Here is a 125,993-nt window from a genome sequence, read left to right on the forward strand (position 1 = left end):
AAAATGTGAGGGCTACTTCTACACCCAAATGTAAGCCTAACGGCAAAATAGAATTTAGAATTCCATTTAACGCCAAAAAGTGGCCAGTCAGAGGGATGGATTGGCATAGTTTTAAAAGCATCTGTGATATCAGCTTTCGCTAGCCAAGCACCTTGACCGGCTACCTTGATTAAATGAATGGCATTATCAACCGAGGCATAGTGTAAAGAAAAAGGTGCTAAAGGTATGCATTCGTTCACGCTCGCTATGTAAGCGGAATGAGGAGAAGACATATCGATAATAAGACGTTTTTTACCTGAGTATTTCCGTGTTGCGACGCCGATGAAATTGACGCGAAAAGGCGAAAAAGGAGGGGAATCAAAGGGGCCAATGACGTAACCTTTATTTACCTCTTTCTCTAACAAGTTAGAAACCACATCTGGTTCAGTAATAGCTGATTGCAGATTTTTAGCTATAAAGGAGGTGGTGAGATTAGAAAGGATGCCCACCCGAAACCCTTGAGACAGACCAGTGATTAGATAATCGACAAAATTCGGATCGGGATGAGAAGAGAGGTAGTTAGAAAGAATGGAAACATTAATGGGGGTAGAGGGGTGGCTTTTCAGAATTTTCTGCAAAATGGGGCTTTTCCTCGGATTGGAGGTTTGTATCGGCGTGGACAGACAGATTTCGGGTGCGGATCCTTGCAGAAGCTGCAAATGTGTTCATATTTACATTGAGAAAAGGAACAGACAGATTCATTGAAGTTATGGCAAATAATAGCACCTTTTTGTTCTGTGTTCAAGCGTATCTTGCTGTTATGTGGAAGCCTTACGTTTTCAGCACCTTGGACAGCGTGCGACACTTGGCTGGCAAAAATTTGGGGCAGAAAGGTGCCGAGTGTCCGTGAGCGCTACAGATACTACAAGCCAGCGTTTTAGCGCCGCCGAAATGACGAACGAGCAGTTCGGTGTCCGTCACGGACCAGTCTAGTCTGGTGTTAAAGAGTGAAATAAAGGAAGCGGATTTAGCGGGGAATGATTTATGATATTCGTAGAATAATGTGCCCCCGTAACGTTGATTAAAGTCTGCCATCATGGCTAAATATAAATCCAGTTCTTCTCTTCGATCTGGGAAAGCTTGGCACAGAATGTCTCTGAATACGCTAAAAGCGATGACAAACTCTGCGAATGTAAGATTCCTTTGTAGCCTCGGATCGGAAGTTTTAAGCAAGACTGCCACGTCACCACAGTCGACCACCTTCCTGTCAGCAGCAGGCGAGGGAAGCAGAAGTGAAGCAAGGTTTAAATCCTTACCTTGAATGATGTTTGTTCTGATATGGGGAGATACCGTAGCAGCGGCTGGAGAAACGAAGCGCCTACCGAATAGCTGGCCGGGGGTTGCTGTAGAAAGGTTAAATAATGGGGTTTCGGTTGGAGCAGGGACATCTTGGAATGGAGTCTGAGCCGGTTGGTGAGAAGTTGGCGGGGCTGAAGAAGTAGAAGCGACGCTCGAGGGATCGCTTGATCCACAGGCAGGAGGACGGAATTGAGGAGTTACAGCGAAGGTGACAGCCGGATCCGGGCCATTGGAACTAGCAGCTGACTGTTCGAATATTGCCATCCTTGATTCCAGATTTTTTGTTTGGGAGAGGCTTTGAACCGCTTGGAGGAGTTGAATGTTGACTCCGTCAGGTTCGGTGATGTCCGGAAGAACAGGTGCCCGAGCATGCAGCGTGGTTCTTTTGGCTGGATGTGGTGACGATGATTTCGCTGTTCTCTTCCTGCCGGCTTGTTTTGAGTGGCCGGGCGCTGGAGGAGTAGCGAGATTGGAGACGGACTCGGGTGGGTTACCCAGGGTATTTTGAGCGAGAAGAAGAAGATCCTCTCTTGACAGGTCATGGCTGACGGGAATGCCAGCTGATTCCAGAGTACTGTACACGTCTTCCGTAGACCACGTAGCCCATAGCGATTCACGATGTTGGAGGGGTGTGCTACGCAGAGTTGGACGAGGAGAGGGCGGGACAAACTCGTCATCGGAGTCTGAGTAGTCACAGACGATTGGAGTTTCCTTGGACATGGTTGTTAGCAGTAACGCGAGCAATTGTTGTCGCATCGGCATCTGCGAACTCAAACATGTGTAAGTACGATCTTTTATACAGGAGTATAAAGACGTGATTGGATAATGATGAAGGTAATTAGTGACCAAGTGATTGAGTCTTCCTGGCAGAACTTAGGCTAAAGCTTCCATTTGCCATATTTGAGGTGGAAGTAAATAAGAATTTAGCCGTGAAAAGTGTTTAACACACAAAATTAACTTGAGTAATATAAAGCATGCATAATACCGAAAATACACATGTATGAGGCAACTTCTGGTGATTAGTTCCTATAACTGAGGTAGAAACCCCTACGAATAGGCTGTAATGGAAATTAAACATACAGAAATAATTCCACAGGTTATATAAAACATACATGATACTTAAATAGTATGTGAGGTAAATACTGGTAATACATTCAGCTTATTGGAAGCAATTTCGAGACCATTGTTTGTATTAAACCTCAAGTGGGTTAAATTTCAGTCTATTGGTTTTGAAGACAAAGTCTCTGGAATTTACAGCTGCAGACAGGAGGTGTTCCATGGTTTAAGGTTTTTGGTGATCCTTGGCCAAAGCAATGCCTTAGCATCCTTCCTTTCCTGATAAGCCTGGGGATTTATGCATTGGGGTCACCACAGGGTTTCTTGGCCATTTGGTCTTAAGTTTGGGGAACAAAGAGAAATATTTTCCTGCTGTCCTGGCATCGCTGGTATGAGATTAGACAGGCACAGAAGGGAAAGGAGGCAGTGACATCTCCTTTAGCCATCTAGGCACCTTGACTGTGTTTTATGATGCACTAATGGTTCGATGGGGAATCATTCTGAACTGTGGAATGCGGTGTTGGGTTCTTTAAATGAAAAGGACTGTTCAAGGATAATCCTACAAGAGACTTCCGGTTGGGCCTCGGAGAGATGTAGAAGTGTCTAACTGAGCTCTCCCACATGAACCTTAAAATTCGTTGACAAGACACTTTTTTCGGTGTATGAAGCCATACAGACACTGTGTGCACTGGTAAACTGTGAGAATTTTTGTTTTTTATTCTGTTAATTGATTTGAGCCGCCTATAAACATGCCGGACCTGAGGAAGGCTGCTAAAGCTAGCGAACCAGCAGAAAGCATGAGCTCGGGGCAGTCAGCTATATTGCAAGCAATAAATTCATTAAGAAATGAACTGCTGGCAAAAATGGATGAGAAAGCAGAAATGCAAAATGAAGAAATATGCAAGCAAATCAGTGGTTTGAGAGACGAGCTGAAGGGTGCAATCGATCAGGCTAACACCAAAGCTAACGCGCTAGAGGAGCGCACCGCAGACTTGGAAACTGCAGCTAAAACTCACTCGGATGCTATCGCTAATCTGGAGCAGCAGGTGGCTGAACTGAAAAAAGAGGTGGTGAGTTTGGTGGCAAAGGCTGAGGATTTGGAAGCGAGATCACGGAGATGTAATTTACGCATCTTTGGGGTTAAAGAAGGACGAGAGGCAGGCGTTTCAGCGAGCACCTTCGTTGCAAAACTTTTACAAAAAGTGATGGGCCTGGACGAGCCGCCCGTTATTGACAGGGCTCACCGTACTTTGCAGCAAGCCCCGGGAGATGGGCAGCCACCGAGAGCCTTTGTCGTCAAGTGCCATTACTATCAAGAGAAGGAAAGCATTCTACGAAAGGCTGTTACATCTCCAAAAGGCTGTTACATCTCCAAAACTCATATCTGAAAATGGCGACACTATCAGAGTGTTCCCTGATTACACGCAGAATGTGGCGCGACGGAGAGTGGCTTTCGGACAGGTGAGACAGTTATTACGGCAATGCGAGGGAGTAAAATACGGGCTGTTGTATCCTGCAAAACTGAGGATCACGACTCGGGACGGCCAGCAGAAGAGCGTTACTGACCCAGAGAAGGCGGTTACCTTCGTCAGGGGACTTACGAGTGATTAATATGGGTGTCTGTTCGGCTACACACCTCGATATATTTGGTGGGAGTATTGGAGTGAACCAATTATTGTCTGGGATCAATATTGCTGCAATGTAATGCCATGGGACATTGGATCAGTTCAGTGACATTGGACAGTGGGTGTACTGACGGCTAGTTGCATATGCGGATTGAGGCATGGTTTTTCTTTTTTTTTTTGTCTCATTCAGAACTGTCTTCTAATGTAGGAACAACAAGTATGGATAATTTGACTGTTTTAAAGTAGGCCTATTATTATATATCTATTCATTTAAGGACTTATTTTCTATTTTTCTTTATATACAATAATTCTTTTCTCTTCTTGGTTTTTCATGTTTCACTCAGAATCGTTTTTTAACAAAGTACTGATAAGCGACGATGATTTTTTTTTAAATTTACTTAACGCTCACAAATGCAGTCATTTATTCATTTTTTTTTCTTCTTCTTTCAAATTCCCATGTACACAGAGCTATTGAGTAATGGTTCTAATTAATCTTGTTAATGTTATAGATGTTCGGCTAAATGGTTATTATAAGGTTTGTGTGGGGCCTCAGCTCCACTCGGTAAGTTTTATTTTCTTCTTTCTATGAAACTTCATAGTAGCTTGGGAGGTTGGGGGGGTGCAGTCTCTCATCTGGGGAGGGACCAGCAGGGGTTTGTGTTGTTAATGGGTGATTTAAAAGTTTTCTTTTTACTTTGCACAGTTTGTTTTTTTTTCTGTCTTTGTGCCTTTGTTCCTTTCCCCTTTACCTTCTTTCTTTTTCTTAGAGTTGGAGATGAGTTTTCATAATAGCACTGAGTTGGACTTTATCAGCCATGGGTTCTGCAGATGGAATGAATAGGCCTGCGACTAAATTTGTGAGCTGGAACATGAGGGGACTCAATCATCCTGTAAAGCAAAGTAAGGTGTTTTCACATTTAAACAAATTGAAAGCAGATATAATATTCCTACAGGAAACACACCTTCGCACAACGGACATTCCTAAATTAAAGAGAGGATGCGTATCACAGGTCTACCACTCTGAATTAAATTCTAAATTTCGCGGTACAGCCATCTTGATTGGCAAAAATGTACAATTTATACAAACCAGTGTTATTAGTGATAAATGCGGGCGTTTTGTTATTATCCAGGGCAGACTTTATAACGTGCCGGTGGTCCTAGTTAGTGTGTACGCTCCAAATTGGGATAACCCAGACTTTTTAAAAGAACTGTTTGGCCATATACCAGAGCCGGGCACACATCATCTGATTCTGGGAGGAGACTTTAATACGGTTCTTAAACCTTCTCTAGACTGTTCCAAAGCATTTACAGCCCCTCCTTCCCCCTCTAAATCTGCAACTATTATAAATGCTTTTTGCGGTTCTAGTAGTGTAGTAGATCCATGGAGATTTAAGAATCCTACGTTAAAGGAGTTTTCCTTATCTTTATCTTTTGTTGTCTGATGAAACATTTGTAGACTTTATTTCAACACAGATTGATTTCTTTATTAAAACTAACCAGCTGCCAGACACCGATATTTTAATACTTTGGGAAACTCTTAAAGCATATATTAGAGGTCAAATAATAAAATACACTGCTCGTCTAAATAAAAACAGGTCTAGACGCTACAATGAGTTGATCAATCTAATCCACAATGTTGACCAGCAACACTCCTCGGCCCCTACAGCTGACCTCCGCAAAAAAAAAGAATAGCATTACAAACTGAATTTGATCTTCTTGCCTCTACAGAAGTAGGAGAGAAATTTCTGAAATCTAGACAAAACTTTTACGAACATGGAAAGCGAGCAAGTAGGTTACTCTCTCACCAGCTGCGTCAATATTCCGCAACCAATTTTATTACAAAAATACAAACTGCGGATGGAGAAGTTAAGCTTGACCCAAAAGACATTAATGAACAATTCAGATTATTTTATTCATCCTTATATTCTTCAGAAAATCCTAGTGACCATGTATTTCTTGAAAATGTAACTCTCCCGACTATAGCTGAGGAGGATAAGGCCATCCTTGAACAGCCGATATTTGAAACTGAGATTAGTCAAGCAATTAGGTTAATGCAAAATAGAAAGGCACTAGGCCCTGATGGGTATCCAATTGAGTTTTATAAGGCTTTTGCCTCTAAGATGATACTTTTACTGTGCCTTGTCTATAATGAATCACTCAAACAAGGAAAGCTGCCTACATCTATGACCCAAGCCACAATATCTGTGCTTCCCAAAAAGGACAAAGACCCCACTAAATGCGAGTCTTATCGCCCGATCAGCCTACTCACATGTGATTATAAAATACTTACAAAGATTCTCTCCTTAAGATTGGAACCTATAGTACCAAAAATTGTGCATCCTGACCAGACAGGCTTTGTAAAGGGCAGGCAGTCTTTTCATAATTTACGTCGCCTCTTTAACATAATATATTCTAAACATTCGATTCACTCGACAGAAATAGTGATCCCATTAGATTCGCATAAAACTTTAGATCGAATTGAGTATGGAAACCTTTTCAAAACTCTGAGCAAATTCGGCTTTGGCCCAGTCTTTGTTTCTTGGATTCAGACGTTGTATGCAGCACCCCAAGCTAGAGTGAGGACTAATAACTTTAGTTCGCAATATTTCACTGTTCAGAGAGGGATACGACAGGGTTGTCCGTTGTCCCCTCTTCTCTTTGATCTGGTCATTGAGCCACTTGCCGCGGCATTGCGAAGTAATAACAATATACGGGGTATCACGAGGGGTGGCCTGGTTCATAAAGTTTCATTGTATGCCGATGATTTGCTGATGTTTATATCAGATCCGGAGACTTCAATCCCAGAATGCCTAGACACCATTTCTCAATTTGGTAAATCCTCTGGGTACAAGATTAACCTCACCAAAAGTGTTTTATTCCAAATTAATGTTCTGGCTCGGAATCAATCCTTCGACTCATACCCATTCAGAACTACAGAGGGCCCCATGACATACCTGGGAGTAAGTGTCACAAGTAGATATAAGGACCTATTCCCAAATAACTTCAAACCAGCTTTAGGACAGATCAAGGAGAACCTTAATTGCTGGTCTAATCTGCCCCTGTCCCTAGCTGGGGCATTAGTGTCTAATGGAACAACATTCATGCTCGTCCGTTTCTTTGGCCTCAATGCTGTGTGCTCCACTGCCAGTGGCGGTGGGTGCACACACGGACAATCCTATTGTAAGAGGCAGCTTACGCATATGGACCCAATTTCGGAAACATTTTGGTCACATACAAGCTTTGGTGTCTATGCCTCTTTTCTCAAACTTTCTTTTTAAGCCATCGCTTATAGATGCGGCCTTTCTCACCTGGGCTAGAAAAGGCATAAACAGTGTGGGAGATCTTTTTGTAGATGGCACGTTTGTTTCTTTTGATTATTTGGCTAATGAATTAAGTTTACCAAAAACAAATTTGTTTTAGGTACCTTCAGGTCCGTGATTTGTCCAATCCCAGTTTCGTTCATTCCCCTTAAAACCAAATATCAGCCCTCTTGATCATTGTCTGATGGTCAAGCCTCATCTTTCGGGTGGTGTCTCCCAGCTGTATACTGCTATTCAGGACATGAAATGCCCATCTCTTCTGTCTCTTAAGGTACAGTGGGAGGAGGATCTAAACACAGAATTGACGGATGAAATTTGGCAAAGAGCTATACATAAAATATACACATCGTCTATCTGTGTTAGGCACAGGTTGATACAATTCAAAGTATTTAATCGCCTGCATCTCTCAAGAACCAAATTGGCAAAAATATATACTAATGTGGATCCCAACTGTACGCGCTGTCACCAAGCCCCTGCCTCTCTGGCTCACATGTTTTGGTCATGCCCAAGCATAGGCACATTCTGGTCTGAGATATTTAATACATACACCTACATCTGTAAAAAGAATATGGAACCAGATCCTATGATTGCAATATTTGGGGTGGTACACTGTAAATTTGGGGTATCAAGAGGCGAATCTCAATTAATAGCATTTTCTACACTGTTAGCTCGTCGACTAATTCTTACAAATTGGAAATCTTCCTCACCCCCAAAACACTCACGTTGGGTGCGCGAAACTATGTCCTTCCTCCAGCTTGAAAAGTTAAGAACTATAGTCCAAAACTCAGCAGAAAGGTTTCAGAATGTATGGCAACCTTTTTTGGATTATTACGAAACTGCATTTGATGCTAATTCTTTAGATTAAAAAAAAAGGTATGTTGTCATCTCCTCTTTCCCCTCTCTCTTTTTTTTTTGTTTTATTTTTGGGTGTTCTGTGTGCATTCTCAATATTTGTGCGAACCTTGGATGCCAATCTGCGACGAAAGGGGATATGTGAGATAATGTATAAAGTATGAGGTTTGTGGATGGGGATGCCTTGTATGACATAAGAGAATGTATGTCGGTTTGTGTTATGTACATTTAAAACAATAAAAACACTTTGAAATAAAAAAATAAAGGATAATCCTATACAATATCTTTAACACCAAGCATTTCTGTAGAATCTGTTGATTTTCTCCTTGATTCCTTTAACACAAAAGCTAAGAATGTTATTGATGATATTGCTCCAATAATAGTCAGTAAGAAAACAAACAGACAGAAATCAGTTTGGAGAAGATCAACAGCAGTTCAGACTATGAAAAGACAATGCAGAAAAGCTGAGCAGATGTGGCAGAAAACGAAACTTTAAATTCACTATAGCATCTATAAAGACAGCCTTCATGCTTTTAATGTGAAACTAGCCACAGCTAGACAGAATTTCTTCTCAAACCTTATAAACAGTAACTTAAACAACACTCGTATTCTTTTTGCCACACTTGAGAGACTGACAAACCCCCCAAGTCAGATTACCGGTGACATACTCTCAGACAACAAATGCAATGAGTTTGCTTCCTTCTTTTCTGAGAAGATCATCAATATCATGACGGTGATTGGCAAATCCTCAAGCAATGCAGAGTTCAGAGTTTAGAAGCATATCTCTTAGAAGTGGTCAACGCCTCACTTTTTTCTGGGACATTTCCAAACTCCCTGAAAACTGCAGTTGTTAAGCCCTTTGAAAAGAGCAATCTTGATAACACCATTTTGAGTAATTATAGACCAATATATCTTATCTTCCTTTTATAGGCAAAATTATAGAGAAGGCAGTTTTTAGTCAGCTCAACAAATACTTAAACTCAAATGGATACCTGGACAATTTCCAATCTGGTTTGTGACTGCATCACAGCACAGATACAGCATTTATTAAGATAATAAATAATATTCACTTAAATTTTGACTCTGGCAAAATATCAGTACTGGTATTGCTAGATCTCAGTACTGTTTGAGACTGTTTTTCATAACATACTACTAGAGAGACTGGGAAACTGGGTCAGGCTTTCTGGGATGGTACTCAAATGGTTCAGGTCATACTTAGAAGGGAGAGGCTATTAAGTGAGTCTAGGAGAGCTTAAGTCTAATTGGACGTCCATGACATGAGGAGTCCCACAAGGGTCAATACTTGCACCACTCTTGTTTAGCCTGTATATGGTCCAACTAAGTCAAATAATGAGAAAGAACCAAAATGTCTATCACAGCTATGCTGATGATACCCAGATTTACCTAGCCTTTTCTCCAAATGACTACAGCCCCATTGACTCCCTCTGCCAATGTATTGGTGAAATTAATAGTTGGATGTGCCAGAACTTTCTTCAGTTAAACAAGAAAAAAAAACATTATTGAATTTGGAACGAAAGATGAAGTTTTCAGGATGAATGCATACCTTGACTCTAGGGGTCAAACAACTAAAAATCAAGTCAGGAAACTTGATGTGATTCTGGAGACAGACCTTAGTTTCAGTAGTTATGTCAAAGAAGTAACTAAATCAGCATACTATCATCTAAGAAATATTGCAAGAACTAGATGTTTTGTTTCCAGTAAAGACTTGGAAAAACTTGTTTATGCCTTTATCACCAGCGGGGTGGACTATTGTAATGGAGTCCTCACCGGTCTTCCCAAAAAGACCATTAGACAGCTGCAGCACATCCAGAATGCTGCTGCCAGGATTCTGACTAGAACCAGAAAATCTGAGCAATTTACACCAATCCTCTGGTCCTTACACTGGCTTCCAGTTACATTTAGGATTGATTTTAAAGTACTTTTACTCATTTATAAATCACTCAATGACCTAGGACCGAAATATATTGCAGATATGTTCACTGAATATAAACCTCACAGACCACTCAGATCATTAGGATCGAGTCAGTTAGATGCCAAGGCTTCACACAAAACAGGGGGAGTCCGCCTTTAGTTACGATGCTACCCGCAATTGGAATCAGCTTCCAGAAGAGATCAGATGTGCTAAAACATTAGTAACATTTAAATCTAGACTTAAAACTCACCTGTTTAGCTGTGCATTTATTGAATGAGCACTGTGCAATGTCCGAACCGATTGCACTGTAATTGACATATTCACTGTATTTTGTGTAAAATCATTTTCTATTTTTAACCGTTTTAAATTCATTTGAAATAAGTCTCAATTCTAAATGAATTTTTAAAACCGCTCCTTTGTATTCCTAAAATGTGAGCTTGTGTATGATACTTGTGTCATATAGCTCCGGTTGACTGCTACGTTCCTCCATGTTGAATGAGTGACTCTTGAGCAGGCTCCTGATTGGTTAACGCGGTGCGAATTGATGCCGAAGTTCACATTTTGAAACTAGTTATTTTCAGGGAAAGGCACAGCGAACGTAGTTCCAGGCAGCTCTCTTGACCTCATTACAGTTCCATATCACTTCGCATAGTTAGCGGTAATAACGGTCATGCAGTTTGCACAAAAAGGTGTTGTCAGCTCTGCCCTTATGATTTTATCAGTTAGCCTATATAGTGTAGCAACTTAAAGGCTACACATGACATTTCTCAATAGTGAGGTGACAGCGCTGTTTAAAGACTCACAGAAGTAGCACACAATTCACACAAGCTCTCTCTCTCTCTCTCTCTCTCTCTCTCTGTGTGTGCATGCTGGGGGTGTTGGGTTGCGTGTGTAAGAGTGTTCATGAGGAGAGGACGAATGAAAGTGGCTTTATTTTTTTTATTTTTTTTCTTCTTACTTCTAACTTTGGGGTTGTTTAAAGGTGAAAACTTAAGAAGTAAAGTGTGTTTGGAGCATTGTAGGGAGAAGTGTTGATGGGGTTGAGATGGCATCTCTGCCGGAGGATAGAGAACAGCTATTATCACTCCTTCACGTCGAGTCAGGTGTGAGGTTGAATCAAGTGTGGCGGTGGAGGAAGTTTTATTATCAATTGGAGAACAAGTTGGGTATGAGAATATCTCTTCAACCTCAAGAATGAATAAAGCTGTGGTGTTTTTTTTAAAGGAGGAGATCTTGGAGAATCCATCTAGTAAGCAGTGGGGTCTCCGTAAGTTGACTTTTTGTTGCTGTTTCACTACTAGTTAATCCAACTCATAAAGTAATAATTTCAAACGCAAATGCAATATTCAACTCAGATGCAAAAACACGGCGCTAAAACATGTATTGTCGTTTAGGAGACAGGTGCCAATGTTTCTGAAACAACTTGATTTGGATGTGTCTTTCAGAATCTCGCATGAGGGGAAGACATATTATTTATGCTATCACAGGTAATCTCAAGTGCTTTGAATGTGGGGATGTGGGACATAAACGGTCTATACGTCCACATAAATCTGGTAGTAGTGGTGTTAATAGTACACAGAATTCCACTGTTGACTCAATGGCCAGTGAATCAAATGGAGGGCAAACGACTCCTAAAGTGAATATTATTGCTGATTCAGAGACCAGAAGTGAATTTAATGGAGGGCAAACGACTCCTGATGTGAATATTATTGCTGATTCAGAGGCCACAATTGAATCCTATGAAATGCAAATTCCTAATGTGAATAATATTGCTGATTCAGAGGCAAGAAGTGAATTTAATGGAGAGCAAAAGACTCCTGATGTGAATATAGGAAAGTGATGGAAATTATATTGCATCATGCAGTAGGGTAGGACAAGGAAAAAATATTTCTTATAAGCCTGTAGAAATAGAGGAAAGTATTGGATCAGAAAAATGCAAGGATAGTGAGAACATTCAGATGAATGAAGTAATTAATGAGGAAATGAATGAGATGTTGAGTTGTACTGAGATGGTTAAAGAGGAAAAAATAAGGGATGACGATATGCTTTCATATATCACTGATATTGGGTCTCAAAATATGGAGGAGATGTATTCTATGGATGAGATTAATGGTTTTCTGGATACAAGCTTCTGTAAAGTATTGGAGGTGAAAGATTTCTTCCCAGATGTGGAAACGTTTTTTTGTTTCAGTGAAAGTACTTCAGTGTACAGTGAGTTGTGACATATTGAGTAAGCATACAGAGCCCCGACATAACATGCAAGAAAAAATGAATATATTTTGCGCATAATTTACTAATTCGTTCCCTCAATGTACTAAAACGTGCACACGGTTACTATTGCGTTCCCTCGATTTACTATAGCGTTCCCTCGATTTGCTAAATAATGCGCACGATTTACCAAATCGATGGGAACAAATTAATAAATTATGCACACAATTTATAAATCGTGTGAACAAAATAGTAAATTGAGGGAACGCAATAGTAATCGTGTGCACATTTTAGAACATTGAGGGAACTAATTAGTAAATCATGCACACAATTTAGCCTACTATTTTTTCTCGCATGTGATGTGTGGGTCTCTGTACAAACAGAAGAGGTTTAGATTAAAGAAATTTGTTACAAAGCTGAGGAAAAATAAAGGGTAATTTCCTTTTAAGAAGTGATGCTTAACATGCACTCTCATGATGTGTTATATTTTTCTACTTCTGTCCACTTTATATTTTAACCTCTTTATTGAGAACTTAAAAGTGGGCTCTTTAAATATAAATGGAGGGAGAGATAGGGGTAAATTGGCAGTAGTATCAGAGCTCTTAAATATAAATCGGGTTAATGTGTTTTTCTTAAAAGAGACTCATAGTAATGATGAAAATAAAATTGAGTGGAATAGATGTTGGGAAGGGAAGTCATGGGACAAACAATAGTGCAGGAGTAGCTATTGTAATGAATCAACTCAAAGGGGAAATATAAATTATTAATCATAATATATGATAAATTATAAATATTTAGATCAGCTGTAAGTTTTTATATCAATTGAGTTAAGAGTGGTGTAAGGGAAACAGGTCAATTTAGTTAAAAGGGAATCATTTAAAGGGGGGGGGGTGAAATGCTCATTTTCACTCAATATCCTGTTAATCTTGAGTACCTATAGAGTAGTACTGCATCCTTCAAAACTCCACAAAGTCTTTAGTTTTATTATATTCATAAGAGAAAGATAGTCTGTACCAATTTTCCCCGGAAAAACATGACCGGCTGGAGGCGTGACGTGTGGGCGGAGCTAAAGAATCACAAGCGCCAGTAGGCTTTTGCGTTGAGAGCGTTTGGAAGCTGTGACACAGATCCAGAGGCTGAAATTTAACAAGAGCAGCATCAGCAACAACGTCTCTATGTGGTATGTACTGAAACTGTATATATTTGCTTAGCGGTTTTGGAAAATGATTAAGTTCCACTTTGTCGTCTTTTTTTTTTAAGTTTTTTTTAAGATTTTACATGTGGAAAGTGCAGTTTGATGACAACATCGCATGTTGTTTACTTGATGTGCTTACCGCATGCGGTTCCAACACACGATCGTGACCCTTTTTCGTTGGGACTGCATTATCCTTAAGAAATAAACGATGTGCAAATCCGGTGTCAAACTGGGCCTTGTTTGTAAAACAAGCATCTTCGAAATGCAGGGGAACAAACACAAACACTTGCACAACTCCGTTGATGCTCTGTAAAAATAAACTCCATCCACTGTTCCTTTAATGCTGTTTCTCTTTTGGTAATCTGTGCAGGGTTGTCTTGCCCTGGCAACCAAAAACACAATCCTTTTGTGACATTTCGCGACGCTCTCGCTCTGATCAGTGAACATCTGTTGTTCTCTCAATGCTCTGCTATACGGGAGCGCGCGCTCTTACGGCAGACGTGCCCTTAGGACCCATATAAGGAAATTCCGCTCCATCTAACGTCACACAGAGCCATACTTGAAAAAAACTTTCTGAAACTTGTGACAAACCGGAAGGACTATTTTTGGAACAGAAATACTCCTTCAAACGTACAACTTAATTTTTGAAACTTTGTCCATGTTTAGCATGGGAATCCAAGTATAGATCAGTCTGGATGTACTACTTGCGTCTCCTGTGTAAAGGGGGTTCCCTTTGTTGTCGTTGAAAGGGGGTTTCCCATTGTCGCTGATTGGCTGGAAGTTCAGTGGTGACGTCTTGGGAAGACCTTGGCAAAACATTGCATCATTGGCTGACGATGTAGAGTTGTGGGCTGGTTGAAGTGGTTGAAGTGGAAGCCCATGGCAAAACTCTGCATCGTTGGCTGATGATGCAGAGTTGTGGGCTGGTTGAAGTTGAACGGACACCCGAGGTCAGAATCAGAGACAAGGCGTTACAAAACAACTCAGAACATGAAACTCTCAGACGGAAAAGAAAACGAAACTAGAGTAAAAGAACAGAAGTAAAGTTTGACGAGACTAGGTGGTGTTTCTTCTCATCGTGGCTAAGTAGCAGCAGGCGTGCAGGCCGAAACACACTGGAACTGCGCTCAAAGAACGCTAACAGTGATGACTAAAAGCATGGCTAAAAGCTAAAGCTAGGAAGCAAAGCTACAAGCTGGGAAGCAAACTAAAAGCATACTAAAAACTAATTAATTTTACTTTGTTGGATCAGCAGCTATGCTAATGATGTCTCTATTTGTTTCTATGTTTTGTAGGATTTACACAAGCTCCAGTATGGATCCAGAACACCTGAGAAGAGATGATGCTGACCCTCAGAGGACCTCAGACGATGCTAACCCTGAATCAACAACAGAACTAACAAATATTGCTACAAGTGTGACTGCATCATATAATAATTATTAATTATTAATAATATTAATAATGTTCATCATCTGGCCGACTACGTCTTGTATTATTTTTTTCTACAAATCCTGTCATACGCGCACAAACTGACAGTCACCACTTATAAGCTATTACTAAATATTGTAGAAACATAATTTTCTGTAAAGTTGCTTTGTAACGATTTGTATTGTAAAAAGCCCTATACAAATAAACTTGAATTTAATTGAATTAAAAAGCAGGCATGACTAATAGCAGACGCAAAGCTAAAAGCTAAAAGCAAGATTTGATGGTGTCATGAGTATTTAAACTGGCCTGTTTGCCACACATCAAATGTTGTCTTGACCAATTAGATATCATCTTTGCTTGTATAGTAGCTACCCGGTGACATTGTATATGTGTTGTTTCAAGAAATTGAATAAAGAGATTTCCCGTTCTTGCAGGGTATAATTTTGGACATGATTCCTATAACAAGAATATGATACATTTGACAAATAACTGATGGTCAGGAACTTTTCAAGCAAGCAGGTTGAAGCACAAACAAACTAAACATGAATATGAATCCTTAAGCTATGCCATAGTTATTAAAAGACATACACAAATAAGTGATTATAAACATGATAGTCAAATGTGTGGGTTACATATAAATTAATATGGAGTTAAGCGATGGACTGATATTCATTTATAAGTCATTTTGAGATTTTTTTTGGTCCATCTATATGTAGAAAAGACCGTTTCTGTGCCATACTCTGACATAAAGATTTCTGTGGAGACCAGAGGTTAAAATGCCCTCTTAGGAATTTCAGTCTGGTTCTGCTAAGTGGGGGAAGTCAATCCAAGTACCAGGATCCTTATGGAATTCTACCGCTGTACCATTGAGAGCATACTCACGAACTGCATCTCAGTATGGTATAGCAATTGCTCCGCATCTGAGCGCAAAGCACTCCAGCGGGTGGTGAAAACTGCTAAACGGATCACCGGCAACCAGTTAACTTCCATTGAGAACATTTATCATAAGCGCTGTCTGGGCAGGGCAAGAAACATCACCAAGGATGCCTCTCACCCTAACCACGGACTCTTCATCCTCCTTTCATCCGGCATGCGTTACAGGAGCCTACGCTCTCACCCTAGTAGGCTCAGGAAGAGCTTCTTCCCCGAGGCTGTGACACTTCTGAAAAGCCACACCACCGATCTAACCTGCACCTGCTCTTTTACTGCACTGGTTATAGTTCTTTACATACATGTATTTGCACTACTCATATTTTGCACAGACTGCACACTATTCTAGCTATTACTGTAAACTGCCCGAAGAAGTTACTGTACAAAGTACAGTAAACTATTTCGGTTGCACATTGTTTTACAGTAACTGTACTTACATGTACTTATAGTGTACTTACAGTATATTTATCTAAGAAAGTTCTGTTAATACAAGGTAACTACATGGGGTAGGGGTAGGTTTAGGGGTAGGTTCAGGTTAGTACCTAGTTATTACATAGTTATTGTAATTACTATAATAAGTACATAGTATGTACATGGGAAACAGGACTGTAAAATAAAGTGCTACCACTATTTCTATAAAAATATAATTGCACTACTGTTATTTTGCATATAATACATTGTTTAACAATTATTTTGCACACTCATCCAACTGTATTTATTACCACTGTTCTCACGTTGCTGCTGTTCATAATGTGTATATAATCCTACATTGCTCTGTTCATAATGTACATACAGTCCCTACATTTGCATTTGTAGCCCCTCTCTCCCGGGTCCTCTCCGCTGCTCCTCACACTCGCTCCGAGCGGGGCTCGAACACGGGTCTCCGGTATGGGAGGCGGACGCACTAACAAGGAGGTTAAATGGCTAATTGCTGGCCTCTGTTACACATTCCTATTTATATTCTATATATACTCTGCTCAATACTGTATATAGCAACTCCACTGTACATTCTGTATATCATAGCTTCACTTACTCTGCACTTTTATGTATATAAAACACTATATTCTTTCACTTCTGGTTAGATGCTAACTGTATTTCATTAGCTCTGTACTTGTACTCTGCATAATGACAATTAAGTTGAATCCAATCTAATATATATATATATATATATATATATATATATATATATATATATATATATATATATATATATAGTGTGTGTGTGTGTATGTATATATACACACACACACACACACACACAATTGTATAATAAATGAAAATAAAGTAGAATACAAAAAGATTAGAAAGCTAGTTAGATTTTGTTAAGAATAGAATTAGAATAGTGAGTGCTAAAGTTAGAAGGTCAAATAAAGATGGAAAGGATTGTTTTTAAGCCGATTCTTGAAGATGGCTAAGGACTCAGCTGCTTGGATTGAGTTGGGGAGGTCATTCCACCAGGAGGGAACATTTAATTTAAAAGTCCATAAAAGTGACTTTGTGCTTCTTTGGGATGGCACAATCAAGAGATGTTCACTTGTAAAATGCAAGCTTCTAGAGGGCACACCAGTCTAAAGTAATAAATTTAGGTAAATGGGTGCAGAGCCAGTGGTAGTTTTGTAGGCAAACATCTATGCCTTGAATTTTATGTGAGCAGTTATTGGTAGCCAGTGCAAATTGATAAACAATTATGATGGATACAGATGGCATGTGCATTTCTGCAGAAGGTTGAAAATGTTGGACTAGATAAACACCTGAGACAGGATAATCTCACTTCCTTTTATAAATCAATGTTATAAGCTTGGTTTCAGGGTTTTGGTGAGGAGTTTTCCAATAAGGCTTTTATTGGGAGACTCTAATACAAAGTGGTACTGTAGATCGAGGAAAAGTGTGTTTATTAAATTATTTAATTGTACAGCAAAGCTTGTAATGTGGAAAACGTGGATAAAAAAAAAAGACTAGACTAACTGAGATTTGTCATGGCACTTGTCTACTGTTGTTGTTCTCTTGTTGACCTGACTGCTTCTATTGTTCTCATTTGTAAGTCGCTTTGCATAAAAGCGTCTGCTAAATGATTAAATGTAAATGTAATGTAATTGACTCCGCAGTCATGTTCTGGATGACAGAGACAAATACTGCTGCTGTACTTTGAGAAACAGGGTTAGGCATGTTTACAGGAGCCATCACTGCTGATTGTTCTTCCTCTTTGCATTTGACTGCAACTTGAATCTTCTTTTTGTTGCTTGTTTATTTGTACAAGTTGTAGTTGTGTTAATTTTCGTTGTAGCTTTCTGTCTTGGGTTTTCAGATGCTGTTTATTCTTCCTGTATTGTTTCACAGCATAAGCCACATGATCACAGAATGCCTTGCGTGTCTTGGAGTTCAGATGACCACATCTTCCAGCTTGACTTTTACTCTTGGTGGCATAGCATCCACTTTAGTAGTTCTAAACAGTGCTGTCATCACAGGATCTCCCTCTGGGTCTGTTTCCAGTTCTTGTTTCTAATGGTGCACCAAGGCTCGATTCTTAATCCAATGTTATTCTCTGTTTGTATTAATGATGTCGCTCGTGCTGCGGTCAACTCTCTTATTCATCTCTATGCAGATGACACCGTACTGTACACTTCAGGCTCATCACTGGAAAACGTTTTAGAAAAACTCCAAAAGAGTTTTTAAGAAATTCAATTAGCATTCTGTGATCTTCAAATGTCATTCAACTTTAGTAAAACAAAATGCATGATTTTAAATCGAACACATTCTGTATCTTCTTGCCCAATAAACATCACCCTGAGCCGGTCTAAGCTGGAATATGTGGAGAAATACAAATATCTAGGTGTCTGGCTAGACCCCCCACTTTCCTTTCAGAGCCACATAAACCATCTCCAGTCAAAGATCAAGTCCAGGATCGGGTTTCTATTTCGAAATAAAGCATTTACTCTTTCTGCAAAACAGGCCCTTGTGAAAATGACCATCATCCCAATGCATGACTTTAGTGATGTTGTCTACAGAACTGCTTCTAATTCTTTACTCACTACCATAGTGCTATTTGCTGTAATCAATCTGCGTTTGAGAAAATATCTCTCTCTAGACCTTACAAAAGCCCGCATCACTTTTGGCCGCTCTTCTTTTAAATTTTCTACTGCAAATGATTGGAACACTTTACAAAAGTCTCTCAAATTAGAATCCACTGTTTCGATCACTACTTTTAAAGTATTAATCTCAAATTTACTGAATGACCACTGTACATGTTGATGCTCTCTGCGAACAAAGGCTTATGTATTTTTTGCACATATTCAACTGAATGGCTGTCATTCCATTTATTTACACATTATCAATTTACCCATGTTGGACTATACTATTATCCTACTGCCATTTCTCTTGCACTGCCATTTTATATTTTTAAACTATCACATTTTTTACATTTTTATTTTTATACAATGTCCAGTACTTTTTAATGGAATCTGAATGTCTTCTATATTTATGAATGTGTATTTGAATGTTGGTATGTCATGTGTAACTTCATGTCGCCTTGTACCCTGCGTCTTAACTTGGATAGGTTGCAGTTGCAAATGAGAACTTGTTCTCAACCGATTAACCTGGTTAAAGGTAAAAAAAAAAAAAGTCTCAGTTGTCTCTGGATGTAGGTTGTAGGATTCTCTGTATCACTTATTGGTATTCCTTTTAGTGACATTGGTTTATTCTGCATTGGGTATTCAGTTCTCAAAGAAAGCCATATCTCAGCCTGCTGTTTGTCAAGTGGGGTCCCATCCATCATTTGATTGTCAATTGCTTGATCCAGATGCACCCCTCTAAGGAATTAATTCATCTTGGATACTCCCAGGCATTTTGCCAACAATGCTTTGATGTTATGTTTAGGTCTTGATTGTCACAGGGCATATACTGTTCATGCCTTTACTTGATCAGGACTAGACACTGCATTGGGTTTTTGCTGGGTTCATTGATGCTACTGGTACATCTTATCATTCTATGTTTTTTCTTTGCACATAGCATGGCTCTTCTTCGCTCTGCATATCCTCAGGAGAATTACATGTGATGTTTTTGCACTCTAGTCTGTTAGGACTGTTTGAGTGGACTCTGGTCTTTGAATGTATGTTTATTTTTCTCAATTCCATCTTGACCAGCTCTTTTTGCAGGGCGTGTCTCCCTTTTTTTTCTTCATTTCTCTTTCTTTTTGGTTAGAATCATTAATTAATTTTGACTGCTTTCTTAGTCACCTTCCCCACTGAGTCGGTTCAATTATATTGAAGATACGCTCTTATTAATTCATAACTTAACCTAAATTTTAATCCAGATCTGTCAATGAAATCTGATTAAAATCTAAATATAATAGGTCATACATAGTTTTTTTTTCTGTACAGTGCATACTCTATATTGCCATATACAGGTGCTGGTCATATAATTAGAATATAATCAAAAAGTTGACTTATTTCACTAATTCCATTCAAAAAGTGAAACTTGTATATTATATTAATTCATTACACACAGACTGATATATTTCAAATGTTTATTTATTTTAATTTTTATGATTATAACTGACAACTAAGTAAAATCCCAAATTCAGTATCTCAGAAAAATTATAATATTGTGAAAAGGTTCAATAATGAAGACACCTGGTACCACACTCTAATCAGCTAATTAACTCAAAACACCTGCAAAGGCCTTTAAATGGTCTCTCAGTCTAGTTCCGTAGGCTATACAATCATTGGGAAGACTGCTGACTTTCTGTTGTCCAAAAGTTGTCCAAAAGACGACCATTGACACCTTGCACAAGGAGGGCAAGACATAAAAGGTCATTGCAAAAGAGGCTTGGTGTTCACTAGGGGTGACCCAGAATAGTCGACGAATCGATGCTTTGATTCGAGGAGCCTGATTCGACTACCAATTTAACAGTCGAAAATTCACAGGGTGTTATTGATTATGCCATTTTGACTATATGGGGGAGCTCAAATGTCTGATTTCACATAGAACTACTAGTTTTCTCCCAATAACTTAATATACAGCCTATTATGATAAAGCTGTAAGAATCTGAAAAGAAAGAAGCTTCAAATTAATATTTTAAAGTGCTTCAATTATATTGCATACAGTTTAAATGGAGGGACTGAGAGCTCTTGGACTAAATCTAAAATACCTTAAACTGTGTTCCAAAGATAAACAGAGGTCTCACGGGTTTGGAACGACATGAGGGTGAGTCATTAATGACATAAGGTAGATTTTTGGGTGAACTATCCCTTTAATTGCTAACATTATAATGAGAGCACTATTGTGAAAAAAAAAATAAAATAAATAAAATTGTTAATTGTTATGGTTTCGCCGATGTTAAGTGTTAGCTATCTGTTCATCAAAACATAAAACATTATTTACCTCGTTTATATCTGCAAGGTGTTCATTACACATTTTCCCTGTGTGTTAACATCAGTAATTATGTTAGTCGAATGTTTGACTTGACTCTTGTTAATGTATTTTGCCTCGCCCCCAAACATATGACTCGACTATCAGTTGAAAATAGGCAAGATTCAAAAATTCTGATTCGACTATGAAAATCCTTAGTCGGGGACACCCCTACTGTTCACATAGCTCTGTGTCCAAGTGCATTAAAAGAGAGGTGAAGGGAAGGAAAAGATGTGGTAGAAAAAGTGTACAAGCAATAGAGATAACTGCACCTTGGAGATGATTGTGAAACAAAAACCATTCAAAAATGTGGGGGAGATTCACAAAGAGTGGACTGCAGCTGGAGTCAGTGCTTCAAGAACCACTACGCACAGACATATGCAAGGCATGTGTTTCAGCTGTCGCATTCCTATTGTCAAGCCACTCTTGAACAACAGACAGCTTCAGAATGTCTCCCCTGGGCTAAAGACAAAAAGGACTGGACTGCTGCTGAGTGGTCCAAAGTTATGTTCTCTGATGAAAGTAAATTTTACATTTCCTTTGGCAATCAGGGTCCCAGAGTCTGGAGGAAGCAAGGAGAGGCACACAATCCACATTGCTTGAAGTCGATTGTAAAGTTTCCACAGTCACTGAGAGTTTGCGGTGCCATGTCATCTGCTGATGTTAATTCACTGTGATTTCTGAGGTTCGAGGTCAATGCAGCCGTATACCAAGAAGTTTTAGAGCACTTCATGCTTCCTGCTGCCGACCAACTTTTATGGAGATGCAGATTTCATTTTCCAACAGGACTTGTTACCTGCACATAGTGCCAAAGCTATCAGTACCTGATTTAAAGACCATAGTATCCCTGTTCTTAATTGGCCAGGAAACTCGCCTGACCTTAACCCCATAGAAAATGTATGGGGTATTGTGAAGAGGAAGATGTGATATGCCAGACCCAAGAATGCAGAAGAGCTCAAGTCTACTATCAGAGCAACCTGGGCTCTCATAGCACCTGAGCAGTGTCACAGACTGATTGACTGTATGCCACACAGCTAGACTGTGTTGCACACAGCATTGCTGTAGTAATTCAGGCAAAAGGAGCCCCAACTAAGTATTGAGTGCTGTACATGCTCATACTTTTCATTTTCGTTGGCCAATATTATAAAAATCCTTTCTTTGTATTGGTCTTAAGTAATTTTCCTTAGTTGTCAGTTGTAATCATTAAAATTAAAATAAATAAACATATTAGAAATATATCAGCCTTTGTGTAATGAATGAATATAATATACAAGTTTCACTTTTTGAATGGAAATAGTGAGATAAATCAACTTTTTGATGATATTCTAATTATATGACCAGCACCTGTATATCCTATCCTGCTATTATTGTAGATTCTGGTGGTAATTATTGCAATTAACAAACACTGGTTTTCGCGAGACACACAAGTGCATGTGCTTTGCCTACATCCTATGTCATCTGCCCGGAATGGCTTTTAAATATGGCAGTTAGCTCAAGCTAGAGAAAAGTGATAATAACGTTTTAAATATGGACATTTTTCTTACAAAAACACTTTGATTTGTTACAGGAGGCCTTTATTCACCCTCCCGGAGCTGTGTGAGGCACTTTTTAATTATGGACGGATGCACTTCATTGGACTTCTTTTGGGCTATTGAACACTACCTATTTACTATTTATAGCCCAATGCCCTTATAAAATATGGAAAAAAAAAAATTTATGCCTTGAGGGTGAATAAATCATGGGCTAATTTTAGCTAACCCTTTAAATATACTTTGGAGGTCTTCCAAAAAAAAATAAATCTTGAGCTGGATCCACTTAAACTTTCAATAAAGGTTCAGGGACTAAAAATTACCTGATTACATAGATTATTGTCTATCATCCATGTTGTATAATTGTTAAAATGCATTTTGAATGGTTGTTGTTATCTTTGATGTCAGGTTTTAATTATACTAACTCAGCCTCAGGCCATTTATGTTTTGTAAGGCCAAGTCATTTTTTATAATTTGTTTTAGTAAGTCTGCACATCCACAGTTCAGTGGATAAAATTTTACTTTATTCAACATGTTGTCATTTGCGAAGAATACCAGGTTGAGCTAGAGTTAAAAGGGAAAGTTCCACCAAAAATGAAAATAGTATAATTACTGTAATTACTCATCCTCATGTCATTCCAAACCTATAAGACCTTTGTTCATCTTCAGAACACAATTTATGATTTTTTTTATGAAATACAGAGCTCTCTGATCCTCCATAGATGGCAAGGGTTCTACTAAGATCAAAGCACAGAAATGTAGTAAGGACATCGATAAAATGGTCCATATGTCATCGGGGATTATTAAAATGCTAAAACTTGTCTTAATTGAAATTCCATTTTTATTTTGTTTTGTGGACTCTATGTAAACATCTGTTATGTGAAGTAGCTTATTAAGCCGCAGTAAGAAATAATATATAGTCCCTTATTTAATTTGTTAAATTATTTAAGCATTTGCAGATTCTGAAAGGTGTATGTAGGCTTATGGCCTCAATTTATATTCTGCACTATGATAAAAAATAAATAAATAAAAAGTTGAAACTAATCTAATTTGACATGAATTACACTGATGTGAAATAACATAGGTAGTGGGTCATTGGTAATTAACTAACTTGGGACTGTACAGTAAGAGTAATAGCTGATGAGACACAGTGATTCTTAAGGCATGGAGGCATGATGCAATTTTTGAGTATTTTTTGTCTTGTTTTGACTAAGATGGCATCTGAATTGTGCCCAGCAGGTCTTACAGAGGTACTAGAGAATTTGGGTGGTGTTGCTAGAGACGGGATTCTGTGAGGCACCGTGAATGTGCAACTGAAGAGGAGTCCCTCTTCCTTCTGCTTGGACCACAGGGGCTGGGATAATCACATTAGTGGAAGATGGGAAGTAGACAGTGGCGTGAAAGCCGGGAGAGCAATGGCACGACTAATCCCGTTACTGCTGGGAGAGAAAAGAGCGACGCTGGCTCTCTGCGGAGGCTGAGAAAAATCCTACTTTCCCAGGAGTGAGTTCACCTGTATGGTAACACACATAAGTTGGTCTTTTGATGCCTATTACAAGGAGACAATTGGCACTTGGCACGTACCACTGTTTTTTTTTTTTTTTCTTAACACCATTTTCCAACATCCCACCCTCCCTAACTCCCCACCGTAAAGAGCTATTACACATTGTCAATGTAAAGCAGTAGGAGCTGCTGTGTGTGGATAGGATAGGGAGGGGGCAGCGCTGCCAAAAACATAGGACTTGCTTTATCTCGAAATTGTTCTTGCACCCGAGTTCAACTTAAATGCAAACTTGATACAAGAACAGGACAATAGGATGCGCTCTATAAAACCAATGCCCTGCTGAATTCACTGGCAGATGGCCACAATTAAGTACACTCCTAGACTGAGGAGGCATTTCATGGGGTGGATGGGAGGACATGTCCCACATCCCCATGTATTTTGCCTCAAGAGCAGCGCTAGTGCTCAGAAGCAAAGATTCCTTGCACTCCCTGGCAACGGTGGGAAAACAAAATGTCAGATCTGATCTGTCAAGTCTTTAAGCCCTCTTCTTCTGTCTGTCTTTCTCTTGTCTTTCGGGATTGTACTGCTGTATTGGTATAGGGATTAAGCTGAGTAGTAAAACAGTGATTTAATGAACTTTGCATGGCAGCATGCCGCACTTCAACAACTATCGTAAATAAGCAGGGCCAGTGGGATATCGCTATGGGAACATTTCTGAGCCATATGGAAACGGGGCAAAGGCTTTTGAGGCTGTGGGTTTTTAATTCCACTAAAAAAAAAACAATTTCAAATACTTGAAAACAACAGAGTCAGAGTGTGAGAAAGAATGTTCTCAGAAAGAAAAAACTAAACAAAACAAAAAAACAGACAGACCACCAGGTGCTCTGTGTGTGTGATGCAGACAGTAAACAAAACAATGTAAGAAAGGAATGTATCCGCTCACCAGACTGTTTTTCATTTTGCCATGTAATCACAATAATGCTCAGCTTTTAATCAATTATACTGCAGATGACCGCATCATTCAACCTAAACAGCTAGATTTAGAGTTGCTTGTCTTAGTCCGTATAATTTAATTCCCTCTCAAGGATTAACAGACATTCTTTTAAGACATTTAATGAACAAATTATTTTCTTCTTTTGTTAATGTGAGGAGGGACCATTAAAAAATAGCTACATGTAAAAAATCTAACTTGAACACAACCAACGTAAAAACTATGCTTGCAAAATGTGAGACTCCTTTCAAATACATGCATAAAATTTAATAAAGCTTCCATCATAACTAGATGTACAACACCAAAAATATGTGAAGTATGTGACATGTCTAGAATTGTGTAAAAGTTTAGCACTAATGCCACTATTGTGGTCTGTTAACTTGTCCCATTCATGAGCCCTACAATGCACCCGACAGTGGGTTTGAATCATTAAAAGGTTGTAATCCCCCACCATTGTGTTCAGACAACGCTACGTTTTTAGGTCTTAAATCAGCAAGATCTTCAATAGGCAATATCCAGAATGCATTTCCTGACCTCTTCTTGTGTCATTTTAACAACCATACATTCACTCCTTAACTAAATGAAGTGAACTGAGGCATAGTTAAAAATGAAGCCAGTCTACATTTTGAAGAGATGACTCTGAGAACAATTTATTGGAAAAGTTGCCTCTTCAAAACATATTTGTATTATTTATTTATTATTATTATTTTAAAGATATACTAAGCTCTAGAGTCATATAACATTTCATGTAGACAACTAAAATCATATCAGTCTCTTAAGAATCATAAGAATAACTCAAGAACTTGACTTTAAGTCACATGAATAAACCAAGATTTAAAAGACAATTAGAGCTGTCAAAGTTAACATATTAACAGCTGAACGCAATAGTGTAGTGAGTTGTACAACAGCTTATCACTGGGGTAGTGCCCTAAAATGGGAAACTCTGAACCTTATGTATCTTTAAAAAGTGCATATTAATATATTAGATTATATACAGTTTTAAAGTATGTGGCATTAGTGTATGCATTTTTAACTTGAAAGTGCGAGACTTTCAATTTCAACAGCTTCTAGTTGTTCTGGCTTTACAAAAATGTTATGTTGCAAACTGGTATTTGTTCAAATGACTGCACTTTCTTACTCTTATAGTTATTTAACCACAGCAGCTAATGAATCTGAGAATAATACACAAGTGTTTGTTACAGTGTCACTTATAAAGATAGAAAGTAATATATATATTTTTAATATAATTTTTTATATAATATCTATATTTTATGTGAAAATCTCTTTACTGTAACTTGAACATTTGTCTGGTTTGAGTGCATAAGAGTCTGCTTTAGTTTCTTAAGATTTATATTACCTAAACATATTTTGAGAAATTGACATCATTCTCAAGGATCAACTATATGTAGGTATCTGAAGATGAATGTACTTCCATACTTAAGAGGAAGGTCTCTTTCTACTCTTGTGTGTGTGGTTGACTATAATCAGTCAGACCATTCATTCTCATCGAATTCTGAGTCATCTTCTGAGTCGCTATACTCCACTGCAATGCGGCGAGAGAGTATAGTAGCCACATCATTCCCCACCGGCTCTCTTTTAGCTTGCTGCTCTTGTTGCTCCTGTACTTTCTTTAGTTGAATACCTGAACACATACACAAAAACACACATGGGAGCACAAATAACACTAAATGCATGTTTTGTGCAGTTGTTTGACACTTTACAATCTTAACATATATAGCAACTGCTGAGTTTTGACTTAACCACAAAAACGTTAAAATTATTTGAATTAATTAAATTACTATATATCATTATATGACTATCAACATAGACACCTACTGTACATTTACATGTAAGCTATATAAATATTAAAATATTAATTGAAATATTCCATTTCAAATTATGTACAGTATCATATGTGAAAAATAAGTTTGCTTAATTGTATTGAATGTGAGTTTGTAGTCTACTTCAAATATTAAAAGTATTTTTTTTAAATATGTGCTTGAATTAAATGTCAACTTAAATGTACCTAAATTAATTCCATTTTCATGACTGTTTCCTAAAATCATACATATACGTGTAAAAATGCACTTTGTAAAGTCAAATCAAACTCAAATCAAACACACTTAAGTATATTCTTTTAAAATACATTATTTCTATAATAACTACTCTTTTTTTTAAGTATGCTGAAGTGTTGAAGTGCTGAGTGCACTGTACTGTGGTCATGCTAAAGTATGCCACCATAGACAAAACTCTCCTGTTGATGTATACAAAATATGCACAAACACACTCCACTTACCCATGCGTATTGCTGAGAGCAGGTCACTGCGAGCGTCTGTGACAGGCTGCAGAGTTAGTCTCTGTCCCTCTCTAAGTGCTACAGGATGAGGAGGTACAGGAGGTGCTGGAGGAGCAGGTGGACCTTCAAGAGGTGGCACAGGTGGAAGAGGATACTGTAAGGCTGACGTGATCGGTCCAGGATGAGGAGTAGCTGGAGCTGAGGCAAATGCCGTCTGTGCAGATGGAATGATGGGACCCACTGGAGGGGGCGGCGGGCCTGAGGTGGCATAATACTCCATCATACTATAAGAGAGGAAGCGAGAGCTTTACCTGGACCAGCATAGATAGTCACCAACATACTGTATATTTTGTTTTGGATACAGGCTTTTTACTATTGGCATGAAGTCTGGTCCACTTTGTAGCCTTTTCTGGCCAAGAACTGCCTAATTAAGGGGTGGGTTCCCCTGAAATCGTTTATAAACCAGAATTAACCAAGACAATTTGCAGAAATATTGACTTCATAATAAGAACGTGTGTTAAAAAGTATCAAGTACCTATTATTTGACAGCCATGACTCCAAATTATCTTTCTCAAAAGTGCTCACTGTATCCTTCTGTATCATATACTTTTTAAACAAAACTTAATTTTCCAGACCCGCTTAAAATCCTGCTCCATATTCTTTTTAACATCTGTAATGGACAAGGTGGCTCTTATTAATTATGAAAATGGGCAAGTACTGTTGTTGGCAATACTTGGGTATTTTGTTCAAAGCCTATTTCACATTAGACATGCAAACAGTGCATCTTTTTTCTATCCCCATGATAACAGGTTAGGGGTACAAGGGGTACTTATTAGGGAGAAAAATATACTTTAAAAGAAGAATATACTTATTTTCAGATTTACAAAAGCTTATGTTACAGTTTTTTTCAACTGCTTACACACAAAATTATTACTTGTCACACAATTTCTAAAACCTGACACTCAAACACCAGAACCACACACTAAATCTGCAAAACCATAAACCAAATTTTTGGCCTTTTAATCAGTTTTCAATTTCGTTTTTTGCAAAACACAAAACACAATTTTCTATGCAACACACAAAAATCTGACAGGAAGTTTCTTGATTTCCTTTCATAAACACAATCAATCAAAGTGCCACACTAATGCCACACTAATTCACTAATTCATCAGTGCCTCACACTAACTCCTCACATGTGCAAACACGTGTTGCTTTACTTAACAACAACCAATCATAACTTTAGTAGTGGCCTATAAATAAGCCAGAGGTCAAGTAATTTGGACAATGGATGCAACAATCCAGACAGAGTAAGAGGAGTTGGAGGGAGAGCCAGAGGACGAGTTCGACTAAGAGGAGTTGGAAGGGGAGCAAGGGGAGGAAGAGGACAAGTCAGAAATTGAGGAGGACAAGGAACAAGAAGAGTGGTCTCGAAGGAGATTAGGGCTACAGTAGTCGATCATGTTATAAACCATGGTTTAACAATGAGAGAGGCTGGACTTAGAGTCCAGCCTAATTTGAGTAGATTTACTGTGGCGGGTATAATTCAAACCTTTAGAAATGAGAACCGGTATGTAACAATCTAATGTAATGTACACATGTTCTAATGTACACATAATATATTTTTTATATTAAATGCAGATTGCTGAACTATAGAGTGCTATTTTGAGCCACTTAAGTACATCTGTTATATGGTTAAAGTATACTGTCTAATGTATTGATTATCATTTATGCTAGACTATACTTTACATCTCTATTGAAACTTGTATGTCATTTATTTAAATGCAATTAATTACTGCAATTTAGTAAACTTAAAATAAATTGACTTTAAAAGAAATATCAAATAACCCACTCCAATTTAATGTGCTATGATTATAAAGTAAATGTACTGTAGTGTATAAGTCAACATTTAATCATAACATGTTTAATCACACATGTGTGTGTGTGTGTCTGTGTCTGTGTGTGATAAAACATGTTATGATTAAATGTTGAGTAATATTACCCATAGTCTGCTGGAGGAAGCGTGATGGCTCCATTGACTCCAGTGTCAGGGGGTGGGTACTGTGGAGGAGTTGGATGTGTTCGAGCGAGTACACCCACTCTGTAACCTACATCAGTACCCACAGGCCCTCCGATGCTGTGATACTCATGCTCTACCCCTCCATTTGCACTAGATGATGCTGTCTCCACAGTCATGAAGGGATGCGGCTGTGCATGAGCATGGCTGGCCCGTGCTTGAGCGTGACATGCTTGGACTGGGTAGTTGTTTGCATGTGATCTGAAAAGATAAATTCATTACATTGCCATAATGCAAACACTGAAATAATGATTTTCAACAAACTGAACCATGATTTTTCATGTTTTTAAAATAATTATAAAAAAACTAAATATGCACTACTGATCAAAAGTTTAGAATAACTATGAAATTATGTTATTATTTATTTTTGCTCATGATGGCTACATTTATTTAAACAATATTGTAATTATATATATAATATATATAATGTATAATATATCATATTTAACCATTATTTTGAGGAATCCTGTGAAAGCAAATATCTACTACACAGTTAAATGAATAAAAGGTAGACTCTATAAACAGAATTTGTGACTCTTGCTGTAGAATATTTCTACTTGTTCTGCTTGATGAGGTAAATCAATCAATCATGCACTTGTGCTCTTTGTTTTATTTTATTTCAGCACAGTTGGCATGAATCATCAATCAATGCAATCATCTTTTTGAAGCCAAACAGCTTTTGTAATGAGAAAAACTTTAGGGCGGAAATAGATTTTTCATTCATTGTAGGATGTAAGTGACGAGTTACTGGAGGTTAATAAATCATTTTAATAGACAGTGCAATATTCCGTAAAAATAAGAATTGTCACTTTTTATTTCATTGCAACTTTAAACAACTATGCAATGTGGTCCAGTGTGCTATAAATCATCATTCTCTTAAAAGCTATAACCACCAATAAGTAAATATTATAATAAATTAAAACTGGTTTTATGAATATTCATAAGATATCATATAATAAGGGTTTTTATAATGCATTATGCATTCATTATAATGCCTTAAGAATTCCATTATAATGTATTATAAATATGGGCTTCATAGAAAGTGTTATCAACAACTTGCCTTGTGTCCTTGTGTATGTCATGCCAGTTTTAGATTTTGCATTGTATGCCAGTGCATGTTATATTTGCATTGCATAAGCCCTTTCACTTTCATTTTGTGCATTACTGTAGCCATTATTATTTTTACAAGTTGATTTGAGAGGTGACAAACCTGCCGTCTGGAGACAGAGAGCCCTCAGACGATACACCTCTGTGAAGTGAATGATAATGACGATGGTCCGGTCGCAGCTCCTTATCAAAAGCCATCATGTTCCATTCTTGTCTGCGGTTATGAGCCTTACGAACCTTTTTCACCTCACGGGGCAATGTACCATCAACAGACTGCTTCTGCTCCTGTATGAAAAGGAGAGAAAGTGAGGACATACTGAAGATGATCTAAGTGATTTGTATGTTAGCTTGAAAAAAAAAAAAACTTTTTCTGAAAGTTACTTCTGAACAATATATTTTTTAAACTGGCTGAAAAGAAACTGTGAATAGGTCAAATAGGCAAAAGTCCTTAAAGCAATAGTTTACCCAAAGATAAAAATTCTCAGGCCATCCAAGATGAAGACAGAGTTTATTGGAACAGATTTGGAGAAAAATAAAAACTGCATGTTCGTAAGAAACAAATCCACAATTAAGATCACTGAATCTGGCAAAAATATCAGTCATATTACATAATATTGCTCTCTCTAGAGAAAAATGTGTCTAATGTAAATCATGATATCTACAGATCAAGCACTGTTTACAAGAGGAATCCGTCCAAGACAGTTCATGTTTGTTGATTTTGATATGAGAGGGCAACAAGTAATAAACTTCACTGGAGGAAGTGTTATTATGGATTATATACTTGTATTTTGGACAGAAGCGATGGTTTAAATTTAAAATGCCTTGATGGATTTGTCTCTTACAAACACACTGATGGACTAGAGATGTGTGGATTACTTGAGGATTATAGTGATGTTTTTATCAGCTGTTTGGAGTCTCATTTTGTCGGCACCCATTCACTGCAGAGCATCCACTGGTGAGCAAGTAATGTAATGCCCCCCCCCCAAATCTGTTCTAATGAAGAAACAATCTCATCTATATCTTGGATGGCTTGGGGAGGAGTACATTTTCATTTGACCTATTCCTTCACATGAACTATTCCTTTAAGTCCTTTAATGTAAGACTAATGTAAGACTTTAGCAAGAATGTTACCAGATTAATAGATGAAAAACATTTAAAAGAGTAATTATTGTACCCTATGTTTTCTCTTCTCTTTTCTCTTGTCCTCTGTGTCTTGAAGCATTTTTTCCTTCCACAAATCAAAGAAATATGAGGGGTCTGTGTAGAACTTAATTCCATCAATATGGTCATCCCTGGAAAAATCAGAAACATATTTATAAACCTATAATTCATATTGAAGAAGAAGAAGAAGAAAGCATACACATACACACAAACACACACCTGTAAGCAGAGAGTATGTTCAGAGGTGGTGGTTTGTCGCTGGTGTTGTACATCTCTGTGATCGGGTTTGGAATGCTGCTCTTTGTCACCACCTGCTGGTCTTGAACAGTAGAGCTTTTAAAGGCTTTACGCATATTAATATCCTGGAGTGAAACTGTGACAAAAATAAAACAGAGAGATTATTACACAGAGTACACCAACTATGAAAATAATTCTGCACCTGCTCTATATTATCTTTGAGATTAATATATTTTAACAATTTGTGTTATTGAAGTTCCATTGATCATGATTTCTCGTCAACAAAACAAGCCTCGGATCGAGGCTTCATCAGGCACACCCATTTATTCTCAACACAAACTCTGATGCCTCGGTTTGAATGTCGCACCACTAGTTACACAAGACAGAACCTGCTAAGAAAGGTAATGTTATTCACCTTGCAAAGTTTCTCAAATAATTCTATGATCTTATTTATTACCTTGAATCACTTGAATTTCTGATATTCCTGCTAATAATGACATGGTTGTACGTACATTATCTCGTCTACTTCTCTTATTGTGTCGTCTACTTCTCTTATTGTGACAGAACACCAGATCTACCATAGACATCATATCATTTGACCCAGCTAATTTACTTCTCCATTCCACAAGATGGCTGTCCAATTGGAGATAACGTTGAAGAATTTCTTGATTTTTCCATGGAAAGAGTGAACCTTGAAAACAATCTTCTGGGGCGGATTAGATGATAATCTTTATCAACAGATGCCGGCGTCCAATTACCATCCGTCCTTCATGAGCGCTATATCGATTATGCACTGTGGCTAAGTGGTTCATCCTTCACCCCATCCAAACACCCCTTATTTAGCCGGCACTCTAGATGCCCGTCTCTCTCATTCTCCACTTCACTTTGGTCTGGGCCCATTGTTCCCAAAATAGATACTTCTCAGTCTACTCACCTTGTAATACTTATCTGACATCATCCTGCCTTCTGTCTCTAAGTGCCATTTGAAGGTTTCTTCTAAAATTAATATTTTTATCAGGCTTCTGTATGGAATTACATTTGGTTCAATAATAATGAACGAAACTTTATAAAACTGAACTTAACTCTTTCATAAACTATCAAAAATATGCCATTTCAAAAGAAGAAAAACACAAAAGAAAATGAAAAAAATTAACTCAGTCGCACAAATTTAACAGGCTCTTCAAATATGCTTCAGTCTTTGTTAATGTTTTTCAAAGATTAGTTTTCGCTAATTGTGGATTCTGAATTCATTGCCACAGATTTTGCTTATGCTTTGCAGTTTTTCGTTTGGTGTTTTGACACAAACCTCTCGTGGGGGCGGGCTTAACAGTGATCTACACTGATTGGATAGTGCGCTTTTGATGGACAGGTGCTCTCTGACCGAGAAGCGCAGACGCCACATTTTGCAAAGCTCACGCGGTGATTTTTATTACTAAATATGTAAATAATATTTGACCTTTGATCGTCTCAGTCTATAAAGATGAGCTCTTGTCCTTCAAGGCAGCTTGAAGTAAGCTTGTGTTACTGAATGACAATAATAACCCGCAACAAACTGTTGCACACTATAACATGAAAAACTTGTATTGATGTTATTGGTTACTTCAGTAACACAAGCTTACTTCAAGCTGCCTTGAAGGACAAGCGGAGGAGGAAGATGACGCCGCACCGTGTCTCCTGAAAGCTCATCTTTACAGACTGAGACGATCGAAGGTCAAATATTATTTACATATTTAGTAATACAAGGCACGATGAATTGCATACAAATCACGGCGAGAACTTTTTTTTCTCTCTCTTTTTATTAATGCAGATAACAAAAACATACAAAAGTATAAACATACATTACACAATATCAACCATAAAAAAATAAATTAAAAAAAACCCAATAAAGAATAAAATAGAACTAAAGAAAAAAGTGCCAAAATCTCAAAGGCAGAGCAAATTCTAACAGTACTTATAGCTTTCTTATTAGTAGATACTGAAATTACATTCAAATAGTTTTCCATTTCTTTTAGGAAAACAGAGAAGACAAGTTTACAGTTAGGGAATTTGCATTTGTGAATGTGAAATTTGTTTGAGAAAATTTTTCAATTAATAACAAAACTCTTATTCTCGTTTGTGGGGTCAGAGTCATAATACCCAAATATAATGTTTTTCATATGTACTGAGAAGCCTGGCAAAATCTTGACAAATCTTGACAGTTGACAAACACACCAATATAATCCCAAAGTTTCTGAGTAGTGACATGACCAAAATAAGTGTACAGTTTCTTCAGAACTCAAACAAAAAGAGCATGTAAGATCAATGTCAGATTTAAATCTTTGCATAAAATTCTTTACAGGGTAGAACCTGTATGAGCTTAAAATAAATGTCTTTGAAAAATAATTTTTGTGGTATAGACCAGAATTAATCACTGAGCTTTCCAATATGCGTGCCACTGAGTGACGCCTACACTTCCCGGTCAGAGAGCACCTGTCCATCAAAAGCTCACTATCAAATCAGAGTAGATCACTGTTAAGCTCGCCCCCACGAGTGGTTTGTGTCAAAACACCAAACGAAAAACTGTGAACCGTAAGCGAAATCTGTGGCAATGAATTCAGAATCCACGATTAGCGAAAACGAATCTTTGCAAAACATTAACAAAGTATGAAGCATATTTCAAGAGCCTGTTAAATTTCTGCGATTAAGTTCAGTATTGACGTTCAGTTTTATAAAGTTTCGTTCATTATTATTGAACCAAATGTAATTCCATACTCCTGTGTGTAGGTTTAGTAATTTCACATTAATAATTTCCTTTTAAATGCCATTTACCGTATTAGTCACACTTTTTTTCATAGTTTGGCTGGTCCTGCGACTTATAGTCAGGTGCGACTTATTTATCAAAATTAATTTGACATGAACCAAGAGAAATGAACCAAGAGAAAACATTACCGTCTACAGCCGCGAGAGGGCGCTCTATGCTGCTCAGTGCTCCTTTAGTCTACACTGAAAATATAGAGCGCCCTCTCGCGGCTGTAGATGGTAATGTTTTCTCTTGGTTCTTTGTTCTAAGTAAATGGGACTTATAGTCCAGTGCGACTTATATGTGTTTTTGACATATTTTTGGACTGATGCGACTTATACTTAGGTGCGATTTGTAGTCCGAAAAATATGGTAAGTGAAATAGCTGAACACAAACATTAGAGCTTGACAAAAATACAAATTTTAGAAGAGCATTTCAGAGGCATTTAGAGGCTCTTGCATCTGAACTCTAACAACATACTGAATGAGGCAGGTTGTTGCTTACCACACAATTTTTAAACATCAATGATTTATATGCGGAGTCCAAGGGTAATGGTACAAATCTCATTAAAACTTAAAGAAATAACATACATGGAAAAAAAGTTCATATGATCAAAGACAGCTTATTTTAGGAATTCTGGGAATGTCAGATGAAAAGACCTCATCATGAAAAAAAATATATATACCTAAGAAAGGGCCAGATTTTGACCCAAATTCCTTATACATGTTAGGCTTAGCCTGTAAATATCCTATTAAACATGCATCCCATATCTGGTAAAGTGCATGTGATATTTGACTTTTGAACTTTAACTGACCTTCCTCCACACTAGAGTCCAACTGAGTGACCTTGACTGCAAGACGATCTATACGGTCCTGTAGAGAATTGGCACGAAGGTAGAATGTATTGGCTTCATTAAAGAGCTCACCAAACACATCTTCTGCATGTTTACCTGTAGAAGATAAGAAAGAAAGACTGACGGTCAGAGCTGACCTTTTATACAGTAATTTACTGGATGCTTTATCCAAAACATCTTACAGCACACTCATTAGGAAATTCCTCTCAAACAAACTGCTCTGCACTCTAGAATATTGGTTATTTCTCAGCTTTTATTTACAATCTTTAACTGTTATGTTTACAAACAGTTAATTAATTTGCATGCTCTAATCTACTGGAGAACAGCAAAACACACATACACACATGGGTGATATAAATTGCAAATCAATAAATGCAAGCCTTATTCCATACATTCACATAAACACAGCATCTTTGACCCATAGAACCCTGCAGAACATCCATATACTCCTTATCTACATCTGTTGATTGCGCTGTGCTTCATGGGATTAAGCTTAGAGTGTTTGCTTGGGAGCCAGTGAACAAAAAAAAAAGCATTGCTATCCCATCTCATTTATTCAATTGATTTTATAGTGTATTTGTGTAAAACAGAAGTGCATGCATGTAGGTTCAAATAAATGATGAATTAAACTGAAATGTTACACTGTTCTTCTTTTTTATTAATTGAAATTATTATTATGGAAAAAATATACATATATATATATATACACACACACACACACACACACACACATATATTCCTACTAATACTAATATAATAAAGTAGGTCTTACTGAGGCTGCTAAGTTGGCGTATGATGGCAGAGAGAGTGTTGTTGGTCACACACTCCAGCTCATTGCTGATGGTCTCAGGTAAAGCTCCTCTACACAGGTGCCTGGGCTCGATGTTTCTCTTCACCAGTGGCATGACTTCACCTCAACACATCTATACAAACGAACCAGCAACTGTTAGGACAAACAAACAGGATTACAATTAAACCAAATGTACTGACACCATCCATTGCCCATCTTTCTCCATGTCACATTAGACTAACAGACTAATAGACTAAATATGTACACTACAAATTGGAAGTCCTATTAAAAATGTATTATTTAAATTATATTAAGTTGTCTTATTTTAAGAAACTATTAATATAAGCCAATGGTCATTACATAAAAGCATGGGTTCAGCTGATAAGTAGACAGCCATGAGGACTATGAAGTAGGACCATGAAGAAGAAGAGGAAAAACTTATAATTATAGAATGACATCTACACTGAACAAAATTATAAACCCAACAATTTTGTTTTTGCCCCCTTTTTTTATGAGCTGAACTCAAATATCTAAGACTTTTTCCATGCACACAAAAGGCCTATTTTTCTCAAATATTGTTCACAAATATGTCTAAATCTGTGTTAGTGAGCACTTCTCCTTTGCCGAGATAATCCATCAACCTCACAGGTGTGACATATCAAGATGCTGATTAGACAGCATGATTATTGCACAGATGTGCCTTAGGCTGGCCACAATTAAAAGGCCACTCTAAAATGTGCAGTTTCATCAAGCAACACAATGCAACAGATGTCGCAAGTTTTGAGGCAGCATGCAATTGGCATGCTGACTGCTGGAATGTCAACCAGAGCTGTTGACCATGAATTTAATGTTTATTTCTCTACCATAAGCCATCTCCAAAGGCGTTTCAGAGAATTTGGCAGTACATCCAACCGGGCTCACTATCGCAGACCACGTGTAACCACACCAGCCCCGGAGCTCCACATCCACTTTCCCTCCAAGATTGTCTGAGACCAGCCACCCAGACAGCTGCTTCAACAATCAGTTTGCATGACCAAAGAATTTCTGCACAAACTGTCAGAAACCGTCTCAGGGAAGCTAATCTGCATGCCCGTCATCCTCATCTGGGTCTTGACCTGAATGCAGTTCGTCGTCATAACTAACTTAATGGGGAAATGCTCACATTGGATGGCAGCTGGCACTTTGGAGAGGTGTTTTCTTCATGGATGAATCACGGTTTTCACTGTACAGGGCAGATGGCAGAGAGGGTGTATGGCGTTGTGTGGGTGAGCCGTTTGCTGACGTCAACGTTGTGGATCGAGTGGCCCATGGTGGCGGTGGGGTTATGGTATAGACCACAAACACAGGAGCATTTTATTGATGGCATTTTGAATGCACAGCGATACCGTGACAAGATCCTGACGCCCATTGTTGTGCCATTCATCCATGACAATCACCTCGTGTTGCAGCATGATAATGCACGGCCCCATGTTTCAAGGATCTGTACTCAATTCCTGGAAGCTGAAAACATCCCAGTTCTTGGGGGCATGGCCAGCATTCTCACCGGACATGTCACCCATTGAGCATGTTTGGGATGCTCTGGATCGGTGTATATGACAGTGTGGTCCAGTTCCTGCCAATATCCAGCAACTTCACACAGCCATTAAAGAGGAGTGGACCGACATTTCACAGGCCACAATCAACAACCTGATCAACTCTATGCGAAGAAGATGTGTTGCACTGTGTGAGGCAAATGGTGCAAATGGTGACCCCCATAACAGTAAAATTGCACAATTTAGAGTGGCCTTTTATTGAGACCAGCTTAAGTCACACCTTTGCAGTAATCATGCTGTCTAATCACCTGTGAGGTGGCTGGAATATTTAGGCATAGAAGTGCTCACTAACACAGATTTAGACAGATTTGTGAACAATATTTGAGAGAGTGATATAGGCTTTTGGGGACATCTTTTTGGGGAAAATCTTAGATCTTTGAGTTCAGCTGATAAAAAAATGGGGGCAAAAACAAAAGTGTTGCGTTTATTATTTTGTTCAGTGTATCAGTGTATATGGAATTATTATTATTGTTATATTTCACCAGCAAACAATAACATCCCAGATTCTTTGTTTACTATTGTTTTATTAAAACCTAACGAATAACCTTTGTCAAATGTTTTACTTAATAAGTGTGCTGTCTTCGAATTTATGCAGGTGGCTAAAGTATCCAATATTTTGGTGGTCATTGTATGTAGTTTTCTTATCAAAATACTCGTTTGCTAGGTTTATGTGTGGTCATGAATAACATTTGTGTTTTGTTTATTTTAATTAACTAGTATCTAACTTGATAATGTTATCAATTTAAATGGCTAAATGGTCAATGGTATATATTGATTTCAACATTTATTTACTTATTTATTTACATAACCTGTTACCCCTTATTTATTTCAGAAATTATATACTTAATAATACACATAAAATTTACTGAAGTGCATTATTTTGGACAATTAATGTTATGCTAATTGCAATGAAATGTATAAATTTATAAATCAGCATGATAGATTTATATTATATGCAATTTAGTTAGTCCGATTAGATCTTTTTTGACCCTATTAAGGAGGACTTTGAAGTGATGTGAAGTTGAGGTGAAGTGCAAGATGGAGGATCACAGGGCTGAAGCCTAAACTAAAATATGCTTTAATGTAATTTATATCAATTCTGTCATGTGTTTAAATATATTAGTAAGTAGACATCTGTAATGTTAAAATATATTCATTTTAAATGTAAAGCTCACTACAGCTACAAAAGTATTCTTGTTAGTCAAAGCATCAAAATATGTGTACTTCTTTAAAAATCAACAACAAAAGATTGAGAAGAATGATTTAAAATGTACTTTAAAGTAAACTTTTAATTTGAAATTATTACGAAGTGCACTTTAAAAGTCTACTTAAGTGTGTTTAAAAAGTTATGAACAGTTATTTGTGCACTTGAAATGGACAGTTCAACCAACTAACCCCATTGAGCATGAGTAAATTATGACATATTTGAGAGAATTGTCCCTTTAACAGTTTTTTATTCCACTTGTTATTTTATTTAATTAGTATAACATTGTTTGCAAGTACAAAAAAAAAAAATATATTCTATAAACACCTTTGAACATAACAGCGTAAATTCAAAAATTCCTTGTTCGTTTCATTGTGTGGCTTACAATCCAGAAGCGAGTAAGGTAACTGTATGTCACCAGAAGATTATACAGGGGGAGGTTGGTGTTCCCAGCCTCTCAGGATTAAGTTATTAGACAGACACACACACACACACACACACACTGCTCTCTGGATTACATCGCTTTCACTCACATTAACTTCCAGGACACATTTAAGAGCATCCGTAAGTTATTCTTTAATGCATGGAACCAAGAATGTGTGTAGAAATAATTTTCTGTTAAAACTATTAAATCCACCACATCTCTTGTAGCCAGGGGTCACCGTCCTGTAGAACATAACTGTACTGAGGCATGTTTATTTCAATCGTGGTTCAAGGTTTCCATTATTGGATATGTTTTATATATAATGCAGGTTTGAAATCACATTCTATCTCACTATAGCTAAATTTAGGTTTCAGGTTTCAGGAGAAGCTAAGAGCAAACATAATTGGTCAGCATCTCTCTGTCAGCTACCAATCAGGCAGACAGGGTTGTGGAAATGTCCATTAACTCAAATGGAAATCAATGGCTCACTACTCAACAGTGCTCCATTTCGCTAGTAAAAGCACAGAACATACATTATCACATTGCACTACATGACACTAATTATCTGTTAATGACTAAACAAATGAGAAAATATTATTGCTAAATTATTGAAGACCATACTATATTGTACATTTCTTATTTTTTGAAAAAGTTCCATGGAAATAGCAGGTTTTTTTTTTTTTATTAAATAATTGGAGTATACCATGCCTACATCAACATCAAACATATGAAAACAATTAAGTACATAGTTTATATCATTACCAAAACATCACCACCAAGGTACCATAATACCACCACAACACTTTTTGGGAATTGGAGTTGAAAGAAACGCTGATTAATAACAAAGTTGAGCTTTTTAACTGTGAATGTGCAGTAATTAATATAAAGTCTACCATTAATGACGCGATGCTACACTGAATAAAGAGGACTAACTGACACTAGACTGCACTTGAGTTTATTCTGGGGGACTGTTAATCGACCAGCCTACGCTCTAAATAAAATATATAGACAAACGTACACAAACGTAAGATAAAATATATTATACTAATGAAGCATTTTGCAAATTTTTAGCATGTATTTTAAAACATTTCGCTTACCAAACGTGGCTTGAATGCAGATATAATGATAGATGAAACGGTCCGTCTGTTTTGCTGACATCAGAGCACAGTATTAGGGCTGGATTATTATGTTGATGGGCAGTTCTGTGCACCAATCGCATTTCAGCATCTGGAAGTTCTTTTGGGATTAAAACAATAAGAACCAATAAGATTTGTCCATAATTGCAATCTAGCAAGAAGACATGGTGGGTGATAAGGAGCAGTAACGGATTGTAACGGGACAGTTTCAGGTGGGATATAACCAGTCGAAGGTCCAATATACATATTCTTTCGTTATAAAGTATCTACCAACGCACTCTAAAATATGTTTTCTTGGAAAATATTATCCTGCTTTGTTATAAACGTTACCATGATTATTGTAGTTATAGAAAGTAGTTTATAGGTCCTTAATTCACTCACTGTTGTTTTATATTTTATTTTTATTTTGCCCTGCAGTAATAGCTGTGATGTTTGCACACACTGGATCTCGGACTCCTCCTCTTCATAATCACACAGAAGTCAGGATCAATATTTCAATGTCATTCAAATGTAGGGCAGAAATACATGTTAACATGTTAACAACCACAGATTGTTGCCATAAACAACCTTTCATAAATATGTAAATATTCCTATAAAAAGATTTTCACTTGCATAGTTATAAAACAGGGAATATTGTAAAGCTATTGGTTGTGAGGGTATTATCCATTGGTTTCTTGTATGATTCACTTCAAGTCTCCCCTACAGCGGTGAGATTTGACAAACTGGAATACTGGACTTGGCCATTCAAAAACTCTTTATTTCAGAGAGCGAACACTTTGTCCTTTATGAACTCTCACAACCACATTTGTGCAGTTTCTTCCAGAGCTGCCTGTAGATCCTTTGATGGCACTGTGTGGTTTTTGGAGACTTCATCGCCATATGAGAATGGTTCTTGGAGAAACTGTGGATTTTAAATTTCTTTCCAGCATCTTCAGACTTACCGGACTACTTCTAATATTTATGACCAACCAGCAGTGTATTCATGTTTATAAAAGGTGTGATCTTTCCTTTTAATGATTTTCTCTAATGTGTACAATTTATTTCTATTTTAGGCAGCTGATACAGTGAAAAATTTAGGGATATACTTAACACATGGAGTCTTCATAGGTGGGACTGGCATCAGATACATTTATTTTAGCAGGACACTTTTTTCAAGCAAAATGCAAATTATATAAAACAGTAAAACATTGATACACTTTTTGGTTCCTACATTTTGTGAAAAAACAAACAAACAAAAAAAACAATGTAATGAACTACACCTGTGGTATTTCAAGGACAACTGCATGAACTTAGGAGAACTGACTTCTTGAGTTCATCTATGAGTGGTAACACTTCACTCATAAAAAATAATAATGCTACTGAACGAATAATGAATCACCAATTACTGATTACCAATGACAACAAGAGCAATAGTATTTGAACATATAATCTTAAAGTAGACAATTTTTCTAATGAGTATTTGCCACTGGCATTTAAAAAAAAAAACTGATTATATATATATATATATATATATATATATATATATATATATATATATATATATATATATATATATATATATATATATATAATAAAATATATAACATATAAATTATAAACATATTTTTAAAACAAGAAAAAAAAAGTCTGATTTCAACAATGAAACACTTTTATTATAATATGGTTACGTGCAATATAAACTTTGTTGTTTTCCTGTTGAGTTCAAGTAGTTTATATTTATCCAAAGATCATCCAAGAATCTTTGTATACATTGTTGTGAAAATCCAGTTATTTATTTACCAGTCTGTTCAACATACAATTAGGCTGTATAGATATTAAATGGATCATTAAATAGATATTTACACGCACTTCCACTAACCAACAAAGCCATTCTACAGCATAAGTTGAAATATGTTATATAATGTCTATTTCATTGTCCAGTAAACAACCCGTTCCCATTCCACAGGAAATCATGTTCAATTGAATATCTCAATCAGCTGTTCTGATATTTTTATATAATAACTATTTTTATCACTCCATTCATTTTTTTTTTTTTAGAAAAAGGCCTCCCAGTCCCAGGGCACAGCATTACAGTGTTATTTGTTTTATATTTTAAATTTGAGACAAATAGAGCAAAATGTTTTGTCTCATTGACTTTCAATTTGTGATTTCCGTGTCGGTGATGTCAAAGACTTGAGTTTGGACCTTGAACTGAAAGTGAAATCACAATAAAAATTAAACTTGAGAAAGAAAAACAGACACGTCATTCATTTGACTGATTAGTGATTTAAAGGAAGAAACACATGGTATTACATTTACAAATGAAAAGCTGAAGGAGGCACAAGTTTATTTAGTACAGACAACACAGTTTAAGGACAGTAAAAGGTTATGAACATTGCTATTAAGTCATTACACTGTCAGCTATGATCAAAGTAAATTTGAATTTCAAACAGCAGCTAGCATTTATATTGCAAATATCTATATTAAACAAAGACTGCCTGTCCATCCAGCTTTACAGCTTGCATCAATAATGATAATAAAACGTTTAACTGCAAACATATGTATTAACTGTATATCCACATGACAGAGAATAATGCCATTACATGATGAGGGGAAAAAGAGGAACAAGGATATGAAGGAGAGGAACAAGGATATGAAGGAGAGGAACAAGGAACTGGTTCAGACAGTCAGTTTATGTATTAAAAAAAAAAAGAGATTAAAAATTATTTTTTGTTGTTGTTGTAGTAGTAACCTAAAGAAATCCTGTAGAATGGTATTGTTTGATCAGTTAAACAGGTTGATTTATGAAGGTGTTTACTAAAACTAAAGCAAGTTAGTTTTCAAAAATGCTAATCCAGAAGTCTGCAATAATTTTTGTGTGGCCTCTGTATGTACAAACAAAATAAAATGACTAATTTACAAACTGGCAACCTGTCCTTATTGCACATAAATAGTGACAGCAAGAAATAGTCCACCCAAAATTTTGAGAATTCTGTCACTATATACTCACCATCATTTTGACTTTTTTTTTCTTAGTAAAACACAAATGGAGAAATTTAGTAGAATAAGGAAGCTGACCAAGCTCCCAAATTGACAATCAATCACCATTAAATTAATCCATGTGATTAATGTGCTACATTCTACATCTCTTGAAGTAATATGACAGCTTTATGCAAGGAACAAAGCAGAATTTAAAGGGATACTTCAACTAAAAATCTTAATTGTTATTTACTCACTATTATGCCATTCTAAACCCATAAGTCTTTCATTTATCTTCAAAACACAAATAAAGATATTTTTAATGAATCTTGACAGATTTCTGTTCCACAATTGATTGTCTACAGACCAAAAACTTTTACAAGTTTCAAAAAGTTCTTAAAAATGTCATAAAAGGAATCCAAATGAATTCTTGATCGGTTTAGTCTTTAAGTCACTTTATATAACGAAATGATTTAATTTAGGATTTTATTCACATATTAATTTGATTAAACACATTCATGGCCACATCAAAATATGGTAAAAGTGGTAAATATGGTTAAGAAAACTTAGTTATATTTGCTTAACACTTGCTTATAAATGACATGAGGGCGAGTAAATGATCTGTTCTAATTTATTTATTTATTTATGGATGGACTATTTTGTTAAGAAACCGTTACATTCACTTAACAAAAAAAAGTTACTTTTAAAATTTCTATTTGGACACGGACCAATTTTTACTGTCAAATAGAAAAATTCCTGTGTAGTGTTGATTGCACTAGCAAGGGGGATGCATATCTCAGCGAGACTGGGGCGCGCTAAATATGAGCTCTGTGATATACAACAGAGAACAACCGTAGCTGTTTTAAATCGGCCCCTCAGACTCGCACAGTGCCCCGTCCGATGAGCTCTGCGGTATCGCTATCTGAGGGGTGACCCTCATCCTCATCAGTACCTTCATCAGATTCCTCTACGGGTGAGTAGTACTCATCGTATCCCAGCAGGGGCACGTCAGGCTGGGGTGCATGTGGCAAGCATTGTGCGGAGGTTGTTACAGTAGCGACGACAGCCTCTGACGTTACTGTGGAGGCGTAGGTGGGAGGCGGGCTGGAGGAGGCGGGGGACGAGGGGTTGGAGGGACGAAGGAGAGGTGTGCGCTCTGAATCAGCCTCGCTGGTCGCTCCTTCTTCTTCAGCCTCATGTGGCGCCGACTCTCCGTCGGAATCTGAAGAATCTGAATATTCTGGGTTGGGACGGGTCACGCGTTGCTTGCACACTGGGCACGTTTTCTTAGTTTGGGTGAGCCAGGGGTCCACACATCTGCAGTGGTAAGCTGAATAACGGAACAAAAACAGCTATGTTATGGTATTCTGAACAGGGACAAAAAATAGCTCTTTCTTCCTTTAAAATTATTTTTTAACAATACATACAGTACTTGACACAAGTGTGTGAACGTTAAGATTTGTTAAATATTTGTAAATACGTTTCTTATACTATCCAAGGAGACAAGTCACCTTTATTTATATAGCGCTTTAAACAAAAAGGATTGGGTCAAAGCAACTGAACAATAATTATTAGGAAAACGATAGTTTATCAAAATGATAGTTAAAGGCAGTTCATCATTGAATTCAGTGATGTCATCATCTCAGTTAAGTTTAAATAGTGTCCGTGCATTCATTTGCAATCAAGTAAATGAAGTGACTAAACAACTAAGCAAGCCAGAGGCAACAGCGGCAAGGAACCAAAACTCAATCGGTGACAGAATGGAGAAAAAACCTTGGGAGAAACCAGGCTCAGTTGGGGGGCTAGTGCTAAAAAATAGAGTAAAACATGAATAATGTGAAATAGTATTCAAAAATAAAAACTTTTTTATTAGAATCACTGCTGAATCATGCTGAAATAAATTACACTTTAAAATATGTTCAAATAGAAAACAGTCATTTTAAATTGTAATAATAGTCCACATTTTTGCTGTTTTGACTGTATTTTCAACTAAATAAATGCTGCCATGGTGAGCAGAAGAGACTTAATTAAAAACACTAGAATCATATTATAGAAAATCATAATGTTTCCGAACTTTTCACAAGTGCTGTATGAAAGCATTATTTAAATTGAAGATAGTAAATAATGCATATTTACTAAAATAATTAGTTTCCTTTGCGGTTTCAAATTCAAGCTCATAGTTAAACGCCACTTCTTACATAAACATTAAAAGACATTGAGATTTTGTTGTTGTTGTTTTGGTGACTTAGAATTTAGGCAGGAAATTTCTTTTACACACAGAGATTAAGAGACAATTTTGAAAGACAATTTTTCGAAGCCATTATTTTAGAGAGCATTATGGCCTGATTTTTATATCACACTATTTTATATATAAATAGTAAACAACACATGCATGGAGGATTCTTGCATTGAAATTTGTTTTATTTTATTTTTTTACATAATATTTACCAAAATAAGTAGAAATAAATCATTTAAATTTTTTTAATTTAAAATAATTGAACTTGATAAAAAAATATGTACAAATGCAGCTTCTGTGTGTGAGAAACCTCCAATGTGTCTCTGATCAGATCCAATCAGATTGAAATGTTTCACTTTGCTTTTTCAAAATCAACTAAACAAAAAGTCAAACTAAAAGATGCAATTTCTTGTAATATATGTGCACTTTATCTTTAGCCAAAGGTTAGACATGTTTAAATACACAGACTTGAGCAGCTCACTTACCATGGGAACAGGGCAGCACTCTCAGCTTATCTCCCTCTTCATATTCATCAAGGCAGATCGCACACACATCATAATTATCACCTGGGAAAAATATGCAATTATTAAAGTGCTAGATGATCCAGCCACACACTCTGTGAACTCTGACACCAGTGATCGTGAGTTCTTTGTTTGACCTTGTGGTTTATCTCAGTGTTATTTCAGCGTCATTAAGATACTGTATACTGTTAATACTGTTAATATTTTGAATAAGAAGTAATTTTAAACTAATTTTCTTTATTGTTAATTTTAGTTAAGGATTTATTTATTTTATTAATTTGTGATTTTATTTTTACTGATTTGAAATGTATATAGTTTTTATTAATTAGTTTGATTAATAAATAGATAGAAATTAATTATTAGATAGAAATGAATTATCAATTAGTTTTTATTAATCTAATTTAGATTAAAAACTGCTCATGTTGAATGTATGCAGCATCTTTTTTTTTGGATCCTGATTAAAAGTGGTTGCCTCTTATTTTAAATGGAAAGAGCACAGTCAAAGCCTTATTTTGTTTATATGAAGAGATTTATATTGTGTTATTTATTTGATTTGGGGCTTGTTTTAAAATACATTTTTTGTTTTGTCATTTACATTTACATTATATTTAAAATATCTATCTATCTATCTATTTATCTATCTATCTATCTCTCAATTTCTCTCTCTCTCTAGATATATATGAATTTCTAAGACATATATTTTCTTGTAACTTAATTCTGGACTTGATTGTCAGTGCATATTGCATTTCAGTAATTGTGTGTTTTTGTTGGTGGAGTCAAGACTATTTTCTGTGTAAAATAAAGACAAAACCACATATCCATAGAGTTTATGTAATGTTTAATACTGAATAAACCTTAAATAGTTTCTTGCTCACCTTTAACAAACTTGTGAGTGGGGATTTTTTTCAGCTGTTCTTTGGAGAGTCTGTTTTTCCGAAGTCTCTTCCTGTGCTGCACGCACCGCACAATCTGGACCAATTCAAAACACAACATTATTACCAATGATGCACATACGTTTCGTATAAGTTTGTTTAATGAGAGTACCTAGAGATTTGTTTTGGCACTCACTCTGCATTTACTGTGACCCATTAAATATAGCTATAAAAATGTAAATAATGAATAATAGTATTATTATTCTTTTTTTTCATAAAAATAAAAAGTAAATCATAATAATGCTATTAAATTGTAAAATAAAAAAGTGAGTATTAAATAAAAATAAATTACTTAATAATAAAAATATATATATAATACTAATATCAAATTTTTTTTTCAAATGTAAAATCAGCAAGCTTTTATTTTTGCCAAGTTGCCAGTAAGTAAATATATGCACTGCCAGTTTTATGGCTGCCGAGTGAAGCATGTCAGAGAATGACATTTTACAGTTTTGTGTTTTGCTCTATCAGCGCATAGCTTAGATTTATGCTTTCAGTTTGAATGGAAATCTTATACAGTATTACAGTTAGTCAACCCTAAACAGGGATTATGTATTAATATGAGTATGTGAACCACTTGTGCACATGTGCATCCCTGATTATAACCCACCAATGAATTTATCATGATCGACTCTGTTCCAAACTCTTTATAGCTGCCTACATGGACAACACTGACATCACTCCTGACATGAGCAAAGCTACTGCATGCATACATTATGATAGTTCTTGGTGCTCCTTTTTGAAGCTTAAAAGCTCCAATCATTTTGTGGAGCGTAATAAAGAAAAGAATAATGGATTTTTGACTTTCATGAGCTGTAAGCTGTAAAATATGAATATAGCACATCATACTATCATTATAATATTTGTAAAAAAAAAAAAAATGTTCTCGACACCTTTACTTCCATGCACGATTCTTGTGTAAATCCACAATGATATTAATAAAGCAGCACTGACCAGTATGATGACCATGACAATGATGATCATGCCAACAACTCCAGTGAAGGGGATGAGATAGTAGGTCAGAGGGAAGGAGAACTCAGGCTTTAGAATCACATAAGCCCTAAAGCAAAGTGGGTCAACAAACAAAGTTACGCATACAACCTTAAAAACATACCTTTATAACAAACTGTGCCCTGAAAGATGGTAAGCTAAATAAAATAATTCAAATTTAGCATAATGCCCTTTGACTGAAATTAGTTAGAATTAGTACACAAATTTAAATTGTGCTTCAACATGGCATTTTGTTACAAATTTAAAAAAAGAAAAAATAACTGAAATTCCTCCTTAAGAGCATCCAAAAAAGACATTACCAGAAGCTGAATAAGTAGGTTTGTAAACGGTTCTGTATTTTATCATTTGAAAATTCTATATGACAGTTTAGGACCGGTTTCATTTGTTAACTATTTTGGGTCGCTACATAATTTCCACATGTTCAATTAATTTTTTTTTCATAGCTTTGATCACTTACTACTGGTATTAATACTAGAATGGTACAGTATATATAATAAATATTAATTATAGTGGAGTACATTCTGAAAAAGGTACAAAATCTGTCATTAGGACAGTACATTTTCTAAATATATTAATATACCTTTTGGGTTCTAAAATATATTTTTTAAAGTAACTCTGAAGTATTAAAATGCACACCTAAAATGACAGCTTTTGTACCTTTTTTTTTCTGAGAACATAACGTCCTCTTGGAATTAAAAGGTTCTCTCTGCATTCCGAGTAGTTTTGAGATATAGAGCTTCAAAGTTTTGTGTTCCATTCGACTGTGTAGTTAGAACCTTGTTTTTTAAATAAAAAGTCCCATAATCCATGTACCATTTTGTGAAAGAATGTAAGTAGACTTTATTATTCTCACCCTTTCTCTGGTATGATGAATTTGAGCAGTATCTGAGAGGCGTAGTAGCTTGTGAACACAGAAGGAATCTCGATCTCCTCCGCAATGGAGTCTAAACAGAAACAAAATGGACAAAAAATGTACTATATTGCAAATACGATAAAGTATGCAAAAGTCTTACAACAAATGTCTTAAACCCCTTTCAATAGGGGATCAACTGTTCTGAAAAATTCCATAGATAGACTTCAAACATTCTATAAACATTCACCACTGCTTATATGTTCATTTCTTAAAAACTGTGTTGTGTGTATTTCAATCTCACCATTGCTGTATCCCATACTTAGAAGTGAATTAGAGAACATGTTGTGAACTATGGCTGCACTGAAACCGGCCTGCTGTGCATGGAGCACCTATAACAAAAAAAACAAAACAAATAAAAAAGAATATTGCTCACATATTCTGTTATTCATTGTACATTAAACGTACCTGTGACCATATAAAGTCACTAACATTGTGATAGCCTTCACACTGGATAACAACCTTATGAAAATGAACTGTGCTTCATTGTATCGAATGTGCACTTATAGTGTACTTGAAATCTTAGATTTTTTATTATTTTTTTTATTTATATTATTTACTTTCATGACTGTTTCTTTACAGACTTAATTACTCTTAAAAACTGCTCTGTGATAAGGTCAAATGAAAAGTTTTGCTTTTTAATCATTATGTTTAGTCATGCTTCAAAGTTATGATATTAGTCAACACAACTTATTTTGTTGTGTTGACTAATATCATAAATCTTACTAATATAATAAACTTAATGTTCCATTTAAAGTTAATATGTTTTAAATGAACTACATTGTGTTTTAGACTTTATCATTACAATAGTACATTTACAAATATATTTAAGTTCATGAAACAAGTTTCAATTGATATTAAAGTATTTTAGTTTACCATAAATACTTGTCAGTACATTAGGCAGCAACCATATTTCCAAGACAATAGAAGTACTTATGAAATTAGACAGAGATCCACTTAAGTCCTACTTAAGAAAGAATGGACGAAGTGGACAAAACCATAACATTTACTTCACACTCAAGTATATTTAACTACATTATTTCCATAATATGTATTTTATAAGCATGCCAAATTGTACTTCTTTTTCACAAGCGGACATTGTCTTTTGTCACATGCCTTTAGTTGTATATATATTCTTGTCAGTTGACCATATTACTTTACACTTCAACTTTTATAGCCCGTATTTTGGTATCTATTGGAATAGCACAGCTGTGCAAGAACATTAACCTTGATATCAAAGTTACAGTCATAGCGTCGGATAAGGACAATGTATTTTGTAGTGCTGTTGGGATCAGAAGGTGTGGGAGAAACTGGAGGAGGATCTATAGGTGTGCAAGCATTTTGAGGATGAGCTTCAACCAGCACACCCTGGAAGAGAGAACAAAAGAGAGAAGTTAGTCACTCATATGTAGTGACTTTATTCACTGGTCAAAACTACAAGTCCAGCAGTAGAGATTAATTACCATGAGTCCGTCTTTTGGCAGAGTATGGCCGAAGAGAGCAGGCAGATCCTCAAACAGCATGGAGGTCATGTTACTGTAATGCTGCATGGAATAGAAAATAGGCCATTAGCAGCTGCAGTATAAAGCCATTATAAAGCAATCAATTGTTTCGCATTATAAAATTTATATTGACTGTTTAAAGGTAAAGTTTGTATATTTGTTGCAACCAAATACCCAACAAATGTACAGTATCATAAAATCCTCTATAAAACCAATGAAGACCTGAATGCAGACACTTACAGCATATATATATGCCTGACCAGGAGACGGAGCCATAGTGCAGAACAAGACTAGCACTGATACGCCCAGCTGCGCCCCAACATACACCATCCTGAATTAGGCTGGGCCCTGTTGAGGGCGATCAAGACCTGCACACAGACGCATGATTTTACAATCTTCAACATGACAAACATTTTCAATGTGACTGTTAGAAAAATGTATCTTTAATAAGCTCCTCAATACATGAATCCCTGTTTATATACAGATTAATTTCATTTTAAAATAGGCCTAACTGTTGACTTACGAATCAATTCTAAGAAAGCACAACTCATGATTAATAATTTCTCACACAAGCAACACTCATCACGCTGATTACGTTTTGGTGTACTCTTCAAAATGGCAGAAGATAGTAACTTTGGGAGAAAAACTGCTGAATAAATTACGTTATTATGGTTTTCTTTGCACACAAAAAGTATTCTCGTAGCTTTGTAAAATTACGGTTGAACCCCTGATGTCACATGGACTATTTTGCTACAGTTCTTTGTGTTGACTGTAGTAATATCATTGCAGTCTAATGAAGGGTCAGAGAGCTCTTGGATTTCATCAAAAATATCTTAATTTGTTTTCCGAAGATCAACAAAAGTCTTTGAGGTTTGGAACAACATGAGGGTGAGTAATTAATGATAGAACTTCTTTTTTGGGTGAACTAACCCTTTAAGACAGTGGTCTCAAACTCAATTCCTGAAGGGCCACAGCTCTGCAGAGTTTAGCTCCAACCAGCTCCAAATCACACCTGCTTGGAAGTTTCTAGTATTCCTGAAGACCTGATTAGCTGGATCAGGTATGTTTGATTAGGGTTGGAGCAAAACTGTGCAGAGCTGTGGCCCTCCAGGAAATTAAGTTTGAGACCAATGCTTTAAGAGCTTCTTTAAAATGAACCACTTTTAATATGAATGCATCAAACCAAGTCATACGGAGAAATCCAGATTACTCATCTTTCCAATAACTAATTAACCCTGACCATAAAATGTACTGAGCACATTCAGCGATTTCAAGTGCTACTAAACTGAGCAACTGCTGTTTACCTGAGTCATCAACAACGTATGAGGAATTAAAACTGCTTGAGAAAAGTCTGGGCAGTCCACATTTTGTTAACCTCGATCAAGCAGAACAATTTTATTGGGTTTATTTCATAAACTCTCCCTGTAAGGAACTGGTGAAATTACAAAAAGAGAATTAATTTCAATTTAATTTATTTAACTTCAAGAAAAATAAATTAAAATAAAATATAAAATAATTAGATAACACATGCATCATAAGGTGTGTCTAAAAGTCATCCAACGTGTTTTGCAGATATGTAAATGGACAGTTTTAGTTCCTTATTATCATGGCCAGATCAAAATGCTGAGACTTTCTAAACAGGAACTGTAATTGTCACTTTCTTGACCTGCTTATAAAAAGATCAAGAAAAGAAGAATCACAATGTTCTTGATATTTACACACAGAAGAGGCTACTCAGCAATAATAATAAAAATAAAAAAAACTCAAAACCTCAGTTTCAGAACTCAAAACCTACTCTCAATATTAATTATTGTTTGAAATATGGTAGAATTGTGTCTGTTAGTGGATGTAAAGCACCTGCATCTCCAAGAAACCTACATAGATTCCATAAAGAGCTCAGCAATAGAAATGCAGGGCTTCAGTTTATATTTACTGACACATCTGAGTGACTGAAACCTAATATTTTGTTTGTTCTTCACATTTCACAACGGTCATTTACAGTGTCTTTTAAGAAATAAGTCAACAGTTATGTTTATACTGTTTTGCATTGCAAATGATTGCGTGGATTCAGTTTTTTTCTGACTCGGGCTCAAACATACACAGCTCTATCACAGGGCTTGCCATCTCAATCATCAAAACACACAACATGCTGTAAAATCTCCCCTTTCTTGGTGAAAAGATTATATATATATATATATATATATATATATATATATATATATATATATATATATATATATATATATATATATAGGAAACAACTTTATAAACTAACCTCCAGATTACAGAGATTAAACTGCAAAGCAGTTTGTTTAACAAATGATTTACATGTTCTTGAATAAAGGATTATGAGGATGCAAGTCTATAACAACATGGGTATTACAATATAAACATGGTTTATGACGATCCTACCTGTGTCCTTGTAAAACAAAAGAGTTAAAAACCATAATAAGTGGTGTTTTTATTATAATAATAATAATTATTATTATTATTAAAATAGGCAGTAGTTTTGTGTGACGGGTAGGTTTATGGTAAGGGGTGGCCAACATCGGTTCTGGAGAGCCACTCAGTTTTGCAGTTTTGAGATAAAAACTCACCTTAAGTAACCCTTACACCTTGATTGGCTGGTTCAGGTGTACCTGAATATGGTTGGAGTGAAACTCTGCAAAACTGTGACTTTTCAGGACCACTGTAAACATTTAGTCTGTTGATGTTATCAAGAGATACAGTTCAACAGGACAGGTTACTCTAGTATTCAGCCATTCGGAGATAATAGTCACCAGCCAATAACTAAGAGCTCTTAGCCAACTAACAGTAGTGGCATTTCATTTGCATGTAAATTTGCTAATCATGATAAATCATTAAATACTTAGTATTTCAAAAAACACCACATCTGCGAAGAACATTCATTATCTATTAGTGTTGACTGCCGCTTTCAAGTTCTCAGAGGAACTTTGGTGTATTGTGTTTGCATGTGTTGCAACGCATTGTTTTGTTATACATTATTCTAGATTTCTCCACAAACGTGGAACTAACATTTTTGTTTACAAAATGAAGGGTAAAGGATGCGCATTGGGAATGACCAAAACTCTAGATAATTCTAGGGAACAGTAAAACTAAATTTGACTTTTTAGCCATTCTGCTAAAGTAATATTTACTTGCAGACTTTATCGCTATTTATGGACAATACAGGCTTTACAACCACCAACAACTGCAGCTTTTTAAGCCCACTTCGCGAATTCTTTACTGACACAAGTCAAACACACAACAAATCAGGGCTAAACAAAATCCCGAAACTCCTCACTGGTGATTAACGTTATGTTAATGACCGAAATAGAATCATTCATCAGAAATTGATGATCATCTCTGACGTGGAGGCTGCTACTTCCCGATCCCTGTCGTCTCATAGAAGATAATATTTCCGAAACCCAGAATTATATCCCAAGCGTACAAACAATTCAATGTAAATGGCAAGGACTCAGTTAAAGTGTAGTTGAGATGTCTCTAAGATAATTCTTTACTCACTGTACAAGCGAATGCCAGCTAACGTTAGCTGGCTTAATGTCTCCCAGTCGCGTCTTCGCTTCGACTCCGCTAAAATCGTTGTAACAAGCCGTTTTTCTCCCAAAAATGCTTTTTTCGAAGATTACAGCTCATGGATCTGTGTAGGTTTCTCGATGGACTGGCCTGGTTCGCCCCTTGGTGGAACTACGATCACACGTTTGTTTACAAGTCTGCAAGGCCAACGGGAAGTGCGAGAACTGCAGTTATCGCGAGAGATGTTCGAGTTTCCCAAAGGTTCGTGGATCCATCTGGAGATAGACGACGGAACTGCAGCCAGGGATTGATGTCCAAGGCGAAATGAATTAATAAAAACTGAAAATAAAAGCACAAATATATATATATATATTTATATATATATATATATTTATATATTTATATATATATATATATATAAAATTAAATGTTCTCAATTATTCTAGGAACAAAAAATAGAGAGGGGTATGGGTTAAACATTGCAATAAATGTTTATAATATAATAAGTTAATGAAAATATCAATTCCAAACTAAACATTCCAAATCTATGACACTGAAATCTATGACACCACAATTTTATTTGTTTGATCCATCTAGTCCATATACATAAGGACATAATGATTCACAGCTCAGAATGATGGAGAATGTGTTAGCTATGGATGAGATGATATACAAACTGCATACAACACTTGTACATAAAACACACAAGGAATTTATTTAAAGCAAATAAACATCAATGAGGAACAACTACTAGTTTAAGGACATACTGCTTAATAATTTAAAATTAAAACGGCCATGGAGTCGAACATACCTACCACAGTTATGTCAAAGCAATAAATATGACTGTTTTAAGCATTTCATGCAAATGAAAACTATTCTAAGACCAACTGTGACTTTACTTTAAAAGGAGCCATTATATCACCATGCCAAGATACAAAAGGAATTTTCAATATTGAACAACACATTTCTGTTTATTCTAATAATGATTTCTAAAAACACATGATTTGGGACAGTAATATAGAGGTGAAAGCATTTTTGAACAGTACAGTTATCCTGCGGCAGTTTTAAACTGTCTTTATGTGCATGACAATTCATCTTTATCAAACCCTGCTCTTCATGTAAAACATTGTAAAACACTGTTCAATCGCTCTTCTGTTCTGCATAATAACGGATTATATACACAAATACACACACCACTTTCACACACTGCTGCCGCTGCCAGTGGCCTCCACCTCTCCTTTCTTCAGTCTTTTTTTGGCTCTGATCTCGTTCATGGCTTCTTCAATGGAGCGAGTGTCTCTCTTATTGGCCACAGGGACTATAACAACAAAACAACAAACACTATTCTAAAAATCAAGGCAAAAGCGGTGTCCTCTGGTGGTCGCATTTGTTAGAAAGAAATTGCAGTATTTTATACCTCACAAGAATAACGGCCAATTTTACTGCCACTACTTTTCTTAAATGAGACGTAGTTATAGCCTTTCAGAGCTTTAACATGTAATGTTGTACATTGGGCATAAAGTATCATCTTATTTTTTCAGATTTTTCTGTCTCACTATCCTGTTGCAAACAGTAATGTTTTTTTACTTTGGTGTTTTACTTTATAGTCCTTTATGCTACTAAATATGTATGCCTTTGATCATTTAATAATTTTTTAGGGGATACAATTTGGACAATTTTGATTTCCCCCCTCCCCTGCATGATTCAGATTTAAAGTGTTTTTACAAAGTGTGCAGTTCCTTTAATTATACTCACCACAGCCATATGCCCGATTGGCTTGAAGCGTGTGGGCGGCATCTTTAGCAGCAGATGTTCCAATCAGATGGCTGTATTTGTCTCTGTAGTTTGAATTGGGTGACACAGGCCTCTCCTGAGTATGACTGGCCTCTTCCATCTCTAGTGCAGCCTGTTCCTGAAGAGTGCAGTAAAACAACTTGAACATGCTGTTCCAAGTAGTCAAATTGTGAAAGACAGCCAATTATAAAGATATGAACTAACAGAAATTAACTCAAAGCAAAGTTCTCCAAGATTACGAAACTACTTTCTCTCCTTATCTTACTACTGTGAGGTTTTGAACAGGTTCTTGCACAGCATTCGGGATCTTACCTTTAGCCGACGTCTCTCCTCGCCTTTCTGCGGGTCCCACTCCTCACCCTTCCGATAAGCCTCCAGTTCTTCATCTGATGGTGCAAACTCCTTCGTAACAAACACACAGCCAGTCAAACACTATAAGCATTAATACAGAGCAGTGGTGTAATGTAGCAAAGTAAAAATACTTAGTTACAGTGCTTAAGTATTTTTTAGGAATATCTGTACTTTTCTTGAGTTTTTATATTTTAGCCAACTTTTACATTTCCTAATTAAAATCTATACTTTACTCTGATACATTGCCCTGAAGCATATTCGTTACTTACTACAATATAGTCAGAAGAACACAGACTGCAGGAAAACAGTTTTAACGAATCAGTTGTCTGGCGTTTGCAAGACTCATAAAAACACTTTTGCTCATGGGCAAACAAGTGCGCATCTTGCACAACCGCAGATGTTTTCATTTTCCACTCAAGTCAAGTCTGGGGTGTGCAATATACAGCATTGTCTGGGATAATATGATAAGTGTTGTTGTAATGATATATCACAAATCACACATAGAGTGCCCGCACATTGATTAATTAGTCTATTAAAACTCAAAATTCCAGGGATTCTAAATTGTAGAGGGCAAAAATGCTTCTGAACGCTTTTATTAATATTTATATGATTTAATGTAGGCCTAGTTAACAATTTATATCACACAAAGTGTACCCTTTTTTTGCAGATGCATGAACACATTTTAATAATTATTTTATACAAGCTCAGTAAAGCGATGCTGTGTCCAAATTCAGGTTCTACATCCTTCGGAGTACTCATTTGAAGGATGTTAAGTCACAGCGCCGCGACGAAGGCTGTCCAAATTCGTAGGATCCTTCAAACGCGGCCCACAAATGCGTCCTCCTTTTCCCAGAATTGGAACGAATGGTGTGGTGGATCCTTTCGTGTCCTACCTATCCCATAATTCTTTTCGGCAGGACGAAGCAAGCGGTAGCGGAGTGGGGGAGGAGTATTATTTTCGATGTTTTTTTAAAAACTGGCTTAAATATATATTTTCAGTGTTTTTCTAGTTAGGCATTTTGTTTTAGCATTAAGCATTTTTTTTACATTTGTACGTGTATATGTAAAAAAAAAAAAAAAAAAAAAAAAAAATGTTTACTTTCGTAAACTAGCTTCTTCCTTACTGCCTGTGTGAATATCCCCTTACACACAGCTTATTTGTTAGTGATTGAAGCTGTTTTTAACGCTTCTAAGGACGAAAGAGCAGACAGAAGTGTTTATAAAGCTCCGGGGAGAGAACGATGAGCTCTTCACCCGCGTCTTGCTTAGCGCTGTCACGGTTGCTAGGCGACATGATATGAGCAACGGGTAAGGGAGGGAACTGAAAGAAGGATAGGCTGTCCAAATTCACAAACACCGACTTCCGGTTTTTGCGGTCGTCGGAGGACCCCTCCTCCTTCAACCGGGTAGGAAGGATCCTAAGGTGGATGCAGACCCTGAATTTGGACACAGCTAATAAGTGACTTACATTTAACTTTTTTTTTTTGCTCAATTTTGCTAATGAAAATAGTTCCAACCAGATCACAGCACTGTTTTCAGCAATGAACGGTGTTTCCTTATTGAATGAATCAGCTTTTTGGAATAAATGATTCAGTTATTCACTCATTAACCCGATCAAGTGCTTTGTTTCTGAATGAATCAGCCATTTGAATGAATTGGTTGAATCTCAATGACTCACTCAATAACCTACACTTGCTGTCACGTACTGAGGTTTTAATTTCACATTTCTACTATTTCTTTTTTTTCTTCATGTTTTTAAGTATACACAATGTTAGTATACAATGTTTAATGTTAAAAACAAAACATAAGGCATTTTTATACAACTGTAACTGCAGTTTAAATGAATCCTTGTCCCCTTTGAGATACATGTGTACTGTGTAAATACATGCTATTTCAGATGCAGATTCCAGAAATGTTTTCTTATATTGGAATGAAAGACAATAGCTGCGTCTCATTTCGGCTGCGTCCTCCGGAGGTCGCATTTGAAGGCTGCATACGTCATCGGGGAAGTCTCATTTAAGAAAATTAATCATAATAAAATTGACTGTTATTCCTTGTGATGTTTAAAATGCTATAGTTTTTTGTTTACTTTGCAATTTAATGGTTACTTTTCTCAAATGAGAGTATGCAGCCTTCAAATGCGACCTCCGGAGGATGCAGCCTCAGAAATGAGACACAGCAACTAAGTACAGATGAAGTGCTTCTCATTCTTACCCAAAAATACAAAATGGAAGAAATGGTTAAAACTGAACACAATCTTGCTACTCAAGCCGTGTATGAACATTTATTTGCTTCTTTTTTTATTTTTGCAATTACTTGTACTTCTACTTTTAATTAGTGATGGGAAGTTCGATTCTTTTCTGCGAATCGGTTCTTTCGGACGGTTCGATTCAATAAAATTTTTTTTTTAAAACAGTTCAGCCGTAAGAATGGGGCTTTATTAGTGCTGTTCATTGATTTGAGTAACTTTTTTGACATTTGAGCATAAAGTGTTTTAATTCTACAATATATGGTGCAAAAACGTCTGAGTGCTGCCCTCTTCAGATTGAATGGTGGCTACTGCAGTTGATTTTTCCTATTGGATGTTGTGGTGGCAAGTGACGTAAGCAGTTTCCAGCTCACCACGCCCCTTGGTACGAGCTACCACGCCCCTGGCAGTATAAAACAATCTTGTTCCGTCAAAATCACAGTAGTGAGTCAGGAGTTGGAATTGCGAGTATTGAAAACAGGATTATAGCATCTATTTAGCATATCAATTATGTAGTTATTTAGATGTTCAAGTTAGCATAGATTTATCTGTATTTAGTACAGTGGTCAGGATGGTACGTAGGTGTGTTGCTGGTTGTGACAGCACTGCTGGACTGCATAGTTCTCCAGCAGACTTTAAAATTAGGCGCCAGTGGTTGCATGCACTTGGCCTGGAAGACCGTGAGTTCCCGCCTAGAGTTGGAGTGTGCAAACTGCATTTTGCACGGGATTGCTTCTCCAACGCAATGGAGGTGGAGATGGGCTTCTCCACACAGCTCGTGCTGAAAAGCGACGCGATGCGGGAGTTGAGACCGCAGTTTGAGCCAGTTGATCGAATTGATATGAACAGACACCTTGACATCCACTTCAGGTGAAGATAGGTGAGAAAAGTCCTCTACTTCAAATGATCGCTCTGTTGCAAAGCTACTTGCATCATTACAGTCACTCTCCATTTTAGCGTCGCTGACAGCAGCTGTCATTCAATCCGCCGCACTTGCTCAGCCCCGCCCTCGGTTCGTCCCCTCTATCTCCGCTGTGATCTGCCCACTTTTCACATATTGTCAGTCGGTGGAGTCAGGCTCTGACCAGGGGTTTAGTTACACTTTAAATATATAAAGTCAGTAATCAACTTTAGTCAGTTAAAAAACTCATAATCATGAAACGTTTACAATTAAGTTTTGCAACAACACACCCAAATACAGTAAAAGCAATAATGTGCATACGAGGATTTAAATCTTGAAGATCAGCACAGAAACCATGACTATACATCCATTGCGATGTATCTGTTATTAAATGAACTTACGTTTCGCCAGATTGCCCTTCATTCAAGCCCTCGCTTTACCCACGCTCATAACATTAGCACAGAATCAGTTCAGAATCAATCACCAAAAGAATCAGTTCGGTTCATACGCGCTGTGAGTCAGTTGGCTTCACGCTGAATCACGCATGCGCAGTATCATTAGCTCCTCGGTTCTCGAATCAGACACGTCCGAAATAAATGGTTTTCAGTTCAGTGTACTCATGATCCGAAAACCGATGAAACCGGTTCTTGACTCGAGAACGAGAATCTATTTAACCGGCACGTGCTGCAGTTCAGTATCATCAGCTGCTCTACTCGTGTTCATGTTCAGTTTACTACAAACTCAATTTGTGAATCTGTCATCATTAACTATAAATACAGTACAGATATTTCACAAATCATCCCTTATTCCTATTCATTCCTATTCAGTCTTTAGAGTCTTAATTATTGTCCAACTTCACTGAAAATCCCTTTTGGTCTATAAATTATCTACAATATACAGATTAGAAACATTCATCTTAAAAAAAAAAAAATGTAGTTATTTTATCACACTTTCCGAAGTTTAACAAAATACTTAAAAAATTACACGCATACGCAGTATCATCAGTTCATCGGTTCTCAAATCGGACGCGTCCGAAAGAAACAATTCTCAGTTCAGTGTACTGGTGATCCGAAAACCGATGCAACCGGTTCATGACTCGAGAACAAGAACTGCTCCAACAGTGAGCGTGTTCGTTCGTCATCTGGCTTGGCACGGTGTTCATCTTCAGTTCTCTCTTCACAGCAGTTCAGTCAGTGTACTGTTTGAGTACATTAATTACTTCGGGATATTGGTTTATTCTGACTCAGAGGGTGTGTCAGTCAGTCAGTGTGTTAACATCAAGTAATTTTGGATTAATGCTTATTGGAGACGCGAACCGTTTCAAACGATTCAGTTTGATTTGGTGAACTGGTTCAACCAGTTCACTAAGAAGAATCGGTTAAATTGAACGATTTGTTCACAAATCAGACATCACTACTTTTAATACTGAAGTACATTTAATTTTCGTACTTAAGTACAATAAATATCACATACTTTAAGACTTTTACTCAAGTAATATTCTAAACGGTGACTTCAACTTCTACCAAAGTAATTTTCTGGTAATATATCTGTACTTTTACTTGAGTATGACTTTCAGGTACTTTATACACCACTGAAACAGAGAACAACACGGGCCAGAGGAGAACTGATTCTGAGTCTGGCTTCTCCTGTTTTTTTTTTTTTTTTTTTTTTTTTCTTCATTTCTTGGATCCTAGAATTTTAAGTCATTTCATAATTGTTGTATTTTGCTAAATGGTTGTTGTCCTGTTTATTACTATCAAGCTGCTTTGGAACAATCAGTATTATAAATAGTGTTACATAAATAAATGTTTCATTATACAGAACACTAAACACAAGGAAACATATTTACAAAGATTATTGTGTGAGGAAATTGCACAGTACATATGAACCTTTTTAAACAGCATGACATATCTGCTCTCTTCATCCTCACCAAAAGAAAACGATGTCAGTCCAGCCACCTCAGCCACATCATGCCTAAGAGAGATGGAGGTGTTTCGCATGAACTGAATGTCACACAGGAAAACAGGTAATCCTGCCTAAAACTCATGCCACTGGTTAAACCAGTAGTTGAAAGAGAGCAGTGGCATACTTATTAAACTAGAATAGCAGTATGTATTTAAAATAAACACATTCTAACATTATTTACATTGCACTTTGGTAATCCGCAGCTGATAACATCTCTAAACACAGTGTTGAACTCACAATATACTTCTCTCGATCTTGCCCATTGGGTCATATTTCTTCTTCTGTAGTGTGCTGTCCTGAATGAACTCTGACACTTCCTTCTCCATCTAATGGAAAACCACACTGATTTTCAGAAACAAAAGCTCACTATGTCATAAGATCATTTTTATGCGGGACAAATAAAGTCATAAGTTATAGTCATGAATTATACCTTTTTTCTAAACTCTGCTTTCTTTCGCTTCTCATCCTCCTCAATCTTCTTCAGTCTGGCAGCTTGTTCTGCACAGTTACAGTAAGAGAGGTATTAGAATAGACAATTAAATTACAAAAATGACTTAAGTGCCATATGTATGTGAACTGTCTGTGAAAAATGTAATAAATACATTAGCAAACGTTGTCATTGTTTATGACAATTTTGTTGCTGCAGTAAAGCTTAGGAGACTGGGTGTAGGTTCCTCCTTTTTACCTCATTTTAAAAGTCACCTTTGCAAAAAAGCGCAAAGCACGGCCAATTCATAAATTTAATTAATTAAGTGTATAAAAAGAGACAAACAAACCAACTATGACGTGTTGAAGCTTTTTAACGGCAGAAGTGCAAAAACATGACGTATGTACTTGCATCTATCATTTCTTAGGCGGTGATTGGCTCATTTTTATTACAGCGTTAGTGTCGCAGAGGACACTCAGATATTTCTAAAGTTTCACTTGGAAAACTACAAGCACACCCAGGTTCATTTTCCAGAATGTAAGGATGTGTATCTGTAGGCTTAAAACTTTCTACCTCTGGCTTTCCTTCGGCTTTCTTGATCGTGAACGGTTGGAGGCTTTTCCATTGAGCTCAAGATCGAGCCCAAGAGGTCCGCCATCTTTGGACTGTCTAATTTTAACCGGAAGCTCGCTTCATGCTGCATTCTTGAAATGGCATTGTGGGTAACGTAGTCCAACCACAGGCTTGCGCAATGACGTCATTAAGCCGCTCGCTGTATTTGGATTAGTTTGATCTTAAGATATTCAGCATGTGATCGACATTGAAGCGTCTGAATCTAAATAAATGTCGGTGTACAATTATCAAAGAACAGTATCTTTGCATTGAAGTTTGCCAAATATTTTATTACCACGTAAGACTCTCGTGTTGATTCATTAAAGCATAATATCGGCACTTTACATCAACACAGTGTAGATTAATAATTGCTCAGTAATACCACGTTATGCATATGAATAATTTTTTGTGATTCCCATTCTGGGTATTTTCGTTTATTCTGGAATTGTCTTCTGCTCATTTATTTACATTTGACAAATTACATCAGTGTAATATTTGTAAAAGTAATGTCTGATCAATTATTATACTTCTTTCTGGTGCATGTCCGAACCATTGTTTCAAATGTTTAAACCTGAAATCCACCCGTACAACTTCAACTGTTATTTAAAATGGTTTCATTTAATGGACTAGTTTTATTCAGAATGCATAAGTTGTTAGTTGTTTCTGCATATCAAGCAAATAAGAAACACAATGGTCAGTATTTTAATTCTTTACTTGATGAAAGTTACAGTAGCATGATTTTTAAAGAGCTGGGCTGTTTGTTTGATTCGACTCTTCATTCAAAACAAAACTATGCCTTACATACTAGGAAGATTTCAAGTTGAGTCTAGTTTTGTAGCTCCTCCGGAAAATGAATTCTCAAATACCTTATTATATAATTTAATACATCACAAGGAGCTATAGGGTGCGGTAGTGGCCTTTACACACCACATTATATTTATACATTATATTCTACACTTTCCAGTTAACCGTGCTCAACGTTGGCAAACACCACCAAATGTTCACTACAACGTAGTCCTTTATGTTTGGACATAGGGTGGATTGGGATCATAGGTATTTTGACCAAGAATTATAATTATATCTGCACTGACGTAGATTCCTCACAACTACTTCTGTTGACAGGTCAGTACAGCTGTTGACCTTAAAGGGGACATGCTTGTGTGGAAGGTGGGGGCGGGTGGGTGGGTGGGTTACATAAATATAATTTAAAACTAAAAGAGGGATATGACTGGTGTGAACAATCCCTTCATTCAAATCAGTTTATAGTTAAGCTAGTCAGTCTTTGTAATATGAGAGTCAAAATGGTCTTCACAGTCACCACCACAGCAAAGGGTCGCAAACCAGTTGGTAAAGTGGCTCTGTTACCAATCATCAAAAAGGGAAACTATTCTGGTATAGGATGTGGGAGAGAAACACAATGTGGAATTATGGCCTGTGCGGTCCACCGATGACCTTCAGGACAAATCTAGGAGTCAAGGAAATAGATCTTGTAGAATTTGTTCATCTGCTCCAGGAAGATGAAGGTGAGAACTGTGTGTGGCCCGAGACGAGCGTAATAAGGAGTAAAACCCTTCCACAGACTGAAGAATCCTTCCTTCCTTATAACCGTTACCAACACATCCTACAAAAAGAGAAAGAGAATGAAAAAGAAAAAGAATGAGAAGGAGAGTTTATGTGCCAAAGACACATTTTACATGACGTATATTTATATTTACATGTAAAGCACAATGAACATTTCTAGAGGTTTACTGATACTATTAAATCTATAATATTTGCCTCATTGTCTCATTGTCAGGTTTCAACAGTATATTCAATTTAATGGATAGTACATTATTTTACTGGATGTCCACTTTTTATATACATCTACTCAGTGCAATCACTTTGATTATAAACTACATAAAAGCACCAAAAAAAAAAACTTGATATAATTGTAAAAACATGAAAACATTAAAACTGACCATGGACGGTGCAGCAAAAAATGGCTGCCCACTGCTTCAGGTGTGTGTTCACGGTGTATGTGTGTGTGTGTGTGCACTTTGTATGGGATAAATGCAGGGTCAGCAAGCTCTCAGATTTCATAAAAATATCTTAATTTGTGTTCTGAAGATGTACAAAGGTCTTAAGGGTTTGGCAGACACAAGGATGAGTAATTAATGACAGAACTATTCCTAACTAAAACATAACTGATGATTGGTGTCACTGATTGCATACTATTGCATCTAACATAATTGTGTATTTTCAGCAAAACTGAAATTATGTGTATTTCTATGTTTGTGTCAACGCTGCCACAAAATAAGAAAAAAAAAAAGCCCTTTGAAATTATGGTGGGACTGACTATTGCACAACACGACCATAACACTGGACTAAAAACATCACGCGGTCCCGGCCTGCTGCTGATCATGTTACTGTCGGTGCACTAATACCTGCAACCAAATGCAAATCTATATTTTACTGTTCTGGGTTTCCTCCAAGACAAGAGGTTTTACTGACTTGATTAATCTCCTGACGTTCTCACTGCATCAGTGTGACTGAAAGGACAAAACTCCAGCAGTCTGAGATCAGCTGCTTAAAATGCAAAAACTGAAAAGGAGTTGAAAACTTACCAAACCATTTTTGTACTCTGGCTTCCCATCAATCATTCTCATGTTCTGGATTCTTTTGAAAAAAAAAGGAAATATATGTCAACATTAAATATTAAACAATTTCTACAGAAAACAAACAGAATAAGCTGGAAGACTTCTAATATTTTGAATCTTCTGTTTTAAGCCAGGTGCTATTTAATGGGTGAATCAATTTCTATCTACACCTGGCGTCAAGCTAGGTCCTTTTATACTGTATTGAATACTGTAGCAAATAAATTGCAAGAAAAACAATATAGCAAAATCTCAAACAATAGACACTTTATATCATCATCAGAATATTGTCATACCACCCTATCTCATTTAGTAATCTAGTAATACGTCCCAGGAATTAAAAGTGATTGTACCTGGTCTTAACAATGTCTACTGGCATGGAGGCAGCAGTGGTGACTAGTCCACTGATCATACTGGCACAGAAATGACACAGGATATCATCTCTGAAATATCCTGCACAGAACACAGAACAAGAGAGATGCTTAAGTTCACTGCAGCACAACTCACTCATTCAGAAGAACATTCAGAGGATGATACACCTAACAGGGTAAATAAATAAAAGTTAGCTACCATCTAAATCTGATATTCGCTAGATTTTCTAGAAAAGCTAACAACACAAGTTTGTGACTGATAAGATAAAAGAAGGCTCATACCAGAGTCCAACAGTGCTTGTTTGGACTGGGAATATGAAGCAAGTTGGGCTGCGTTCACAACAACTGCTCTAGCCATGGTGGGTATGCAACCCTACATTAAAAATAAAACAATACATGCATCATTAAGTGTACACAGGGTTTCTGCAGGTTTTATGAAGGTGAATTAAAAACTTTTTAAGACAAAGTGAAGAAAATGTATGGGACAATCTGAAGGGAACAAAACATGCTTTCTCAAAGTAAATGTATATATATAACCGAATGAGTTATATAAGCAAGCCTTAAAATACAACTTCCTTCAAATCTTCATTACTTTTTAATTCAGTTCACAAAAACAATAGCTTAAGCTTGAATACATTTGCTCCAAAGTATCTTGTGATCACACTGCAAAACTGCTTACTTTTATTGCCTTGTTTTCTTGTGCAAATGTATAAAGATTCACTTGAAAATCAAAATGACAAGATTTGCTAAAGCTAACGGAGAAAAATCTAAATAAAAGCATTTTTTTTAACTGACAAATAACTCAATTTTGTTTAGTTTCTTAAAAAAACAAGACTTTGTATCTTCATCTTGCATCTCAAGTAAATGTTTCTTGATTTAAGTAAGACAAAAAGACTGAAGGAAATGTTCAAGTGAATGCAACATTAAATGTCATGACTTTATTCATTTAAGACTTTCAACTCTGATTTACGCAAAAAAAAAAAAAAAAAAAAAAAAAGTTTAATAATAGTAGAGCAAACACACAAACACACACACACTCTTACCCTCCAGAGTGTTGTCACTCCCTCCTCCCTTGTAATTCTGATGAGGGCATTAAAGACATTTGTGTAACCCCTTCTTTGATCTGCAGGCAACCTGGACAAGATAATGCAGGAAGTGATATTTTATTAATTGTTTTAACAGTTTAATAGCAAAAACACAAGATCATGACAAAATTAATATTAAGTGTTATTTCAATATTATTTAAATACCATTATAGTGTTTTTTTATATTATTTTTAGTTGGACATAGAAAAATAAAAGCTGAATCATTGTAAAATTATGTAATATTTTGTCTTTTTTTTTTATGTTTCTATTTAACTTTAATTAGTAAATTAATACTTTAAACTGCAACATTTCTAATTTGCTAGAATAGTTTTTTAATCTAATATTTTTTTTTTTTTAATTTTAGATCGATTTCAATCAAACAAAACCATTTTTAATAGTTTTAGTTAACGATAACGATTAATTTTGGCACAATGTATAATCAATAGTTCATATGACAAGCACGATGTGTGTTGCGTGTTTATTCTAACAATTAAATTCCAATAATGCTCACAAATCTGCGTTTTTAGAACAGTAAAAGCTTTTTTTTTTAGTGCACTGTTATCTTGAGTCATGTTTATCAAAAAACACTGATAAAAGCATATATACCCCCACCTTAATGGTATTTAGTAGCCTTCATGTTTCTGTTGAACTTTGTTCTTGAACAGATGGCGCTGTATTAAGCAGTATACAAAAAGTGTTTCTGTTGCTCATAAAAACGTTTCTATGTATTTGACAAATATTGAATTTACTTTTCTGTGATAAAAGTATGCAAACACAGTGAGAGAATCACTACTGGGAGCAGAAAGTATCCGACTTTTAATTCTACTCTGACAGCAAGCGACTACTCTCGCCGGCCTGTGGTAGGCTAGTATAGTTAATCTCAAACAAGCTTATTCGAAATCTGGCAATCTAATTTGTCGATGCAGTTCGGTTTAGGATGCAAGTATTTGCTTTAGTTTAGAAATTGGTAATAAAATATAAGAACTCCGTGTCAGAACAATAGTTCCTCTTGATAATGTCAGATAACTTTGATAGAAAGATATGTTTTGCATTCAACCAGAATTTGTTTTGATAACTGTTAGTATGATAATATTTACACAACTATCAATACTTTATTGACCAATTACCAAGCAATGCTTAATTTTGTTCAGTGTGTGGTGTGAAAAGGTTGCATTAGCAATTCAGGAAAAACTTTATTTTGCTATACTCACTTAAATAAATGAACTAAAGTGTCCTGCACCCACTAGTAAAACAATATAAACAATTATATTTGGTGTCTGAATAATTTTTGGTTTGACTGTGGATAAATTCTTGTTAAAACTACAAAGTAATTAAATCAAGAGCAGTGAGTGATTTTCTGTCTTTCATGTTCTTGGATTAACATTAAAGACACTGACAGCAGAGCTAGTAAATTAGGCGTGGTCACTTCTTTCACTTAAGACATAACCAACGGGTTTTTTCGAACACACTTTCCAGAAGGGATTTTTTTATATATTTTGTATGTATTTGTCGGTACAAAAGCAAGAAGAGGCAGATTTGGTTTAATTGCTTTCAGACAGTCTCTCCATGCGCCGTGAACACCGCGGGTGCTGAATTGGGCTTTTTCTGCTTGTTTAATCTGTGATTTGTATTTGTTCGTTCAGGTGCAGGAGGATGCAAACTTCCTGAAGGAGAGCTCGGTTCGATGTTGCTGTCCGTGAGACGCGGCTCTCTCATAGACTGAATGGACTCACTGCGTGCGCACCAAACACAGCGAACAAGTAACATACTCAGTCGAGATTTACCGCGTCTTGTGTTTGAATGCTTTAAACTAAAAGAATGTTTAAATTGGCAAGGTTTAAAAACATGTGAAAATATATTTGATGATGCGCAGCAGTGGCCTGTCAACTGTCCCGAGCGTCTTTTTAGGCTGGCCTCAGCCAGTCAGTTGATATAATCATCACCACCTTTCACCCCACTATCGATGGCTCTGATGATATATATCGGCCGATGATTAATGCACATCTAGTCAGTAAAGCCGGTTATCTAATCAGCAGTAAATTACCTCAGGTGTGTGATTTCACATAGAGCAGTTGTTACTACACAGAGCCGATGTTAACTGACAAGCTGCGCAAATAAACACTGATAACGTGGATTTGCGCAGCTTAACAACGGCTCCATGTAGTAACAGCTGCTCTATGTGAAATCACACACCTGATGGAATTTACCGCTGATAAGATAACCGGCTTTACTGATGAGATGTGCATTAATCATCGTCCGATAGATATCGTGCACTCCTATTTTTGGATAGGCCGAAATTCTGATGTTTTTTTTTTCCCCACATCAGTCCATTGTTGTGGGATCATCCATTTCATGGAAACCTGCCCCTAAAATGGCACAACTTGGTTGGTTGTTCACATTACATGTCAAATAAACTATCTCTCGGTCTCTGTCTTTCTCTCTCTGTCTCTGTCTTTCTCTCTCTGTCTCTGTCTTTCTCTCTCTGTCTCTCTCTTTCTCTCCCTGTCTAAGGGGGCAGTTTTTAAACCGAATGCTCTATACTTCACAAGTCTATAAGAACACGTCTTCAGAATTATCTTAAAGTCTTAGTCTTAATGCAACAGTGTTTGTTTAATTTGGTCTATTTTACAATTACAAACTATTAGTAAGAATGCTACATCTGGAGTGTAGTTATATTCTTCTACCTCCCATCAGCTGTCATTCGAATAAGCGCCACCTCAGCTGGAGTCCCAACAAACGCCCCTGTGGCCCCAGCAGTCATTCCTATTAAAGCCTTCATTAAGAAGTTAGGAGGTGTGCCGTCTGCTTTGGACATGCGCTCAAACAGGATCGTGTAGATGCCCAAACGGGTCGTGGTATAGGTAGCCTGCCTCAACAGACCCGCAGAAAGCCTACAACGAAAAACATGGGAGAAAAGACGACAAAGACATGAAAACTGTTAAATGTGCTGTCAGACAATAACGAGATCAGATATAAATCAGATATAAACCTAATCAGATATTTACTGCTTGTGTAAAGCTATGGGCTCCCTCTACAGGATGTCCATCTACAGCTCCCTAGTTTCTCACATCCAGTGTCTGGTAAAATTAATCTTAAAAAAACAAAAAACATTCATTCAATAATTCATTCAGCTGTACTTGGACTGAGGTAACACATTCCTTTTTTCTGAAAAACTTGACCTCTCTATACAACGCCTGCGTCAGTGTGGTGTGCCTCTCTTTCTTACCCAGTGTAGATACCGCGGACGCCCTCGTTGCGAAGGATGCTGGCCACAGCATGGAAGCTGGTCTTGTATTCTCGAGCCTTTGAGCCCTGACCACTCAACTGCATTCGGTTCTTCACCAGGTCCAGGGGCTGCACAAACACAGTGGCGCCCATCCTGGAAGTCGGAGTGAATGTGTATTAGCCAAATCATTTATTTAAAGTATGTGTTAATCCTAAAGGATTAATCCCATTTATGTTAGAGTCAAAAGTTGAAACCAATCCTAAAGAAACATACACTGAAAAAATACATTCAGACTATTTGCACTCATAAAATGCTAGTAAAATTCACAAACAATTACAAAGAAATGCCAAGTAGCACACTAAATTAAATGTGAAATTCTGAAGTGGAAAGCCTGTAGTAGTGTTTTCTTGTAAAACATACTCCAATAATCTTTTATTTTTTTGTTGTTTGTTTGTTTTTTGTAAAATCAATTTTTCAAATTATACCCAATAACGGGGAAAACCATATAATTGAAACTTTAAACAGAATCATAAAAGGAAGGCGACATAAAATCCTGTAGGAATTAAATTCTATCCTGTATGACCTAATTAGAAATATAATTTTATCACATTAAGATCCTTTAAGACTATTTCCATTTTCTCGATGATTGAAATGAAGTGGTATTTTATAATAATAACATGGGTGCTGCACACATCCTTTGAGAATATACTGACTAAGGATCACACACAGTACCTACAATGAACAGCTGCTGTTTCTTTAACAAATGTCACATCAAATTAATTTCCTTAGGCCCAGTTTAAACAACTCCTACACGCAAGAACAACCTGTATATGAAATAGTATTGATTTACAGGTCTCATGTTTGTTTCAGAGTCCATGTGTTAAAGTCCTGTCTAACATGTCAAAAATATTATTATATTTTCTTCATAGATTTTCTTAAGATTTAACAATGTCCCCATAAATACGAAATGGTTTATACATGTTTAGATTGTAAGTTTTAAAAAATTAAGTATTATTTTAAGGATAGAATTCAATGATTAAAGAACTACTTTTTTCAATAAGATCACCTACTGTATAAGTCCACACAATATGTATGTTTCTAAAGATTTTTTTATTTGAATTAATTCAAATTGAATTTAAATAATAATTTAAAGAAATGCTCAATTTAATGATGTTTCTGGATAAACTAGTGAGTTATGGCTCCTTTTGCCATAAATTCACTTGAACAGATCTCTCACACAAGTTTAATTACACAAAAACCATGTTCTAACATATATAATATATATATGCACCACAAGAGATTTCTATACTTTTTGTGATTTCAACATATGTAAACTGATCATTATGTAACGGTACGTTATGATAAATCAGATTTTATCATTTTATATTATGTTCCCATTTAAAAAAAAAAAAAAAAAGCACAAGAAAAATTCAATATTGTTTAGTAACTTATAAAAACATAAAAAAAAGATTGATTACTGTCCTCAGAAGAGAGAAATTAGCTGTCAAACCCAAAATTATATTATTATAATTAAACGTTAGTTAACACAAAGTACAGCATTATATATATTAAAAAAAAACAAAAAAAAAAAAAAAAAACAAGAAATATGAAAAAAATGCAAATGCTGTATTTATAAAATGTGGTTAAAAATGCGGTTTATGTTAATTATAGTGAAAAAACATTATCCCAATCTGTGATTCTCACATTGCTTTTTTAGACAATTTGACAAAAAAGTTGGAAATGTGTTTACAAGTTATATTCATTTGTTTTCTGTTTTTTTTTTTTTGTTGTTTTTTTTGTTGTTTTTTTTTGTTGCATATGTCATATATTATATCAATCATGCTCTTCACTGAACCTGTAACTGTTGTTTCCTTGGAGCTTTTTCGTAACTTTACAAGTGTTCAAATTGTTGCTGGTGGAAACCACTACAGAAGAACATCAGCTATTTGAGTAAACGAATTACATTAAAAGTTTACTCATAATAAATATGGAAATGGTTTATTTAAAAAAAAAATTGCATTTAAATTTTTTTTTTTTTCACACTTTGTTTAGATTATATCAGTTTTATCTTTGTATTATTATTATTATTATTTTAAATATCTAATGACAAGGGGTTTTTTTTTCTCTCTTTTTTATCTGAATAATATAGCTATTTTAAAAGTAGCAAAAGATCTCCAGACCTACAGAGTTAAAGAACCAATTCGAACAGGAATTCCTCCGTGACAGCAAATCAAACCCATGCACCTTGACATTTAAACTGAAGTTCAGACTGTCATGGGGTTACCAGGCTTCCTCTGGGCCTGTACATTCATTCACAACTGAACTGAGAGAAAGAGTAGAGAAAATGTATAACACTAACGTTACTAAAAAACGCTCTTTGCTTATCGATAGCTCGCCTAGCGGATAACTAACCCTTATAAATAACCTCCCATAAAACTGGTAATTCAGTTGACGTCCATGCAGCAGAGAGCGCCGCTGCATTCATAGACGCATACGTACCCAGCCAAGCCACCGAAGAGGAACTTAATAGATTTGGGCGAGGTTTTGGGCCTGGGTTTGGCCGTGTCCGCTGCGGCTGCCATGGCTGCAGTGCTGGTTTGGGTTTCTGGAGGACACCTTCGCTTCTGGCGCTCCGCTGATATACGGCTGCTAATGTGAACAGCAAGGTGACTTGCCTGAATTGCACACGTCAAACGGGAACACGCCTGGACCAATCCAATACGATTTTTCAGTCACGGTGCCGAGCACGTAAGTGACGTGTTTGTTTTCGTGTAATTTCTCTTAAAGAGACAGACACGGCTTTCATCTTGAACGGGGATCTATTCAAAATAGACAATCCACTGAAATCGATCGCAGAAGTCTAATTAACAACAACAGAAAAACAACCTTCAGAAAGCTTTTGCTATTTTAACAGGCTATTTTAAAGATTGTCAGTGACAGTGAAACAATTGAAGCATTATATACAGCGTTACTCTTGTAACTTTTCTCACCATAGCTCACAACGGACCAATCACAATCGTCTGTGATTACTGGCTATATATTTTTCTTATACTTTACAGGGATTTCTGTATATCTTCTATCAAGCAAGCTCCAGTCAAATTTAGACAAGAGTGGGGTTGTGGGTGCTGTGTTTCTTGATTTACAAAAGACATTTGACACACAAAATCATAATATACTGTTATCTAAATTATTACATTTGAACTTTTCTGTACATAAAATGAAATGTATTGAGTCACATCTTACATCAAACAGTGTACCCGCATTAAACATATATCTTCTTTAAGAGATTGTTCCATAGGGGTTCCTCAGGGGTCAACCCTAGGGCCATTACTTTTCAGTTTGAATGAATGAATTCCCAGATATTGGTCCTGATGTACATATTTAAATATACACAGATTACACTGTGATTTATGTACATGACAAAGCAAATGAACAGGTGGCATACAAATAAAAATATTATGTTATGTAAAAAAAGTTTCACTGTCAAAATTTTTACATTGGCTTATTCAATGTTGGGTTGCACTTTATTTTACAGTACGTGTACGTACATATACTTATAGTGTACTTACAGTGTATTTATCTAAGAAAGTTCTGGTAATACAAGGTAACTACATGGGGTAGGGTTAGGTTTAGGGTTCAGGGTTAGTACCTAGTTATTACATAGTTATTGTAATTACTATAATAAGTACATAGTATGTACACGAGGAACAGGACTGTAAAATAAAGTGCTACCCAGTGTTGTGTAACATTAACTGTTTAGAAAAATGCCTGTATTTATAAATCAAAAATATTAAAAATCAAAAAGGACGAGGAGGTCTAACTTAAAATATTTGTTAATGGTGAAAAATGTATAAACTGTGCCGGATTTGAAATATCCTGGAGTTATTTTAGACCAGGGCTGGGCAACTTTGGTCCAGGAAGGCAACTGTCCTGCATAGTTTAACTCCAACCCTAATTAAACACCCTTCAGGACCGTAGTTGTCCAGCCCTGCTAGACTCTGATTTAACATTTGAAAAATAAGTTCAAAGTTTGTGCAGTGACTCCTCAACTCAAGAAATATAATATGGAGTTTAATGTACAAAATTGTTAATAACCTTGCACCCTACCTCTTGAAATAATATGTTTCTTCGTGTACTGAAAATTTAAAACAAACAAGAGCTTCATTAAGAGGTGGTTGTGCAGCACATTTATAGAGTTCTGGATTTTGTGCATCTTTTTTGTAAGAGCTGTTAATAATTTACCAATTAATTTTAGACAGTTTCCTACTGTTGAACAGTTTAAGTTACATTTGAAATATGGTTAAAGATGAGTCAGGTTCCTGATCAGCGAATATTCTTGCATTGTGAAATTGTTATTATAGGGTGATGTTCCATAGTATTTATATGAGGGATCATATTGCATTTCTTATTTCAATGCATATGCTATTATATTGAGGTTTTTGTTATGTAATGTTTTCTGTAGCTAATTCTTAGGCAGTCTTTGATTGTCCATTGTGCCTGCTAAATAAATAATCAAATATGATACAATACAAAACATGTCATGCTCATTCTTTTTTTCTCACCAGGTCAAAGGTACCAGTCCAAGAATGACGGCAGCAACAAAATCATATGAAAATCATAGACAGCTGAAAGTGATTAAATTAAGTTCTAGCTTTTCAATACTCAAAGTTCCCCCTAAAACACTTTCATAGGTTTTAGCAATATAAAAGGTTTTTAGCAACATTCGCCATCTAAAATAATGCAATATTGTCTCCTGTTGAGAAGAAGTGGTGTTTCTTTGGCTGTTTCTTTGTTTATAAAGCACATAGTATGCACATTACATCCCTAATCCTAACCAATATAAACTTATTTAGCAAATGAGCAAATTAGGAGTTTACTACGCAGTGGTTTGTTAATAGCGAGTATTGGACAAAAAAATAAAAAATAAATAAAATAACAAAATTGTTTTTACACAACGTCATATTTTTGGCTGTATACTATATGAAATGGGTTAATCATTTGCGGTTTAATGCCATCCAGGAAAAATTGTAGATTTAATTTAAGATGATTGTCTCCAAAAAAAAAAACATGTAACATGACAATAGGGGGCATCCTAGGATATTGCAGAGATTTGACATTGTTTCAGAAGCAAGGTCATTCATTCGTTATCTGATGAATGTAATGGAACAAGTGCAGACAGTCTCACTGAACTGAAAGAGGTGGAGGTGACAGGCTGCACATATTCAACTCAAGCCAACTTCTATCTGTGCTTAGAAGTACACTGTAGGAATAAATTCTGACTTAGTGCTTTCCCTGGAGCAGATATACAATAAGATAAGTATTGGAACAGTAAAGACAAAATTGCTATATATGCTGTGGAGTCAAGATATTTGCAAATATGATTAAAAGATGAATATGCCACAAAACTACAGAATGTCATAGTTTATTATTAGGTCTTTCATCACATACATTTTAACAAATAAAAAGGACAGCAGTTTTAGAGTTCATCCCACTATTTGATTTGAGTATAAGTATTGGAACAGCTGAATTTAAGGCAGATGTAAAAGATTAAAAGCTAATATTTAGTTGCAGATCCCTTGCATGCAATCAGAGCAGTGAGTCTGCAACCCATAGACATCACCAGACTCTTGCTTTGAAATGCTTTTCCCAGCCTTTAATGCAGTCAGTTGTTTGTTCTGGGGAGTTTCTGTCTTTAGTCTCCTCTTCAGCTGGTGAAATTAATGTTCAGTCTGATTTAAATCTGGATTTTGATTTGGACTATCTAAGACTTCACATTTCTTTGCATTGATAAAGTCCTTGACTGAACTGGCAGGGTGTTTTGGTTCATTGTCCTGATCTAATATGAAGTGTTTTCTAATGAGTTTGGTGGCATTTTCTTGAATATTGGTAGCCAAGATGATTTTGTACCCTTCCAAATTCATTCTGCTACTGCCATCATACATTAAGTCATCATTAAAATGAAGAAGTCCCCATGCCCATGCCATGACAACATCCACCAAGCTTTACAGATGAGGCTTAGGATAATTTGCAGTTCCCTTTTCCTCCACACATTTGCTTTCCAATCACTCTTTCATCCAATCTTTGTCTCATCGGTCCATCAGCTCAGTTCCAAAACTCAATGGCTCACATTTGTGAAGAATCTTGCATTTCTATTTTTTGTGCTGATCATAGGTTTGCATCTTGCTATGTAGCTTCTGTAATTCTGTGTCAAATTCTCCTGTATTTTGACAGAGCATCACCCCAGCTTTCTGGAGGTTGTTGGTGATTTTACTGACATGTATTTTAGGGTTAATTTTCACAGCTTTTATCATTTGTCTGTCATCAGCAACTGTTGTTTTTCTCAGCCAATCACGTCGTCGTTGGTTACTGATTTCGCCGCTAGTTTCCAAACTCTTGATTTCTCCATGCCCTTTGTTTTTCCTATAGTTCTAATTGACTTCCTCTTTTCTTTTAGCATCCAAATGGGTTGCTTTTCTTTCAGAGTCAGCTTCATTGTCTTCATTCTGGTTTGTGTGTGTCATCATCGAATGTAAGACTTAGAATGTAGAAGCAATGGACATAACTGATCATACATATTCCCTTCTTTTAATATCTGAAGAATTAATGCAACAGGACACAGCTGATCACTTAGAAAGACCTGAGGCAACTGTTCCAATACTTATGCTCATATCAGATGAAACCCTAAAAGTGCTGATCTTCTTAGCTGGTAAAACATCTTTGTGTTGAATCACCCAATAATAAAATGCGACATTCTGTAGTTTTGTCTCATATTAATCTTTTAATCATATTAACATATTTCTTGACTCTGCAGCAAACAGATCATTTTTGTCTTTACTGTTCAAATACTTATGGAGGGCACTGTATACATAGTATGATAATCAATACATGAAGTAATAGAAGAGGGGAGTCCATGAATGATGCAATGAATTATGAAGCAATATTTAATGTGCAATTTGCTAAATAAATTAATATCCTTGTAGTGCAACAATCAGATACAATGCGCTTAATCTTATGTAGTGGATGAATAGCATATTCTGATATACTGAGTGTTGAAATTAGCATTAAAAAAAGAAGAGTCACTGATGTTATTTCTGCATACATGCATGAATACATTGTATATTTATGTTTATGCCTAAGGCATAAAATATTTAAGTTTATTTATAAAAACTACAACTGTGTGTGTTTACAGCCATGTGTGTAATCAGTGATGAAATGTACAAACCCATACAACATGTGTCCATTTGATGTTCATACCAGGTTAGTGTATAATTTATTGTTTGCTACCTGTGTGTGTGTGGGGGGGGGCATGTTTTTGTGACTTAATCAGGACACAACTTTGTATAATGACATGGGTATGACACAGGTATTACAAGGAGAGGGTGACTTATGAGGATATAACCCATGTCCTCATTTTTCAAAATGCTTATAAACCATACAGAATGAGTTTTTTTTTTTTTTTTGAGAAAGTAAAAATGCACAAAGTTTCCTGTGAGGGTTAGTGTTAGGTGTAGGGTTGGTGTAGGGCCATAGAATATACAGTTTGTACAGTATAAAAACCATTACGCCTATGGGATGTCCCCACTTTTCACAAAAAACAAACGTGCGTGTGTGTGTGTGTGTGTGTGTGTGTGTGTGTGTGTGTATGTGTGTGTGTCTGTTTTCTGATCATGTTCAGTTTTCTTTTCCCTTTGACAGTATTTGTTGGCACTTTTCCTTTGGTGCATCATGATAACAAATCACAGTTTCTCCTGAAATCTCTGCCATGCCTTTGGCGTCTCCCTGTCACAATGTATTATAACTCTTTTACTTATTCATGTGTGTGTGTGTGTGTGTGTGTGTGTGTGTGTGTGTATGTGTCAGTATATACACCAGTGAATTGGTCTGTTAATGTGTTATTAAATGCTTTTAGGTCTCAGATTTTTCCGTTATATGTGTTCTGGATATGGATTTGTACAGATAGACCATTTTATGACATCACCTACCGGAGATATAAATAGACAAATGATTTCTCAGGAGTCACAGGAGCCTGAAAAACCGCTCAGCTTAGATCTTGTTATTCAGTTTTGCAGCTGACCACTGATTCACCAAGCTTATAGTTTTTATGCTTGGTTGGAAATAAATGAGATATTGGGTGAAGAAAGAAAAAGAGATCACTTAAGTCAGTCCTGTATACAGCAAATGTATTTGTCATTATACTCAAGGTGGCTATTTTATTGTTTGAATATTAGTATGAATACCTTGAAGAATTCTGTGAAGGACATGTCCAGGTCATATTGCATTTCAAAATTACCAATTAAAACAATATTTAAAAAATTGCTTAAAACTCGATTTGGATAAAATTACATCACTTTGCTGCAGTGAATGGATGCAAAAGTATGAGTCCAAAGATCTGATAAAACATCACAATAGTCTCCAGTCTCTTCTGAATCAGGAGAGATATGCATAGATCGAGCAATGTGTACAAGTGAAAACAGTCGAAAACAGTTGTAAACAAATATGCTTGTGGATTTTGCTGTGAGACGACAACAGGAAATGGACATTGTATGGATTATGGATTGGTATTTTGGCCACAAGCAAAAAGCCTTGATGTGTTTTTTTTTTTTTTTTTTACAAACACGCAGCTATCTCTTCTCATGAAGTTAACTGATAGACTGGAGTGTACACATTTTTCTTCACATAAAGGAAATTGAAGTTTTAGAAATGTACATTTTAACCATGCATTTCCAGTAAAGTATATTAATATCCAGTATATTAATATCCAGTATAAAGAGTGTTTTTGTTGCAACTTAACCCACTGCCATGGTGACAGTAAATGTGCTGGACTTTAACACAACACCATAGAAAATGTACATTTTGTACATGCATTTATTTCATTGAAATTTACATTTGTCTCAACATAATTTTTGTGTCAATGGTAGTTACTTGGTTGGCAAAATTATGACATACTTTGAATTCTGCCATCTTTGCTAATGTGACAGAAAATGGCAATACTGATTGGCTAATGACACTGCATGATGGCATACAGCCTTCGCTGAAGTCAATTTCATGCTTTTAAGAGACCACCAAAGAAAGTTGATTACTGGCAGTAATATAATGATGTATTTGCTGTTTAAATTTGATTAACTTTTCAATTGAAAAACTGGATTTTGACAGACTGCATGACTTTCTAATGGAGACAGGTGTTTTTGATGCTGGATGATATAGCATTCACCAGCAGGGGCAAACAGGACTAGCCAGTGGCACATTGGCCCCTTGTTTTGCACATGGATTTATGTAGTTGCCATGGCATCATAGCACAAGCTCTGGGGAAGCTGGAGTGCACTGACTTTGCCTCTAGTCTACATATAGCATTTTGGATTACTGGGGTTTACATGTCCCTTCTCATTTAGCACCTTAAAGCTAGATCATTTGAGGGATTTTAGAGTGCTCCATAGCAAAGAAACTGTAATGTAGATTCACTTTGTACATTTGCTGTGTTTTTATTTGCTTTATATACCTAGTACCTTGCGATTCCTATTATATCTTTAGTCCTGGTCTGTTCTGATTGTGTTATTTCAGTTTCAGTCAGTCATCATTACTAAATAATTATATGTGTATTTATTAATAAAATATTTTTATTAAATATTTATGAAACTATAAAAAAAGTGTAGCGGTTAAAATGTTATTGTAGTGCTAGTGATTAATCTTTTAAAAATATATTTAGCCTTTTACCCACAGCTCAAACACTTTTGTGACTTTATGATGCAAATAAATGTTTTATTTATAAAACATATACATTTTAAAATAAAAATAAAAATCATCTAAAAGTGTAGGGTTTATGCATGTAAAATAAATGTATTTAGTTTGAAATATTTTCAGAGTAATATTTATGTTGGTTTGATGATGTTTTGATATAAATAAATATGCTTGTTTAATTTTGAAGAATGTAATTAAACATTATATACATTAAATATATACATACATATGCCCTATTTCTTTTGCATCATAGTTTTGGATTGGTTCATGTGAAATCTTTAATTTAAAATCATTTCTAAATTTTTTCATTAATCAAAAAGGATTAAGTGCAGTAACATGATAATAACATTGTAACATTAAAAACTTGGATTTATTTCATATTCACTCATTAAGTTGCTTATCAAATACAATACTATTTTAAATGAAAAATATTACATGAAAAAAATTATTCTTTGAATTGCGATTTGTTTTAGAATGACAAAATCATATACAGATTTTGAATGCATTATGAGGTTAAAATGAAGGTTCTTTATTGGCATTTATGGTTCCATAAAGAACCTTTAACTTTCCATTCCACAAAAGGATCTTTATAGTGTAAAAGGTTCTTTAGATCATTCAAATACTCTTAACACTAAGAGAAGAAAAAAATAAAACATTGTTTACTGAAATTTCCTTTGTTGAACCTAAACTACTTCTGTGGCATCACTGCGGAGAAACCCTTTTATAATCTAAATTGTTAAGGCAGTGCTTATTTAATTACGATGGAACAATATTCTAAAGTATTTCCACTTCGGCAACAACCTAACAGCAACCCAAAACACCCTAGCAACCGCACAGCACCGAGATAAAAGTCACTCAGAACATTTTAGCAACCACTAGATTTATGTGGGCTAACAGTTTATGGGAATTTTACAAGCATAACATGCAAAGTCAAAAAAGCAGAATTTTAGAAAATCTCAATTTTTTCTACCCCCACATCATAAACCATTCTCTAGCTTTGGCGGGAACCCAGTGTTCCTGAATGAAAGCATGAAGTGAGAGTGATTGATTGAATGAAAGAGACGAGATGAGACGGAACAGCTGTGCCCTGAGGAGCTGCAGTCAGATGCAAGAGTTTAATCCCTGATAATCTGACCCTTTTACAGCGGATGATGGATCAAGGGCAGCTCAGCGTCCCATCTCTCACATTCTGTGTGTGTGTTTGTGGTTTTACACTTCGAATCAGTTGGTTAAACACTTTTTTGTCAGAGATGTTCAAATCAATTCTTCCAAAGATAGTTCATTTAAAAAAAATAAAGCAACCTTCTGCAAAGCATTTAGCTAATATAATAGTTCATTCAAACTATTTAAGCTAAATTGCTTTTCCTCAGTAAGTACATCTCGGTAGTCATCATGAGTTTGTATGGTAAAGTTGTGATTGAATTTACTGTCACGGTGTGGTGTGGGAGAGAAGCACGTAACGAGGAAGATGATGATACAAAGTCTTTAATAATCCACATAGGGGTAATCCATAGGGAGAAGGCAGAAACACACGTACACGTCGACGAGACCTGACAACCAAACGCTGTACTGAATGCAACTTATAAGGCGAACGTTAATGAGGGTAATGACAAGACACACCTGAACATAATGACACACAATAGCCATGGTACAAGGAACACAAGGAGGGAAAAGACAACATCATGAGTCCAGAGGCATTACATTAACTACCGGTCAACTTGATTTCTTATTTAGCACCTCACATCATTTAAGGGCACAAACGTGATAGCAATATTAATGAAGTACTGTAACTTAACACTGTTCATGAGGTGAAGTCAATAAAGCAATCATCTATTGATGTGTGCAGGGTGCAGTCAGTTTAAATTTTTACAAAATAAAGTATAAAATAAAAACACAAACCCTAAGCAAGTTTTTGCAAAGTTTCTTCAACTTTGTACATTTAATTAGGAACTCTGTTTGTACATGGTGTCTTTTTTTGCATTTTTTTGAGAATGTTTGCTGGTCCTTATTTTTCTACAAAGGCTGATTCTGCAAACGCACTAGAATTCAGGTGTACCTGTACTGAAATGTGCCTGTAAAAATGCCAATAAATGTATAAACCTATCAGTTAAAGTTGCTACACAACGAGCTTAATAAAAAAGAAATATACATAATTTATGTATTTTTTTGTTTGTTTGTTTGTTACTATGAGAAATTGCAATAAATCATTTGAAGTTCAAATGGTTATATCATTTGCTAATGTAAAGTTGAATGTTTTTAGAGCAAGATATATGTTACATCATAAAAACTGCAATAAAAGTCAAACTACAAGTTGCACATTTAAAGAACTCATTATTTTAATAATCGTTTGTTGTGCTTTAAAATGTACACTTATTTTGCTGTGTTGACTTAAATATAAAGCACATGTAAAATATCCGGTTATAATTTGAACTGAAATTACATTTAAAGTGAATATATTCTTAATGTACTAAATTGCAAGTTCATCATTACAACGGCTAAAAACAAATGTATTTGAACACATACAAGCATCAATAGAAATTACATTAAAGTATTTTTTAGTTTAACATGCTTGTCAGTACATTTTTCAGTAACCACATAAAAAAAAAAAAAAAAAAAACAGGCTAACTATGAAATGACATATAATGATGTATTTACATCAGTCAAAAAAGGGATCTAAAGTTCAGCTACTTGCATTTAATAAGTATTTAATATACTCTTTATAAGCAAGACTTTTGCGCATGTTTGCAGGATGTGCTATGATAGATGAATAGCGTTCTGTTAAAGAATGCAGTGCTTAAAGCTAGAGCTGTACTGAGTTCAAGAGATTAATCACTGTGAATCTGCTGCAGTCTATTACACTGCTCTCTAGTCTCTCATCCCCCTCCCAGTCCCTCTGTGTCCTGTGACACAAATGGGACAGAGAGCAATACATCTGTGTGTGTGTGTGTGTGTGTGTGTGTGTGTGTGTGTGTGTGTGTGTTTGTTTGTGCATGAGAGCAAGAGAGATAGATCGAGAGACATGGAGAGCTCTGCGTTCCATAGAGAGGCTGTTAAAAAAACATCCAGAGAAAAGTCCCATATTGTATATATTGGTTTTCCATGACTAGTGGAGTTCAGCTCATGTCTCATTTAATTCTCATCTTTGTTTCATATGTTTCTCATTATGCTGCATGTAATCACCTTTCTACTGACATTCTGTAAAACTACAGGATTGCAATAGAAACATTGTGATACAGCAGCTCTATTAACAAGTTCATTTCAACATTACATTTTACAGAAGGAAGCCAAAGCTCCATGTGTTGCATGACGCAGGATAATAAACTGACTAACCGCTAAATGAAATGATCCAATGATGATAAAAAATTGCCTCCTGTATACCTTACTGTATACAAAATAAACATGTATGCATACTGAATGTAACTCTTTACATACAGAAAGAATATGCATAAGTAAAATGCACTTGACCTGTTTGATCTTGAAAGAATTTCAGAAGAAATAGCTGAGCTCATACTGAATTTTGTCTCTCTGCTATAGGAGTAGTGCTGGCTAGATTTCTTATCAAAAGTATCCTTTCACTGATTACAAATTACATGGTAAAAATTGTAGTCAGTAATATGATCTAAATTACTCATTTTAGGTAATGTATTCAGATTTATTTTGGATTACTTTTAAGATTATGTTACATTTAAATGATATTAAATTTAAATCAGATCTCCAGATTTTAAATATTTTTGTCAGTTATACATCAGCAAATTTGAGTAATTTTGTAATCATTCACCTCAAATATGGTAAAACTGACTGAGAGGTGATCTTGTCCTCAAATTCAGATGCATTGCTTTCAAATTAATTTACATGACATTTAGATGGCCATTTAATTGTGAATACTCAATGTATTCAATAAGGCACACAATAGAATTTCTAACTTAATAGGAATTAGGGAGAATAACTAAATTGTGAATAATTTACTACCACTGTGTATGAAAAATTCGTAATCAACTTACAAAGTAACTGTTATCTGTAATCTATGAGGATATTAAAATGTAATATGACCTAATTACAAGTACTTGATTTTTGGAATCTGATTATGTTTTTAGTTACCACTCAGCACTGCACTGTTTTTGGTCTTTCTTTATGGATACCAATTCCAATTAATAATAACTATTGTTTTTACTTCACATCATTATCTATCATATTCTGCAGCCTATTTGGTGCTCTAAGAGGTCTACTGTTTGCAGGTTATATTATGATGGCTCAGATAATGCCTGTGAAATGATTTATGTCAACCGTCCATTTTTATTATTAGATCTGTGTGTGGTATTTTTGGTTTACCGTTGGATGTCAGTCCTTTGTTGTGTTGTTTCTTTTTTAGCATTTCCTTTCCTACATCATGCGTTTGAGCTGTTGGATGAGGGAGGGGTGACCTGGTCACATTTCATCCGAGAGTTTTTTTTTTTTTGTTTTGACAATCAGGCCCAATGCAAGCTGCTTTTGCATTAGTCTCTCACTCTGTGTGTGTGTGTGTGTGTGTGTGTGCATTAAATCTAAATGACATCATTGTAAATCCCCTGTCATCTTTCATTTCAAAGAGCGAAAGAGATCGGGAGAAAAAGAGGGGTAGATCAAAAGAGACAAAAGTAAGAAAGAAACTGCAATTTTTCTGACATTTGTGAACTTTTTTTTTATTATTATTTTTTTTACGTTTTTCTGGGTTGTTTGTATTTGTTGTTTATTTGTTTATTTGTAAGCAGAAATCAAACTAAAGCGTTGTGCTTAAAGCAACAGCATTACACTAGTATGATAGTTTTCACTATTGTGGAGTAAGAAAAATAACCTTAAACCAGGAGATATTCTTTTAAAGAAAATCTTATTTTCACATTTGTGGTTTTTAAGTAAATGCTTTTTTAGATTGTATAAATAAATGTACTATAAGTTTCTAATTATTTGGTAAAATTAGAAATGTAGAGGGTAGAAAATTAGAAGCTAGAATCTTTTTACAGTGCAAGAGAAGATGTTAAAAGAGAATGTGTTTGTGGGTGTTTTGACAGTGATATGTACAGATGTTTCGGCACCATTTTCATAGTGTAAAAGAACAAACATCCAGGATGGGACTTTTTTTCCCTTCTTTTGTCTGTGTGTGTTTCGGATAAATGTGGCATCTCTAAATTATATATTTATTTTTTTACCTACATGCTGAAACTTTGTTCTTTGCTTTTTTTGCATTTCTTTTATCTTTGTACATTAAGTCCTGCCAGTTGGAGTGCGTCTAAACGCTCAACTGAGAGCTCAAACCGAGGACGAACACGAACCAAACTAAACCAAGGAATATGGCTATGTTTGGTAGTCGTGGGGCAAAGGGGGGTAAGTTCTCTGTTGAGGACTTGTATGGGATCAGCAAGAAGCCTAAAGCCTCATCAGTGCCATCAAGCAGCGCCGGGGCAAAAGGACCTGTGCAAGGCCGTGGGAAGGGGCAGAAAGGAGAAAAGGATGCCCTGGCCTCTCAGATTTTGGAGGCGGCGCACAGACTGGTTGAGCGGCGACGACTTGAGCTTTACCTGAGGGAGTGTGGCCTCAGCATCAATGACTGCCAATCAGAGAGACAAGCCATGCTGTACCGGTGAGTGAGGAGCTGCGCAGCTCTGAGTGTGTGGAAGTGTTCGGGGAAATGCACTCTCAGTGGTGTCAAAATGTCAAACCTGATAAAACGAATGTGAAAGGATAATAAATGAAGGTGTATATAAAGGAGGTTGCAGTAGCAGAGCAGAAGCTGTATTCGGAGCAGGATACTGTCATACTGTTTGCTGCAAAGTAAACAGTATGCAATTATACATGTCTAACACTAGTAGTTGTTTTGTGAACACTCTATGTTGCACGTTTAATTCAGATAACATTGTCATTTTATCAGCAAATTTGGTTGCATTGCATTTTAAAGTCAAAACTAAATAAAACCATTTAAACAATAAATTGAATGCACATAATACCTGTTCTTATTTTGCATGATTCATCAGTAAACATTATTACTAATGGACATGCAAAAAAGATCAAAATGTATTAAACAACACATTTAAAAAACAACACCATCTATACTAGGTGACTGGTGATTTTAAATTAAAATATTTTGCATTTGTTTGCAATGCCTGATAAAGATCATGGGGGTAAAAGTTTGCTTTTATAGATTCATTTTGCAAACTGAAATAGTGTGCTGGAATAGGTTTTTTGTTGTTGTTGTTGTTTGTTTTTGTTTTTTAAATAGGCCCAAGGTGCACTATGAACCTATCAGGTATCCTGTAGGTGTGGAAATGTAATTGTTTATTAAAGTTTAAAGACAAATACAGTACCAGCCTGTTAATTGGATAACTCTAAGTTACCTTGCCATATATGATGAAAAATTATGGTTTAACCTTGTTGATTTACCAGTGAAATTCATGGTAAACGGTGATTATTATTTTTTACAATAATTTTATTTAATTGTAATTTTAAAAAAATTGGGGGAGGGGGTAAACTAACTTTATATCACTTAATGTTTAAAAGTTGTAAAATAAAGAGCCATCTAATATGCAATCCCAAAACACTGTCTCTGTACTGTTTACGGTGAATTCTGGAAAGCACAGCTGTTGTTGTACTCTATTTATTAATATGATTTTTATTATTATAAAAAAAAAATACAGTGTAAAAAAGGTCAAATATGCAGTTATTATCTTTGACAGTGGTTAGCTAATAATGCTACGCTGTTCTCACATTACCTCCATTTTCTGTAGATTCCTTGTGTTTGTCTCTGTTTTTTGTTTCTTTGTTTTGTTTTTTCCATAAAAGACCCTGCATTTAGATCCACACTTCAGCCTGCTTATTCCCTTTTTTACAACCTCACATATCATTGAATATTTATGGTTATTTTGCATTAAAAGTGCAGAGGAGATATGAGAGCAGTGGATTTACTGATTTATTTACTGTATGCTACACTGCTGCCAGATCTATCATTTCCTTCCCATCTGTTTATCTTCACATACATTACAAGCAGTTTTTGTAACTCATGTGTGTATCTGACAATTAAAGTACAATAAGACATGAAAGAGAAGTTTAGTGCTCAGATGCCAAATGACAGCCACTTTCTGTGTGCATGCTTCGGATGTGTGCACTCAGAAAACCATATATTAGAAATTTAAACATATGGTTTTTATATTTACTTTTGTCTATGGCTGTATTTATTAATGAGTTAAAAACCAAGGCTAGTATTTCTTTTATTCATCTAATCTGCAGCTTTTCAAAGTGACATAAATCCTTTTAAAGGTACTACTCCAGTAACAAGATGTTGTGCCTTACAGGTACAACTTGTGCACATTTTTTTCTGACTGTGTAAAAGTTGAGTTGAACACTTTGTATTTTGGGATGTAGTGGATTTCAAAGAGTGTTCTGGTTATATATAGAATATTTCTGGCAAATCATTCATGCATATAATAAATGCACGGTATACTTACTGCAGAAACAGTGTGTGCTAGACTAGTATATCTGTATAGCAAGGAATACTAATTAATACAAACACTGAGACACTTCTGGCATAATGGACATTTTGTGAAGTTTATAATACTTGATCCTGTTATAATTGCACCACAAATCCCATAAGGCTGTTCTGTGTCCCCAGGTGATTAGTTCTATGCAGGTTGCCATGGGAACTGCTGGCCGTGCTCAAGGTTCGCTGGTTTGAGACTCAGGGGCTACAGTGTCCTTATTTAGCCTGAGAGAACACAGTGTGTATGTTTGTTTGTATATGACAGAATGATGGGTCCTCTATGGCTTGACTGGTGTCAGGTCTGGTGTATTTTGACATGTCACTTCATGCAGAATAGATGCATTTGAACACCATATTTACAGTGGATGCAAAACAGAATGTTATTTGATTCTTCTTTCCAAGCACAAACTCCAGAGACAGCAAAAAATAATTCAAACAGAGGCAGATTAACCTGAAGAATATCAAAATATATTTTAGGTGCAAGAAAACTAATTTCCAATTTTACAGTAGCCTAAATGCAAATGTGGATGGAAAAGGTCAAAACTAGATTTATAATGATTTAATAATAAGTTATTTTTCATTAAAAAAATGAATGTTGTATTTAATTGTTTAATTAACTAATTAATTTGTTTTTTATTAATTGATTTACATAACAATGAAATTATGTTCCCTGTTTGTAGGGAAGCATAAAAGTAAGACAAATGTGAATGCATTTTCTACATGCATACATTATAAATGCATTACAAATATATCTTTATTTTTTAAATACATTTTCAGAAATATACAAAAAATGTCCAAAAAGTATTGGTTGAATAAATATTTACGTGCATATATTTGAAACATATTTTTGAATATTTTTGAATATATATATATATTATTTGTATATATATATATATATATATATATATATATATATATATATATATATATATATATATTTGTAAAAAGTATACATACACAAAGACTTTCATATGTATTCACAAATATATTTAGAAACATTTTGGAGCAACTACATATTTTGGCCATTTGAGTATATTTTGAAACAGACTGAAAAAAAAAAGCTTTTAAATCATTCTTAATATTGTGTCTTTTTTATGTTTTTCAATGTATTGCTTTAAATGATGAGATATATTGGTTTTGTAAAGATAAAATGGCGAACATGCAGAGGCTTATGTTTAGCAGCTTAAAAAGAAAAAAAATCACTGAAAGAGGGCAATGAGTACTACAGGGATAGTGAGGATCTGGAAGATGAGTGATGGAAGAAAAGCAACAAGGGAGAACAATATGTCTTCAGTTCGTATAAGCATTTGTCTGAATGCATATACCACTCTTTGAAGTGTCTGTGCACGTGTGTGTATCTGTGTACGCTTTTATGTTATCGCATATTGTTTTCTCCAGATGGAAGCACTTAAAAGCGTTGTCCCTCCAGGGGGGACAGCGATCTGTTTCCAGCATACCTCTTCTGAAATACATATTCTTACTTCCATGAATAATTGAGATGCAGTTCTTTTTGCTGTCCACTGGAGGCCATGCAACAGATTTTGTTGAAGAAAAGCAAATGAGAATTAAACTGTTTTCCAGTCTTCATTTAATGTGTTTTAACTCCTGAAAATTAGAACAAAAAAGAAAGTAGAGCTTTTTGTCCTCTGATAAATCCCTTTACTCTATCGGCCGAGACCTACTTTTGTCATTTTCTGCCAATTAATTTGCAATTATATCTTAATTATGCTTTTAGTAGGACACACCTTAAAGGCAAATAAAAGGGCATAGTCTGCCTTTTTTTCCATCTTTCTACCGCCATATGGACTAAATCGCAAACCAGGTGGTTTGTGCTCTGATTCCACAAAGCACATGTTCAGTCACTGCACCTCACGTTGTTTGCAGCTGAGACCACTATTTGAAGCTAAACAGAAGTACAATCTAATACAATAGGGATATGATGAGCTTTATTTTAGTGGCATGCTCAGGGACACAATTCATGGATCGCCTCTGACACAGCTGCAATCACCTTGAACACAATTTAGTTGTCCTTATCGGCTTATAACATGGCCAGTCTGATCATAACAACATGCTAATTTTGAGAGTGAATCTCGCAAAGCCTGTCAAGAGCATATCCATGTCATATTTCACCTCAAAATGCTAAATTCAAAATTATATCAAAACAAATTACATTTTGCATTGAGAAAATAAAGCATTTACAAACATTTGTGGGGAAAAAATGATTCTGAAGAGCTCAGTGAATTCAAATATAACACTGTTATAGGAGTCCTGGTTTGCAGTAAGTCTATTTGTGAAATTTTTAGGACTTATGTGGAAGCCAAAAGAATGTTACCTGCCTGACTGCATTGTACCAGCTATAAAGTTTGGTGGAGGAGGGCTGATGATATGGAGATGTTCTCCACTGGACAGGTTGGCCTCTGATGTCCAGTGCAGAGAAATCTTAAGGCTTTAGCATACCAAGACATTTTGGCCATTGGTATGTGGGAACAGTCTGGGAAAGGTCATTTTCTACTCCAGCATGATGTGCCCCAGTGCACAAAGCATCGTGGTTGGATGAGTTTGGTGGAAGACCTTGACTGGAGTAATGATGCTGAAAATTCAGCATTGCCATAACAAGAATAAATTAAATTTTACTATGTATATAAATATAAAACAGTTGGTGTCTCAATAGTAGATTCTGCTTTTAATTTATGCTGATCCAGCATTTTGGAGCATTTCAGAACTCTGGACAGTTCCTAAAAGGGGATTCTTGATCGGTTAATTTGCATTGTCAGAAAGCAAATGAATTGAGTGACATGCAGCTACACCCCCATCTCTCTCTCTTGGGCTTCGGATTGCATGCAGATGTTCTCTGATGAAAGCAGATTTGTTCTATTCCCCCCATATTCACTACACAGCACAGCTGCGCTGTCACTGGCTGCCTCCTCTGCACTGCCTCGCTCTGATTGGTTGGCAGCAGTATCTGTGCGCCCTGATGCACTGAGTACAGCATTGAAAAACATGCTATAGCTGCATGACAGTGTACAAATGTTGGTCCAGTTGAACAGTCAGTTGAACGACATAAACTCCCCTGATTGTAGGAATGCTTACATGTGTCCTTAAACAATTGAAGTTTCACACGGATTCAGCATTATTCGGGATGCTTTGGTATGAATCATTTTGAGGTTTTGTCTCCTGTATCTGTGGTCAGAGAGCAGCATCCATCAGAAACAGAAGCACAACCATCTAGCTCTAACAACTCCCCTTGGTCTTCTTAAGCAGTTTGTGAGGAGAGCCAAGAGCATGCTTTTGTTTTGTGTCAGCAGGGTTACAGTTCACTCATTGTACTGGTTTATGATCACCTGAGAACTTGGCAAAGAATGTTCTTGCAGTTTGGTTCAAAGTGTGTGTGTGTTAGATATTGTGTTTAAGTATTTGGATTGTTCACGTTTTGTTTATAATAGCATCTTAAAGTAGGTATGAAAATGAAAATCTTTATTCAAAGTGTATATTATAGATGTTCATGTGAACAATTCATCCATGCATATGCTTCTTTTTTTCTTTCTTTTTTTCTTGTAATGTCTAATCAAAATGTCACTACTGGGCCTTCTGGTAAAATGTGAAATGTCAGACTTCTCTCATGCAGGACATCTCCAGTTATTTTTCCACTTACACAAAATCCCTGCAAGCTCATCTGTCTGAGTACAACACCCACGTTGCAACATCCAGTCAACAACCAATGAACAAAACCAAGTCCCCATCCTACATTTTTTTTTCATTTTTCAATAATCTGTTACACTGGTATGTTGATATGAAGAAAAAGATCTGTCACTACATTTTAATTGAATGTGATTTAATTCCCTTGCCTTCTCATGTGTGTTTATGTTTTAATCTATTTGAAGATAAATAATATTCTACTTTCAGAGTTTTAAATGTACTGCAGAAGGCTTGTGGACCAAAATGTTAAAATATAGAAATTTCATTAAAAATATAAAAATGCTGAATATATTGTACAAACATATTTCAGTTTTATTTGATAAATGTTGGTATGTTATTGGTTTGAAAATAAAGTGATGCATTTGCTCAAATCTAATATAGGCCTACAGTGTTGTCAGTAAAGAATTTTGACTGACCGTCTGAATGGCAGATTCCTAATTTGAAACTCCAGTTTTGGTCTACTTTTATAGGGAAATATACAGATTTGTAAATGTTTTTTTTTGTATTTTTTTTTGTATTCCATTCTCAACCTTTGGAACCTTTTTGCTTGGCTGCTTATCTGAAAAGCAACAGAGGAATTTAAAATATTGTGTTTGTGAGTGTTTATCTGTGTGTCTAACCCTAACCCAAACAATAACATGATTATTCCGCAGTGGTCCTGCTCAATTCACACATTAATCACAATGGAAATCCGAGACTGAGAGAGAGAGAGAGAGAGAGAGAGAGAGTGAGAGAGAGAGTGTGTGTGTGTGTGTGTGTGTGTGAGAGAGAGAGAGAGAGAGAGAGAGAGAGGGTGGGGGATCACAGAGGTTTTCATTGGGTTCTAAGTTGGCAGTCTCGCGTTTGATGGCTCTGTCGCTCTGAACGGATGCACAGTTCCCTTCACATCTGCATCGACAGCCTTTCGTTGCTAGACCGCCTTCACGATGCGACATATCGGCTGCTACAGTGAGATCTGACGATGGAATATGGACACTGCGGAGCTGTCAAACTATCTTTTGATCGCATGCGATGATCAAAATGGCAATGATTACGCGCCAGAAAAACAGCGCGACATTTGCTTCCGTGTGTCGAACGCGTGAGGGTGCGCTGTGTGTCAGATAGTGACCATCACCAGTTAACCCGTGGAAGAGTGATTGTGTGCCTGAATTTGTGTTCATACGAGTGTAGACGAGGAGATGGCAAGGCGCGCGTCCCTGCAGTCGCGTTCGGCCGCCGCGTAGCTGGGCTTCAGTGCCATTAGGTGAAGCGGCACCGGCTGTTGCGCATCCCGTCAGTGGAAACCCGGTGTGGATGGGTGGTTCCGCATTTTGAGGAGGTCCCCCACCTCGCACAGAAAGACCACCCGGATTCTGCAGAGGAATGCCTCAACACGGAGAAGAGCGTCTTCAAGTTGCGTCGATCCGGATATTGGAGAAGTGCAGTGGACGACTCTATAGACAGACTGTGCTCGCAGCGGCACACTAAAGGCCTGGACAGCAGCCAGTCGTGACTTTTTGCCTGGCGACATAAACACGCTCCCCACCGCGTCAGGGTTGCGTTTGGACGCGCGCCCTCCTGGCAACAGCTGCAAGTTGGTGCCAGCAGGTGCAAGACCTGACTTGAGCGCAGGTTGGCCCTGTGCATCTATCTATCTATCTGTCTATCTATCTATCTATCTATCTATCTATCTATCTATCTATCTATCTATCTATCTATCTATCTGTCTATCTATCTATCTATCTATCTATCTATCTATCTATCTATCTATCTATCTATCTATCTATCTATCTATCTATCTATCTATCAGGCACTCCCATAAACATAATCGTTTCCACACCAGTGATTCAGTCTAATAAACTCAAACACACAAGTGTCACAAGTGTGTGAGAGCAGGTCAGGATGCAGGTCTCATTCGCTTGTACGGAGCACAATCTGAAGAGCCGCAGCGAGGACCGGCTGTGCGGCCTGCGAACTGCCCCTCCACCAGGGGGCAGCAGCAGTGGAGGAGGTGGAGGTGGAGGTGGAGGAGACAGAGGGAGCGGACAGGGTGGAAATGGCAACTACGCCTCTCAGAGCACGGTCAAAACACGGGACGTGGCGGGGTCCCGACCCGTGCCTCAAGGCCACGCCCACATGAAGGAGGCTATTGGACGACACAGTAGTATGAAATACAGGTGAGACAGGTGGAAGTGGCATGTGTATGTGTGTAGCACCACCTGTTGGGTGGCAGCATAGGCCAGGACTGGGTTATTCTGTGCTTTCTGATGGTTTATGGCTTCTTTAAAGATTCATAAGGGCCCAATGACAGACGCTTTAATACTGAGTGTGTGTGTATTCACTTCAGTGCTGGTGTTATGGCTGAGCTGAATGAATGGCAAATTAGATGTCAGGGGCAGACATGGAATCACCTCCTTTGCTTGCATTATTGACTAAGTCATCTAATGCCTTTAGTGTTTAGTACATATCAATATATTATATAGTATGATAAGTTCTCTTTCCATGACACAGAATTTGGTGTAGCATACAATGCAGAACTTGAAGCTGCCAAAAGAATAAATTGCTTCTTTATTATGATTTATTATTATTAAGTAATCTGACTTGTGTTTGGCAGATGATGAGAATAAGTGTGTGGTTTCAAGCCATATCTACAATTTGGCATATCTACATATCAAATTTACAGCAAATTCACTATCAAAACTGACAATGTTTATAAAGGATGGCATATTGATGCCTGTATATTTTGTTACAACTCTTAAGTGTATTTCAAGAATCAATATAATGTTCAATCTAGGGTAATCACCATTAGGGTAGCACACATCACTAAAATAATGCATAAACATGAAGCAAATAACAGATAATTTAACAAAAAACACCTAATGTACATTACTGCTAACAAAAATAAGAAGAAGCAAAACGATTTAAAGAAAATATATTTTTAGGGATTTCTAGAAATGTCATTTTATTATTTTCACTGTAAATTATATTATGTTATTGGCAGGTCATAATATTTATTGGCAAAACCCATGTGTTTGACAGTATTTAGTTACAGCAAAATTACATAAAATGTTATATTATTTTTATATACGGTAATTAAAATTTACAAACATATTTTTACAATGTAGGCATCTGAATATTAGAAATATTGCAAGTTCAATCATCCAGCAATCACCTAGCAATGCTTCAACATCCTCCCAGAAAATTCGGAACTTCCACACAGCAGCAATGTGCTACTCCAGACACCTTAGCAACAGCGTAGCAACACTCTGGCAGTCATTCACAACAGTCTAAAATTGTGGCATATTCTTCAGGAAATTCTACTGCAGCTAAGCTATTTGTGTGTGTGTGTGTGTGTGTGTGTGTGTGTGTGTGTGTGTGTGTGTGTGTGTGCACGTTTTTGTGACATATCAGGACACAGATTTTTATAATGACAACGGTATAACAGGTTTTACAAGGAGAAGGTAACTTTTCAGGACATTACCCCATGTCCCCACTTTTCAAAACCATTTAAATCACACAGAATGGAGTGTACTGAAAATCTGAAATAGCACAAAGTTTCCTGTGAGGACTAGGGTTAGGTGTAGGGATGGTGGAGGGCGATAGAATATACATTTTGTACAGTATAAAAACCATTAAGCTAAGGGATGACAAAAACAAACCTGTATGTGTGTGTGTGCCTGATTCATCACTGCATGTTATCTTAAAGGAAAATTGCTTTGTAACTGTTCATGATTAAATTGTATGTGTTCAGCCACTGAAATTAGTCCTTGTTTCAAAGGGCTAGTAGTTCTTCCACTGCAAACTTGCGTCCTGATTTGTTTCATTATTGTATTAATGCCCACTTTTCATGATCTAATCATTTCTTGGTGGATACAATCCAGTACAACATCACATTGCTTCTCCTTGAATATGTTGCTTCACTGTGAAATATGTTTGTGTGAGCGTGTGTTGTGCTAATCTCAGCCTCAGACTACCCACGGATCGTTCACAGCCCTTTCTCAGAGATTGCTGAGCCATTATTTAAATGAGTTTCCACTTTGCTGCACATCACTCTATTGGATCTACCTGGACCTAAAGCAAACTCAGCTTTGCCATTTTCCATGTTGGACAGACGCTCACTTCCTGTGTGGTTCTCCTTGTGGTCATGTGGACTTGACTTTTTGGAAAGACAGTGGAGAGACTCCTAGGCGTCACTCACTCACTCAGTCACTCAGTCACTCAGTCACTCAGTCACTCACTCACTCACTCACTCACTCACTCACTCACTCACTCTTTCACACACACGCACACACACACACGCACACACACACACGCAGACACACACGCAGACACACACACACACAGTACAGATTTAGTGGAGAGTGTTGGAAAGTGAGATGGATTTTATTATCCCGGTTTAAGAAACACTCACTAGACATTTGATATGCTTTTAAACTCCCAGCTACCATTCTACTTATCCACCCTAGCACCAGCAAGCATCAATCAAACCATCAATCAATCAATCAATCAATCTGTCTGTTTGTCTGTCTGTCTGTCTGTCTGTCTATCTATCTATCTATTTATTTATCTATCTATCTCTCTCTGTTTGAATGTCTGATAAACTTCAGAATTCAGTCTTTGTAAACTCAAGGCATCATCAAAGTTTGATTTAGAGAACTTTTTTAATCTAGTTTACATTGTGTTATTACTGGAGTCCTCTTTTTTGAGCAGCTGTGCCAATGGTGTATAAAAGACAGGAGATTGTTAGCCAGAGGGTGGAAGTTGGCAGGTGAAAAGAAAAAAGATTGTTGTTTTTGTGGAGTTTTCTCAATAAACTGTCATCTCATTTTTTAATAAATAGAGACACAAAAGCACTGCAACTTCAGTTAGTGGTCAAGATAAAGATAGCTGTAAAGAGATTCTCATTTCTTTCCTTACTGAATCTCCCTCTTTCTCACTGCTCAACAGCATGTTCAGAATAAAATACTAGCATACTGCTTACTGCATGTTGCGCAGTGTACACTGCACGCTGCCTATTATTTTTTTAAACACCATACACTGTGTGCGATAATAATTTTTTTCTTTCCTGGTGAAGTTGATAATTAGTATGTAGTATGTTACTCAGAATATCCCCTCATAAATGCACCCACATGCAATTTACATGTCCACTGTGAGAGACATAATAAAAAAAAAATCCAGAAATCGATTTATGATTTTTATGATTTTTATGATATTTTAACTATTTATTTGTATGATACAGCTGCAAATAAGTATTTGAACACCTGTATAACAGCTAGAATTCTGACCCTCAAAGATCTGTTAGTCTGCCTTTAAAATGTCCACCTCCACTCCATTTATTATTTTAAATTAGATGCACCTGTTTGAGGTCGTTAGCTGCATAAAGACACCTGTCCACCCCATACAATCAGTATGAATCCAACTACTAACATGGCCAAGACCAAAGAGCTGTCCAAAGACACTAGAGACAAAATTTTACACTTCCACAAGGCTGGAAAGGGCTACGGGGAAATTGCCAAGCAGCTTGGTGAAAAAAGAAAATTATTAGAAAATCGAAGAAGCCTAACATGACTGTCAGTCTCCCTCGGACTGGGGCTCCATGCAAGATCTCACCTAATGGGGTCTCAATGATCCTAAGAAAGGTGAAAAATCTGCCCAGAACCAAGGTTATTGTTGTTACTGTTACTGTTGTGTTCCTGTAGCTCAATTGGTAGAGCACATTGTTCTCAAGTGCAAGTTTGGGGGTTCGATTCCCCGGGAACACATGATATGTAAAAATTGATAGGCTGATGCACTGTAAGTTGTTTTGGATAAAAGCGTCTGCTAAATGCATAAATTTTAATTTAATTTTTAATTTTAATTTAATACACTAAGACGTCATGGTTTGAAATCATGCATGGCACGGAAGGTTCCCCTGCTTAAACCAGCACATGTCCAGGCCCGTCTTAAGTTTTTCTGCAAATGGGACAGGGCGACTGCCCTGTATTAAGGAGAGGATAACCGGGGCCATGTGTTGCGAGATTTTGGGGAACAACCTCCTACCGTCAGTTAGAGCATTGGGCCAAAATCCTTCCTGCATCTATCTATCTATCTATCTATCTATCTATCTATCTATCTATCTATCTATCTATCTATCTATCTATCTATCTATCTATCTATCTATCAATCTATCTATCTATCTATATTAGATAGATAGATAGATCTATATTAGATCTATCTATATTAATGTTGCGAGATATTGGGGAACAACCTCCTACCGTCAGTTAGAGCATTGGGCCAAAATCCTTCCTGCAGTGTGTGCAAACCTGGTGAAAAAGTACAGGAAACGTTTGACCTCTGTAATTGCAAACAAAGGCTACTGTACCAAATATTAATATTGATTTTTTTCAGTTGTTCAAATACTTATTTGCAGCTGTATCATACAAATAAATAGTTAAAAAATCATTGTGATTTCTGGATTTTTTTTAGATTATGTCTCCCACAGTGGACATGCACCTACGATGACAATTTCAGACCCCTCCATTATTTCCAAGTGGGAGAACTTGCAAAATAGCAGGCTGTTCAAATACTTATTTTCCTCACTGTTTATATATATATATATATGTAAAAGTTTTTTTTATTTTGTTTAATGTAAGGCATGTGTACCAACACATTAGAATATACTTGCTGTGTAATGCTATTAATGGCAATTAAAATAACAACAGCTATAATTATGCTAATGACCCCTAATAGTTGTGATTGAAAAGCTACCATTTCATTTACATGCACTGGGAGATGGAGGCCATTAATAAGCATATGCATATGATGGCACATAATCTGTGAATATCGCAGTTGTGCTTGTCATAGTGAGAGGTTATACAGCAATGTCCTTAGCCAGCGCTGTGGATTAGCCAGATAATTAGTCACAAGCCATATGTTAGATTTTTTATTCAGTTCCTACAGAGTTAAAGTGGCTTGCAGAGATTCATGTTTCTAAATTTCTCATCCTAATGCCGTCCGATACCTATATGAATTTTTTCATCTGTGAAATGTAAAAGAAGATGCTTAGCAGAATATCTATGTTGCTCTTTTTCCATTCAACAACAAAGTTTAGTTACAAAAAGCAGTAAAAAAGGTGGGGGGTTTGGGTTGGGGGGTGAAAAGACTTTCAAGGCAGGGACATAAATCTATAGAGGTGAGTCAATGACGAAATAATTATAATTTGAGGGTGAAATATTTCATTAACATTGTGTATTATGTAATAATATGTAAAACTAATCTAATTCAGATCTCAATTATGTGGTTGTTACCACAAAAAAAAAAGGAAAAATAAAAGACTTGCAATATAACAATAAAACAGTTCTGAACAGGCCTTAGCTCTCTGACTCTGAACGTTGACTTGGAAATACATGTCTGGAATTTTAATGTGTTTTTAAATAAAAACAAAGAAAGATTAGCTTCTGCTTTGGCCAGTGAGAAGTATGAAACAAAATATGGCCAAATGAAATTAATGTCTCTCTGTTCAGTTGGCTTTAGGTAGATGTGGGCCAGCATCTTCTAATCTGTAATTCTCTCAGTTACCCAAGATCACAATTAACAGTGAGTGATCCAGAGCTAGTCTGATTGCTAGTCGATAAGAAATCAAACAGGTCAAAAACACTGATCTCTGCTTCCAACACAAAATCCATAACTAAGATTAACATCAAATCCCTAACACTTATCCAAGACAACACATGAACAAAAATGTTTAGCCAACATGTCTAAAGACATCAGCTGACATGAGCTGAACTACTTTTCTTTTTTACCTATTTAAGTAGGACTTAAGTACATTTTTTAATATGTAGTTTCTAAATGATTTTTTTTGGCTTTGGCTGAATGTACTGGGAAAAAAAACATTTATGATAAAACTGAAATATAGTTTAATGTGATTTCAATTTCATATTTGTAATTACACATTTGTAATGATGAAGTACACCATTTGATAATTTTAAAAACAATGTGCTCTTTTTAGAAAGTGTACTTAATAGTTTTAAGTACACATAAGTATAATTTGATTTATATATATGCATATACTGGCTTTATTTTAGATACATGAAAGGCAGGATGAATTCTCCTGTACGCAGGAGGAAGTTTGAGGCAGACTGCCACCGGACTAATGATTTTGGTGACAGTGAATGGGCCAATAAATTTGGGGGCCAAATTATTAGAGACTGAGCGGAGAGGAATGTTATTGGTAGAAAGCCACACTTTTTGACCCACGATGTATACGGGAGGCCTAGACCGGTGGCAATCGGTTTTAGCCTTGGTGCGTGCCCCCACTTGGAGTAGAGTCTCGCGGGCTCTAGTCCAAGTGCGGTGACACCTCTGGACGAAGGCGTGAAGGGAGGGGACTGCGACCTCGGATTCCAGACTGGGAAAAATAGGTGGCTGGTAACCTACGCTACACTCAAATGGAGATAGGCCCATAGCTGATATTGGTAAGGTATTGTGGGTGTACTCCACCATAGACAATTGTAGGCTCCAGGAGGAAGGATTCTTGGAAACCTAACATCGCAACACCCTTTCCAAATCTTGGTTGGCTCTCTCGGTTTGACCATTGCTCTGGGGAGTGTAAATGAAAGACGTGATCTACAACGGTCAACGCTGTCTCCTTGGCTGAGGGTAATTTGGTCAAGGGAATAAAGTGGGCGGCCTTAGAGAACCGGTCCACCACAGTCAAAACTACCATGTTGCCCTAGGAGGGCGGGAGGGCGGTAATAAAATCTAGTGTGATGTAGGACCAGGGTCTCAAAGGGACCGGCAGTGGTTGAAGTAACCCATCAGGGGGTCAATTGGAAGTCTTACCAGTGGCACAAACCGAGCAAGCCAAAACAAAACTGTGAATGTCGCAAGCCATAAGTGGCCACCAGAATCGTTGCTTGACTAAGAATTTAGTAAGATTAACTCCTGGATGACAAGTCACATTAGAACAATGCCCCCACTGGATAACGTTGGACCGTAATCCCTCTGGCACAAATAAGCGATTCGGTGGGCACCCGGGCGGAGGCGTTACCCCTTCTAAGGCTGTCTTGACCTTCGATTCGATGGAGACCACTAATGTCTCAGGAAAAATACACTCGGGAGTGGACGGGCATTCGGAGCGGTCAAAAATACGTGACAAAGAATCGGGTTTAATATTTTTGGAACCCAGGCGGTACGAGAGAGTAAAGTCAAAACGTCCGAAAAAAAAGTGCCCACCGAGCCTGCCTGGAGTTCAACCTTTTGGCAGTGCTAATATATTCTAAATTCTTGTGGTCTGTCCATACAACAAAAGGAACCTCCGATCCTTCTAACCAGTGGCGCCATTCCTCCAATGCCAACAATTGAATACCAACAATTCTCGGTTACCAATATCCAGTGTTGTGCCTGAACGCGTTCACTGAACGATAGTTCATGAACTCGTTCATATTTTGGGCGAACGTGAACTGAACGTAGTGTATTAATGCCTGATGAACGTTACTGTCAACTCGTTCATTCTGGTGTCTGTGAACGGCACGCTCTCTCAGGTTAACTTCGTTCAATAGGGTCCCAGATTTCTATAGAGCCTTGCAGGCGAAAACCCGGCTAAAACACACCATAAACGGGTCTTAATATGTAGCGGAAAAACACCCAATCTGGCAACACCAGCCACCAGTGTCGCACCGTCGTCCACCGCATGCGTGACGCGTCATCAAAAAGAGCTCTGATAAAAGAATTGCTGTCTGTGATTCTATATGGGCTGTGGCAATAATTTTGAAAAACAATAGCTCGCAGCAACATATGGAAAAAAAGAACTATGAACTAGTTCATTTTTGGAACTGTGAACTTAGTGAACTTAGTTCAAAATTTTGTAGTTTGAACTATGAACTGAACTAGTTCATTTTAAAATATGTGAATTGAACTTTTAACTAGTTCATGTAGAAAGTGAACTTTCCCAACACTGCCAATATCATAATTTAGTTCGGCTGGAGATAATCGATAAGAGAAAAATGCGCATGGGTGCACCTTGTCGTCTGAGGGAGAACGTTGAGATAACACCGCCACCTACCCCCACCTCCGACACATCGACCTCCACCACAAACTGACGTGATGGGTCAGGGGTGATCAAGATAGGGGCTGAAACAAAGCAGCTCTTCAGCCTCAGCTGTGTCTGACCACCTGAACGTAGTTTTGGGGGAGGTCAAGGCGGTCAGAGGTGCGGCCGGTTGGCTGCGAATAAAATGCCGGTAGAAGTTGGCGAACCCCAGAAACCTCTGTAGGGCTTTACGGGAATCTGGACTTGGCCACTCTACCACAGCCTTAACTTTCTCGGGATCCATGCGTATTCCCTCAGTCGACACGATATACCCAAGAAATGGAACCAACTGTGCATGAAACTCGCATTTCTCCGCCTTGACAAAAAGCCCATTCACTAGCAATCTCTGAAGCACTCATCAAACGTGCTGCACATGTTCCTGGAGAGAAGAGGAAAAAATCAATATGTCATCCAGGTAGACATATATGAATTGATCAATTATATCTCGCAGCACGTCGTTGACGAATGCCTGGAAGACCGCTGGGGAGTTGGAGAGCCCGAAGGGCTTGACCAAGTATTCAAAGTGCCCTCTGGGGGTGTTAAAAGCAGTCTTCCATTCATCCCCCTCCCTGATACGGACCAAATGATAAGCATTACGTTAAGTCCAAAAGTCCAAAAGTCGACGCTCCCTGCAACCTCTCAAAGGCTGAAGACATTAATGGCAAAGCATAAGTATTCTTTACCGTGAATAGTATTCTTTACCCCCCCCCCCCCCCCCGCACCCACTTCGAAGCTAGAGAATCAGAAATATATATCTCCATAGCCTCCCTTTCTGGAACAGAAAGTGAATATAATTTGCCTTTAGGTGTAGACTTACCTGACAGTAATTCTATGGCACCCCCAGATTCATAGTAATCAGATCCATCCCCCTCACTTTCTCAATTAAAGGTTCTATTGGTAAACAGAGAATTAATCTGAGTTTCCACGATGTACATTAGACCCGGCCCACCGCTCCTTTAAACATGTACTAACTAAACGATTTTTGAAACACGCTTTTGAACGCTGTGTCTGACTGAGTCCCAAAACACACTTGTAGCCAATCAGCGGTAAGGGGGCGTGTCTTTTCCTGATAGCAAGAAGAGAGCGGCGCGCTCAATTTGAGTGCACAGGACGCATATTATATTACATTTACATTTAGTCAATTAGCTGATGCTTTTATTGAGAGAGATGGCGGATAAAATAGAGGAATTACAATCAAGCAAGTGGTAGGACCCTCGTAAATATCGGAGCAGCTTTCCAGCGGTGGAGAGAAACTCAAGGATTGGAAAGGGCTTGAATCGGACGCCGAGGTTTATTTGTTTCTTTTTGATAGGTGAGTAACGATTTTGTGTTGTTTCACACAACTTATCCATGTTGGCTTTTGTTTGAATATGCTTGTGTGTAATCTTCACTTGTTTCCGCGATCGTTGTTGCCATGGTTGCGTATGTACGTGTGGGGTTAAGATTTCAAAATAGGGGCGATGCACGGTGGCCAAGAGAGCTCAACTTCACAAAACACATTCAAATAGAAAAAGCACCAGCAAATTAAGAAAACATCTTCATCAGTTTTACACAATGAAATACAAAAACAAGCTACAAATGCTCACAACACAAGCAAATACAGAAACACTCTGCAAATATTACCCTAACAAAAAGAAAAGGAGTGGCTCTGTGAGGTTTTTTTTTTTTTTGAGTATTGATTACCATTTGTATGACCATATTTGTACAAATACCATGGTTAAACTATGGTTATAGTAGTAAATCCATGGTTCATTTTTTAATTATTACAGAAACCATTTTTTGTTTGCTTTTTTATATAATAAGTTTATTTATTAATTAATTCATTTCAATAGTAAAACCACGGGCTATGGTTAGTTTTTGTAAGGTAAGCTGTAAAAGTAAGTTAGCCAGCTTACATAACCTTTCACAGGTACAGAAATTGTGTATTTAGTCAGCTTATTTAGGCTAATAATATCCATAAAGCTAAGGAATCGTATGACCAGGATTGTTAAAATAAACTAAACATATTTTTTCAGAGCAAACATTTTTAAATTATGTCCCAGCCACATTTGTCACTTTACGGTTCCCTTAAATATTTCCGATGTGGTCGGTGTTTTTGCAGCACATTTCTTTATTTGTTTGTATTGTGAGTATTTGCAGCACGTGTTGTCAAACTGATGAATATGTTTTCGTAATTTAAAGGTATTTTTGTCATTTGCAGCATGTTTTCTCCCTTGGCCACCGTAGCAGGTCCTGTTGGGGTATGGGTGTGTTTGTTTCAGTGCTAAAGAATCGGGTCAGTGCAGGCGCAGGCTGAAGCACAATAATAGTCTAACCATTAATTTACCCACATTCTCACTACACACTGTTCTGTTTTCAATAACCACACGACGATGGTGCTTCCACTGACGTTTAAGTTCTGTGTGTGTGTATTGCTATGACTCCTGACCCCGGGGTCCTATGAGGAGCTGGTAGCTGCCTCAATTGTGCCTATAGTGGTAACCATAGTGATCGTATACAAGTGCATCTCAAAAAATTTGAATATCATGGAAAAGTTATTTATTTTTTGTAATTTAATTCAAATAAGCAAACTTTCTTTTATTCTAGATTCACAGACTGAAAATATTTCTGACTGAAATATTGTTTTAATTCTGATGGTGACTTACAGCTTAAAAAATGAAAAGTAGGAAACTTTTAAAGAAAAATTAAAATCCAAAGTAGGTTTAATTATGCACTCAATACTTGGTTGGGGCTTCAGTGTGGCGTGGCATGAAGGCGATCAGTCTGTGGCACTGCTGAGGCGTTACTGAAGACCAGGTTGCTTTGATAGTGGCCTTCAGCTCCTCTGTATTGTTTGTCAGGTGTTACTTCTTTTCCTCTTCACAATACCCCATAGATTCTCTGTGAGGTTCAGGTCAGGTGAGTTGGCTGGCCAATCAAGCACAGTAATATCATGGTCAGCATACCACTTGGAAGTGTTTTTTTCAATATGGGCGGGTGCTAACATCCTTCTAGAAGAGGAAATCAGCATCTCCATAAAGCTTGTCAGCAGATGGAAGTTGGAAGTGCTCCCAAAATCTCCTGGCAGATGGCTGCATTGACTCTGGACTTGATAAAACACAATGGAGCAACACCAGCAGACATTACAGCACCCAAATTTCTGACTTCAGAAACCTCACACTGGACTTTGGTTCTGTGCCTCTCCAGTCTTTCTCCAGACTCCAGACCTTGATTTCCAAATTAAATGCTAAATTTATTTTTATCTGAAAAGAGGACTGTGGACCACTGAGCAACGGTCCAGTTCTTTTTCTCCTTACTCCAGGTGAGATGCTTCAGACGTTATTCTCTAGTTCAGGAGTGGCTTGGTTCTAGGAATGTGACAGCTGTAGCTCTTTTCCTGAAGACGTCTGAGTGTGGTGACTCTTGATGCACTGACTCCAGCTTCAGTGCACTCCTTGTGAAGCTCTCCCAAATTCTTGAATCTGCTTTTCCTGACAATCTTCCCAAGTCTGTGGTCATCCCTGTTGCTTGTGCACCTTTTCCTACCAAACCTTTACTTCCAGTCAACGTTCTATGAATATATTTTGATAAAGCACTCTGTGAACAGCAGCCCTTTCAGCAATGAACTTCTGAGGCTGACCCTCCTTGTGGAGGGTGCTGATGGACTTTTTCTGGACAACTGTCAAGTCAGTAGTCTTTCCCATAATTGTGGTTGCATGTTCTAAACTAGCCCAGGAGGTACACTGTATTTATACTCAAAATTTACCAAACTAATCAATCTCAAAATAGAATATAAAATTTTTTGAGATACTGAATTTTTTAATTTATTAAGATGTAAGTCGTAACCATGACAATTAAAACAAAATATTTGTGAAATATTTCAGATTGTGTGCAATTAATCTAGAATATAAGAAAGTTTGCTTTTTTGAATTGTTACAAAAAATAAAGACCTCGTCTATGACTGAGTTGATGATTTTTCTGGACTAAAAAAATTTGACCGCTGGACAGCTTGGTCCCCCCCAGTTAAAAAATCCCATCTGCGCCCCTGGAGGGGCTGGCCACGTCCCCGCCGCTGGCCCGCACGTCAGTATGGGTCCTGGGTGCGGAGCTGGGTAGGTTCCGTCGCTCCACTCGCGTCAGACGTGCATCAACCCTCAAAGCCAGTTCAATAAGCCCATTTAGAGAAGTCGGAAGGTCCAGGGCGTAGATCTCTCTCTGGACGCGGTCAGCCAGCCCATGCAGGAACATGTCCCACTGCACCTCCTCGTTCCAATGACATTCCACCGCCAGAGTTCGGAACTCGATTGAATAATCTGAGACGGATCTCTCATGCTGACGTAGCATAGTGAGCATCCTCGCTGCCTCCCTCCCGGTGACGGCTGTAAGGGAAACAGGTCAATTTAGCTCAAAGGGAATCATTTAAGATTTTAAAGGGAATTTGAACAGAATCACTGTTTCATGGCTGTTCACGGAGACGCGCCTGCGGTTCAGTGAACGAGCCGTTTAACATCAAATCTGCGCTGGATACTAATATCCAAACTATAGTGAAAACACTATCAATTAGCACAGTAACAAGATCGGCAGTTTAAGACATTAACTTGTAAGCACAAAAAACAAGATACTTCTCTTTTCAATATGAATAAGGCTTTATTAGATAAATCTAAGACATATAAAATAATCTAACACATAAACGCACGCACACACACATTCACACAAGTTGCAGGAAGGTCGAAAGTTAGGGAAAGATGAGTTTAAGAGAATGGAAATATGGAATTCCTAGTTTACAGCAATACGTTATATTGCATAGACATGAACAACCATCAATCACGTAATTAGCGCTCGCATTGAGTTCCTCAATGGGGTTAAAATTATATTAGATACACCAGCACAACAAATATCTGGGAATACGTTGCCTTCGTTTGCTGTGAAAGGGACTCCAGTTGAAAGGGGTATCCCGGTGTCGCTGATTGGCTGGAAGTTCAGTTGGCTGAAGTGACGTCTTGGGGAGCCCGTGCTTGGGCGTAGGCTGAAGCTGGAGTTGTGTGGCTGGTTGGAGTTCAAATGCGCAGACGAGGTCGACGTTACAAAACTTAACTCAGAACACGAAACTCTCAAACGGAAAAGAAAAGAAATAAAGTTTGACGAGACTAGGTTGTGTTCCTTCTCATTGTGGCATAGTAGCAGCAGGCAGGCACGCTGGAACCACGCTCAAAGAACAATGATGACTAACCGCATGGCTAGATGCTACAAGCTAAAGCTAGGTAGCAAAGCTACAAGCTAAAAGCTAAGAGCAGGCATGACTAATAGCATGACTGATAGCACGAGCAATGCTGGAACTAAAAGCAGACTAAAAGCAAGATTTCATGGTGTCCAATGTATTTAAACTTCCTTGTTGGCCACCCCTCAAATGTTGCCTTGACCAATCAGATATGGTCTTGGGGTGGGTATCATAAATCATTTGTTTATCTTACCAAGCATGTGGTTCTTGCCTCACAGGGTCTAATTTTGGACATGATTCCTATAACACGATTATGATATATTTTACAAATAAATGATTGTCAGGACAATATCAAGCAAGAAAATTCGATTACATCAATACTAGACATGACTATGTATCCTATAGTTATCAAAAGACATACACAATAAGTGATTATACATGATAGTCAAATGTGTGGGTTACACATAAATGAATATGGAGTTAAGCAATGGAACGATTCATTTATAAGTCTTTTTGAGTTCATTCTGGTCCATATATAATGTACAACAAGCAGTTTCTTTGCCATTCTCTGGCAAAGGGACTTTTCTGTGAAGACAAAGGTTTAAAGCCCTTCCCCCTTAGGAATTTCAGTCTGGTTCTGCCTGATGGGGGAAGTCAGTGCAAGTATTTAACATGATCTCCTGGGTTTACATGTGATGTCCAGCGTTGCATTTCAATCACGAACAATAAATTTGACAATCTCTTCTTCGAATTAAAATTGTTAATAATTGTTCTATTGGTGTTAATGTTGAAAGCTGTTGTGTGAACAAGTTGGTTGGTTGGTTATCTTGCTTGGTTCTTGTGGCACTAGAACTGATTTATGACTTCCTGAGGAATTCAGCTCATGTTTCAATGCACACAGCTCTGATAGACTCTTTAATTTGTCTGTTCGACTCATTTCTGCTACACGGCCGATCAAAGACCCGCTTCATCTTGGAGGAGAGTGTCTGGAACGAGGCGCAGCATGGATCCTGGTTCTCCCACACCGCTGTTCCCCATAACGCCGCCCTCACAGTGAGCAGGTTTAATATGAAAGCCACCTTGGCTCGTTCGTTGGCGAAGGTTTTGGGTTGGAGAGAAAAATGCATATCGCATCGGGTTAAGAAAGCTCTACAAAAGTTTGGCTCTCCTGAGAAGGACACCGGAATGGGGAGACGTGGTTCCGGCTGGGAGGGGGCTTCCGATGGTGTGGGAGGAACGGGCGGTGTGAGTGGCGCCGTGGGAACTCGTAGTCCTGTAGTTGTTGGGTGAGCTCGGACACCTGCGCCACCAAAGCCTGAACCGCGCGACCAGTGTCATTAAGATTCCTCTCCTGGGAGTCCATCCTCTGAGCACTGGCACTGAGAAACTCTTCCAGGGCGGATGGTTGATGACTCGCTGCCTCCATTGTTGGTCAGATCGTTCTGTGACGGATATAATGGAGGACAGGAGGCAAATGCAAGTAAGAATGTTTATTGAAGGTTTTTAATGATGAGGAGATGTTGGAGGGTGACGCAGGAACCTCGATGGCAGCACAGACAGGTGAGTTGGTGTTTTGAGTGCGCTGGTAGAGGTGATGGTGGTGAAAGATCCAAGGTGAGGCTGTAATCCACTGTAGACAGAAACCGGGAACAAGGCACGAAACAGTAGAGCTGGAGGATGAACTGACATGAATTACTGAGGACCTCAAACAACGATCTGACAAACAAGAGACGAAAGACAGGGCATTAAGTAGGCTGGTGGAATGAGCTGCAGATGCCGCTGATCGATCAGTGGTAACACCCACATGAAACAATCAACATGACGTAACATGAGACGAGCAGGAGACGGTGCATTCATGAACCGTGACAAATACACTACAAATGCACATTCAGTACAACACTGGGTAAGGGGATAAGAGAACAAATAGAATTGGTTCAGTTCCCTTTATGTGTGTGTCTATACAGGGATCGAGACAAAACCAGACCCCCAAGACCCAGACCAATTGCAGACTCCCTGAGACCCTGACCAAGACTAGAACCCTTGAGGCCCAAAATTAGACCATGACTTAACCCAAGACCCAAACCTCCAGAGCAGTCCACAAGACCAGTACCCCAACTCTTTGCACATTTATTTTTGGGTTTTAGAGTCTTATGTTTTGTGTATCTAGCTCATAGTCATGTTAATGAACATAGATCTGCTTATTACATTAAGGAAATTCATTTGATCTCATAGGAGTGGTGACTCATATTTAACTGGATTCAATTTGTTTTGCCAGTACAATGTCATGAAACATTTCCAAACTCATTTCTGTCACAGACTTGGTTCTGATTGCTGTAAGTGCACATGCCTTGCACTTTCACAATTTCTACAATTAATGGCAAAATTAATGTTTGGAAATGTAAAATAATATTTCCTACTAACACACTAAATCAAAAGATAGAAATAACTGACTTAAAACCATTTTTATCTGGCAAAAATACTAGTGTTCTTATAATTTTAGCCACCACTGTATATTACATTTTTATTTAACTGTGCATATATTACAGTCAGAAAACATCACATTCAGTTAACTTAAGAATATTATTTTAAAGTATTTTATTTCTGTAATGTCCTCAAAGTTTGCTGAAATGTTTTTTTAAACACTTTTTTTAAAAATTGAATTATTGATTGACTGATTGTCAAAATGGACATAGTTAAAGGGGACATACCTAAAATAAATAATAAATGAGTATAAATATATAGGAAAACCACACAAACCTTTTGAGACTTTTCAGGATATTTTCAAAAATTAAAAAATAAAAATAATAATAATAACAAAGTAAACATAAAAAAGTCATTGATTTGCATCAATATGACTATTTCTTGTAAAATAATAGTAAAAAATAATTTCAGCCAGAGCTACTGCACAGTACATCCTTCCACATCACCAGTTTTGTTGGATTATCTGTTCAATATAACTTGGGGTATGATCAAACTTATGCTAGGTATTCCTCTTGGTTCATTCGTCATTCATTCGTATATATATATATATAGTAGAATAGTAGAAGGAGTTGCATGATAGGAGGCCATTCTACACATTCTCTCTCTCTCTTGCTCACTCACTTTTTTCCCACTTCTCAGCATGTGCAGTAATTGCCTATGCTAACTCATTATAAAGTACATTAATCAGAATGGGCCTTTTACGGCTTGCAGACAGTCACACTGTGGAGAAATGTACGCTGCTCTCTTCCACCACTGCTGTTCATTTTCTTTTCTCTCTCTCTCTCTCTCTCTCTCTCTCTCTCAGTGTCCATCACTGTCTCTCAATATTGTTCCCTCTTTCTTTCTATAGCATTGTTTTTACTGTTTGTCCTCTCCCTTTTTCTATTTTCTCAATTTTACCTCATCTCAACATCATTTCATTTCCACTTTATCTGCCTTCACTCACATTTTCACATTTGTTGCTCTCTCTCCATCTCTCTCTCTCTCTCTCTCTCTCTCTCTGTCTCTCTCTCTCCACCCTGTTGTGGTGCACTGCAGTATTCTGAGAGGAGTGTGTCTGGATGGTGTTGTGTGCTCTGCATTTCTGATTTTTATGAATCTGCCTGATGTCTGTGTTGATGTATGATGTGACCTTTGCAGTACAGTGGGGTCCAACAGTCTGAGGCTACAAGTGAAAATATTTGTGTCACATCACATCACAAATTATATTATCAGCATAACAATGTGAGAGAAAATAAAAATAAAGAAAGAAATATTAGAGTGAATTAGAGTTTGCTTTAATGACAGCAGCAATTAAACTGACATAAACTCTTGGGCCCTCTTATACTTAAAGCAAATTGTGTTGTTGTGCTGGTTCTATTTGCATGCAATTCTTTGCATATGTAAAATGCTACATTTTATTTATAAGCAGAATAAAAGTTGAATGTGTATTATTATTCATACTTTCTTAGCTTCCAAAGCACATAACCCCACTCCTACATACTTCTCAATAACATAAAATACTTTACAGTATGTATTATATAAACATTTATTTACAGATAGTTATACTCCAATTTGTAATTTCATCAAGGCAATATTTCCAGATATTAATTTGTGATTGTTCTTCTCTTACAGTAGACACAGCCATTTGCACTACAAATAGGGGATAACATATTATTATTAAAGGGGGGGTGAAATGCTCGTTTTCACTCAATATCCTGTTAACCTTGAGTACCTATAGAGTAGTACTGCATCCTTCATAACTCCAAAAAGTCTTTAGTTTTATTATATTCATAAGAGAAAGATAGTCTGTACCGATTTTTCCCGGAAAAACACGAGCGCCTAGAGGCGTGACGTGTGGGCGGAGCTAAAGAATCACGAACGCGAGTAGGATTTTGTGTTGAGCGAGTCTGGAAGCTGTGACACAGATCCAGAGGCTGAAATTTAACAAGAGCAGCATCAGCAAAGGCTTCTCTATGTGGTATGTACTGAAACTGTATATATTTGCTTAGCGGTTTTGGAAAATGACTAAGTTCCACTTTGTCGTCTTTTTTTTTTTTTTTTTTAAGTTGTACATGTGGAAAGTGCAGTTTGATGACAACATCGCATGTTGTTTACTTGATGTGCTTACGCGCCGATAGCTAAGTTAACAAAATAGAGATATTTGAAGCAGTTTTACTCGTGCAGTTTGATGACAACATCGCATGTTGTTTACTTGATGTGCTTATGCGCCGATAACTAAGTTAACAACACAGAGATATTTGAAGCAGTTTTACTCACCGCCTGCGGTTCCAACACACGATCGTGACCCTTTTTCGTTGGGATTGCATTATCCTTAAGAAATAAACGATGTGCAAATCCAGTGTCAACCTGGGCCTTGTTTGTAAAACAAGCATCTTCGAAATGCAGGGGAACAAACACAAACACTTGCACAACTCCGTTGATGCTCTGTAAAAATAAACTCCATCCACTGGTCCCTTAATGCTGTTTCTCTTTTGGTAACCTGTGCAGGGTTGTCTTGCCCTGGTAACCAAAAACACACTCCTTTTGTGACATTTCGCGACGCTCTCGCTCTGATCAGTGATTGTCTGTGCACAGCCTCCCTCTGCTCTGCTATACGGGAGCGCGCGCTCTTCCGGCAGACGCGCCCTTAGCACCCATATAAGGAAATTCCGCTCCATCTAACGTCACACAGAGCCATACTCGAAAAAAACTTTCCGAAACTTGTGACAAACCGGAAGGAGTATTTTTGGAACAGAAATACTCCTTCAAATGTACAACTTAATTTTTGAAACTTAGTCCATGTTTAGCATGGGAATCCAACTCTTTAACAGTGTAAAAAACTCAGTATGCATGAAATAGCATTTCACCCCCCCTTTAAATACAGCTTCACAAGAGTGATAGTGATTCTGCCTTAGCAACCTAGCAATTTGATGGGCTAGACTCAAGTACTCCAGCATTTTACAAAAGCACTTAACTTGGATTCCTACACTATGCAAATTACAATTGTGTCTATATACATTACTCTATATGTAAATTCAATTCAAGCTTATTTGTATATCACTTTTTATGATACAAATCATTACAAAGCAACTTTACAGAAAATTATGTTTCTACACTATTTAGTAGAGGCTTATAAGGGGTCAGTTTGTGTGCATATGACGAGATTTTTCAGAAAAATTAATACAAGACATAGTAAGCCAGACGATGAACATTATTAACAGCAATTATTATATGATGAAATCACACGTGTAGCAATATTTGTTAGTTTTGTTTGTTGATTCAGGGTTAGCATCATCTGGGGTCCTCTGAGGGTCAGCATCATCTCTTCTCAGGTGTTCTGGATCCAGACTGGAGCTTGTGTATATCCTAGTTACCACGGGATGTAAATCTTTGCAAAACAGAGAAACAAATAGACTTCATTAGCATAGCTGCTGTTCAAACAAAGTAAAATTAATTAGTTTAACCCAAGCTAAAGAATAAGAATGTGCATTTGATCACATGCAACTACACTCACAATTTAAGAGATGCATTATTCGAATGCTTGGCAAAAGAGATGCGTTTTTAATCTAGATTTAAACAGAGAGAGTGTGTTTGAACCCCGACCATTATCAGGAAGGCTATTCCCGATGTTGGAAGCCAAATGTGAGAAACCTCTACCTCCTTTAGTGGACTTTGCTATCCTAGGAACTACCAAAAGTCCAGCATTTTGACACCTTAGGGAGCATGATGGATTGTAACCAGGTATAAGGCTAGTTAGGTAAGCAGGAGCTAAACCTTATACGTAAGTAATAATAATTTGTAACTGATACGGAACTTAATAGGTAGCCAGTGCAGAGACTGTAAAAGTGGGGTAATATGATCATAATTTTTTGACCTCGTAAGGACTCTAGCCACTGCATTTTGGACTACCTGTAGCTTGTTTATTGAAGATACAGGACAACCACCTAGAAGTGCATTACAATAGTCCAGTCTAGAGGTCATGAATGCATGAACTAGCTTTTCTGCATCAGAAACAGATAACATGTTTCGTAGCTTGGCAATGTTTCTAAGATGGAAGAATGCAGTTTTTGTAACATGGGAAATATGGTTTTCAAAAGACAAGTTGCTGTCTAATATAACACCCAGAATTTTGACTGTAGAGGAAGTAACAGTATATCCGTCTTGCAAATTGTAATCTACAAGATTCTGTGTACTGTTTTTTTGGTCCAATAATTAATATCTCTGACTTTTATTAAATATTAATATTTATTTTAAAATTTAATAGGAGAAAATTATTGGTCATCCAATCTTTTAAATTTTTTCAGTAAATAGAAGTCAGAGGTTGTTGCAGAGGCCGGCGTTATAAAGCATGTGTTTGTGTTTTAGCAGGATGATTTATGATGATTTATGAGGTTTATGTTAGGAAAAAGAATCTGCAGAGATCTCAGCATTATTAAACTTCTGTCTCACTGAAAAATGCTTGTGTTCATAAGAGATAAAATAGATTTTGAAAAGCTTTTTTTTTTTTTTTTTTTTTTTTAACAAATGCCTTTTTTAAATAAAGCCTTTACTGATGTCATGATCTGGTCTTCGAACTGCCGTTAATTCACCAAACAGACTTTCACAGTACACAGTACATCCTGGACTACATTTCCCATGATCCATTGCACCAATCACAAGTTCACCTGATAACAATCACACCATGCACCTGAGAACAATCACACACACACACACACACAGCACAATCATCAGACACACTTTATAAGCATTGGACTTCTTGTCACACACTGCCAAGTATTGTTCTACACATATACCTCCCTGATACCACGCCCTTCCGTGTTTGTTTTCATAGTCTTTTCTTCTGCACTCACTAATGGAATGACAGCCGCACTAGAGCACGAGTACAAAATGGCAGTAACAGCAGATCACGATTGCAAAATGGCTGCCACAGCTGATCTTCACGAGTCAAGTCAAGTCACGGTTCATCTTCATGAGTCTCGTCACGTCTCAGCTGGATGTCCAGAGCCTCGTCACATCTCAGCTGGCATCCAGCATGGAGGATTCACCGCTGTTGTCAGTAAGAGAAGCTGTTATCCCTAAACCAGCGTGCTCAACCCTGTTCGGTTTAGGAACTAATTCCTCAGTCTGAAGTGCTTCCCATGATAGGGATTGCTTTATGTTGCGTTTGGGCTGCGTACATCTACAACTATAGAGGTGGTGGCATCTACTTTGATTTCTGCAGAGGTGGCAGCTAATGCTGCAGAACCTTCCAAGGCAGTGGCGTTTGCTGCTCTGTCCCCAGAGGCGGTGGCATCCAATGCAGTTTCTTCAGAGGTGGCGGCATCTTGCAGAACCTTCCAAGGTGACGATGCTTCAGCTCCTTGCGTGGTGGTGGTGCACAGCAACTCCCTTTCAACCCATTATGTCACTGTTGAAGGAATTATTAATGGACTCCCCCTGTTATCTGTGGGTACCGCTGTAGAACTTCCAGAGGTGACGGCATCCGCTGCAAAACCTCAAGAGTTGTCAGTGGTATCGACTCTCGTCCTGTCCTGTCACAGCAAGGGAGGCCGTCTTTGTACTCTCTTCCTGTCCTGTCATGGCTATGGAGGCCATCTGCGAATCCTTGTTCTGTATTGTCACAGCTATAGAGGCTGTCTATGAACTCTCGTCCTGTTCGGTCACGCTATGGAGGTCATTTTATGAACTCTCGTTCTGTCCTGTCACGGCTATGGAGGTCTCTGCTTTTCTCTAGGCCTCAGTCTCTACCATGGGTCCCGGCCCCATCTGCTCTGCCCTGGTGGGCTCCAGTTCTGCCTGCTCTGCCCTGGTGGACTCCAGTTCCGTCGGCTCCACCCTGGCTTCCTGCTCTGCTGGCTTGGCCTCGGTCCCCGGCCACTCCACTTCCACGTGGACCTGGCCCTCCGTCTTCCGTGTTTGTTATCAAAGTCTTGTTTCAATTTATAGCTTTCATAATCCTGTTTCAGTTTATAGGTTTCATAGTCTTTTTTTTTTTTTTGCTTTGCCCTATTACTCGTGTTTTGATCCTTTTGCTCTGGATTCTGGATTATCCCTCTTGCTTAGCCCTCTGGATATTGTTCATTCATCGTAGACCCATGCTTGCCCAAGGATTATTCTTGTGCCCTCTATATACCTGTTTGCCATTGTTTGACCCAGGCCTGTTATGACCACATCTGTCCAATAAAAATTTGCACATGGATCTGCACGTCTCACGTCTCTTCAGCCCCGTTACAACTGATGATGATAGTCAGTAAAAAAAAAACTCTCAAACTGAAATGTTGCAGCAGATACTCCAATCAAAACCAGAACATAATATATGTTTGTATTGTATGTATATTATCTGCCACAGTGGTTAACTGAATGGTTAAATGTACTGCTCACTGTTTGTTGTTGTTTCAAAAATCAACTCATGTTAGAGATATCACTTGTCAAGGATGCATTTATTTGATCAAAAAATACAGTAAAAACAACAATACTGTGAAATATTATTACAGTTTTAAATAACTTTTTTCTATTAAAGTTGATTTTAAAATGTAATTTATTCCTGTAATCAAAGCTGAATTTTCAGCCTCATTACTCCAGTCTTTAGAATTTTCAATAAATTGTGCGAGAGACAACTCCGTAATCACTGAAAATCTTGATGCCTGTGCTATTTGTTTCTGGCACACTTATGAGAGATGTAAATATGTCAGATTCGTGAGCTCTTTTCAATCTGATCAGATCTGGTTCTCTGACTCAGTGACTCAGTCGTAGCATTTAACAGCCCACTGGAAGCTGAATTTCAGTCTGTTTTTCACACATGGTATTCAGCTAAATAAAATGAACACATAGCATGAGTTTTATAGATTATTTGCTTGATTAAAAAGACTTTTGTCTGCTTATAACTTTAACCCTTATAACGCATTTCATGTCTGTTTTGACTTAAGAATAAATAAAAACAAATCAATTTCTACATTTCTAAAAATAGATTAAACAAGTATTTTTTAAGAGAGGTAGCCACTTAAATTTTATATATATATATATATATATATATATATATATATTCCTCCTAGTAAATTTTTTTTTTTTTTTTACATTCACTCATTAATGTGAAGCTGTCAGTTAAAGTATGGTTTTACTTTATTTTGTGTATTTTGTGAAATGCAATGTGTTTAAGTGGTTTAAGGTTAAAAAAACACACTATTTTCCATATAATGTAATGTAATTGTTTCTCCTCTATGCCCCACCTTCTGAAATGTGTTGATTTTACAAAGCTCATCGTTCTGAAAAAAGCAGCTAATTGTGCTCTGATTGGCCAGCTATCCAGTGCATTGTGATTGCCCGAATGCCTCAAGCGTGTGATGGAAATGTTATGCCCCTTAACAATATGCCATCTCCCAAACCAGCAGCATGAGACTCAGTCCAGCTGTTCTGCTCGTTCACATCCCATCATCAGTTCCCTTTTAGCAGTTCAATCAATGTACTGTTAGGAGTAACTGAATAACTTGGGATACTGGTTTATTTCATGTCAGAGGGAGTGTAAGGGTAGCCTGACTATGTCAGACTTCCTACTTCCGCTCAATTTCATTTCGCTTCTGTACTCAGTCTGATGCAGCGTCAGAGCTTTCTGTTTGCCACCGGTCTGGAAACAGCCGGGCCAATCAATGAACAGAGGGCGGGCTGAGAGCCGTGACGTAGATGCTTAGCGCCGAGTTTTACATTGTAGGTTAGAGAAATCGAAAACTGAAACGACCGCGGAAATGGGAAACGAGACACGGGATGAAATTCGCTCTGTCATGGAGAACATTCAACTCTTTTTCAAACTGCAAAAGTCGTTTACAGCCATGTTCACTCCGGTATTTCGCTCGCATCATCATGTGTTAACAACAGGTTTACAGTGGAAGTTCAATCATAGATTTGAGTTCGATGCATGATGTCTGTGCTTCGATGCGGCTGTACAGGCGCATAACATACGTCATAACTAAACGTATCTGATTGGCTACGGGTAACCAATGATTTTAAACTTCAGACAAGCGCCCCCTAGCGAGAGAGAAAACACTTCTCTATTATGCCATTCCAGACTCTGTCTACGAAGCAAAGTGAAGTATTACCAGGCTAGTGTAAGGGTGCCTTCACATCTCTAGTTCGGTTCATTTGATCCGAACCTAGGGCAAACAATTATAAATTGTTGCATTTTTCAGGTTTTTTTGGTTCCTTTTCACACTACACTGATTGCTTTGATCCGAACCAGTTGAAACAAACCAAAATGCAGTCACATGACAACATCCACATCACTCATTGGCCATGACGTATTCCCTAAACTGCTTTTCGTTTGATCATAATTAACGTGGGGAAAGTTCCAACATAAGAGGAAAAGCCAGCAAACAACACTGAGTCAACACAACTATGGAGAGACGACTGCGCGGGCTGGTTTTGTCCCTGGCCATAATCTATTACATTGTTTGTATACACCGCAATATGCGAACAAATTAATTTCTATAATGAAGCATGGATATGGCTTGAAAACAATGTTATAATGCACTGCAAACGGCGAGCGGGCATCGCTCGTAACTTCAAGCGGAGGCGTGCATTAATTCTTCTTAACTCTGACTTGCTCATGGTCATTAGACCAAATTTCTATGAGGCTTCGCACCTCCTCACTACTCCAAGTTTGTCCACGAGCTGCCATGCTAAAGTGCAAACTGTCAACAAACACTTCCTCATCCCATGGGAACCGTTTCAAATGATTCAGTTCGATTTGATGAACTGGTTCGAACGGATCACTAAGAAGATCCGGTTAAATAGAAAGATTCGGTCGCGATCCGGACATCACTAAATGAGACAAAACCAATAAAACTCTTTTCAAACTAGGCATCTGTTTAACCCATTGGGGACATGATTACGGATTATAATTTACTTCTACTGCTTAAACTGAAACCATGTCTGCATTTGTGATCTGAGAACCAACAAACAAGCCTACTCTACTGCTCAAAACTTGCGTTTGAATCATCATTGGCAAATTATTTAAATATAAAATATGTACTTACATGCTGTGAGTCAGAAGCACCAGACTGTCCTTGCAAAGTATGAACTGGACAACTTTACAGAAACAGCCTTTGTGCCACAGGCGCATTGCAGGCTACTGGTTCAGGAAATGACACTGCACACATCTGAATATTTGGGTTGGACTGTTCTGGAACAGTGTTGAAATTCAACTCAACTGATTTCTAGTCTTTTCCTCTTTTGGAAGGCCAAACAAAGTAGTTTTGCTTACACAAGGAAACACACAGTGACTCCATGACATGGTGCTCGTGGCAACAGCGAGAATAAAAAGTACGCCTTCTTTCTATGCTTGAACATTTGTGCAGCGTTATGCAAATCTTCCCACATAGTGACGTAGAGATGTGGGGGAATGTTAGAACGAGCCATTTGACGTGCCTTAACTTATATAAATATATATTTTTTTAATTTTAAGACTTTAGTCTTTGCAACTTCACAGATCTTTTTTAAGCACCAAGAGTTGTAACACTCTAAAGAGAAAGGAAAAATTTTAACCGCATCATGTGACACCTTTAAACACAGGGACCAGTTTCATAGAAAACAGCGATTCTCTTTTTTTGTGTTCCACACAGTATTAAAACAACATGAGGTTGAGCAAATAATAGCATTGTAAATTCTACATACTACTAAAACTAATATTGCATGTTTTTGTGACAGTTCGGCTTAGAGGATGAAAAATATCACGTAAAGTCCCCAACATGATAGTAAAATGTGTGTTCGTGTGTGTGTATGTGTGCATGTACAGTAAACACGCAGCATTGACTGTGAATACTCAGCACCATCACCTTCATGTTTTCTTCCCCGAGGCTTCTCATCATATATATGCATATAGATGTGTGCGTGCGTGTGTGATTAAGTTCTAATGCAGCGCTGTGGAAAAGAGCGAGGGATGGAGAAAGATAAAAATGAAGGATGACAGAGAAAGTGAAAATATTTGTGTCAGCGAGAAAGAGCTTTGCAGCTTTCTCTACCTCTCTCACCCATTCCTCCCGTCTGATGAATAGATGTTTCTTTTTTCTCTGCTTTTTTAGATAAAATTAATGATTCATGCTACTAAATTAGCAATTCCTCACGGTCTTGGCTGGTAATATATCTATATCAGTATAATGAATAGTCCATTCCATATACACATTCACACACACTGGATGCAAACAAATGCACAGTTGCAACATTTCTATGAATAGACTGGCTAGGCAAACAAAAATAGATGCAGAGAAGAGAAAGCGTGGTTCAGCCACCTGGATCTAAACAGGCTGACAATCTGTCTCTTTATATATCTCTGTTTCTATCGGACATATAAGTGAGCAGAAGCTGAAAAAAAAAATGCAGCCATTGTGAACACATAACTGATCTTCAACTGGTGTTCTCACAAAGAGCATGCATCTGTAATTAAAACATCTAAGGTGCTACTATAACTTTCAACACTTTTTCTATTGGCTATTTTACATGGGTTTTGAATAAGGCTCCATATCCATTAACCAATATATGCTAGCTGATGTTAAGATGAAGAGTTGGCATTCATAAATGTATGGTGTAGGGTAATTAAACTGGAATTATTCTGATAAATGATTAATCAGTCAGCTATGCCTTGATATTAGCAGTGTTGTGGGTAACGCGTTACAAAGTAACGCGTTAGAGTACTCTAATTACTTTTTTCCTGAAATGTGTAACTTAACGCGTTAGTTTCGTGCGTAAGTAATCAGTAACTTCGTTATTTTTTTTAAAAAAGTAATCCGTTATTTTAAGGAAAGGAAAATCCCGACTGCAGCCTGCTTTTTGTCAGACAGTAGTCCTAGGTCTACTGTGCCACCTGCGGATGTATCAGCGGAGCCGAAGCTCTGTGATCGTAAAGTCAATGGCTGTGATGCGTCTGTGCCCTGCGCCTGACCCTGTGTGTGTGTGTGTGTGTGTGGGTTTTTTTTTTTTTTTTTTTTTTTGAACTCCCGGCAAGATAGCAGAGAGGACAGCGTTTGGTTTATGGAAGTACGCACATTATTTTCAATTTGTCAACGAAAAAGAAAAGAACATAACGGTAAAATGCACACTCTGCTTTGGTGAAAAGCTTCTGTCGACCGCCAAAAATTCTACCTCAAATTTAACGCTACGTTTTAATCACTACTTTGAAGAGTAAATGTAAGAGGACTTTGTTAAAGCGAATTTAGGCTTGTGACTGTGAGTGACACTTTAATAATAATTAGTTCGGCTATTAAGCGATTTGTCATTTGCCTGTGTGGCAGTGAAGGATTTAATTCGGTTTGTTATCATTTTTGTTTGACAGGCAGCTGTTAATTTCTGTTAGATCATTGGCTGGCTGGTTGTTCATCATTTCTAAATGGATTTAAATCTGCAAGCCTGTTTAAGGTTGTGTTTACAAGTAAGCATACTTGTACTTTGATAACTTTGATTAACCTGCAGTGTTAATTTAGTCGGATGACTGACGTTATTCATTTTCGGGAGTCACGACTTCTAGGTGCATTTAAAGGGGCCGGGGGCTGTGTGTCATGTGTGAGCCGCTGCTAACTGCTTTTAATTTTTGGTAACGCATGAGTACTCTAACGCGTTACTTTTATGAATAGGTAACGCTGTATCATAACTGATTACTTTTAATTGATGGTAACGTTGTAACCTAACTAACTACTTTCCAAAGTAACTATACCCAACACTGGATATTAGTAATTGATTAATGTTATTACAAAAAGCCATTTTATTTTTTATATTTTGTTTAGAAAAAGTAATCCTACATCCTGAACATTGTTGCTCATAAATACTGCGTGAATTGAATGGTATGAAAATCAATGTAATGTGTCATGTGTAATAATTGTGTTTATGTAAGCTCTACGTTATGTGCAAATTGCAAATAAAAACAGACACTATTTCAACTGAACAGAGATGACATAACTGAATTCAATGATGAACTGCCTTTAACTATCATTTTGCATTATTGAGACACTGTTTTCCAAATTAATGTTGTTCAGTGCTTTGACGCAATGTATTTTGTTTAAAGCACTATATAAATAAAGGTGATTGATTGATTGATGTGATGAGGGTTAAATATAAATATGACATTCTAAAACAGAAAACAACTGATTGCTCATAATAAGTAAATATATGTCAAGTTCTGTGTGTTTTCTGACTGCCCACAGCTCTGCCCAAACTTGAAAACTGCTTTACTTCTGATGAACACAAAGGACAACTCAAATCTGTTCACTTTTTTTTTTTTTTAGATGGTTTGATAGATTGGGATGGAATAGCATAGGTTGATAACCTTTAAGATGCACAAACCAAAACATGAATTTGTTACAAATAAATCACAAATAAATTTCAATACCACTTTCTCAAAGTAATAATAAATAAATCTTACTGAATCCTCAAACCAAACCAAACAAAGTCATTAAGATTAACCTAGGATCTCTAATAGTTAATAATTAAAATACCAATCCCATAATTCAACTTCTATAATTTAAACAATACACATTGTGGCGGGAGGAGCACAAGATAGACACAGTGGGCGTGGCGTCAGGCCTCGGAGAGGCTTTTATTAACACAAAATCATAAAACAGGGGATAAAGGTGGCCAAAGGGGAAGAGTGTCCAAAAGAAATCTGATCTGTAAGGGGATCTGTAAGTGGCGGAGTCCGGCAGCCGCACGCGCTCCCCTCTTCGCTCCGGGGCGCGAGGGGCGGCGGCTTCCTCTAGCGGCCGCATCACTCTCATTGGCCGCGGTGATGGCAGGGGATGGACGGCCCGGCATCCTGGCCCGTCGGCCGTGTAAACGGGTGCTTAGAGAACATGCTTAGAGTAATGTTACTTCTGTCAGGTTCTACGTTCACATGATAAAGTCTTCGTTATTTAATTTAAATTACACGTTACAACCAAACAAAAAGTCATATAGAAGCCTGAACTCAACACATTCAAACTCATTCAATCACATTCTGTCCTACCAGTTGAGACTTTGGATGATCAGGAGCTGTGGTTACAAGAGAGAAGTGTTCCCGGTTCTGGTTTACCTAATTAATGCAGCCTAAAAATCCTTTAACGGATTTGGATATTAAAAGCATATTAGTATATGTAAGCCAGGTTAAATAAATGGATCTTTAATCTAGATTTAAACTGCAAGAGTGTGTCTGCCTCCCGAACAATGTTAGGTAGGTTATTTCAGAGTTTAGGTGCGCTCCATTTTTTGGGTTGCTCTTTTTAGGGTGCGAGTATGCTCATTATACCATGGTGGCATACTGGTTTCCTTAACCTTCCTTAACCGTAAAGCAGCATCTGTATTTAAAATGCTAGAAAAGAGAGAGTCCATAGTTTCTGTCACATCATCAAGTTGTTCTGAGGTTTTGGATATGCTAAGGAATTCGGATACATCAGGAAGATAACTTAAAAAGCAGTCTTTTGTGATAGAAGTGATGGTTCTTCCATACTTGATCATTCCTGTGAGCTATGTGCCACTTAGTCCGGACAAACAGGTTTGGTGCGGCTAACTGGCTCCATTTCCTCCAGAACCGGTCAACTTCTGTTTGGATGGTTCTTAATCTCCTGTAAGAGTAGCCTTCAAAGTCAAAGGTCCCTGGATCTCCTCTGGGTCCAGTCCTTCCAAGCAGAAGTGAATTTGGGCTAATGTATTCTACACAGTACTCCTGGCTGTGGGTCCTGTCATCAATTGGTCATTCATTGGCGAGGTTGGAAGCCATATAAAGGAAAGTTTGAAACTCACCCCATGTGAAGACTCCATTACCCCCCAGATTGTGCAAAGCCCACTTCACATTCCGGACAGCAGCTTCAGCAGCTCCGTTTCTGTGAGGTGAGTCTACTGCATGGATCCTTCAGTTCCATTCTGTCTCATGCTTGGAGACTTCATCTTCAAGCTTTGATTTCTCCAGTTGGTCCAAAAACATGTAGAGCTCTTTGAGGAACGGTCTGGCTCCGACAAAGTTCTTTCCAGGATCCGACCACAATTTCCCTGGGTGTCCTCTCAGTGCCATAAATCTTTGGTAGGCTAACAGGACTCCTTCAGCTGACTGGTCACTGACAAGGTCTGTGTGCATAGCTCTGGATGCCATGCAAAAGAAGACAATTCCCCACACTTTGAGTTTCACTTCGTAAGGTCCAAATAAGTCCACCGTTGTGTACTCAAATGGATTGGCTGGTGTTATTTGCTCCAATGGAAGGTCACTCATGATCTGTTGGCATCTTCGGGCCTTAAAGGGATAGTTCACCCAAAAATGAAAATTATGTCATTAATGACTCACCCTCATGTTGTTCCAAACCCGTAAGACCTTCATTCATCTCCGTTCAACACGTTAAGATATTTTAGATTTAGTCAGAGAGATTTCTGTCCCTCCATTGAAACTGTGTGTACAGTACATTGTCCATGTCCAGAAAGCTAATAAAAACATCTTCGAAGTAGTCCATGTGACATTAGATAGTCAGTTAGAATTTTTTGAAGCATCGGAAATACATTTTGTTCCAAAAATAGCAAAAACTACAATTTTATTTAGCATTGTCTTCTCTTCCGTGTCTGTTGTGACCGAGTTCAAAACACTGCAGTTTAGTGATATCCGGTTCGCGAACGAATCACTCGATGTAACCGGATCTTCTTGAACCAGTTCACCAAATTGAACCTAATCGTTTGAAATGGTTCGTATCTCCAATAAGCATTAATCCACAAATGACTTAAGCTGTTAACTATTTTAATGTGGCTGAGACTCCCTCATTCACATCAGATGTAGACATCTGCTTCCCACTTTGGCCTGATCAGACCCACAGCTTGAGGAAGAATCCACCTGCCTTCAGAATTTCTTCGACTCTATTGGTGGTTTCGTCTAGCTTTCTCAGGTCATTATGGGATGTCAGGATATCATCTATATAGGAATCCTCTTCAAGGACTCTCCATTCCTCCTTCAGATGAGTGAACATTGGCAGCTTTGCTGTCTCTCATGGCCAGTTGTGCGATGCACCCTCCTGATCAATCACCAATGTTGACCCTGGTGATGGCATATTCCTCAATTTCTTCATCTTCACTGTTTCTCCAGAGAAATCTATGGATGTGCATCTCCAGGTCTTCAAGCCACACAGAATTGTACTGTACATCTTATTGATTTCGCTGAGGGCAGCATGTACTCCTCTCCTGAACCTTAGTAGCACTGCCCAGGTTGGGATTAAGTACATCAGGCCCTTTCAGGAGAGGTCATTCATGCTGATTCCTCTAAACTTCTGGCTGCTGTTCCATAATAGTCGGACAGGTGTTGTTACAGAGTGTGGGTTTGGTGCCACGAAGTGACTGATGTACCATACTGGTAATTTACAGTCAGCAAAGGTCTCTCACATGGGTTCGCAGGCCACATCGATGCTGTCCCACTTTCACCAGTCCAAGAACTCTCTGCCAATAGCAGTGGTTTTGGTTTCAGCTCTAGACTCTTCCATCTCAGCAATTTCTTGATACTTCACTGCTGTGATTCTCATCGATCATGCAGAGTCTCAGAATTGTGCCAGGCCATATCCATTACTTCACAGAGGTCTGGATGTGCTCCGCCAAAGGTCTTTCCTAAAGGGCTCTCCCATAGGACAAGATCTCCTACTACCTTTACTCTCTGTGGAGCAAGTCTTCTTTCACAGTGGCCTATGAAAAGCTCCACATGTTCTGGTCTGTGAAGATCTTCCAGGTTGGAGTCGGGGAAGAACTTCTTGAGTTGCTGTGGTTTGATTACTCTGTGAACTTTTGCAATTTCATCAAACCCATAACAGATCAGCTCATGAGCTCTCTCCGTACCTCTAGGTGTCTTGACTCTTACCCTGAGTAAGTATCTTTTGGTCTTTAACTTCATGGCCATGCCTCCAACTCCATGGACGACAAGCGTGATCTTTTCACTTTTAAGCTTCAGTCTCCTGGCAGCTATATGAGTGATGTAGTTGGTATCTGATGCTAAGTCAATGAGAGTTCCAATTTTCTGTCCTGCATTGGTGGTTACTTCGAGAAGCATAAGAACACCTGGTAACTCACATGCGCTTGAGTCCATCACTCCAGGAAGGCTTCCTCCAGTGCAGTGTGATTTTGCAGCCATGTTGGTGAAGGCTCTCCTGAATTTTTCTGCCATATCCGGGGTAAGTTCAGATATTAATTCCTCTTGCTCCTCTGTGAATGTTTGCCTCTTGGTGCTGAGTTTTCCCACTTATACAGATTCTTTCCACTTGAATCCTCCTTTCAGGCAAAGAAAGAAATGGTGATCTGAAGAGCTTCCTCTCCTGCAGTCTCTGTTCCTGCACAGGTACTTGTCCGTACATTCATCATCCTCTGCATGACATCTGAGACATCTTCTGCATGCCTGCAGCCTTTCGACAGCATTCAGCTTCTCACCAGGCTTTAGTTCTTTGAACGGCTTACAAAAGAATATCTTCTCACGGTGCTTTTATATCTCCACAGACAACACATCCTCCTTTCCTCGTGGACTTTTTGGAGGCATACCTCTTCTCCAGGTATGTAACTTTTTTTTCAGGTTTTTCACCTACACCCAGAATGTCCTCTTGTGTCTTTAAGAATGTTAAAAGGATGTCGAAGTGATTGTCCACCCTCCTCAGTTCCCGTTTCAGCCAGTAGGCCAGCCCTGTAGTCATTATTTGCATCGCTGACATACGGGAACTGAGCTGGCTGAACTCCTCTTGCTGAACATGCTTAATCATACCATCTGCAACTTTGCTCAGGTAGTTTGATTGCTTGGTGAAAGCAGATTTAGCTAAGGTCCGCTCTTGCTTCAGTTGCTTGACAGTCTTCCCAAGAGTTTCCTTTGCAATGGTGTAAAGTTTCCAGTCAATTCTTCCTTTGCATCGACAGCTTGACTTCAGGCCTTTGGTCCTTGTTCTCACTGCCACGCTGGTTATCAACTGTCAAGTTCTGTGTGTTTTCTGACTGACCAAAGCTCTGCCCAAACTTGAAAACTGCTTTATCTCTGATGAACACAAAGGAAAACTCAAATCTGTTCACTTTTTTTTCTCTTAAAGATGGTTTGATAGATTAGGATGGAACAGATTAGGTTGATAACCTTTAAGATACATAAACCAAAACATGAATTAGTTACAAATAAATCTCAATACCACTTTCTCAAAGTAATAATAAATAAATGTTACTGA

The 125,993-nt window shown here is 37.2% G+C and overlaps 4 protein-coding genes across 5 annotated transcripts; all 4 read right to left on the reverse strand.

Annotated features, from left to right (window-relative positions):
* Nucleotides 1-25,066: 25,066 nt before the first annotated feature.
* Nucleotides 25,067-41,027, reverse strand: wasf3a (WASP family member 3a). 2 transcript variants are annotated; one of them, XM_052557919.1, is made up of 9 exons: nt 40,930-41,027; nt 36,595-36,745; nt 35,784-35,918; nt 32,173-32,326; nt 31,967-32,084; nt 30,896-31,077; nt 29,611-29,886; nt 27,612-27,895; nt 25,067-26,957 (listed from the first exon to the last, which is right to left on the reverse strand). In XM_052557919.1, the coding sequence occupies exons 2-9, from the start codon at nt 36,725-36,727 to the stop codon at nt 26,800-26,802; spliced, it is 1,440 nt and encodes a 479-aa protein (XP_052413879.1). In that variant the 5' UTR covers nt 36,728-36,745; nt 40,930-41,027; the 3' UTR covers nt 25,067-26,799. The 2 variants fall into 2 exon arrangements, with proteins under 2 accessions (XP_052413879.1, XP_052413878.1); XM_052557918.1 differs by having other exon boundaries at nt 36,595-36,765; nt 40,930-41,003.
* A 2,186-nt stretch (nt 41,028-43,213) lies between these two features.
* Nucleotides 43,214-54,801, reverse strand: rnf167 (ring finger protein 167). The gene is made up of 10 exons (XM_052557920.1): nt 54,564-54,801; nt 51,279-51,406; nt 51,000-51,080; nt 50,764-50,904; nt 49,781-49,868; nt 49,480-49,570; nt 48,570-48,675; nt 47,559-47,652; nt 46,648-46,728; nt 43,214-45,256 (listed from the first exon to the last, which is right to left on the reverse strand). The coding sequence occupies exons 2-10, from the start codon at nt 51,366-51,368 to the stop codon at nt 44,802-44,804; spliced, it is 1,227 nt and encodes a 408-aa protein (XP_052413880.1). The 5' UTR covers nt 51,369-51,406; nt 54,564-54,801; the 3' UTR covers nt 43,214-44,801.
* Nucleotides 54,802-55,134: 333 nt separating this feature from the next.
* spag7 (sperm associated antigen 7) lies at nt 55,135-63,418 on the reverse strand. The gene is made up of 7 exons (XM_052557929.1): nt 62,835-63,418; nt 62,265-62,332; nt 62,072-62,160; nt 61,759-61,843; nt 56,682-56,771; nt 56,331-56,487; nt 55,135-55,893 (listed from the first exon to the last, which is right to left on the reverse strand). Exons 1-7 carry the CDS (start codon nt 62,962-62,964, stop codon nt 55,775-55,777), a joined length of 738 nt encoding a protein of 245 aa, XP_052413889.1. The 5' UTR covers nt 62,965-63,418; the 3' UTR covers nt 55,135-55,774.
* A 149-nt stretch (nt 63,419-63,567) lies between these two features.
* Nucleotides 63,568-72,929, reverse strand: LOC127958880 (mitochondrial 2-oxoglutarate/malate carrier protein). The gene is made up of 8 exons (XM_052557923.1): nt 72,688-72,929; nt 70,189-70,341; nt 69,647-69,853; nt 66,921-67,011; nt 66,160-66,250; nt 65,860-65,959; nt 65,477-65,528; nt 63,568-64,494 (listed from the first exon to the last, which is right to left on the reverse strand). Exons 1-8 carry the CDS (start codon nt 72,768-72,770, stop codon nt 64,339-64,341), a joined length of 933 nt encoding a protein of 310 aa, XP_052413883.1. The 5' UTR covers nt 72,771-72,929; the 3' UTR covers nt 63,568-64,338.
* Nucleotides 72,930-125,993: the final 53,064 nt, after the last annotated feature.

This window comes from Carassius gibelio, chromosome B5 (genome assembly GCF_023724105.1).
Source record: "Carassius gibelio isolate Cgi1373 ecotype wild population from Czech Republic chromosome B5, carGib1.2-hapl.c, whole genome shotgun sequence".
Classification (NCBI taxonomy): domain Eukaryota; kingdom Metazoa; phylum Chordata; class Actinopteri; order Cypriniformes; family Cyprinidae; genus Carassius; species Carassius gibelio.

Bases quoted from the DNA above. Each gene is read 5' to 3' on its own strand.
- wasf3a (XM_052557919.1), bottom strand. From the start codon at position 36,727: ATGCCACTGGTGAAGAGAAACATCGAGCCCAGGCACCTGTGTAGAGGA. The intron at 35,919-36,594 runs GTAAGACCTACT...TATCTTCTACAG, and splicing joins ACGCCAACTTAGCAGCCTCA to GTAAACATGCAGAAGATGTG. The intron at 32,085-32,172 runs GTGTGTGTTTGT...TGATTTTTCCAG, and splicing joins AACATACTCTCTGCTTACAG to GGATGACCATATTGATGGAA.
- rnf167 (XM_052557920.1), bottom strand. From the start codon at position 51,368: ATGGTGTATGTTGGGGCGCAGCTGGGCGTATCAGTGCTAGTCTTGTTC. The intron at 46,729-47,558 runs GTGAGCAAGAAA...TATTTTTCCCAG, and splicing joins CACTCACAAGTTTGTTAAAG to GTGATAATTATGATGTGTGT. The intron at 45,257-46,647 runs GTAAGTGAGCTG...TCCGTTATTCAG, and splicing joins AGTGCTGCCCTGTTCCCATG to CTTACCACTGCAGATGTGTG.
- spag7 (XM_052557929.1), bottom strand. From the start codon at position 62,964: ATGCAGCATGAAGCGAGCTTCCGGTTAAAATTAGACAGTCCAAAGATG. The intron at 61,844-62,071 runs GTGAGTTCAACA...CATCTCTCTTAG, and splicing joins AAGATCGAGAGAAGTATATT to GCATGATGTGGCTGAGGTGG. The intron at 56,488-56,681 runs GTAAGATCCCGA...TGCACTCTTCAG, and splicing joins AGGAGAGACGTCGGCTAAAG to GAACAGGCTGCACTAGAGAT.
- LOC127958880 (XM_052557923.1), bottom strand. From the start codon at position 72,770: ATGGCAGCCGCAGCGGACACGGCCAAACCCAGGCCCAAAACCTCGCCC. The intron at 67,012-69,646 runs GTAGAAGAATAT...TATCTTGTCCAG, and splicing joins CGAATGACAGCTGATGGGAG to GTTGCCTGCAGATCAAAGAA. The intron at 66,251-66,920 runs GTAAGAGTGTGT...TTTTTAATGTAG, and splicing joins GAGTGACAACACTCTGGAGG to GGTTGCATACCCACCATGGC.